This window comes from Rhinatrema bivittatum, chromosome 12 (assembly GCF_901001135.1).
Source record: "Rhinatrema bivittatum chromosome 12, aRhiBiv1.1, whole genome shotgun sequence".
Lineage (NCBI taxonomy): Eukaryota > Metazoa > Chordata > Amphibia > Gymnophiona > Rhinatrematidae > Rhinatrema > Rhinatrema bivittatum.
The window spans coordinates 38,820,393-38,964,571 of record NC_042626.1 but is presented as its reverse complement, the minus strand read 5'-3'; the positions used below and the strand labels follow the sequence as shown (position 1 = coordinate 38,964,571).

At 42.0% G+C, this 144,179-nt stretch overlaps 1 protein-coding gene across 2 annotated transcripts; it reads right to left on the bottom strand.

Annotated features, from left to right (window-relative positions):
* Positions 1-26,995: 26,995 nt before the first annotated feature.
* On the bottom strand, positions 26,996-131,618 carry ZBTB44 (zinc finger and BTB domain containing 44). Of its 2 annotated transcripts, none has more exons than XM_029573406.1 (8): positions 131,410-131,583; positions 89,684-89,789; positions 86,812-86,953; positions 74,123-75,185; positions 53,973-54,057; positions 44,320-44,483; positions 43,199-43,499; positions 26,996-29,173 (listed from the first exon to the last, which is right to left on the bottom strand). In XM_029573406.1, exons 4-8 carry the CDS (start codon positions 75,129-75,131, stop codon positions 28,885-28,887), a joined length of 1,848 nt encoding a protein of 615 aa, XP_029429266.1. In that variant the 5' UTR covers positions 75,132-75,185; positions 86,812-86,953; positions 89,684-89,789; positions 131,410-131,583; the 3' UTR covers positions 26,996-28,884. The 2 variants fall into 2 exon arrangements, with proteins under 2 accessions (XP_029429266.1, XP_029429267.1); XM_029573407.1 differs by having other exon boundaries at positions 29,031-29,173; positions 43,416-43,499; positions 131,410-131,618.
* Positions 131,619-144,179: the final 12,561 nt, after the last annotated feature.

Here is a 144,179-nt window from a genome sequence, read left to right as displayed (position 1 = left end):
CATGCATTTGCATGTTGAGGGCGCTATTAGGTTTGGCGGGTTGGACGCGTGTTTTCGGTCCCTTACTGAATAAGGGGTAAGGGAAAACGCGCGTCCAATGGCAGGTTAACAGTGCGCTCCGTTGGAGCGCACTGTACTGTATCAGCCCGTAGGTTAGGACTCTTCAGCATGGAGAGGAGATGGCCAAAAGAAGAGATGATAGAGTCTATAAAATCTTGAGTGGGGTAGAACAGATTAACAGGGAACAGTTATTTATCCTTTCAAATAGTACTAGGACTAGGGACCACTCCATGAAACTAATTTGTAGCACATGTTGCTGTAATTTAAATTTGATTATGCACCACTTTGATCAGGTTGAATAGTAGTAAAACATGTGATTAAACTCAATAAAACTAATTTAGAACAAATCGGAGAAAGTAGTTTTTCATTCCAGAGGATGTGGTGAAAGCAGCATAGCTTGGTTTAGAAAAGGTTTAGACAAGTTGCTAGAAGACAAGTTCATAAACTATTAGCCATGTGGACTTGGAAAAGCCAATTCTTATCCGTATTTTTGAGCAAGGAGGATTGAATCTATTGATCCTTGTGATCTGGATGAGCAGCAGCCCCCCCCCCCCCTCCCCTCCCCAGCAGAAAAAGGTTCTGGCAGGATCCTTGCCTCTCTGTCTCATTGCAGACTCAGATGTGCAGTGCATGGGAGCATGAACATGCTACCAGAAATGGAGGGAGGAGAGCCTGGAGTCACCACAACCAATGTGAATGCATGAATGTTTGGTGGAGGAGGAAGATTGTGTGAGGGAGAGAGACAGGAATGCTGTGAGTGGTGAGGGAGAGGGGGTTTGTTGGGATTCTTGGTGGAAGGAGATTTTTAGAAAGAAGGGAGAAAATGAGAATGGAAGGAGAGTGGGAGAAAAAGGGGAAATGCTGGGGAGAGGGGTAAAGGGATCAGGATCACCTGAAGAATCAGTTGAGGGGAGGTTATATAGGTGGGATGGGTATGAATCGGACATGGGATGTTTCTGTCCACCAAAATAAATTCCAATATTCTCCTGGAAAAATGATGAAATTTTTTTCACTGATTTTCTCCTGTTTTAGTTCTTGTCAAAATAAAGCCTGATAAATTTCTGGGAAAAATAAAAAATAAACTTGAAGGACCCTATTTATACTGCATGTGCCTCTTATCAAAATCAACAAAGCAGTGACTTGATTGACTGATTTAACTGCTACCACCATGATAAATCTAAGGAGTAGGAACATTTAGGGGTAGATTTTCTAAATCTACGCACGCGCGAACAAAAGTACGCCAGATTTTATAAGACTCGCCCCCCCTTGCGAAGCCCCGGGACTTATGCGTGTCCCGGGGCTTGTGCGCACCGCCGAGCCTATGCAAAATAGGCTCGGCGCGCTAAGGGGGGTTATGCACGTAACCCTTTTAAAATCCGGCCGTTAAAGTTTAATTTGCCTCAAAAATGGAATAAAGAAAAAAGAATGATCAGAATATCAATGATCTTATTGTGTTCAACTGCCAACAGAATGAAATAAAAGCAACTTTTGCTCCTACTTTTTTAATTTGAAAAGGGTGCTGTTCACTTTGCATGTTCATTAAGAAACATTAGAAAATACTCCTCCTCCCTGCTACCAGTTTTGTGAAGGACAACAAACGTCCTTCTCTAGTCTTGTGGTACCACTCCAGTCTCCACGGATCTATTGAACAGATTATTCAGCAAATCCTCCAGCACTTCTATGTCCTCCTACAGGAGCAGAGAGGAGCCTTGTAGCCCCAATTTTGCTGACCTCCATCTGTGCTTGGATGGATGGCCGTAAAGCCATGCTCTGGCCAATGGTTCACCTCTAGCCCTTTCCCGGAGCTAAACCAGTAGTCCAACCCTTCTCCCAATGGCAGCCACACTTTCTTATAGGAGCTGAGCCATGCAGCCTCAGTTCTGCATGACCTCATCTCCATGTGCCCAGAAAGCTTTGACCTAAGCAGTGGTTTTCTCAGGCACATGGAGATGAGGTCATAAGAACTGAGCAAGCTAGGCTTCTCTCAGCGCATGAGTACAGAGTAGGGTAAATACGACCCCATTCATGCAACAAAACACTGCACGGAGCGGCAGTAGCCACAGAGGCATTTACGGAGCGGGATGCCAGTGGCCAGTGGTTGGTGTTCCACCTTCACGGAGTGGAAGGATGGAGGGCTGCCATCTCAAAAAATAAAAAAAAACCAAACAAGCAAACAAAACAGGGGTGGGTAAGGGGCAGGGGTGTGGCCTGCTGGTTGCGGCGGTTGCTACCCCTGATTGAGCTGGATGTTCACTAGGATGGCGCTGCTCTCTGCATTGGTGGAGGGGTGGAAGGGAATTGGGGCCGGAGGGTGCTGGAAGCCAATAGAGACGGGTGGGAGGGAGAAAAAAAGGGGGAAAAAATGGATAAACTGCGTAGCTTGCTGGGCAGACAGGATGGGCCGTTGGTCTTCTTCTGCCATCACTTCTATGTTTCTATGTTTATGTTTCTATGTTACAGAAGATTGTGTTTGAGTGGCACTGCAAAACTGAATATGAACAAGGCCATGGGGGCTAGATGAAATACATCTCATGATACTAAGGAAACCCAGAGAAGTGCTGGAGGATTTGCTGAATAACCTGTTCAATAGATCCGTGGAGACTGGAGTGGTACCACAAGACTAGAGAAGGACGTTTGTTGTCCTTCACAAAACTGGTAGCAGGGAGGAGGATGAAAATTACAGGTCTGTTTGCCTTATTTTGGTTGTGGGAAAATTAATGGAGACTTTGTTAAAAGGAAAGAATAATTAAATAACTACAATGAAATGGGTTGCAGAATCCAAGGGAAAGTGGGTTTACCAAAGGACAGTCCTATCAAGCAAATATGATTGATTTTTCTGATTGGGTAACTAGAGAATTAGATCAAGTAAGAAAACTTCATGTGGTTTACTTGGAATTTAGCAAGGCTTTTGTTACAGTCCCATATAGGCTCATGAATAAAATGAGAAACCTGGGAGAGGCTCCAAAGGTGGTGAAATGGATTACAAATTTGTTGACAGACAAGACTTGAGCAAATAGTGATACATGGAACCTACTCTGAAGAGAGAAGAGTGCTGAGTGGAATTCCTGAAGAATTGGTTCTGGGACCGGTTCTGTTCAATATCTTTGTGAGTGATATTGTGAAGGAATTAGAAAGTAAAGTTTGTCTTTTCACAGATTATACTATGATTTGCAACAGTTTGGATATGCCTAAAGGATTAGTGAATTTGAGAAGCAATCTAAGAAAGTTCGAGGAGTGGTCACGTTTTGGCAGCTGGGATTATGCTACTCGGTATACAAACCTTGACAGTATGACTCATTGCTGACATGTGCAGTGTTCTGTCTTTCCCAATGCAGCCTGTTCACGAAACACGTACATGCCTGGGGACTGAGCTGTGTTACTCTCCTATTGAAGTTTGGTTTACAATAAAACTATCTTTTTGATGTATTGAAACAAGAAAGTTTTGTTTCTCCTTTTGAAGACCTGTGGAACCTTTAACTGGATTTATGCTTTATCGTCTCACCTCTTTCTTCCTTGGCATATTGCTGTGTGCGCTGGTACTTTTCACCTATGATACTAGATGGGATTCAATGCCAAGAAGTGCAGTGTCATGCATTTGGGGTTCAGTAATCAAAGGAGCTGTACACGGGGTGAAAAACTGATGTGCACGGACCAGGTGATCTGAAGGTAGCAAAGCAATGTGGCAAAGTTGTGGCTAAGGCCAGAGGATGCTGAGCTACATAGAGAAGGCATAACCAGCAGGAAAAAGGAGGCGATAATGGTCCGTACAGGCCTTTGGTGAATCATCACTTGGAGTATGGTTAAGTTCTGAAATTCATTGCCAGAGGATGTGGTTACAGCAGTTAGTGTAACTGGGTTTAAAAAATGTTTGGATCAGTTCCTAGAGGAAAAATCCATAAACTGCAATTAATTAATAAGCAATAGTAGCTTGAGATATATTTAATGTTTGGGTACTTGCCAAGTATTTGTGACTTGGTTTGACCACTGTTGAAAACAGGATACTGGAATTGATGGACTTTTGGTCTGACCCAGTATGGCATATCTTATGTTCTGTTTTCAGTTCTGGAGACCATACCTCAAACAATAAAGACAGGATGAAAGAGGGCCAGAGAAAGGCAACCAAAATGGTGTGGGAGCTGCACCAAAAGACTTATGAGAGGCGTCTGAAGGATCTAAATATGTATACCCTGCAGGAGAGGTGAGACAGGGGAGATATAATACAGAATTTCTAATACCTGAAAGGAATTAAAGCACAAAAATCAAACCTTCTCCAATGGAAAGAAAGTTGGCAAAACTAGGGGTAATGATATGAAACTTCAAAGGACCAGACTCAGGAACAATGTCAGAAAATATTTTATCAAAGAAAGATTGATGGATACATGGAATGCACTCCTGAAGAAGTGGTGAAGATAAGAATGGTAATGAAATCAAAAGAGCATAGGATAAGCATGGAGGATCTAGGATGTAATTGAAGAAATGGGGTAAGCTCTAAGCAACTTGCGGGGCAGACTGGATGGACAGTTTGGGTCTTTATCTGCTGTCATTATTGGATTTTATGTATGTTATTATTGCAAACTGCTTAAACTGCTTTATAAGTGGTATATTAAATTCAATAAATAATAAAAATTGTTACTATAAAGTACAGTATTCCCAAACGTTTCAAAAGAGAACCCAGTGGAGCCAACAAAATATTAAAGACAGGAGATAGGGCTGAACCCTGAGGTACCCCGTGCATAAAGTTCTCCAAGTCAAAACATTCACACCCTGCTAGACTCTAGTTTTTCTCCTAACCAGAAAATTCACAAACCATTTACATACCTGCCCACCTACTCCTATCTGACGCAGACATTTCAACATCGGATTATGAACCACGGTATCAAAGGCTAGGCTAGGTATTGGTGGGACTGATTGGAAGGTGCTCATTCATATGGAATTGAATGTAAAATATTTACACATATGATTATTGAATGGAAAGTGTTTACACATGATTAATTTTATTAGATTATAAATATGTGAGTGTGATCAGAATTGGTTGAGTGTGAGTGTATGATAGTGGGTATTTTGCAATATGTTTATAAAGATATAGGTTAGTATATTAGCTGTGATGTATTTGTACTGTATTATACTTTAAGTGGATACACTGTGTGAAAGTTATGTACATATTTTGTAAAATATATTGTAAGTAAAACAGATTCCCTTGTGATTTTAGTATTAGGCCAATAATAACATGTATTGGGTGTCTGTTTAGCCCTGGGAAAACCATGAGGAAATTAACTGAAAATTAGAAAATTGTAATCCTCCCATACCACAACAGCACCAACTGCTGCCACTCAAACAGTAACAATGCTACCTATGAAAAAGCATCACTGCAAATATTCACCAGGTCCTAAAACATTAATACACTACCTATTAAGTGAAATGATAGTAAAATTAGAATTTGTATTTACTGCCATATTGACCTAGATGTATGAATATGCACTAGAATATGTATTTGCTGCAGTGCTGAATGAATGTTAAACCAGACTGTGAATATTGATAAAAAAATATGAATACTGATTTTGTAAACCGTTGAGATCTTCTTTTGGAACAACAGTATATAAAACGCCTAAATAAAATAAATATTAGGAAAACAAAGCAAGCCAGACTGCTATAGATCCCTACACAGAAACTACACACTAGCAGAATACCTCCTCTGTCACATGTGCAGAACAGACAGACCCTCACTAAATACAGAATAAAGAGACCATAAAGTACAAATAGAAACATGCAGACAAAAACTGAACTGGAAACCTCAACAATCAAGACTCTTTATGCAGTGCAACAAGAGAAAAAACAAACATTACCAGTCCTCTTAAAACAAGCAAAATCAAGAAATATAAAACAATCATAATAGTAAAATTACACTAATAAAAAAATGTCAAAATATCAGACAAATAGAACAGCATCCAATAATTAAACTCATAAAACTTTTCCAAATGGCAAAATATTTAAAAACAGAAGATACACCAAACACCCAATAATTAAAGCTAATAAGGAAAAATTACTACTTACCTGATAATTTCCTTTCTTTAATGAGAACAGGTGGATCCAAAACCAGTGGGTTATGCACCTCTACCAGCAGATGGAGACAGATATATCACGGTATATATATATATATACCGTGACGTCAGCCCACCAGTATTCTCTGCAAAAGGCAACAGAAAAACACTGAGCTCAGACAAAGAATGTAATAACACTAATCTAGGGACTGGAGTAAAACTTATCAGTGACCCCTGGAACAACTGGCTATGTACAACCATCTGGCAGCCAAGGGCGGGATGGTGGAGCCTCCTGCCCTTTTTAAAGAAAAGGCAATTATCAGGTAAGTAGTAATTTCTTCTCTTAGCACACAGACAAATGGATCCAAAACCAGTGGGAGATACCAAAGCTACTCCCAATCAGAGTGGGAGGCTGCCTGCAGTCCGATCAATACTGCATGCACAAAGGATGTGTCCTTCCGGCCTGCACATCTAGGTGGTAATGCCTGGAAAAGGTGTGTAAAGAGGACCATGTCGCAGCTCGGCAGAACCCCTAGATCTTCACTCCAAGTCTCATACACTCACCAAACCCACATAGGCTAAGGAAGTGGAGGCCTTTTTCATTTGCCGCAAAGTGGCAATCACTGCAGCAGAATATCCTTGCTTCAGCAACTGAACCCTCTCAAGGGCCATACTATAAGACAAAATAGAGTCTGATCTTTGTGAAGAAAAGGGCCCTGTCATAGCAGATCCCTGCAAGCTGGAAACCAGAGGGGAGAGTCCACCAGGAGCCTTCACAAATCTACTTACCATGGTCTTCTGGGCCAATCTGGTGCCACCAGTAGCACCATACCCATGTGACCCTCAATCCTCCGAATCATTCTGCTCAAAATGCCTTCCAGCCAATCCTGCATGAGAGCATTGATGCTCAAAAACATTTTATCTCTCCTGTGACTGAAGGAGGAGGAATCTTCACATTATGAGAAGTCACCAGCAGGTTCAGAAATGGAAGGCCCCAGTAATCCACTACAAGCTGGATTGCCTCATTTGACAATTCCCATACTCCTGGATCCATACTTTTCTGAGAAAGTTGGCTCTTACATTGTCTTTTCTTGCAATGTGCAAGGCTGAAATCTCCTGAAGATGCACTTCCACTCATTCCATAAGTTGAGCTATATCCTACGACACTTGCTAGCTCTTGGTTCCTCCCTGACGATTGATGTAGGCCACTGTCGTTGCATTGTCCAACAATATCCAGAACGCTCAACCCTGCAATTGGTTGCCGAATCGCAAGCCTGCCAACTGGATGGCATAAGCTTTCAGCCGACTGATGCTCCAAAGAGACTCATCTGCACTCCAGCGCCCTTGTGCTGTCAGCTCCTGGCAGTGAGCTCCACAGCTCTGGAGGCTCACATCTTTCATGAGTACTAGCCAGTCTGGTGATCTCAGGAAAACCCCCCTTTCTTAGATGATCCACTTGCAAACACCACTGCAGGTACATGCAGATCTCCATCGGTAGGTGGAGCTGAATCGAATAGTCCTGAGACTGTGGGCTCCAACGAGACTGCGGGCTCCAACAAGACTATAGAGTAAGCTGAAGAGGATGCATATGCTCCCTCGCTGAAGACACCACCTCCAAGGTCACTGTCATCAATCTGAGTACCTGTAGATAAGACCACACTGTCAGATGTATTGTGTTTGTGAATAGATGCACCTGCGCTATCAGCGTCTGAATACAGCCTTCTGGCAGGAACACCCTGCCCTGCTTCATGTCGAACCAAACACCGAGATACTCCAGTGTCTGTGATGGCTTAAGATTGATCTTGGCCAGGTTCACCACCCAACCTACTCCTGCAACAAGGAGATCACCTTGCGCAAGGCCCAAAGGCTATCTTTCAGACTCGTGGCTTGAATCAGCCAGTCATTTAAAGTGCAGGTGTACCAGAATCCCATCCTTTCTCAGCTCTGCCACCACCAACACCATAACCTTGGAAAAAGTTCTGCGCGTGGTGGCCAAAGTAAAAGGCAGAGTTTGAAACTGATGACGATGCCCCAAAACCACGAAACGCAGAAATCATTGGTGCTCTAGTCAGATGGGAATATGAAGTTATGCCTCGGTCAAGTCCAAAGATGTCAGAAACTCCCCTGAATATTTATTTATTTAAAAGCATTTATATACCATCTTTCACAATGAATATGGACCAAAATGGTTCACAAGACATCAAATTATAGAGTATAATAATTAAATGAATAAACTATAAAAATAAATAGCAACTAAAATAACATTAAAATTAAAAATTAATAAAACAGTAACAGAGGAAAAATACAATTCAAGATTATTAATCCCTATTCTCATACGTTGCCGTACATCTTCCCTGAATTTTTTTTTAACATAATAAGAGATAGTCAGGAAAAAAAAGAAAAAACATCTAAGATAAAATAAAGCTCAGATGAAATGTCATTGAAAGGTTATAAGACAATGGTGATTGTTTATTATTTTATTGATAGTTTGTTGTTCAATATCTGCAAAAGCCTCTTTAAACAGATGCGTCTTGAGTGATTTTTTAAACTCTTTATGGTTCGAGATTTGTCTCAACACATTCGGAAGGGAATTCCAAAGGATGGGACCAGCTATAGAAAAGGCTCTTTCTCTTGTCTTGAACGAATAGATGTGACTCGGTTATTTACACTTTCGAATAATAGAAGGACTAGGGGGCATTTCATGAAGTTAGCAAGTAGCACATTTAAGACTAATCAGAGAAAATTCTTTCACTCAACACACAATAAAGCTCTGGAATTTGTTGCCAAAGGATATGGTTAGTGCAGTTAGTGTAGCTGGGTTCAAAAAAGATTTGGATAAGTTCTTGGAGGAGAAGTCCATTAATGGCTATTAATCAATTATACTTAGGGAATAGCCACTGCTATTAATTGCATCAGTAGCATGGGTTCTTCTTAGGGTTTGGGTAATTGCCAGGTTCTTGTGGCCTGGTTTTGGCCTCTGTTGGAAACAGGATGCTGGGCTTGATGGACCCTTGGTCTGACCCAGCATGGCAATTTCTTATGTTCTTAATATTTAATCTTGCAAGTCGAACTTTAGGGACCTCAAGCAGGTTTTTTTCTGGCAGATCTCAGGTTTCTAGATGGCTTATAGAGTCTGAGGGCTGTCCACAACCAGATGGAGTCCTGGGCATTAATAAGTGAATGTATTAGAGATAATATTTTAAATTTTACTCTGTACTTGATTGGAAGCCAAAGTAATTTATATAATTATAGGTATAATATGGTCTCTCATTGGGGAACCTGTTAGTAACCGGGCTGTAGCGTTCTGAATCATCTGTAAAGGTTTTATTGTAGAGTCAGATAGACCCAGATAAAGGCCATTACAATAACCCAGTCCCGAGAAGATGAGAGCTTGGAGTACTGTTTGAAAATCAGATTTAAATAAGAATGGCTTTAGTCTTTTTAAGGTGTGTAATTTGAAAAATGAGGGTTTTTTTTACTATATTCGAAATGTGCTGCGTTAAAGATAAATTGGTATCCAGTTGAAATCCTAAATTATGAGATACTCTTTTGATTGCTATTAATTCATTGTCTATTGTGATTGATGGAGGTGGACAATTTATTGGATTTTCGATCGCACTTAGTAATAAGATCTCAGTTTGTTTGGTATTCAATTTAAGTCTGCTGTGCGTCAGCCATTGTTCAATTGTCTTGATATAGATTTTACTCAGTGAGATAGAGGAACCTGGGACTCACTCCACTTATTGACCATTTTCTCCAGCTCGCTCCTAAACAAGAGCGAGCCTTTAAAGGGCAACTTCATAAAGGTTAGACTTTGAGGTTGTATTGGCTGACCAATTTCTCAGCCATAGCTGATGCCTGGCTGCTATTACTGAAGCATGGACTAAATCGCAGCCTGCATTTGCCAAAAAGATGGCTGTTAGTTCCATCACTGCCCTGGAATTCACACCAGATTCATCGACCTCCTGATAGAGAAGTAAGCAAGAGCGAGCCACCAGAGAACAAATGCAAATTCATTGCATTGCTTCAAAAACCTGCTCAAGGATAGCCTTAATTCTCCTATCCTGTGCATCCTTCAAGGTCGATCCCCCTTCTACAGGGATAAGCATCTGCTTGGTAATGGCACACAAGTGCATCCACTTTTGGAAAGCAGAATTGCTTTCTTGCAGCTGGATCTAGGGAGGTACAGTCCTTCCAAGGCTTATCCCCCTTTAAAATTAGCTTCCGGGGTGCCCCATTCAAGATCAATCGATTCTTGACTGGCCTCCAAAACGGAAGAAACAAGAGGATTTATGCAAAGAAATCAAAATGGGATCTTTCTTTGGCTCAAACATGGATTCAACCCCCAGTATTCCCAGCATCTTCAATACCTGGGAAATCAGAGCCGGTAACTCATTTCTATGAAATAAACGCAACATAGTTCTATGCGGCTCCAATCTCAGAGGAATTTCCCCATCCTCCAAGAAGTAAGGATCGGCTTCGTCATCCATGCTATCTGGTTCCCTATCAGCGAAACCCTCAGCAGATCTAGGTGTACTCTGACGCTTACCCACAGCATCAGATATGTGGGAATCTGCAGCTTGCAATCCTGACCTTTTAGAATTGGCCAGGACAGAGGACTGTGCCTGAGGAAAGGACTGTAGTTCTTGAAAAAATTCTACCCAAGAAAAACCAGAGGGATTAGACCTGCACCCACTGAACTACCTTCCCCCGCTGACGAGCCAGTTAGGGGAGCCCCAAAATCAGGTGACACCTCTGGCAGCTTTTTCCATCCCTGTATCAGGCTGGGAAGAACTGGGCTTGGTAAAATCAGACAGAGGCAATTCTTCCTGAGCCTCCATCAGCACTGACAAAAGTTAGCAAGACGCCAGGCTGGGATGCCTGAATGTTACAAGCAGCACTTAGGCTTCTTTGCTATGGACACCATCAGTCTGTCAATACGCCCTAACAAGCATCCGATAAGAGTGTGCCCAGCTTGGTCGCACTGCAAAAACTAGGTGCTCAAAACTTAGGCATTAAAAAATTAAGCACACGACACTGTGCTCGATAAGCGCACAAACTGATGTCCCACCAGGAAGCTTCAGATAATGCCTGTAAATAAGTGTGTGTGCACAACTAAGCACTCAGGTAGGTGCTCCTATGCGCCCAACTAAGTACACAACTGGACACCCAACTGGGCACACAAGCATGAACCAACACAACTGAAGAGGGCAGTATTATGCACAGGAAAAATGCATAAACACGCCACTGCGGCCTACCACGTGATGGACAAGACACGCCTGAGAGTGGAGCCAAATCAAAACAGCTGCTCAATCTACCAAGCTGCCCAAGCTCCCCCCGGAGGCAGGAACGAACATCAGATTGGCAGAGACCGGGGGGGGGGGGGGGGGGGGGGGGGGGGGCTGGGAGGAATCCCTACTAAACTCTTTTTTTTTTTTTTTTCTCTTTACCTGAGCTCAGTCTGTCCTGGCTGAGTACAAAGTTGGTCTCCGGCTGTGGGGAGAGAGGGCAAGGACATTCACCGCTGTGCTCTGCTACCTGCACCCGCTTGCCTTTCAGCTGTTTTTTGTTGTTTTTTTTGTGTTTTTTACAGCTAAGTCCACGCTGGCTGGAAAAAACCCAGCTACTGGACCAAGGCACTCATCTGATAGAAGGATCCAAAGATATCACCTCAGGAATTCTCAACTGAGGGAGGGACCATAAAGTATCACCACAGGAGAGCAGGGCAAATAAATCTCCTTTTCTTCTCCTTTGAAAAATGTTTTATGTCATCCCCAGTAGGAAGATGCACATTCACCATCTGCTGGAGACGGAGAATACTGGTGGGCTGTCAGTGCAGGGATATATATACCATGATGTCAGTTTTGCTCCATCTCCAGCTGCTGGTAGAGGTGCATAACCCACTGGTTTTGGATCTACCTGTCCATACGCTAAGAAACATTTAATAAATTCCCCATTTTCTATACCGAGTGACTTGATTTTCAGATGCCGAGGTTGTTGTGGATTAGCAGGGAGGGCGGTATTTGTTGGGCATACATTTTCTCCCTTCTCTCAACACACAAACTAATTTGGCACTCTCACATGCTCAATCATACACACTTGTTCACTCTTACAAACTTGTACACACACATGCTTGTTCACTCTCACAAGTTCAATCATATACACTTGTTCACTCACATGCTCACACACATACACTCAAACCCATTCTCATATGCTCATACACACACATGCTCATTTGCGCTCTCACATGCTGTGTTAATTGGTCACTGCACCTGTGAATATCAATCATACCCACATGCATATACACATGCTCGTTTGCTCTCACATGCACACACAAGCTCATTTGTTCACATGCACATTCCCGCACACACATGCTGGTTCAGACTCTCACATGCACATCACAATCATATAAAAACATACATGCTCAATTGTTCCCACATGCACAATCATATATGTTTATTTGCTTTCCCTCTCATAGTTGTAAAGAATATTTCTTTTTGGATTCAGCATTATCAATGAAGGATCACATTGGGGCTGTAGTACAGTATGTTTTCCAAACTCCTCGTGATTCATCAGATGTGCAGATCTAGCAATTACCTACTCTTCAGAAACTAGTAGATTGGATTATTGTAATCTATTGCATCAAGGATTGCTGAAGAGGCATATTAAATGTTTGCAAATCATACAAAACATTGCCACAATACTACTTGAAAAAAAAAAAAAAAAGGTCCAATCATGCATAGCCATATTTAAGTTGCATATTTACCAACTGAGAGCAGAATTGAATCTAAAGTTGTGTGTATGGTATTTAGTGTTTAGTTTAGGAATCCTAAAATATTTGACTGATCTACTAGAGGATTACATTCTATCACATCTTCGTTCTTCACAACAGGCTTTGTTTGTTGTGCCATGGCTGGCACAAGTCAAACTATCTGGCACTCTGCAAAGGGCTTTCAGTTACTTTTGGCCATGGTTATGGAATTTGATGGTGATGAATATTGAATATTGTGACTTTTTGCAAAAAAACTGAAATCATGGCTTTTTAGTGAAACATCTGCAGAATGGATTCAGTTAAATATGCTGTTTTAAGAAAGTAAGAACTGAATAATGGAAAAATGGAGTTTGGTGAAATGATAATAAGGGAGGTTAAGGTTGGAAGGTTGAGATTAAAGGGATGGGGTAAGGATGATAAACAAAGGAATAGTTGAGCTAAGTAGGAGTATGTGTATTGGGTGGGTGGTTGGTATTTGTGGGAGTTATTTGAATATAATTTGTAATTTTTAAATATGGCATGAAACCGTTTGATAGTTTGTTTCATGTAACTTGCTCAGAGCTCAAAGTTTGAGCTTGTAATAAAATGACCTAAATAAAGTGTTCTTCGTTTTAAAAGGTAATGATTTACACTAGTCAGAAATTCAATGTCAGAAAATAAAAAAATTGCATCTCACTCCATACAACATTAATAATAATATATTTTAATGAAAAATTGTAGCTTCATGTTTCTATCCAAACACACTCAAAACTAACATTTTTCCTTAATTTTGACCTATGATGGGACCAGCTGGTATTTTTTCAGATTTTAAAACAATGTTTTTGTTTTTTCTTTCTTTTTTTTTTTTTTAAGATTAAACAACCAGTCTAGCAAAAGGTACCCAATACATAATTCTCTTATATCAAACAAGCTATTTCAGTACAGTATAACTATACAGAATATATACATGACACATATAATCACAAAAAGCACACATTACAAGGCTCAGAACGGAGTTTGGAAAAACATGATATTCACATTGATTACAATAATTCTTAAAATGATTGTAACATCGGAACGGCACTTTTTTTCTTCCAAAAATGGTCACAAAAATAGAGATAGCCACCAAGAACAATGGGCTCTTGTAAAATACTAATAGCCAGATACTAGTATATAAAATGTTGTGTATTTAAAATTCTGTATATATTTAAAAGAAAAAAAGCAACATCTGCTGAAAAGTCCAGAAACATGCCAAATATTCGAGAAGTGGCCACTGCTGCAAGGAAATGAAACTGCTGGACTGTTAGTGAGTTGAGCAGAAGGATTTACAAAGGGGTGATATTAAAAAAAATCCCTATACTGAACTGGCTTCCTTTTTGCCCTCCCCTCAGAGCTCCTTAATCAGTAGTCGAGTCTGCTAGCAAATCAGCCAAATAGCAAGAAATACTTGACTGAGGATCTTCACAATGGCCAATGTTCTGTTTTACAGTATCCAAGTATGCAGAAGCTTTATAAAAACTGACTCACTGGGACTCCTTATTAATCTATCACTACTCCATGGGAGTTTTTTTTTTCTTTAGAGGCAACTGTTGGAAGTCTTACTCTTCATAGTGGCTGCATCAACATGACAGCTTTGTAAATTTGCAGTAGTGTCATATGAGTGAAAATTCAAATCTCTTAATACTATATTTGCTACTCTAACTTTCGTTTTGTGCAATGTTCTGTTAGAGAACTACAGCATGAACCAATAATTAAAAAAAATATTTAGGCCTAATTAAGGGATAGCTAGCTCTGTACTGTGAAAAATCCTTTTGCATACCTCTGAACTTTGCAATATTCAGGCAATAACTATTTTCTTTTGTAAAGCAACTGCTAACATTTTTGCAATCATCTAGACTGGTATTTGCAATCAATTTTATGGGGAAACAAGAAAAGATCTTAAATACTTCCTCTAAAATGTTTCAACAAAGTTGTGTGGCTGTCCACTAAAACAGTATCAATAAAAGTTAGCAACTATGATGTACACAATGTTTTTTTTCTTTAACTGGATTTATGATTAAGTTTTGAAAGTTGTACTCCCTTCATCAAGTTGTAACTTTTGAAAGCTAGTCAAACATGTATTAGGATGGTCTAGTACAAAGATATTCACAGCTTAACTTTTATTTTTATCTTAAGAGTGGAATTGGGCCCTTATAGGCTGTGGAAATAACATTATGGAACATTTCTGAACTGGATCCAATCAAAACTACAAGAAAGTGCAGAAGGCCCCATGTGCACACAATACATGAACCAGGCCATACCACTGGCTATTACAGGGTTTATTATCATGTTAAGACAATTCTAAATTAGTCCTTTTTCTTTTAATAACAATATACCCTTATTTTGTGTGACAGGTTAGAGAGATGTACATTTTCAGACTGGTGTCATGACTAATCTGATTATACTCGAGTGCAACTGGAAAGAGACTTAATTTTGATATATATGTGAATAGCTGAAGTGTTGATTGTACCACTTATATTAGTGTCATTAAGGAAAAAAATTCTAAAGTAAGAAATTTGTTCAATTTGTCATTTTTTCACTAACAGTCAATTTATAAAATCTAAAACAATATTAAAAGTCTCCCCCTAGAGGACCCATTTTTCCCTGTTAAAAAAATAAGGCCTCATTTATGTACTACTGACAATTGCTTATTTATTATTTCTCCAAGTTGAAGTTCTTGTTCCTCCTGCCAGTCAGCTGATGGAAGCAACAGAAAGTATGACTATTTTGTGAACTAAAATATACACTTTTGATTTTATTAAACACCCATCTCTTGTGCTTTTGAATCTCGTTTCTTGTTCAGGGCCTACTAGACCTTGAGAGTTGGAGTTTCCCCCCCAAAAACACAGTCTGATAAGCCAGCAGATGGCACTGCACTGCTAAAAGGACAGATTGGTAGAAATGCTATAGACCACAAGTTATACTAGGATGTAAGGACTAGAAATCTGTTGTGCAAAACAAGCCATTATACTATTTGAGCTCAGAAGTATGGAGAAATTGGTGCCAAAACCTAACTACCAATCATCATGCTGAGCTCCTGACTTTTGAGCCAAGTTTCTTCTTTGATTTATTGTAGGAGCAATTTTGTAACAGCCTGCACATGTTACACCAATTTTGAATGGCCCTTATGCACATATGTTCGCTTTCAAAATTATCCCACCAAAACAATCTGCACATAATTACACCTGTTAATTTGTACATAGACATTTTTTGGGGAAAATTTATGTGCATTCTTCTGAAATCCAAACGCCTCCCCAACTACGCTGCTGGGAATGACTTGTCTTGGTAAACTCATACAGAACATATGCATGTAATCTTAGCTGCATATTAGGTGGATAATTTTACAAGTCATGTTTGCTGGTAAAGCACTTTTACCTGTGAAAATACCTTTGACAATTACCCTCTTAAAATTACTATTTTTGTTAATGTCTACCATGCACAGTATTCAGACAGGGCAGTGCTACTTGGCACTGGCTTCTTGGCTGAGTTAATACAGCTTTTTGCTGTTTCAAACATTAGAAAACGTGTAAAAGGCTGCCTGGGCTGATGAGTGCTGTTTTTTTTTAATGCATATAGGACCATATTAAATTAAATATAGAGCTTACAGTTTAGATCAAATTCTGCTCCATACAGGATTACAAAAGGAAAAGAAAACAAAGGATTATAAAAGTAGACCTTCATAGTCAAATGAAGTGCTTCTCTGAGTGTGCACAGTGCTATTTTATTGTACTATCAACCATTAACAGTTTTAAAAAAATTAAAGTTTATAAAAATAGTTTTGTTTACTTTTTAAGCATTTACAACATTACATACACTCAGAGAAACACACTACCTTTATTTAGTGTCTTATGCTGAGGTGTTGCTTTTACCCCAAAGCAGCCAATAAAAGGTGTTTTCTGAATACAGCAATTCATCAAATGCAGATTACATGACTATGCTTGACACTAAAGAGATTCTTCCAGAGCTTTCTGCAAAGACATAAAACATTTTCATTGCATATGCTTGGCAATTTCCATGCTGCTGCAGCTCCCCCTATTCTATTATTTAGCACTGATGGGAAAGAACAACTTCAAAGGGAAGGAATTGACTGGTGAACTGCTCTCTTCAAAGAACACCTGGGATTCCCTACCTAAGGGTGGTCTTCAAACTAACAGATTGGGAAAAACAAATTATTGGGGAAAACCCTTTTCTATTTTGTAATTTTTAGTTACTATTCTTTTGTGGGGTTTTTTTAAACAGGGAAGGCAACCTGAAATTATAAAATGAGCTCTAGAAGGGATGGAGAATGAACAGTCAAAACCTACTATACCATTGGCATCTAGATAGTAATGGGATATGAATATGTGGGCTGAACGCCAATTAATAGCCAACATTCTCCTTAATGAAGGTAAGGTAATGTAATATAGATCTCAAGTGGGCAAATAAAGCTGGGCCTTGATACCACCTCTCTAAGGAGGTGCAATCTGTTATTCAATCAGAAATGGTACACTTTGTCACTACACTCCCAGGTCTATTAGTTGACCGTTCTTTTGCAATCCAGGAATCAAGTTGTAGCCTAGTGATTTACATTGGAATGACGACTAACATAGTAAGGATAGCAGATAAAGACCAAAAGATCCATCTAGTTCTGCCCAACAATTTGCTTATGGTAGTAACTGTCGTTCTGAGAAGGTTACGCCCATGTATTCTGTTAAGGCTAGCAACTACCGTTCTGTGCAGGTACCCTTAGTGGAAACGTTACATCATTCCTTTCCTTCAAGCCATTAGGGATCCACAGTATTTGTCCCATACCCTTTTGAATTCATAAACTGTTCTCGTCTTCACCACCCCCTCCAGGAGGGCATTCCAGGCATCCACCACTCTCTCTGTGAAGAAAAATTTCCTGATGGTTCTGAGTCATCCCCCCTGGAGTTTCATTTTGTGATCCTTAGTTCTACAGTTTCCTTTCTAATGGAAAAGGTGTGATTAAGGTGGAAATCTGATGCCACCTTAGCTAGGAACTTGGGATTTCGATGGAGCACCATTCTATGACGATATCTTACTCTGTTTGTTGAAGTGACTGCCATCCAAATGCAATGTTCCAGGTAAGTTCTTCAGCTAACGTGAGTCTACAGGCTCAAACTGAGGATTCCATTGATTTGGTAAGAACCAAACTGATGTCCCAAGACACTACTGGCGGTTCAATGGGAGGCTTCAACTTCAGTCCCATATACATCTGACAACTAGAAACTAAACAGAAATGGGATTTCCTTTTATAGACTTGTGGTAAGAGCCAAATACACGTTGGTGAACCCTATCAGTTTGTAGGCCTGATTCTCAAAGATGTAGAAGATATTAAAGTAGTTTTTTGGTTTTTTTTTGGGGGGGGGCCCAGATAAGAAATCAAGGACTATGCCCCCTCCCCATACCAGGTGGCAACCATTCTTCATTTGTAACTATGTGACCTTGTGATATATTCCTTTCTAGAAAATAAAAGGATTTTATTAATTTATTTAAACATATTTGTTTCCTGCTAATTCACAACTCTTTGTGGATCACAAGATTTGAGACACCTTTTTGGAGAAAAGAGGATGTTTGACATTTTTATCAACATCTAGCTAATGAAGCCCAGACTGGAATTTGGAGTGGAGCAATGTTCTCTGGTTTTGTGGATCAGAGCTGGAGAAGTGTCCAACATGACTGGCTTCCTGAGTCAAATCACAAACACACGAAAACCGAATCTGCCTCGGGAGTTCTCTGGTCCCCTCTGAATATTGTTAAGGTTTTGGCTACCAAAGGTATGGGAGGAATCTTGTATAGACCTGTCCTCCAATGAAGGGAGAAGCCATCTGCTGCTAGTCTTTCTGATCTTTTCCTAGTGCAGATGACTTGTGCCTTCCTGTTCTAGGTTGTTGCAAATAGGTCCACCCTGGGTGTATCTCACTTAAGATTGTTAGTCACATTCTGATCCACGGATTACTTGCAGGGGAACCAGGTATGGAAATAATTTGACTGCTAGGATGTTATCTCTTCCTGCTCGATACTTGACTCTTATGATTGTGTCATGAGAGATAGCACAGTTCTGCACCTTGACAGCTTCCCAACACAGGAGTATCAATCTTGTTATTGACTGGTTGTTTAAGCAGAACATCACCATCTGGCAGTCTATTGAACCAGGGCAATTCTATTTGTTAATTGTTTTCTGTAAGCCATTAGAACATACAAAACTGCTGTTAGCTCCTTTAAGTTGTTGTGCAACCTCTTATCCTGCAGTTACAAAAGGCACTGGGTGTGAGGCCTGTGTAAGGAAGGCTCCCTAACCCAGGTGGGAAGCACCTTGTAGTTCAGACATTGGTAAAGAGGGATTTAGAAGGGTACACCCCTGGTGAAATTGGAATGGGAAAGTCACCAGGGACACAGAATATCTGAGCTCTTCTGTGACATATTCTCTTGAAATACCCAAGTAACCTAGTTTCACTATGCTCGTCTTATATGGAGATATAAATAGAACTAGGGACTAAACCCAACATTTTTTAACACAAAATAATCCAATGAACATTTTTTTAACCAAATATAATTATTTAAAAATAAGCGATAAAGACAGGCATCCAAAAGATGGTACTCATTGGGCAAGCAGTAATGTAATCAAAATGTTTCCAATGAACTTGTGCCATAACTGATCACACGCTTTTGTGTGATGACAACTAGACATGTTAGTTAAATAAACATAAGGCATGACTATAGACACTGAAGTCCATATGCAGCTGCTCTGCAGCTCAGCTAGTTAGCCAAATAAGTTGATCTGGCTAACTTATTCTATATATTCAGCGGGGGATCACAACAAGATTTGAGACACCTTTTTGGACAAGTCAGGATGTATTACGTTTTCAACAACATTCAGCTCATGAAGCTGAATCTACCTTAAAGTTAAAATTAGTTGGATAAGTTTGTCCAGCTGACATTAGGACAGGTGCTCAGGATGACCAGAGTTAGACGAATAACTTAACCAGCTAACTCAGCTCCTCCCAGTTACATCCCCAGAATGCCCTGGACATATCTGGCCAAATTTTAGCTGGAAACAAAGTTATGCAGCTAGAATTTAGCTGGATAAGTGCCCAAATATTCATTTAGCTGGATAATTTCTGAGTTATCTGGTTAAATACTTCTAAATATGGATCTTATAGAAACAAAAATCTCTTTTCTTGGAGGAATCATCACAGAAGACATTAAATATAACTTTTTTGTGGTGTGAAAAACAATTGAGATTTTTTTTTTAATGACATCTTGATTTACCTGCTGCTTGTAGGATGAATACCATCTTTTGTATGAACCAATGTTTTTCATTCATTTTTAAATAACTAATTTTTAAGTTAAAAAAATGCTGCACTGAATTGTTTGAAAAAAATGTTTGGAGTACCCACTAGTTTTATTTATATTTGTAATATTTGCAGTATTCCCATGTTTTGAAGTTTTTTCTGCCTATTCTTTTGCCATTTGGTTATCCCTTTTGATATGGAGATATGCCATGGGAGTTGCATCAACAGCTGAAGCCAAAAGGCACAATATCATCAAAATGGAACAAGCTAATGTCTGCTCACTTTGAATTACTTTGGTGACTATGGCCACTATATTTTCTAGTTCTGCTGGTAGGGAGATAAGCTATGGCTTGAGTTGTGTTTAGGAGAATCTCTTACAAATTCTGAGATATTGAGTTCAGATTTAGTTTAGGGGTAACTGATGGTAGTGACTGCATCACCCACACATAGTGCTCTGAATAGATTCATCCACTCTTGCCCAGGATTTACTCTTTACCAGTCAATCATCCAAGTGGGAAAACACATTAACACCCAGCTTCTACAGAAATGTTATGATGTCTGCAAGAAATTTTGAAAATACTTTCAATAAGGTTTGTCCAAAAAGGAGAAAGCTGTACTACAGATATTTCCTTACTTCTCATTTAAGACAGTTCCTATAACTGGGATCTCTCTTACTATAGGTATATTTTAGATTCAAAGAACATAGTCTTGTTTAAAGGGAGAATTACAGAGCCCAGAGTAACCATCTTGAGAGTTTCCATTTTCTTCAAGGCCCTTAGATTTAGGATGGGATGGAATGTTCCTGTCTTTTTGGGGACTAGAAAATATCTGAAGTAAAATCACTGCCCTCTCTACTGAAGTGGGACATTTAATTGCTGTGGCCTGCAAGAGGGAGATTTTCAATCTGAGCAGGTCCTGGTTTTGAGTGAGCCTCAGTGCTTTTTAGGATGGGTGATTTGGAAATTCCAAAAGGTTTAATTTGTAAGTTTCCTTTACAACTCAGAAGACCTAGCTGTTCGAGATTATAATTTTTCTTTATCTTCTCCTTAATAACATTAAATTGTTCAGCAAAGTTTGCTATTTTTCAATAGCAACTGTTTTGATGAATTTAATACTTTTTTTTAATGTACATATTTGTGATATTTTCTATGAAATCTTTGTGCTTATTTATGGAAATGTGGAATATCAAATGGAATTAAATAAGTGTGTCAGAGCTTTGAATCCTCTGCTCAAAGCTTTTTGCTCAAATGCTCTGAGCCCTGGACTTGGCACAAGTGAATGGAATTTCTCTCGATTCCCGAGCCTATCTCAGACCGAGGAGCTGAAGAAGCTGAGGGCTGGTCAACAGGTGATCAGGGTTGCTTTGTGGTCCTCAGTTCAAGCCTCAGACAACAGCTTCAAGGAGCTACACTTAGGCTCCTTACCAATGAGGATCATTTCAGGCCCAAACTGGGTGACATCTTCATGCAGCTGTCAGAACCATAGGTATCATGGCCTTGTCCTAGACAGTTGTAACAAACTATTAACCATCACAAACTGAACATCTTGCATTTGCAACTGGGTAGAACTTGAAGCTGCTGGCTTGCTTCTCAGAGATGAGGAAAATCAACAAGATGGAAATCAAAATGAAAATGTTTTCCTCTTAATGAAAATGGTCCAAAGAGAAGAAAATTTCTGACCTGGTGGTTTGCTGATGTAGCCGCACTAAAGGAAAAAGAACATGAGCTATCTCAGCAGAATAAGAAAAAAAAAGAACCAAAAAACATTAATTAGGAAGGCAAAAAGTCTAAAGAAAAAAAAAAGTTTCCTTAGGTCTGGAGGCTAAAGAAGGAAGACACGTCTGATGGTCTCAGTGGACAAAAGGAATGAAGAGGCAGCATGTGAATTAGTGTATAGGCAACAAAAGGCTTTTATATCTTTTCAGAAATCTTTGGAAGAATCTATTTAGTGCAGAGCACAGGCCCATGAGTCATGTGTGACTGATGAACTGCTTGTCTTCAGAAAACTTTTCCAGTCTCACTTGTTTCAATGTATACAAGTAGCACATGATTAGGCAATCTTTTCTTTAAGCATAAGAAATTCAGTGCAGCTACAAATATAAATTTGCTATGAGCATATTATGAGTCCCTCCTCTTGATTCTTAACCTTTAAAAGACCAATAGGAATCCAAGGAACTTTCAAACAATGTAGTACTAAATTCTTTACAGATTCTTTTCCATAACTGGTTGGACCAGGTAATCAGTGTATGAAGTGAAACTACTTACCTGTATTAATTGTTCTCTAATAATACATACAGAGCTACATATCTGAGCCTTTAACAGTTGAAAAGCTTAAATGAGGGTTTTCATCAGCTGGGTTAGAACCACACTGATGTCACATCACACTGCAAAGTCCTCTATAAAGCTGCTGCAAATGAAGACAGCCTGCATAAATCTGATCAGTAAGAGCAGAACAGAAATCTGGTTCCCTTTTACAAACTGGTGATAGGCACCAGGAACACTCAAATACTAATGAGGTTTTTAAAATCATACTTCAAGAGATGCTGAGGGTATTCTAACAGTTTGTGTGGGATAAGGAAAAGCAGGTAAGGATTTTCTCTCATACCAGATGTCATGCCTCCTTTATTTAAGTCCATTAGTCCACCAGCTAGATTTTCTAGAAACAAGGACCCAAGACATCACCTCAAGCACACTACCCTTTTCAACATTCAGGCTACAAAAACTGGAAAATGGATGCTGGGATGGAGGAATAAGTCTTGATTCTGAGTGATTGTTTTGGAGAGGATTCTAGCCTGATGGGTTCTGCAATGGACATCTCTAGCAAAAGATGAAACCACATCTGTCATGGCCAATATGTCACTATAAGAATCATAGACCCACCATCTCTTAAGTATTAGCAAGGCAGGGAAGGAAATTCATATAATAGGCCTTCTCTGCAAGGAAGGGAGAAGGTAGTTGTTCCTGATCCAGTTGCTACTTCCTGAACCAGTTAATCTGCCAGAATATTTTTCTTCCCAGCTAATTAAGCAGCAAATGAGGTTAACCATAACAAATTGTCTAATTCAACAATCTGACAAATTCCTGACACAACAGAGCCAAACCTCCCACTTATTCAGGTAGGATTGAACTAACTGATGTACTATAACTATTTTCCTAGACATTTAATTCCTGAAGGACTTTAGGGCATGCAAGATAGCCCTTTATCTCCAAAAGATTGATGTCATTTTTGCTTTTAAAATGGATTAAAGGCTTTGATGTGAATTCCCTTGTAAATGAGCTCCTTAAACCAAGTCTAACAGACTGGAATGGGATAGTCACCTTGTCAGGACAACATGTAAATTGTGCATGATTTGGAAGTAGTCCTGCAATCTCTGAATGGCCTGCTGTGACTTCAATATCTCATGTGAAGGAGCACTGTGGGAGTAACTTGTACTGTTGGTAGTTCAGTATGTAGCAAGCTGAAGTGTACTGACTCCAAATTATTCTCCCTATTTGAACCTCCGCTTTCTGGATTGGGAGGTGGATTTTTATCTGAATCCCATCTATCACAAAGATATGCAACTGCATAGTGCAGTTATCAGTGATGTGATAACATATCAGAATCAAGCAGTCTGCTCTATTACCAAAACCACCTTAAAAACAAACAAAATCAGGTGTATTTATCCTGTGGTGGTGGGTAGATTGGAAGAACTAGCCCTGGTGCACTGCCCTATCCTTTTACTTTTGCACCTCTACACTATTCCATGTCCCCTATGATAAGGCAACGGAGTTGCAAAATCTAATCATCACATAATGAGCCTTACTTATATGGGGAGAATGAGGTAAAATAGTAATGACGGCAGAAAAAGACCAAAATGGTCCATCTAGTCTGCCCCAGCAAGCTTCCCAAGGTAATAACTGCTGCTCCATGTTTCTCTTAAGGGTAAAAACCTTTCAAATAAGGCCAGTATTTGTAACAAGTTTAAAACTAGTGCTTAGTGAATCCATGCCATGAGACTTACAGCCTTTCTAAATCATGGTGGAAAGAACTTAAAACTGTAAAAGTTTTCAACTAATTGCTAACTTGAACTGTACATATTATCCACAGCTCTGGAACATCAGTGCATTGGTCTGGCAGTGTTTTCAAATTTTTTGGAAGAGACATTTTATCAGTTATAGTACCTTTTTTGTAAACTACCGGCTACACTGGAAACTTGGCTTTTACAAAAGAATCTCTCTATCCTACCCCCATTCAAAACACACTACAGGAATAGCTGCGAATAGCTCAACCTGTGCATTATGCAGAAAAGCAGACTGCTATTCAGTGGATTCTGCTTCTAAAGGTATTTTGTTAGTAATTTATTATATTGCTGACATTTCTGGTTCCTATCATGTTTATATTTAAAAGGAACAAACAATGTAAAATGAGAGAAGGGGTTGAAAGCATGCAATTCTAAACCAAAAAAAAGAAAGATCCATAGTTAAGCTGAACTGTCTCAGGTCAGAAAAAGTGACATTTTAAACAAAGATTTCCTTTCAAGAGAGCCTGACAGGAGAAGGGTGGTTATATGGCCAATGCGGGAGTTCTGGTTACTGTATAGTGTAACCATAAGAGAATGGATGACTATGTCCATGCTCTATTTCTTTCACATAAAAACACAAATATAAAATAGGAAAGGTTATTTAGATCAAAGGGTACCGAACTCTTTCCAATTAAAGCCCACTTAAAAGCCAACTCTTAGGACCCAGCAAATAGCTTGCTCCAAATCAATATTTTTAAAGATGCTTTTCAAGTTTAACGATATAAAACCAAACCTCTTCAAAATTTCAAGTCAATTGATGGGTACAACCGATCGTTTATACAGGTGTGTGCAAAAATTTAGGCATCCCTGGTCAAACTGTATTTTTCAATGAATCTCTAAGTGAGAAGGAGCTAACAACTACCACATGGTACAAAGTTAAACATACAACACAACAAGGTAACTGGTATTTCTTCTATCACCAATATAAATACAGAACCTTATACGCAATTACTATTCCATATTTCTTATGTATATGTAGGACCTCTAAACTGAATGAGCCTGTCAGACATACAGACTCATTTTTTAGTGTATAGGTCCAAATTACTTTATTAATCAAAAGGTCAATTTTTTGAATTTTTTGTTATTTGTTTCTCTTAAAATTTTTTAGACCCAAAACCTGTAATTGTCAATAAATTGCACAAACTAGTGACTCCATATGCTGAACGAGACCGGAGGTAATAAACACGTTGCAACAATTTTGTAACTCAAAATACTCATCTGTTATAAATGTCCCGAAAAAATACTCATCTGTTGTAAATGTAAATTTCGGGACATTTATAACAGATGAGTATTTTGAGTTACAAAATTGTTGCAACGTGTTTATTACCTCCGGTCTCGTTCAGCATATGGAGTCACTAGTTTGTGCAATTTATTGACAATTACAGGTTTTGGGTCTAAAAAATTTTAAGAGAAACAAATAACAAAAAATTCAAAAAATTGACCTTTTGATTAATAAAGTAATTTGGACCTATACACTAAAAAATGAGTCTGTATGTCTGACAGGCTCATTCAGTTTAGAGGTCCTACATATACATAAGAAATATGGAATAGTAATTGCGTATAAGGTTCTGTATTTATATTGGTGATAGAAGAAATACCAGTTACCTTGTTGTGTGTTTCACGATTTGGAGGTTCTGGAGTAAAAATTGTTTGGGCTTATATAGTGTGATTGATATCGTACAAAGTTAAACATGACAGCACTCTGCAATTTTTAATGCAAAATTACTATTTGCTGATTTTAACAAAGTGGAAAGGAATGAATTTTCAAAATTTTACATGTGGAAAAGTTAGCAAGTACATGCATAAGAAGCCCCATATTCCATACTGTATACAAGTCCAAAATACATAAGTATTTTTACTTTTGTGTGTACATATATGTGCATAAAAAAGGGGTGTTTTGAGGCAGGGCCAACATTTATGCAAATAAGTTGCTATTCGAGAAGACAATTATGGATGCAGATCTGTTAATTTACTCACATAATTTTACACCTGTAAATTATCTGGTGTAAATAGAAAATTCAAACAATTCTGAGCAAATAGAAGTGTATGTAACGCACACGATCAAATAATGAATTTCCAAAGAACTTTTTTTAAATCAATTTCTAACACATTCATCACTGAAGCAGGTATTAATGGAAGGAAAAGACCTCAGGATGCAGCATATATGGTTTTAAAATATGCTTCATATATTATAATCACTAGTTTAAAAAGCCTTCCAATACCATCCAATTTTATTAATCAAGTCACAGAAAAGTTTTGAGTTTTATATTTTTCTTAAAAGGCTTATTTTGTGATGGGAGCTGACCCGCCACACCACAGACTATGATCAGCATGTCACAAAAGGCTGCTTCAGGACAGTATTTGTGTATTTAATATTAAACTTGCTTATTGTGTAGTACTGAGTGGGTGGGAGGTCTGGGTGAACTGGGAGGAGTTCAAGCTGACGAACCAGGAGAGTTAGCGAAATGGTGGATTAATTAGCAAAACTGGTAATTTCCTTGACATGCACATGTTTTAGAATACACTGACTTATTCAAGTTCTACTTTATTTTCATGTGTAAAATATACACATTTTTAAAACAGGTAAGGAAAATGCATGTTCAATCAGATATAAATTATTTCAATGCATGTATTTGCGCATAGGCACATATATCATATGCACGGGTTATAAAATACTAACAGAGCCGCTCATGGCTATATAAGCACGTATATGCCACCACATGTATTTATTTGAAAGTTTGCCTTAAAGTGATTATGGCATATGGAAAAGTTTGGACACCCTTCCAGTTGAATCACTGCTCCATTTTTTTTTTTTTAAGTTAAAAAGGCCCAAATAGCTAATTGACTCATTAGGCCTTCAATTAATCAAACCTCTGTTTGTGACTGTTCTGGACTACTTTCAAAAACCATGGGCTCCTCAAAGCAACTGTCTGAGCATTTGCAAGTAAAGACAGTTTACTCTCACAAAGCAAGGGAATGCTACAAAAAGGAAATAAACTATTTAGCTGGTGCAGATCAATAAAAGTTCAATCTCGAACCTCATGGACGGTGCCATATTAATGGACCATGTTTTGATGGTAGCCTGTGACCATGGCTGGGATTGAACCTTCACTGATCTGCGCCAGCTAAGTAGTCTTTTTATTTCCCCTAAAGCAGGCTGTTTATGGAATCATTTTCCAGTGCTGGGATTGTTAATCATACAGTGGGCTAGTAATATGCACTAGAGATTCTGGTGTATAACTTTTTTTTGCAACAAGGTTTTATAACAAGATACATATATGCTCTCTGAACTGTGTTGTGGGTGTACTTTTTTCCTAAATTATTGAGTCATAAGGAATTACCACTTTTCTGTTGCACTTACACAGCTTTTAGTGTGGTAATCATAAAAAACTGTTTTGGGTAAAAGATGAATTCCATAAGCTCTGCATACTCTAGTATTTGAGCTGCAAGGTTGAGATATCCAACGTTACCGCTAAATTATATTTTTTTGGTTTCTGTTAGCAGACCTGGTGCATGCACAATAGCTTTTTTGAAAAAATTTTTTAAATCACCTCTACATTGGTGATTTCGCTCTCTTTTTCATCATGTTTAACTATACCATGTAGAGGTTAGAAACAGAGAAACAAGATGGCACAAAAAGACCTTATGGCCCATCTAGTCTGACAATTGCCCAATTAATTTAGCATTATAATTCCCATCACTTTCTGAGAGATCCTCTTTATTTATCCCATACTTTCTTGAATTCAGGTGTCTCTACCACCTTCACTGGTAGGCTGTTCCATGTATCCATTTTCCTCTTTGTAAATAAATATTTCCTAAGATTACTCTGGAGTCTACACCTTTAACCAGCTTCAGTCAACTTCTGTTCATGTAGAGATTCATTGAAACATACAGTTTGACTTAGAGGGCCTAAATCTGCAAACAGCAGACACATTTGGCTTTTTTATATTACCTTTGCTTCCCCTCCCACCAACCATGTAAGACTACAAATGGCTTGGTGGGGGTCCCCAATCAGAGTTTGGGAACCAATAATTGAAATGAGCTTTCTTTTTGTTTTATTTACTCTCATCAGAGCTAAACAATCTTTTAATGATGAATGTTTTGATACATCTCTCTAAAGGCCTTGTCTGCACTGCAGTTAACCTATGACATGACATTACTGGTAGACAAATGAGCAACATCTACTCCGAAAGCCTTCCAAAGTCACATTTACCACTTTCTACACGTGTTCTTTGAAATAAACGGATAATTATTATTTTTTCTCCCTGTTAGAATCTGCTACGATGCAAGATAGATTATAAAAAATTCACTAGTATGGTGAAAGGAGAAATGATCCATGGTTTTTAGTTTGGGAGTTCATTAGAGGAACAAGTCTGTCACAGCTTCTATGATTTGTCTAGGGGAAATTGTTGTGCATTCAGTCTTCAAAGGGTTTTCCTCCCCAAAAAAGTAAAACTTTGTTGTGAAAATCTTACATTAATGTTTGCTGTTTTGATACATAGCTTAAAAGTTTATTAAAAAGTCAGTATTTCCTTTTTGTTTTTCTTCCTCAAATATAAAAATTAAATTAAAATGAACAGGACCAAACACAGGCACTTTCCAAAGAACAACAAAAACCAAACCAAAACAACCAAACTGCTACTATTCAATAGCAATAGCAGATAGCTCCGTTTTTGGGGGGTCATCTCTAGGGTTCTCCGAAATGGCACTAGGTTTTGGCTGCTCTGGTAATTCCTCTTCTTCCTCCTTTTCTACCAGCCCTCCCAGAGACACCAAGGGGAAAGTGCTTTCGCAGTTCTGTGTCGAGGAGACTTGTGAAATAACAGGCATTTGAACAGAGGCATTGCTCTCAAAACTGTGCTCTGCTAGCTCGTAGTGCCCGAGAGCCTCTTCCTGCTCCTGGTTTAAGTAATCTGGGACTAGGAAATCACTAGGAAGAAAAAAGATAAAGGAAGGGGGAGAGAAAGATTACAATTAAACATAGCAAGGATATCAGCAATACTCAGCAAATTTACAAAGTTATGATATGGAGCTAGGGTAGCAATATTAAGATTCTCTATTTCCACACATTCATTGCAAGTATTATGAATACAAATTACTATAAATAAACCTTACAATAAACAGCAGAAGGTGGCTGTAATTTTGAAATCTTGTTAAAAAAACAAACAAAGAAACAAAACAACCATTATTGCAGTAGTAGGAACTCAGCTTCTGATGTCCCTGTTGGACTTTACTCATACAGTAAGGTCAGAAACTAAGTTCATACTATCACACTACAAAAGTGAAAAAGAGCAGATGTTTACAATGAGAAATTACTACTTACTTGATAATTTCCTTTTCTTTAGTGAATACAGGTTAATCCACACCAGTGGGTTATGCACCTCTACCAGCAGATAGAGCAGAGCAAAGCTGACGTCATGGTGTGTATATATATATATATATATATATATATATATATACACGCAGACTAAAAATGTTTGATAACTATCAGACAACCACTCAAGCATTCAGATAATGGAGAACACTGAGCTCTGACAAAGGGACTGAAAACGGACACTTACCAGTCATCCCTGGAAATTCAGCCACTCAGGAGGACAATAGTACCACAGACCAGCAGCCATCAGCGGGAAGGTGGATTAACTTGTCTTCAACTAAAGAAAAGGAAATTATCAGGTAAGTAGTAATTTCTCATTTCTTAGCATTCAGACAGGTTAATCCATACCAGTGGGATGTACCAAAGCTACTCCCGAATAGGGCAGGAGGCTGCCCTTGGTCCAACTCACACCGCACGCTCAAAGGCTTTGTCCTCCCGGGTCTGCACATCCAGGCAGCAATACCTGGAAAGGTATATAATGGAGGATCATGTCACAGCTTGACAAAACTCGACAAGACACAACGATCTCTTTGCCCATGACTCTGCTTGAGCCCTAGTGGAATGAGCCCTAACCTGTCTAGGTAATGGCTGCTCAGTATACACAAGTGCGACTGTGATAACTTCTTTAATCCAGCAGCCTTTGGCAGCCCACGACGCCAACTCACCCTGTTTACTGACATCGTGGAGAACAAACAGGCGGTCAGTTTTCTTGAGAGTTTTAGAAACCTCCAACTACCTCATCAGATGCCTCTTGACATCCAAGGTCCGTAACAGAGCATATTTGTTCATATCTCTCTCGCTCTCCCTGTCCAGCATTGGCAGGGAAAATGAATGATCCAAGCAAAAGTCAGAGATCACTTCTGGCAAAAAACCCCAGAAAAGACTGAAGCTGGACCACCCCTGGAGACACCCACAGGAACGGTCCCCAGTCGAAGGGCCTGCAGCATGAAACCATGTGCAGAACAAATTGCCATGATAATGCTGTCCTCAAACTCAGACTCAAGGAGAGGTGACAGTGGCCAAAAATTGAAACTTGCCCAAAAGTTCTAGAACCAGATTAAGGTTCCATAAGAGCACCGGAAACTGTAAGGGAGAATGAAGATGCCTCACCTACTTAAAAAAACCAGACCACATCTGAATGGGCTGACAAGGGTCTACCATTCAGCTGATCCTGAAACCGGGCAAGATCTGCCACCTGCGTCTTCAAGGAGTTAAGGAACCCATCCTGGAAAAATTGCAAAATAAGCGGAATCTTCATCGAATGAGGAAGCATGCCTCGTTCCTTATACCAAGACTCAAACACACTCCAAACTCTAACATAAGCTAAAGAAGTGGAAACTTCTGAGCTTGAAGCAAGGTGTAAAACACAGCAGTGGAAAATCATGCTTCAGCAACCGAGCCCTTTCAAGGGCCATACCATAAGACAAAATCAAGCCGGATCTTTGTGAAGAACAGGTCCTTGTCCTAGCAGGTCCCTGTGGATGGTAAACCGGAAGGAGAGTTCACTAGGAACCTCCACAATTGTGTATATCACAGCCTCCTGGGGCCAACCTGGAGTCACTAGAAACACCAATTCCATGTGTCTTTAGATCTTTTGAATCACTCTGCCCCAACATGGGCCACGGAGAAAAGGCATACCGAAGTTTGCCTTCTAGCCACTCCTGCCTTCGTGCTGTACGATATCGCCAGAAGTCTAAAAGCAGTAGACTCCAGAGGGCCACTATGAACTGGCATGCCTCATCTGATATTTCCCATTCTCTCTACCCAGTCTCAGCCTGTTGAGAAAAACTGGCTCTTACATTGCCCTTTTCCGTTATGTGGAAGGCAGAGATCTCCTGAAGATATAGCTCTGCTCAGTTCCTGAGCTGGACCATGTCCCACGACACTTGTTGGACTTTAGGGCTTCCTTGGCTATTGACAAACCATAGTCGTCGAATAGTTGGACCTTTCTCGGTCCACTTGTCTTGCGAGCGGTCAACGAACTGCAAGCATGGCAGCAGAACGGCATATACTTTCAGAAAAGTGATGCCCTAGAGAGTCCTCTGCATTGCAGAGCCCCTGCGCTATCAATTTCTGACAGTGAGTCCCTTAACCCTGGAGGTTCACATCTGTTGTGTGTATCAGCCATTCTGGGGTCTGTAGGGAACACCCTTCCTTGAATCATCCGCTTTCAACCACTGCTGCTGTTGGATGCTGACCTACACCGGTAACTGAAACTGCATTTAGTCCCAAGATATTGTGCAAACAATATGTGTTGAAGAGAATGCATATGCATCCTTACACCCTGCTCCTAGGTTTACCCAAAAGCACGCTGCAGCCACTGCAATTACTCCAAAACGCTGCTGCACGGATCCTCACTAACACACACAAAAGAGACCACATCACCCCTATTCTAAAACATCTACATTGGCATACTGTCACTGAAAGAATAACATACAAAACTCTCACCCTCATCCACAAAGCACTCCACAACCAAAACATGCACTGGTTCACGAACACCTTACTTTTCATAACACAGACCAATAAGGCAACAACACTGAGCTACTCTTCGCATCCCCTCACCTAAACAGTACAAACTGAATCCACTAAAGCTCGGGCATTATCTTTAGCTGGACCCGTCCTATGGAACAAAAGCTCCCACCATTCTTTCGGCAGGAGCCTTGCCCAAAAAATTTAAGCAGAATCTGAAAACCTGCCTCTTCAGACAATCATACTCATAGCAACTTTCCTCCCCCCCCTACTCCTCTAACTTATGGCATTCTACATGTAAATGGCTATTTATTGATTACACATAATCTGCAAATTGTTCAGTATTCCCTATGCTCTAGTTGGTTTCCCCCCTTGTATATTTTGTTAACTTGATCACTGTTGATCAAGTCTATGCGCTTTTTCTATTGTTTCACTGTAAAGCTTGTTTAGCTACAGTTTGTTTAATGTAAACCGATGAGATGTTCCCAATGTTCATCGGTATATAAAAGCTTCTAAATAAATAAATACACATGCAATCACCTCCAGGGTGGCTGCCATCAAGACTGATGCAGCTGAAGGTAAGACCACACTGTCAGGAGGAATAACTTGGTCAATAGCCACACCTGTGCCAGCAGTTTCTGAATGTGGCCTTCCGGTAGGAATGTTCTGCCTTGCTTCGTGTTGAAACGAACACAAGAGATAGTTCAACGTCTGAGATGGCTGTAGACTGCTCTTGGCCAGAAGATCATTTTACTCTAGGACTGAAGACTCTCTTCCAGGCTCTTGGCCCGCATTAACCAAACTAGGTACGGGGGAATCAGAATGCTATCCCCTCTCAACCCTGCCACTATTACCAGCCTGACCTTGGCAAAGGATCTGGTTGCAGTGGCTAGACCGAAAGGTAGCTATCAAAAAATTACGAACTGCAGAAAACTGCTGATGCTCCAGCCGAATGGGCATATGTAGATATGCCTCTGACAGATCCAGAAATGTAGAAATTCCCTTGACTGTATTGCCATTATCACCGAGCTTAAGGTTTCCATATGGAATAGAGTCACTCGCTAATGACGATTGACCCTCTTTTTTGGTCCAGGATGAGGCAAGGGGAACCTTCCTTCTCAGGAATAATGAATAAAGGCCCATATCTTCTAGTGACCTAGGCACTGGAATCACGGCCCATCAGTTCAGGAGCCTTGGCAACAAACTCCACTGCCTGCCTCTTCTATGAGGAGATGGAGAGATATGCTGTGAAGACATCCCTAGGGATGCAGAGAAGGCTATAGCGCATAACCTTCCCTTATCACTTCAGAGTTCCAGTTGTGAACTTGATCCCCTTCCAATTAAAAGGAGATAGGAGACACCTTATCTCCTGCTCTGTGAGATGGGTCACAAATCTTCACTGAGGAGCCCGGGAGGCACCTCCACCCAAGCCTGTGCCCCATCTGGGCCGAAAGGACTGAGCCCTACTCAGGGGCCACCCTCTGAGAAGCCACCCTTCTAGCAACCGAGGAATCTGGACTCATTTATTGGCCATCTTTTTTTTTTCTTTTAACTCACTCCAAAGCAAGAGTGATCCTTTAAGGGGCAATTCCATAAGATTAAACTTTGAAACTGTATCGGCTGAACAATGGCTCAGCCATAGCTGCTGCCTGGCTTCTATCCCTGAAGCCATTCCTCTGACAGAAGTATGAACCAGGTTCAGCCTGCATCCACCAAAAAGGCAGTGGCCGGTTTCATCACTGCCTTGGTATTCAAACAAGATACATGGTTTATGGTTTATTTTAAACCGTCACATCAGCAATAAAACCTTCACAACGGTGTACAGTCAATAAAAGCAGGAAATACAATAAAATGATAAATATAAATAATAATGGCTAATATCAACTAAGATATGTGTAGCTTAAAATAACTAGTTATTAAATGAATCTAGAAGTAATTATAAAACACTAATAACTCAATAAATAGTAATACAAAGCATCAAAAAAATAAAATAAAATTAAAACAGTACAATAGAACTGAAAACAAAGATATATGTAGATTCAAAACTTGCTGATTGGTTAACCTGACTCAGCATAGGCACATGTAAATAGCCATGTCTAAGTCAGATTTAAATTTCTTGGTGTCAGTTTGCAGCCGTAGATGGGATGGCAGGGTATTCCAAAGCTTGGGACCTGCGATAGAAATTGCTCTCTCAGACTTCGCTAAGTCTTGCTGATTTAATTGTAGGAATTGATAGGAGACCTTTATTACTGGATCGAAGGTTCCTTTGTGGTATATGTAGTCGAATGGCAAAGTTTAGCCTTTCTGTTATTTCCATATATTGTTGTGGAGGATGCAAGCTACTTTATATTGCATGGGCAACAGTGTAGCGAAATTAAAATAGGGGTGATGTGATTACATTTCTTTATCCCAGATAGCACCCTTGCTGCCGCATTTTGTAAAACTTGCAGTGGTCTTGTCGTAATATGAGGGAGACCAAGCAATAAAGCATTATAGTAGTCAATGTTAGATAATATCAGGGATTGTAGAACAGTTCTAAAATCTTTAGGGTCCAGAAGAGGTTTCAGTTTTCTAAGGCTAAGGAGCTTAAGATAACCATCTCTTATTTTCAGTGCGATGTGTTTTTTTAATCCTAGTTCCGTATCTAGAGTAATACCTAGGTCCTTAACAAATAAGGATGGCTTTAACTTGAAATTATTGCTGAGACATATTGGTGGAATTTCAGTTTCCATACATTTGCGTTCCAATAGTAGTATCTTGGTTTTATTTGTGTTAAGGATAAGCTTCAAAGGTATGAGTAGTTGATTAATCGCGTTTAAATACACTGCTATAGTTTTAAGAGATTTCTCTTTAGACACATCTATGGGGACAAGGAACTATATGTCATCGGCATAAATCTAGAAATTAAGACCAAGCCCTGATAGAAAGTGGCAAACTGGTAAAAAATAAATGTTAAAAAGTGTGGCGGAAAGCGTGGAACCTTGCGGTACTCCTGTTCTAGAGGTAAATTACTGGAGTATGTATTTTTTATCTTTACATGAAAAAGCCGGATGTTTAAAAATGACATGAACCAGTTTAAAACAGTGTTTTGTATTCCAATCCCTTTAAGACGAGAAAGTAAGATATGGTGGTCCACCATGTCGAAGGCTGCTGAAATATCCAATAAGACTAAAAAATAACTCCCTCAGATCGGATCAGACAAGCGCCAGTCACTAAGGAGCAGCAAGAGGCTATCTACATCCTTCAATGCTGCTCCCCCTTCCACAGGTATGATCATCTGCTTGTTGACAGAACACACCAGCACATTCCCATTTTAGAAAATGCAATTGCTCTCTCTCTACCGAGGCTTGTCCCCTTTTAAAATTAGCTTCCAAAGTGTCCCATCCAAGATCATCAATCCTTGAACAGCATCCATAATGGGGAAGTAACTTCTTTGGCTCCAAAATGGAATCCACACCCGGTATTCCCCATCATCTTCTGTATCAAGGTGAGAAGAGCCAGCAACTTATCTCTATTTCAGAATCCTAAGGATCGCTTTCGTCATCCTTGCTACCTGGGTCCCCATTAGAGAGAGACCCGTAGCAGACAGACATACTCCAAACGCTTACCCGCGGAACCAGACTTGCAAGGTTCCGCAGCCTGCGATCCTAAAGTTTTTTTTTAGGTTGGCCAGCTCCGCCAAATGCACTTATAGAAAGGACTACTTGAAACAATTCCATCCAAGGAAGGGTAGAAAGATCCATACCAAAATATGAGGATATCGGATTAGTGCCCACTGAGTTACCTCCCCTGCTGAAAGCCAGTTAAGGGGGCCTCAAAACCAAGCGAAAACAGACAGATCCTCTTCCAGGCCCATTCCTACATCCAGCTGGGAAGGTTCGGGCTCAGCAAAAACAGTGGGAGAAAACTTTCCCTGAGGCTCTGAACAGTCCTGACAAGATTAATGGGAACCCCAAGCTGTATTGCAGCAGGGAAATCACATATATGCCAGCAAAATATTTATATATGGCAGAAGTGAAAAAAAAAAAAAAAATCGCATAGCACTTAGGCTTCTTTACTTGCACCATGGATTAAAATATCCACTAGCAGCACACTTACAACAAGTGACTGACAATTATGCATTTATTTAAGTGTGCGTCTATACAAGGCGAACCTGTACAGCGCACCCAAATTTAGGACATCCACATTTTTAGGATACCCACACATGGAACGTTCAAAATTTGGGATGCCCAAGCATAGGACATTTACTAGTATAAGCGCGTATGCCCAACCATGTGGCCCAGGTGGACACCCAGCCTGGATGTGCAGGTGTGAATCAACGTCGGGTACTATTTCGCAGCAGACCTGTGCAGAAAAAAAAAGCACATGAATGCCACTGCGGCCTACCACGCAGCAACTCAGAAAGCCTGAGAGCAGGGCCTAGCCCAAAAGGCCGCTCAACCTGCCAAAACTGCTGTGACTCCCCAGCCCCTCACGGTAGTGGAGGCAAACGTCGAATCGGCCCGCCGAGGCTTGGAGACCAGAATAGAAGAAGGTGAGAGGAATCTCTATATTATCTCTCATTTCCTTCTACTTTTTTTTTTTTAATCCTTACCTAAACTCAGCTCTTCTCGGCCGATTACAGAGTCCTGTCTCCAGGTTCGTGGGGAGAGGGCTAATGCCTTCACTGCCACGCTCGGCTTCCTACATCCACTAGCCTTTCAGCTGTTCTCTCCTGGCAGCTAAGTCCACACCAGAAAACCAGCTACTAGACTTAAGACTCTTGACTGAGGAAGGGATCATGAGATAACACCTCAGGAGAACTCAAATGAGGGAGGGACTATAAGGTATCACCTCAGAAATGGTGCATAAATATCCTCTTTTTTTTTTTTTTTTAAACAAGCAATCCCCTATAGAGAAATGCACGTCCATCTGCTGGAGACAGCGAATACTGGCAGGCTGATATTGGTGCAGGGGTATATATACCATTATGTCAGCTTTGCTCCGTCTCCATCTGCTGGTACAGGTGCATAACCCACTGGTGTGGATTAACCTGTCTGAATGCTAAGAAACTGATAGTTTCCAGAATCATGGCCCCATTTAGAAAATTGTGGCAGATATGGTCTACACAGTCTGCCATTTATGCTCATCTATTTTGCTGTCACAGGTCTTATTGATCTGTCGTCTTCCTCTCTCCCTCTGCCACTAAGTCTCTTTGTATCTATCTTGAAAATGCTTGAATTCTGCCACTGTTTTGGTTTGTACCACCTCTGGTGAAAGTCTATTCCATGTATCCATCACCCTATCAGTCAAAAAGTGTTTTCTCACTTTGTTCCCTTCAGTTTCATATGACACTCTGTTCTTGAACTTTTTAAGCTATAGAACAGGCTTACCTTCCCTTATCAAAGATCTTTAGTTTGCTCAGTCTCTCTCTATATGGCTTATGCCATACTGCATAAACCCATAATGAAGTGTGGAACGATGGGCATGCACACTAATATGAACACAATCCAACAGGTGAGTAGCAAAATCAATTGCAGAGGTCCTTTGCTTAACTTTGTACCAGCTTCAGCTGCACCTTGATTGTTTAAATACAAGTTCTCCTTATATTGAGGGATCATTCCTGAATCTTGACCGAATGCCTCAGACTAAATAACCCCGAGTGACTTTTCATATATTGACACCTCACTAGTGCACATTTAAAGGCACTTCACATACATGAGATACAGTGGTTTTGATCAACCTGCTTCTTACTGCCACTGTTTCTACGATTTAACATCCTTCTTCATACACATTAGATCAGTGCTCTTCCAATTGTAATTGGTTCAACCTCCCAAATTATCCTCTGGAAATTCCCCTTGATGTATTTAATGGGACACATTTCTCAAGAATGTAATGCCGCTTTATTTTACCACATGTATTTGGTCCCTCCCGATGCAGCCCTTGTGAAACACGGTCGTGTTAGGGGACTGACATTTCAATAAAGATTTGGCATTTTGGAATTATTGAACTTTTCCTGTTTAAATTGTTTTTTTCTGGTTTGTTTTACATGGACCTTTGCAATTGATTTTGTTTTACCATAGTGCACCATTTTGGTTGCTCTCTTTTGAACTGCTTCCTATTAATCCATGTCCTTTTGTAGATGTGGTCTCCACAAATACATTCAGTAGTAAAGGTGGTGTTTCCCCCGAGACTTGTACAGAGGTAATATTGCTTTCATGATATAACTAGTTGATGCTGGGTGTGTCATCACAAGTGGTATAAACCAACTGGCAGCCATTTAAAGTCTAAATTGATTCTCAACCCTTCTAGACAGAAAACCCCGCTTATGTATAATCACTGAATTAACAGCCTGAAGTTGCTGTATATCTTATCCCATAGATTGCAGCTTTTCAGTGTTCTGATAGAATATGTTGATGGTCTTGAGCGACAGAATCCATTCTCACACACATCCTGACCCTATTGGAATGGTCTATCAATGACTGGGTCAAACTGGCAACCAAATCTCACGACGATTCAAGCATCACAACTACCAGTTTAGCAGGAATGAAGGCAGTAAACATTCAACCAGAGCTGAATGTGATGCCTGAACATCTGCTGGATTGAGATTTCAGGAAACAGTGATTCTACCAGAGTCCTTCAAATCTACGCGAACTGGCAGGGAAACAAAACCAAGCTTTGAAGAAATATTAACGCCAATTGCTCCCCCTATGGTGCCGTTGGTGAGTGCATCACTGCACGTCCATCAAATCCGGCATCTTCTTGCATCTGACAAGCTAAGAGATATCTTCTGGGGAGAGCAGAGCTCCTCTCTCTGCCCTTCCAACGGGCCTCGAGGTCCTCAATGCTTCGGTTGACGCAAACTCCTCAATGGTTCTCTGATCTGATGGAAGTGAGGTCATGGAGGAAAAGAACCTCACCCTTCCTTTCCTTTGAGGCAACATCCTGAAAGGAGGAAAAATAATCTCAGAACTCTATGTGGGCATAAGCATCCTTGAGATTGAGAGCGCACAGCTAGTCCTCCCTCTGCAATAAAGGGAATTATAATGCGCAGGGAAACCATCTTTAACTTCTCTCTTCAGAAACTTGTTCAAGATTATTAGGTCTAGAATAGCATGAAGTCCTCCTATAATTTTTGGAATCAGGAAGTACTTGGAGCAGAATCTCAACTTCATAGAATAGGATCAAGAGAGAGGAGAGTTCCTAATGCAGCAATTCCTGATGTGGCCATTTTCCCTAAGTGGAGTCTGAAGGCAGATATGGAGGACAACCAATGGATATAATCTGTACTGTTTTCTTATTATGCCGAGGACCCACAAAGTGTGAAGTTACATTGGGCCAATGGTTTATGCAAAACCTTAGCCTGCCTCTAACAGGAAGGTCTTCCTGCATGGGCACTGGGATCCGGGTTATGCTCTCTGTGATCTAGTCAAAACCCCATCCCAAGATTTGACTGGGGTGCTGATTCTGGCTTAGAAGCCCTCTGCTGCTTTGAACCAGAGTGAGAGGCCTGTTGAGTATGAAAGAGTGGGTGAAGGAAAATGCTTCCTTGGCTGGAAGTTCTGCCTTGACCCCATGCTCAGATACCTCCTGACAGAGGAAGTTGGGTCTGGAGTGGCCGAGGAGAGTTGCTGAAGTATTGCATAGTGCTCTTTGATCTATGCCACCACTTCCTTGACCCAGTCTCCGAAGAGATTCCCTCCAGTGCATAGGGAAGGGGACCAGGTCAGAGGTATGAGGCTTGACTGCTTGAGTTTGTAGGTGCTAATCCCCATAGTAGCCTCTCAATGCCATTTTGAAAATATCGAAGATTGTCCTGACCATTTTGTTTTCTCACGCTCCATGCCCTTACACCAGTGAGTGGCGATCATTGCACTGCTTCTGAGGAAGCTGCTCTGCCATCTCTCGCATCTGCTTCATCAGGTCCTGAATGTATTGGCCCTTAAAGAGCTAGTAAGAAGCTATGTGGCTGAGCATAACTCCCTGAAAAACGTTACTCCAAGAGTATCCAGGATTCTAGAATCCTTCCCTAGAGGCACTGAAGAATAGGTCCTAGTACTTCTGGCTCTCTTGATAGAAGATTTGTCCACCACAGATTGGTGCGCTTACTGCCTTTTTCAAATCTGGGAGCCTTCTGGGTTTGTTAAATCAAGTCCCCCTTTTTGTTGACAGAAGCCCCAGAGAGTTGTCATACATTTTCATCTGTACCGCCTGAAGGATTTGTGTAGTGGTACAACCATGATCTCTTTAGAAGGCTCCATGAAGTGCCAGATGTCCAGCATTTTTTTTCCTGGTCTCATCCTTCTTTAGTAAAGAAAATGAAATAGCTTCCCTTATTCTTTGTGCAATATTAATAAAGAAGAGTTGCTCCGGTGGGGACTTCCTCCTTTCTGGTGGAGGAGAGGGGAGATCTAGTGATTATGTCTCTTCAGAGATATCACCAGATCTAACACCGTACTCCCAGGAGTACTACAAGTCTGAACCTGACTGATTTGCCAGAGGTGAAGACCCAGATACTGCCTATCCTGCAAACAAAGCCTCAGAGAGGGGAGCACTTGTCCACTGGGGCCTGGAATCTGAGAACTCCTACACCTCATGGAAGCTTCCTTTCTGCTCTTTCCAATGGTGTGGAGATTCCACTGGAGCAGCTGACATCAGCACTGATTCCCCTCCAAGAACCAACATTGGTATCGATACTAGTACCCAACTGCTCAGCAGCTATAGGGCCTCCAGCAGCAGATGGGCATTGGCTTGTGTTGAAACAAATGTTCTTGCTGTCAGGGCAAGAATGCTCTACATTTCTTTTGACTATGGCCTACTGGATCTTCCTGCCCAGCTCCTTCTCAAAGATTGCTGGCTGGGAGGAAGGATGGGAGGCCACATCTTCCAGGGAAGCTAGAGTACTGATGGCAGACAACTGGACCCCTTGAGACTATCTCAGTTTCTGAGACTGCATTCAAAATGAGCTTTCCTCTCCGCAGGAATGCTTTGGATGATTTAAGGTGGCAGCCAGAAGGTCCCCACTCTCATCATTATGCATCAACAGAGACAGACACCAATGCTTCTTGGCCTTCACTCAATGCTCACCATTGGAATTCTGAGATGTCATAGCCAAGAACCCTTTACCTTCTATGGAAGGGAGGGGGCAGACAATGGTCTGTCCCCACGGTCCTTCCCGATACTTGATGTCAAAGAACTCTGATGCCCTCCTGAAGTCGATGCATCACCAGCGTCTGGTGCAGTTCTTGGGTCCATCGATGTCTATGCAGATTCTGATGGCTGGTTTTATGGTACTTGAAGTGCTTTCTCAAGGAGCTCCAACCAAAACTGGTACCTCTTATGGGTCATATTCACACAATAATGACACCCCGGGATGTCATGTGATGCTCCCAACCACAGGACACATCATGGGGACCCGGTCACATAGGTGACATTATTTGAAGCTGCTGGTCTGTTTATATATGGCTGGATGAAAAACCAAAGAAGCAAAATTGAAGGTCTTTATAACCACAATTGGTTGATGCCTTTGGTGCACTGCCTGGGCTCGATAACGGAAAAAAAAAAACTTACAAAAATGACCAACATGCTAACCCAAGGCCACTAGAAGGGAGGGAAAAAAAGACCATGGGATTCCATGATGAACGATTCCTGCCAGTTCCGCGGAAAAGAATAGACTTAAGGGGTCCCCACATGACGTGTGGTATCATGGCATGCTGCACATGCCCAGAAGGGCACAGGGGAAGCTCTAGAACTTTGATATACAAGTTCCTGGCCGGGCTCTATCGAATATCACTCATTTGTGAGGACTGCCATCCAGCTTGTCTTTGGAGAATACAGTGTGCTCAGCTGAACTCACATGTTAACATATGGCTGTGTGTATATTTCTGTAGACTGTTCAAGATTTGAGGAAGAAATATGTTTCTACTTTTCTGGCAGAACATAATAGATTTTTATGGGTAAATGTTTTTGATAATATAAATTATCCTACAAGCCAAAATTACCTTATGCAACCAAGGCGAGGTGAAAGAGCCAATACAAGTTTCAAACTCAAGAGTAACTTGATAACTGTCTACAATATTCTAAGACCTTTAAACAAATACTCTTATTCATAATAAAATCTGCTGAACCACCAGTTAGAATGTATTTCTTTTACATGCAACTGCTCTCAGAAAAAAAAAAGGGTAAAAATGTACAACCCACAATCATTATTTGCCAAGAACCTTAATTAAATAAATAGCAGAGATCTTGCCAAAATAGCATGTAGTGTTATTCATCATAATTAAATTTTCCAGTAATTAAAAAAAAAACAAAACCTGTTTGAAGAAACACAGTGGTGCAACAAAAGCAGAATCCTGAACTTTAAGATCAGATAATGGGAATCTGAAGTTATTAAGAAAAAGGAAAAGATGGCTTATACAGTAGAATAGGAATACTTTAGTGATGAGATGAAGGGGATTCACAAATGGACTCAAAATGAACAAAGGAAAAAACAAAAATAGATAAAAAGATAAATTACCTATTTAAGATTAATAAATCAGCAAGCAATATGAAGTACAATTTTTATGGTGATGCTGTTTAAGCAAACTGCTTCATTGCACTCATTAAATTGGCAATATAGTCCTTCAAATTTAACCTGCTGCAGGTAGCTACATACTCAAGAGAACATGGAAGCCCAGATAATACATGGGGAATAGTAAGAAAACCATCCCAAATTTCACTCTATGGTATCTTCATTTTCAATCTCAGCAAAGAGGTAAAAAATTAGCTAGGCCTAAAACCAGCCAATTCATTAGCCCTCCAGAGCAAGGGTTGAGAAATGCTGCTAAAACAGTGAGCAGGAAGCCTGTACTACTCATGCTCATTTCAAAGGCTTTTTACATATCTTTCTGCATCTATACTGGAAACAGAAGTTCCTAAATCTTGCACCTCTTAACTAGCACTGCATTCAATAGAAAAACCAAACCTAAAAGGTATATCAAAAGATTAAATCCAGCAGTTGAGACATGAATGAATACCAATTATAGTGATAATCTTTTAACAGACATCAGATTACCCAGAAAGCAGGAAGAGATGGTTTTAGTAAAGCAGTTTCCCCAACTGGGTTTGTTTTCTGGATGTTGCTGTGCACCTCACCTGCTCTGGAAGTAGTTTGCTAGCTCTGACGCTTCATGATTCAGGCTCCTCAGATGCACGATTAAATTTCCAGAGTTGGTGAACATGGCGCCACATGTTTTGCACTCGTAAATCCGAGGCTTGCGGATAATGTGCCGGGAAACCCGCATGTGGTGTTTATATTCCCCGAAGGAAGTGAATGTGGCACTACATATCTGGCACCGGAAACAGCGTTTACCTTCGTGTTTCAGGCGATGCATCTTTAGGGAGTAAGCCCGCGTGAACTTTTTCCCACAGCGGTCGCACTGAAATGGTTTAATGCCTGAAAGAAAATACATAATAAAACTCAGAGGAATATCATCTCTTAAAATCTAATTATATAGTGCTGCTAGTTCGCAACTTTCATCTCTGTGATATAGGTTCTAATGTAGCCTGGGTCTCAAATAAATTTGTCAGACTAGTCTTTAAAAGATGTTTGCAATTTAGTCTTTAAAAGATCACCTTGCAATTTGAAAATATTCTTAGTAAATGATGCTTTGGCTATATGGGAAGGATAGTAATAGCCTAGTTGGGATTTATTAGGTACATTTATTAAATTGCATTCTATGCAGATCTGTGTCAGGAAAACACTAATTTGGACTATTGCTATTGCTCTCACTACCACATTTTCTATGAAAGTAGCATTCCCGTTACTTTTAAAAATTTGCTTTGCTCCTAGCCTCCTTCAGCCCTTTCTTGCACAATCACACCCAACAAACAGTTCACCTATTGATATTTAAATTTCCCAAGGCAGTTTTTCCACAGGGTCAGCCTGTATACTGGCCATCTTTTTTGATCAAGACTAAATAATTCTCCACTTTAGATTAAAAAAAAAAAAAAAAAGATAATTAAATTATGAATGTATGTGAAATATGCACAGATGAACAGTACCTAAGGTCGAAGCCTTGATTGGTGCTTCTGCTCACAGCTTTCAAACTTTTGCTAATTCAACCCTTTTTTACATACATTTTTCTTTGCATTAAATTTAGAGAGCAATAGGATTAAAAAGCATTTTACTTTTTGAAATATATGGGTTTATACTATGGATGCAGCAGGTCAAAAGAACTATTAATGATTTACGAGGAACGTATGCTTAGCCTTACCCGAATGGATGAGCATGTGCTGCTTTAGGTTCTGGATGCGAGTGAAGCGAACACCACAGGTTGGACACTGAAAAGGTCTGTCTGGACCATTTGGGCTAGGGCGTTCTGTGCTGCTGGTTGAGGGAGTAATGTAGAGTTGGTATGGGTATTGGGTACTCTCCAGTCTGGAGGGGAAAAGAAGAAAAAGGCAACCAATAATTTTGCTACCTGCAAGCTAAACATATCAATATTTTCACTTGGAGCTTCCAGAATTTAAACCAGGAACGTAAAACATTAAGTTAAAATCATCAACACTTGAAAACTAACTTTCAAAAATGTCCATGATAAACAATTTGCATGTTAAGATTTTTATAATTTATAATCTGTGTGATGGGAGACAAAATTCATAATACCACATTTTTCTGCCCTTAAAGAACACATATTTGCAATGCAGGATCAGATATACTTTCACTACTCATTTTTAAAAATACATATTTTAAGCATGAAATAATTGTAACAATTTATACATAACTTAGAACTGACTGCATTTTGACGTGTACACTATTCTTAAAATACTAACTTGTGTAAGAATTTGAAATCACCTGTTCTCCGTCAACAAACAGGCTTGAATTAACCATGACATGTGGGTGATGTCATCTGACAGTGCCGAACAGACACATCACTCTAGCTCAATAAAGTTTTACTATTGAGCACTTATGGAAGCTACTGTATGCACACTGCCTCCCATAGTCTTGTTCAAGCTTCTCATTCTCTCCTTATTTTGTATTTCTAGACTAATCTGAAGTTGTTGCTTCAACTACTTCACTTTTTGAGTTGCCTTGCTGCCTTGGCAGCCTCTCAATAGCACTTTTCAGTGCTACAAAAACAAAAAAAAAATGAAAAGAAAAAACCTGAATAACCCAAGATGTTCAAATCCAAGACGACCACCTCCAGAGGCTTCAAGGATAGTGTTTTTGGCAATAAGATATCTATTACCTACGGCCACAATATCTGTTACAGATGCCAGGGACCCTATAATGACTCAGCTAACTGCTATGTCTGTGGTTGAATGTTGCTGAGATACCAGAGGAACAGTGCCTGGAAGATGAAGGATCTTCGCAGGATAGTGAAAAGTCAGAGCCATTCCTCCTCTCAGAGCAGGATCTTTTTTGGGCTTCTTCAGCACCAAGTCAAGCAGGAACTTCTTGCATAAAGCACCGCCAACTACAGTGGCAGGCTCCAGATCTGCTGTAATTCAGGAGTTGAGCAAGATGTGGCAGCATTGAGCGCAGGAGCCAGCGAGCTCTCTCAGTGAACCCAAAAGGCCTCTTCCCCTTTCTGCGGGGCTCACTGACACAGAAGAAGCACTATTTGTCAGAGCTGGTGTGCCACCAAAGCATGTATCATTGATGCATTGGACACCGGTACACTTAATACAGAACAGGCATTGGGGGGACTTGGAGGAGACTCCTTGCAGTTACCTTCCTTCATGTTGGTGCCCTTATTTCTGTCTCACCTCTTTTATGTTATCTGAATCTTCCCTCCCTCAATTGGTCGGCATAGATGTTGAATATTTGATAGTCTCATCACTCTCGCAATCTAAGGAGGTTGAGGACTTTGCAATTTCAGCCAGGAAGCAGTTTACCAGAAGAAAGTACAGTTTTAAATGGAAGTATTTTTCATTTTTGAATTATTTTTATTTTATTTATTTAAATACTTTTCTATACCGAAGATCATGTACAAGTACATATCGGTTCGGTTTACAGTGAACCAACAGTTGGAAATTACATCAAACAATAAAAACATAATTTAACTAAACCTTGTACAGCAAACAATAAGAACATAATTAACAAAATTGTACTAGAGTAGAACTGTAGTTGAACAAGCATAACGAGTGGAATATAGGGAATATCGAAAAAGGGAAAAAAATGATAATCAGCACAGGGAGTTCATTATAGAGGTTACGGGGAACTTCGATCGGTTAGACAAGATTGAACCTAAGTTCTAAAAAGTAAGGACAGGTATGGGACTTTAAGTAAATGCTCTTGAGAAGAGCATTCTCTTGAGAAGAGAATTAGGCAGACACCTTGAACCCATTCGCCTGTGCTCCAAAAGATCCACTTCAGTACTTGTCCTCCCCTTTCCTCTTTGGGTCTTAGTATGCCAAAGTGCATCTCAAAGCCATTGCTGCTTACCTCAAGTGGATGAAAAGTTGATCTCTATTCATCTGTTGGCATTGAAATTCATGAAGAGTTTGTGGCATATGAGACTCGGATGAAGCATCCCTATGAGTCTACTTCCTTAAAGTTTCTTACCTGGTATTTCCAGTCGCCTTCACTTCAGCTAGAGTGTCAATGAGCTGCAAGCATTGGATTCATTACTCTCTGTACCTATAGTTTTTGCAAAAGAGTTGTGCTCTGCACTCTAAGTTTCTGCCAAAAGTGTTTTCTGCATTTCATTTGAAGCAAGCCATTGTTTTGCATATGTTCTTTCCAAAACCCCATGCACACACAGGAGAGAAGTTCCTCTATTCATTAGAATGTAAAAAGACCTTAGTCTATTATCTAAAGAGGATCAACCACATCTTCAGGCTTCTCAGCTATGTTTCTCCTATGATTCTAATAGTCTGGGAGTAGCTATTGCCAAGTGCATGTTGTCCAACTGGCTAGCAGACTGTATTGCATATTACTATATTCTGACTAGCCTCCAGATTTCACAACAGTCAAAGCTCATCAAGTCAGAGTCATGGCTCTCTCAGTGGCTCATCTAACAGCCATATCCATTGAAGACATCTGTAAAGCCCCAACTTGGTCATCAGGTCACATCTTCATGTGTCATTAATGGCTGGACAATCTCTCAAGAAGTGAAAATAGCTGTGGATAAGTAGTTTTGCACAACCTGCTCATCCACTAGTAGTGAGGATCTGATTGCTTTTGCTCTAAATGCTACACCACACAACCCTCAGCTTGGGACTCCTAATGTGTCATGGCTAATTCAGCCTTGCTTGTTGTCTTGCTGTCTGTGGAGAAATGGGGGTCTCCATAGACAGCAGGATGAATTAGCCATGCTTAAAACTACCCACCTCATTGAAGAGTCGACTACCTAGCTACAACTAAGCTCTACAATAAACTGAGGGCCTCATAAGACAGCACATGTTCATGGGATTTTACAGAGTTAGAAAGATAGATCCGTTTGGCTCTGGCAGATATCACCTCCCATGTATCATGGCTTTTTCATCTTACCGTCTACAGGGAACTCCATTTATGTTCAAATGGTTTTTATTAAGAAAATAATGCATAATCTTGATATGCATGTGACTTATGCACACCAAGCAATAGAAACGAACGTCATATTTCGGATTATCATATATATACAGAACAACATTAAAGCCAACTCTCCCCAAAGCACCTCCCCTCACCCAACAAGTAAGGAGCAAAAACAAAGAATCAACCAGTGTTCACAAAAAGACAGCATTTATGAAATCACATTACTTAAGCATTCAAAATTAAACTACATGCTCGATGTGGCAAAGTTTGAATGTATCTTTCCCAAATGGACAAAAAACTTCTCCAAGTGCTTAAATGAGACATGGGATAGCATAGTGTCCATTTGCATCATATTGTACAGAAGGTTCCTCCAGTGCCAAAACGACAGAACCTCCTTTCCTCTCCAATGCATAAGAATTAACTTTTTCCCCACAGCACACACTTTTTTTTTTTAAACAAGCGATTACCTAATCCCCAAATACTCAATGGGGGGAAGGCAATCAAACAACAACTTTGGAGTAAAAGGGATCTGTACCCCCAACAGTTTTTCTAGATAAGCCACAACTTTCCCCCAAAAGCGATTAATAGGTAGGCATGCCCAAAACGCATGAGATAAATTGCCATTCCTAAAGTATATTTTTCACATAGTTCAGATACTGAGAGCTTAGCCTTAAAAGCCAACTGTTGGGACACATTTGCTCTCTTTAAGAATTTATATTGCATTTCCCTGAAGTACATATTCGTGGATATTTCTGACATGTATGAAACCCGATTGTATAATTTGTGGTTCAATACAAAAAAATCCCCTCACTATTCCACCTATCTGCTGAGATTCAACAAGTATCAATCTTAGTTAACTTCTGAGAGTTTTATGCAATGTGGATAGAGACAAATATTTAAACTCCTCGAATAAAAAAAAGTCATCAAGTAAATCGAAAAAGGATGACTAAGTATACCAGGGATAAAGACCCAATATAGTGACGTAATTGTAAATAAGATAATAAAAACTGGTATCACTCAGCTCATATTTCTCTTTCAATCCCTGAAAATATAACATCTGACCCTCCTCACCAAGAACATGACTCAGTTGTGTGATACCTTTACTCGTCCACAGCTGAAAAACCGCCTAATGAATTCCCGGGGTAAGTCTAAATTCCCTTGGATAGGCAATAGAGGGGAAGAAGAACCTAACATTTGCAGAATCTTGGATAGGTGCATCCAAGCCCATCTTAATGGGGCTACTGTTTCAGCAGTTGTACCAGAGATGCCTATAAAGCATACTGTAAGTTCAAGGGAGAAACAAAAGCCATCTCACCTTGGAGACTGACATAAAAGGACTTATCCGATTCGTAAATTACTGGCCAAATTATAAACCGCTAAGTCTAGAACTCCCATTCCACCTTGGACCCATTCTCTTTTTAACCAGTCCAAAGGAATCCTTGGCTTCTTCCCCTGCCAAATAAAATTTCGCATCAGCTTGTCCAGATATAAAATATCTTTATGCCTTAGCTGCGAAGAGATTCTGAAGCACATAAAGCCATTTTGTGAAGAGGATGATCTTGAAAATATTACTCTGACCTCCCAACAAGAGTGGCAAATCCTGCCAAGCTTGAAATTTATCTCTGGAAAATGCCAATAGTTTAGAAATGTTTAAATTATATAGGGCCGACAAATCAGTGGAAATCTGTAATCTAAGTATTTAATATTGTTATCCGCCCATTGCAATGGAAAATGAGCACCTGATCTCTCTTTAAGATTCTGGAAAAGCCAGTGCTTCAGATTTGTCCTTGTTTAATCTGAGTCCAGAAAAACCCCCAGTCCCCAAAAATTCCTAGCAAAAAATCCAGCGAATTAATTAGGTGTGTTAGAAAAAGCAATGTCATCAGCAAAAGCCACATATTTGAACATCAGCTGATCCATTTGTTTCCCTTTCACCCCAATGGATGATTGAATATAATTTAACAGTGGTTCTAAAGCCAGGAGAAATAATAACAGGGACAATGGACAGCCTTGTCTGGTGCCTCGAACAACTGAAAATAAGGCTGAATGCAAACCACTGGCTATAATTGATGCTTACGGTTGTTGAATCAAAAGCTTAACAGCATCAAAAAAGAGACTGTCCAACCCCATACAGCAAAGAAGATACAGTAAATACTCTCCCATTCCACCCTATCAAATGCTTTTTTAATGTCAAAGCTGACCAATAGAAATGGTTCTCCTGCTCTCTGACAATTCTATAGCCATTAACAACAGTCTCACATTAGACAGGGCATAATGCCTACGAACAAACCCTACCTGGCCAGACCCAATAATTGTCAGCAAAAGTACTGCTAAACAGTCTGCCAATATTTTAGCAAACAGTTTTTGATCAAAATTTAAAAGGGAAATAGGCCGATAAGAAGCCAGAGAAAGAGGGTCCTTGCCAGGTTTAGATATAATAATAATATGCGCTGTGCAAATGAATCCCCCCCATCCTCTCTCCACCCCCACCCACCTTTGGCTGCAGCTCTTATAATGTTTAAACTTTACAGCATAACAATGTCAAAATGAACCAGTAAAAACTTTTTTTTTAATTAATACTTTATTGTTGTGTATTAGAGGAAAAGAACACTCTCGAGAAATACAACAGTAGTACAAGCAACAAGAAAGCAAGAAAACAATGATTTTGCAACAACAATCATTTTACAATTGCAACCCCCCAACTCACCCATTCCGCCCTCCCCTCCCGACCGCCCATCAGCTTTCATCAAAACCCATAATATTGACATACATTCAGTCAAGAGATACAGGAATTTAGAAGTAACAGCAGGTAGAGAACTATAGAGTAGCCAGCGTTCTCCAAGATACACAGGGAATCCAAATGGAATTAAATTTCTTAATACTATGCCGCTTAATGGTCATTAATTTACTCATAGTACAAACGTGTCCAGTTTAGAGAGCACTCTGTCCAGCGTCAGGGCATCTGTTTGCTTCCAAAAACGCGCAATTTAAATCTGAGCAGCAATATAAATCCGTTGCATCAGAACTTGGGCATCAGTGATCGGGTGATATAAAAGAACAACCTCTGGCTGAGAAGACCTGGTCCAAGTCTCTCTCCCATGCTCGAATATGTGTAGGATATGAACCTAATGCAGAATTTAACATAGATTTTAGATATGATTCCTTTCATCTTGAGTACCTGAAAACAGAATCCCTCGAAAAGAGTCTTCCCACTCCGCAAATGAGAAAGCAAAATTGCTTACCTTGTAATAGGTGTTATCCCAGGACAGCAGGATGTAGTCCTCACCTGTGGGTGACATCATTGATGGAGCCCTATTGCGGAAAACTTTCTGTCAAAGTTTCTAGAAACTTTTGACTGGCACTCTGAGCCCACTGAGCATGCCATGATATTCTCTGCCACAGGGGTTTCCCTTCAGTCTCGTATGTAGCAATAAGCTTTAACAAAAATAAAATAATAAAACGTATCGGACCCAACTCCGCAGGGTGGCGGGTGGGTTCTGTGAGGACTACATCCTGCTTGTCCTGGGATAATACCTATTACAAGATAACCAATTTTGCTTTATCCCAGGACAAGCAGGATGCTAGTCCTCACATGTGGGTGATTAGCAAGCTATAGGCCGAGTCATTTTGTAGTGAAGCAACATTGCAGTATTGTTGGTAAAAATAAGGCAGCCAAAAATCATAGCAGGTTGGATGTAGAAGGAGTTGGGATTATACTGGAAACAAGTTCTTTAAGACAGATTGTCCGTAGGCTGAATCTTGTCATCCTTCTTTGTCCAAACAGTAATGAGCTGTGAAGGTGTGAAGAGAACTCCATGTTGCTGCTTTAAATATGTCAAGAATTGGCACTGAACGATTGTGTGCTACTGAGGTTGACATTGCTCTTACTGAATGCGCCTTTACTCGCCCTTGGAGAGGAAGGCCTGCTTTTTCATAGCAAAACTGTATGCAATCTGCTAGCCAATTGGAGAGAGTATGTTTACCCACCGATTTTCGATGAGACGGGTGAGACGAGGAGACGGGTTTTGAGTGCCCGTCTACAGACATTTTGACTTGTGTCTTGCCCTTCTCATCTATGACTCAGATTATGAAGCGAATCATTCATCATAATTGGCATGTTACAGATCCACAATGAATTTCAAGATGCTCCTAGGTTTGCATTTACACGCCGTTCCAATTTCAAAGATCTGTTGGTACACTCCGACTCTTCGGTGCCCCAGTCTGTTATTAACATAGGAGCACATACATCTTGTGCTGCATGCACAGTTTGCCATGTAATGATTGACACGTCAGCTATATACTTTGCAAGAATCGATTTCACCTTTGTTCTAAGAAATTTCACAGATTGTCGTTCAACAGGGTTAATTTATCTCAAACAGTGCCCCTGCAACCTTTGGTACGTAGGAAAGACTCAACGGGCACTCAAAACCCGTCTCATCGAACATCGGTCCTGAATCTCTACAGGTCGACTCACAGCTCCATTGACATCCCATTGTATTCACTTTGAACACACTTTTGATGATTTAAAAGTTTGTGTACTCGAACAATTATCCCCCAATTGGAGAGGTGGGGACTTCAATACTTGGCTACTGCGTGCAGAACAACGTTGGATCCACCGGCTTGGGACCGTGGAACCCGTGGGTCTGAATTCGGCATTAGAACTTCAAGTGTTCCTATGAATGTAAGATAGTACACACGCTATCACAGTAACAATATGTCAACAGAGAATTATAAGTGCTCTTACTGCATGCACAATTGTTTACATGTTACTATAGTAACGCTCCATCAAATACGGAGTTACGTTATACGTCATCACGTGCAAAAAGCGCGGGCTTTTTTTTAAAGGGAAGGTAGTTCAGGTCTTCCTTTGTCCCGCTCTCATTTGAACAGCGTTGGAGACGTACGCGTCCAGGATGAAGGTTCGCGTTGCCGTGTCATCTAGAGTTAAGTACCTATCTTATTTTGTAGAATCAATATGTTTGACTTATATTTCCTTTAATCAATAGCATCTGTCTTGAAAATTCACCCTTAAAAAACACTCCTGAAGAAGCGATTGTGATATCGCGAAACACCGGCCGTTGTCGCGTTGGAGACGTACACGTCCGGGATGAAGCATCTGTCCTGAAAATTCACCCTTAAAAAACACTCCTGAAGAAGCGATTGTGATATCGCAAAACACCGGCCGTTGTCAGGCTTAATTCTTCAACTTTACTTCGGGGAACAGATGGAGGTTATTTTGAACGAATATTCTTATAAGCTTTAAATCTCTGGGACTTTGAAAACATCACACTGCAAATGACGAGTGGTCCGGACGGCAAGTTGTCATACTGCCGTTGTCTGGCTTGCTGATGCGGTATCATTCTATTAATTTTATTTAATCCAATTTTGTATAACACTTGATGGTCACAGCACAGAGAAATAATAGACAGTGTCTGACTGTACTATCCACATGCAATGGCAATACATAGGCTACACAAGGGCAAGAAGCTCCTCTTAAAAAAAAAACACCATCTAAAATTTTAAAGAATACTTTTTCTAGCAAAACTGGATTAAACATTCTGCATGTGTCCACATTTTCCAAATCTGCCATATGTATATACACAAAAGGCCAAGAAATCAACTTATGGTGAATGTCCAAAACCTAAGACGGAAATAAAATCCATGTGCAGTCAGAGAGGTCGTCTTACTGTTGTGTGAAGCATTCGGATTATCCTCCTGTGGAGGATAATCCGAAATGGGGTTGAGCTTGCAGGTGTGAAGGCCAAAAACAAACAGAAATTTTTAATTTATGTTAAGCCAAGTCAGACATTCGGAGCACAAAAGGGCAAGTGAAGCTTCGGAGTAGACCTGAAAGCATACGTTCTGTGGCGCTATAGCATTTGTTATTGTGGTTTATACCAATTGTGTATACCGCTCATCATCTCCACTTCCCATTAGCTATACACAAAAGGACCCATTAAACGGCTTTAATCTTGTCTTGGACATATTCAGAGTCCAGCTGACATCTACAAACTAATAAATTTTATAGTGACAATGTTTTTCATTGTACATGGTTAGTAAGCCACAATAGTGAAGGATGTTGATCTTATTTAAAGCAATTACTGCACAGAATGAAATATGAAACATAAAACATGTGTTAAATGTGTGTGTATACTGAGAAGACAAAAGCTGCAAGTTAATTTAGATTTTAAAAATTATATGATTTAAGTATACAAATGAAAACTTTTTTGATGCATTAACTAATTTGTTAGATCCTGAATTCTGCCAGTTTCAACTCTCAGACTAGCAATCTGCTCCTGGTGAAGGTCTATGTGATTTAAATGGTAGAAGGCTCTAGATGGGAGCTGGGAGTTAATTATAGCATAACACTTCCTGAGGAACGCTTTTGCACACTACATTGGTACATACCGATCATCATCATCTGCATGAACATTTGTGCTAGAAGTACTTTGCAGCGTGGGTAATCCCTCAGTGACTCCTTCATCTATGGAGCCTGCATCAAGAAAAAGAAAAACATAGGAAGGACCATATATCTTCTAAGCATGGTTCAACAGCACTAAGACTAGGGTCACTTCATGAAATTAACAGGTAACATTTAAAACAAACTGGAGAAAGAATTGTTTCACTTAATGCACAATTAAGCTGTAGAATTTGTTGCCAGAGAATGTGGTCACAGCATCAAGCATAACTGAGTTTAAAAAAAGGTTTGGACAAGTTCCTGGAGGAAAAGTAAATATTAGCCAAGTACGTTTGGGAAAGCCATCTCTTATCTCCAAGAGTGTGCAACAAGGAATGGATCTAACTTTTGGGATTTGCCTGGCACAGTTAATGTCAGAAACAGGCTGCTGAGCTTGATGGACCCTTCGTCTGACCCAGCAAAGCAATCTGAAGTTCTTATGTAATCGTGTCTCTAAATATCCTTAAAACCATTTATCAGTCACTGTTAATGACATCAGACTTCAACAATTTCTGGATACTGCTCACCTGCTTTGTCCAGGATATAAAACACAAGTAAAGTCATAATTATAAAACACAGAGGAGAGAGGGCTTAGGCATGAAATGAAAATTACCATCTCACTAGAGTTGTTAAGAAACAGGATGTTAGTGGGGTATTTTCGTTTTGTTTTTTTTTTAAGATTCTACATTAAACTATTCTAGAAGCTTTTCAAATCTGCAAAGTTTTGAAAAAGATATGGAAAAACAAGACATATATGCCTGGTCTTTATGAATAAACAGCCAGAAGTCACACCATATGACTATAAAGAAACAGTAAGACTATCAAAAATATAGGCGCTAGTGAAAAAGTATAAAGGGAAGCAACAGAGGAATGTACATATTAAAAATTGAGTTCTTTGTAATACAGAATGGAAACCATTGTTCTCTTACAATTACATCACTTAAAGGGGACTACTGCAGTTAATATTTTTAATTGAAATCTTTTTATTGTAAATATGAAAAAACATAAAACCAGATGTGCAAACATTTTATATATACATTAAATATAAATAACATTTTCTAATATATGAAGAGAGAATGTATAAGTGACACTGCATTTCCTATCTAACTTCATTTATCCAAATCTTATCATAATCCTTATAATTCCTTACCGTGCTCTCCCCTTCACTACTTGTAGCAAAACACTAGCTGATGTAACACATATGTCACCCAAGTGGCAACCTGCTGGTCGGCCATTAGATAGCACTAGATCCCTGTGATAGTATGGCATCATCTAGCTGTAAAATTCCTATCAGCACCTCCCCCAGAGGCCGTCTGAGATGGATGGACTTTTTTCCTGTAAGTGGGGGCTAGGAGGTGGTAAGTTGTGGTCTTTTGGTTTGGCTCTTGAAAAAGAAAGAGCTCTGTTAGTTTCTTTTGCCTAAGTGAAGCCCATACCCCTCAGTAGGTAGAACACTGGTTAAGGGAAATCCCTGCTAGGCACTGCCTGCCAGTGTAGGGCTACCCAGAAGTTAAAGAAAGACTGAGTGTTTTGATTGAGTTGAGGAATTTTGGCTGGAGGTGAGACTTGGAGCTTCTTGAAGATGGCTTTCCCCTGGATCCAGAGGTCAAGCAACTGAAGATCTGTAAGTAAGCGTCTAAGCAGAAAGGGCTAACAGTACTCAATCCAGAGGAGATTTTTGGCCATTAGATTTCAGTCAGGGTTTTGTTTCTGATGAGGTTTGTGCCACCCTGCCTCAGTTGGGGCTGGAACTAAGCAGTTCAGTCCTGAATTGGGACATCAGACCTTTCCTTCTGAAAGGACAAACAGCAGGAAGGAGGAGGAGATACTGGAGACTCAGAGGGATTTCCACATCAAAAGGGACGAGGACACAGGCTGGGGACAGAGCCTCAGGTAGGATCTTTCTATGATATACGGGGACCTCCTCACTGAGTAGGGATACCACAGAGACTGTGCCTATCCATCACTCAGAGAAATAGTGATGAGAAGTGGCTAAGGAACCTGAGAGCTGGGCACTTACACAGAGAAAAGAGGACAACTAGCTGTAACTATAGTTTTGATGACTGGACATTTATTTAACTTTCTGAACAAAATCAGTAAAATAATCTTTGAACAACCAGTCCTAAGTCAGCAGCATCTAATCAGAAAAACAGACGCATGGTTGAGAGACTCACACTACTGCCTGGACATAAGCATCAGCTTTCCCCCACAGAAAGGATTCACCCAGGGGATAAAACAAAGAGGAGGAGGTGATGAGCGTCAGTGAAATACATTTTCAGTATAAATTACTTATGTACCCTTGAAGAAAATGCCACCTCCAAGAAAAGGGTTACACCCATAAGCAGCAATATCTACCCTCCCCAGCATAACTCAATTGTTATAAACATTTAAAACATTGCAGCAGATTATGTGGCAGTAGAGAGAAAATATATCTATCCCGATTATCCAAAAATACTTACAGATATTTTTCCATATCCAATAAATATAATAAATCATTTCTCCATTGAGATAGAGAAGTGTTTTCCTTCCATGTTAACATAACAGATTTCTTAGCCAGTACTAAAGCTTTCCTCAGCCACAGTTTCTGATGTTATTGACTGATTCAAGTATTGTCACATCAAACAATACCATATTGAGCTTTAATAACAAGCTACAACTCATTATGGTCCCCAGATACTGCAAAATCATTTCCCAAAAAACTCTGAACGATTGTATAAAACTAAAAAAAATGTTCCAAACTGCTTATATCCTTATCACATTTAAGACAAATATAGAATAGCAATTGCTATCCTAAATACTCTCAATTGTGAGATATAAAATCTCAAAGTCTGTAATATATTTCCTTCTAATAAACATTTATGGACACCTGCTTGATTCATTTATAACAGTTCCACTATGCCTGTCATGTCAGCTATGTCTTCTTCATATTTCCATTTTTTAATAAACCACTGACACTATCTTTAGCATCCTTTATTTTCAGTTTAAAATGATTTTCACCCATAAATTCTCAGATTTTTCCAAAGTTGACATTCTGTTTAAACTGATATTCACTCTAATTCTAGGATGATTTAAAAGCTGCTCCAGAGCTGCAGATGCAGCATTTCAAGGCTCCAGCCACTGCTGGAAGCCAGTGTGGACAAAAGTGGATGCTGTGTTTCAAGTCATCCTCCAGCGCTCATCCTCCAGTGCCGCCCATGCCATGTTTCATGTCCTGCTTCCTCACCCCCCCCCCCCAAACAGCCAAAATGCCTATCTGGTGATGTGGATGTGAATGCATTGCAAGAAGGCCCTGTCCACCAGAAGCACTTTCCAGCAGACTCCCTAGCCCTACATAAAAGTTGCAGAGCGAGGGAGCCTCAGTAACTATGCTGCTGAGGGAGGGGCGGAAGGAGAGAGAGAGGGGGGGCGGAAGGAGAAATAGAGGGGCATGTTAGGTAGGAGGTGTAGGTAGAGATGAGGATGCTGCTGAGTGGGTGAGTGGGAGAATCTGATAATGTAATTTTATTATCCTGGCTTCTGTCCACCAAAAAATAAACTCCAATACTGACCAGAAAGAGAGTCTTTTTTTAAATCAAATTTCTCCATTTTACTTATCACAATAAACCTGATAAACTCCCAGGAAAAAAACAAAAAATGAAAATGAAGGTCCCTCTCTTTCATTTGAACTAACTCATAATAAAAAAACAAACTGTATGGGCCACTTTGTGATCTATGCTGACCATTTCTATAATATTTTTAGAACTATGAAGATCTTAGCTCCTTAGGGAATGAATAAAATACCATATGTATGCATAAAAAATTCTTATGATCTATTTCATACTTTTCTTTCAGTTCCTGAAAACTCATTTGTCCATCTGCATCAATAATTTGGGAAATGGATTTAAAAGGAGAAATGTATTACTTACCTGATAATTTCCTTTCCTCCAATGAGGGCAGGTCAATCTCCACCAGTGGGTTATGCAGATGGAGACTGAGCAAAAGCTGACATCAAGGCTATATAGTCCTGCCCCGACATTAACCCACCAGTATTTTCTGGAAAAGCCAAACTGTGAACAAATTGATTATACTTGAACATTATTAACAATCAATTCATGCTTCCAACCCAACGGGAACAGTGAGCTCAGACAAAAAAAGTGACATATGCACTAAATTAAGGGGCTAGAAAAGCCACTTAGCAGTCTTCAACGAAGAGCAGGTATCACATTCTGCAATGTTCGCCCTGAAAAGGCTAACCATAATTTCAACATCGGCAGCCTAGGGCAGATCTGGGATTGACCTTCCCTCAGAGGAAAGGAAATTATCAGGTAAGTAGTAATTTCTCTTTCCTCTGCATTCTGGCCGGTCAATCCCCACCAGTGGGATGTACCAAAACTAATCCCGAAAAGGGCAGAAGGATGCCAGTGGTCCAGTCAAAACCACCCACATGAATGCAGCATCCTCCCTAACCCGAACACCCAAGCGTTAATGCTTGGAAAATCTCGGCAAGCAACAACAAAGTTCCACTCATGATACTACCTGAGCCCTTGTGGAATGCGGTCTAATCTGCTCCAGCAAAGCAATCTCAGCAGCCACATAGGCAGCTGTAATGACTTCTTTAACCAATGAGCTACCATTGTCCGCATTTACCGACACCACTGAGCACAGGCAGGCAGGTGATCAGATTTCCAAACAGATTTAGTCATCTCCAAGTATTGCAGCAAATGACGCTTGGCATCCAAGGAACGCAAAAGTCGGTACTCACTTTCATCTGTTCCTGTCCAAGGTGGGGAGGGAAATGAACTGATTCAAATGAAACTCTGAAACCACTTTTGGCAAAAAAAAGAGGGCACAGTCCGAATCATACACAGAAAAGGCTCCCAGCAAGAAAGTGTCTGCAGTTCAGAGACTTGATGTACTGAACAGATTGCTACCAGAAAGACTGTCTTCAAGGTAAGCAGTCACAAGGAAAGAGCATGCAGTGGCCGAAAGGTTGGATCTGCCAAGAACTCCAGGACCAAATTAAGGTCCCACAGTGGTACCAGAAGCCGTAAAGGGGGGCAAAGATGCTTAACTTTCTTCAAGAAACGGGACACATCGGAATGGGAAATCAAAGGCTCTCCACTGACTCTCCTCCAAAGCAAGTAAGAGCTGCAACTTGAACTTTACAGGTGTTAAAAGCCAAGCCCTTATGCAAGCCATCCTGTAAGAATTCCAAAATTAAAGAAATATCCACCTTGAGAGGTTGAGAACCTCGCTCAGAACACTAGGCCTCGAAAACTCTCCAAACTAGCATAGGCTACCGAAGTAGAACATTTCCTGGCCCAAAGTAAGGTGGAAATCACATCAGGCGAATAACCCCGTTTCAATAACCAAGTCCTTTCAATGGACAAAAAAAGTACGACAAAATTGACCCAGATCCTCATGTAGAATGGGCCCCTGCCACAACAGATGATGGTAGACTGGGGGGACTGCCCACCAGAGGTCTCTGAAGATCTGCATACAATGGTCTCTGTGCCTAATCTGGAGCCACTAAAAGTACTGTGTTGGTTTGACCTGCAATTTTCCAGACAGACAATCCTGCCTATCAGAGGCCAGGGCTGAAATGCATATAGCAGGGTGCCGTGTAGCTACTCATGAATGGGAGTGTCGATGTTCAGTGTAGTCTGTGACTGAAAAAGCATTGGAACTTTCGCATTGAAGGTCACCAACAGGTCTAGGCTCAGTAGGCCCCAGCGGTTCACAAGGAGCTAAAAGACTTCGCCCACCAACTCCCACCCTTTTGGATCCAAGTTTCTTCTGCTGAGGAAGTCGGCTCTGATATTATCCTATCTGGCATTGTGAGAGGCGGATGTGCCTAGAAGATGTTGCTCTGCCCACACCACGAGTTCATCTATCTCCTTCGACACCTGTCGACTCTTGGTTCTACCCTGATGATTGATGTAAGCCACCATCATTGCATTGTCCGATATTAGCCAGACCACCCGAGCTTCTATAGATGCTCAGTGAACCGCAAGCACACTAACTGAGCTGTCAGTGCTTCCAATTTGTTGATGTTCCACTGCTGCTCCTCTGCATTCCAGCGACCTTGCATCAGTGACTCCTCCCACCCCCCAGAAGGCCTGCATCTGTTGTGAGTACCAACCAATATGGCATCTCCAGGGAAACTCCCTTCCTGAGATGAACCTCCAGTTCAATTGAGACCTCACCGCATAGTTCTGCGACTGCAGGTTCCATCGGGAAAGTAATGCGTGTTGAAGAGGTTGCATATAATACTAAATTTTCAGTTTTATAACTTTATAATTCTTATTACTTACACCTTGTTATTTTATCACACATGCTTACTACGTTTGATGTAATACTAAGTTTCTGGTTTATTTGTAATTCTTATTACGTACGCCTTGTTATATGTATTCCACATGTTCGATGTAATTTCTAACTTTAGTTCTCTGTAAACCGACGCGATATGTACTATTACATGAACATCGGTATATAAAAGCCTTTAAATAAATAAATAAATAAATATATGTCCTTGACCAGGGAACAACTTCCAATGTGGCAGCCATCAGCCCCAGGACCTGCAGATAAGACCACACAGTTGGGTGAACAGTCTTCATCAAGGTTTGAACTTGAACCGTTGGTTCAGTGTGCTGCAGTAGTCAAAAAAGCAAACAGAATGCTGGGAATTATTAGAAAGGGAATGGTGAATAAAACAGAAAATGTCATAATGCCTCTGTATCGTTCCATGGTGAGACCGCACCTTGAATACTGTGTACAATTCTGGTCGCCGCATCTCAAAAAAGAGAATTGCAATGGAGAAGGTACAGAGAAGGGCTACCAAAATGATAAGGGGAATGGAACAACTCCCCTATGAGGAAAGACTAAAGAGGTTAGGACTTTTCAGCTTGGAGAAGAGACGGCTGAGGTGGGATATGATAGAGATGTTTAAAATCATGAGAGGTCTAGAATGGGTAGATGTGAATCTGTTATTTACTCTTTTCGGATAGTAGAAAGATTGGGGGGCACTCCATGAAGTTAGCATGGGGCACATTTAAAACTAATCGGAGAAAGTTCTTTTTTACTCAACGCACATTTAAACTCTGGAATTTGTTGCCAGAGGATGTGGTTAGTGCAGTTAGTATAGCTGTGTTTAAAAAAGGATTGGATAAGTTCTTGGAGAAGTCCATTACCTGCTATTAAGTTCACTTAGAGAATAGCCATTGCCATTAGCAATGGTAATATGGAATAGACTTAGTTTTTGGGTACTTGCCAGGTTCTTATGGCCTGGATTAGCCACTGTTGGAAACAGGATGCTGGGCTTGATGGACCCTTGGTCTGACCCAGTATGGCATTTTCTTATGTTCTTATTTATGTCTCTGGCAGAAATACTCTGCTCTGCCTTGTATCAAAGTAAACCTCGAAATACTCCAGAGTCTGAGACAGCTGCAAATTGCTCTTGGTCAGATTCACCACCCAGCCTAGGTCCTGTAGCAATGAAACCACCTTGCGAGAAGCACGAAGACTCTTTTCCATGCTCTTGTCTGGAATCAACCAGTCGTCCAGAAAGGGGTGAACTAGAATGTAATCTTTCTGTAGGGCCATCGCTACCACCAGCATGAATTTGGAAAAGGTCCTAGGCTGAGTGGCCAGCTCAAAAGGCAAGGCCTGAATGTGGTAATGACTATTCAGAATGGCAAATTGAAGGAACAGCTGATGTTCGACGAACGGGAATATGCAAATATGCCTATGTCAGATCCAGAGATGTGAGGTATTCCCCTGCTTGTATTGCCATGATGACAAAGTGCACCATTTCCATCCTGAAATGTGTGATTTGTAAATGACAGTTGATGCTCTTGAGATCCAGTATGGGTCGAAAAGACCCTTCCTTCTGGGGCATGGCAAAGTAAATGGAATAATAGCGTGTATTTTGCTGATATTCGGGAAAGGGAATCACAGCTTTCAGGTCCAGACTTTGTAACGAGGCTTCCACTTCTACCCTCTTCTGAGGGGAGGTGCATGGAGATATCAAAGGCATCTGGAGGAATGCAAAGAAACTGTAGAGCATACCCATCCTGAACCTCTTCGAGCACCCATTGATCCAAAATAATCTGGATCTACCTGTGATAAAAACGAGAGGGGCAGCCACCTATCTCTTGCACCAACAGGTGAGCCCACAAAATCTCAGAGAAGATTGAGGGGCTACACTTCCAGAGCCCACATCCTTTTGAGTCCCTCAGGGGCGAAAAGGACAGATCTGTGGAAGGGGCAGGATCTCAGAGGGCCTATAAGGCAGAAAATGCCGGTAGTCTCGAGTGGCCATCCACCTGAAAAGTGTGGGAGAGCGGCTTTTTGTCCACTGGTAAGTAAGGAACATGGATTTCCCCCCACATTTACTTGACATTATTTCCAATTCACTGCCAATTAAAAGCGAACCCTTGAAGGGCAGTTTGGTAAGATTGGACTTTGAAATATTATCTGCCTACCAGTTAACCAGCCACAGCTGTTGCGATAATGGAAGCAGCTCCTTTGGTGGCTGCATGAATCAGGTCACAGCCTGCATCAGCTAAGGCAGCAGCTCCCAGCTCTACCATGGGTCCATTATAGGAAGCAGTCCTGCCAGATTTTGAGAAAGACGCACAAGAAGCAATTTATAAGTTCAATCGCCACTGCCTTAAAGGCTTCCTTTAGGATAGCCTCAATTCTTCTATCCTGAACATCCTTCAGAGCTGCACCTCCCTCTACTGGGTGGTTCGTTTTGTGACCGAATACACCAAGGCATCCATCTTAAGGAAATACAACTGCTCTCTGGCCTGCGGATCCAAGGGGTATAAACCTGCCAAGACACACCCTCCTTTAAAGGATGCCTTTGGCGCACTCCATTCTAGATCAATCAACTCTTGAGATGCATCCAGGAGGGGAAAGAAACATGAGGCCTTGCGTAGGGTGACCAAAATGGGGTCCTCCTTCTACACCCTTGAGAAGTCAGTCACAGCTACTCCGAGGGTCTTCAATGTCTGAGAGATCAAGCATGGCAACTCATCTCTAACAAAGAAATGAAGAAGAGTTCTATGTGGCTCAAAGTCTGGGGGAATCTCCCCTTCCTCAACAGGAGAGCCACCACCATCTTTGGTGTCACCTTGATCCACCTGCATTTGAGACTTATCTGGCTGCGCTGTGCCATACTGCTTAACTGTGGTGGCAGGCACAGAAGAATTTTAGTCGACTCAGAAGACTGCCCCTGTAGAAATGTCTGCAATCCCTGGAAGAATTCCACCCAGGAAAAGGAGGATGTGTCCATTCCAGCCCAAACCTGACATCCTGAGAGTGAGTTTCCTCTAAGGAGTTGGCCCATGGATCAATTGAAGGAGGAGACACCCATGTCATGTTGCCCTTGGTCCCACTCCTCTGAGACCAAGGAGATGGACCATCGTTGCAAAATCAGGTGGTGGTAAATCCTAATGAGCAACCAGGCAGCACTGACACAAGCTTAAAGAAAGCTCTGGCTGTATCACCCTGATGTGGCATGCAGTACAAATAGATAAGCACTTGATACTTTTTCACTGCAAGTGCCATGGTTACAAAGCATTCAGTCAGATATAGGCATGTGCCCAGCTAGATGCACAAAAAATGTGTGGTCAGGTACCTGCACGTAAAAGTCGCACCCAAAACGGATGCACAAAAACGGTATGCACCAGATACATGCGTATAGTGCACTTGCCTAAACTAGACGACCAAACCAGAGCATCCAGGTTCACACACCCAAAGGAACGCCCAAGTTAGGCACTAAAGGTGTGCGTCCACAAGCAAGGACGCCCAATTCTAGACACCAAATAGAGACGTGCGGGTGCACCAATGGCACACGGTGAAAAACATGTGAAATCACCTTCGCTGCTTACCACACGCCAAAAAGGGAGAAGCCTGAGAATGGGGCCTAGCCAAAAGGCTGCTCAACCCACCATGGCTGAACTACCTCCACACCTCATAGAACTTCCCAGACACGTGAGCGGGAAGGAACAACAAAGAAACAGACCCAGTAGGAAACTCTTCTTTCTCCTGCCTTTTTTTTCCCCCAAAATAAAGTAAAAACTTTTACCTAAGCTCAGCCCTCCCTGGCTGAGAGCAGGAACAGGTCCTGGCTACGGGGAAGGGAATCCTTCAATGCCGAGCCTCTTTTGGCCTGCAACCGCTAATTGAATTTTAAGTCCTCACCACCCAAGGCTACCAAACTGAAGGTACTCTATTGAGGGAGGGACCGAACAGTATAACCTCAGGAGGCAAGTGGTGCTATATAAACGTCTCGCCTTTGTGATGTCTCCTTTTGTCCTTCCTTTTCTTTATCTTTTACACCCAGGCAATCCCCTTTAGGGAAATGCATGTCCACCATCTGCTGGAGATGGAGAATACTGGCGGGCTGAAGTCAGGGCAGGACTATATAGCCATGTCGTCAGCTTTTGCTTTGTCTCCATCTGCTGGCAGAGGTACATAACCTACTGGTGGGGAGTGACCTGCCAGAATGCAGAGTAAACCCTTATTTTGCCATGACTGAAAGGTTCTCTTTTGTAGTCCCAGGGCAAAATAACTTATTTCCTACCAATAGTAAATATAAATCAAATGTTTAATACTGCATATCCATCTTCAAGTTCTTAAAATAGGCTTAATCAAACAGCTACATCTAAGGTTTACCTGAAGTTTAGAAGGCAGTGCATGAAGAAAATATACTAAGTCCAAGGGGTCAGCTAACGATTGCTCCAAATCCAAAGTTGTATAATAGGATGATTTACATAGCCAGTCCCATAAATGCCACATAATACAAGCCATATTATAGAACTTGAAATTAGGTAGGCTCAAACCACCATAGTCTATGGGCTTCATTAGTTCAGACAGAGCTAGTCTAGTCTTCTTTCCTGCCCATAGTAATTTCCTAACAACTCCATTTAACAAAAATATTTCATTCTTGCTCAAATGAAGAGGTATGAGTGGAAAAATGTAAAACCACTTGGGAAGTATCATACGAGATAATTGTATTTTTCCAATGAGCAAAACATTTTTCAGATATATCAGAGAAAGAAGGGAAACCTGATTTGGAATAGTGACATTGAAAGGTAACAAGGATCAATGTGTGGAGAGAATCAAAGAAATGGCAGAAATATTCAACAAATACTTCAGTTCAGTATTAATAAAAGAAAATCCTGGAGAAGGAGCACTGCTGGTTGAAATGATCAAAGATGGGGGTGGGGTAGACAAAACTCAGTTTACAGAAGAGAATGTATGGGAATAGCTTGTAAAACAAAGTGGACAAGGCCATGGGGCCAGATGAGATGCATCCCAGGATACTGAGGGAGCTCACATATGTTCTGGCAGGTGTGCTGAAAGACCTGTTCAATAGATTCCTGGAAACAAGAGTGGTGCCATGTGACTGGAGAAGAGCTGTGGTAGTCCTGCTTCACAAGAGTGGCAGCAGAGAAGAGGCTAGAAACTACAGGCTGGTTAGTCTTAACCTTGGTGGTGGGAAAAAGTAATGGAGATACTGCTGAAGGAAAGGATAGTGAACTATCTACAATCCGATGGGTTGCTAGACCCGAGGCAGCATGGATTCACCAGGGTAAGGCCCTGTCAGACAAATCTGACTGATATTTTTTTTTTATTAGGTGACTAGAGAGTTGGCTCGAGAAAGATTGCTAGATGTGATTTATTTGGATTTCAGCAAAGCTTTTGACGGTTCCTTGTAGCAGAATCATGAATAAAATGAAAAGCTTGGGATTCAGCATCAAGGTGTTGGAGTGGACTACAAACTGGTTGACTGACAGGACACAGTGTGTAATTATAAATGGACCATACTCTGAAGAAGGAACAGCATTAAGTGTAGTTCCACAGGGATTGGTTTTGGGGTCCTGTTCTGTTCAATATCTTTGTGAGTGACACTGTGAATGGGATAGAAGGTAAAGTTTGTCTATTTGTGGATGACACTAAGATCTGCAACAAAGTGGACATGCATGAAGGAGTAGAGAGAATGAAAAGTAATTTAAAAAAGCTTGAAGAGGTCGAAAACTTGGCATCTGGGATTGAATGCCAAGAAGTACAGAGTCTTGCATCTGGGGTGTGGTAATCCAAAAGAGCTGTATGTTATGGGGGTTGAAAGACTAATGTGCACAGACTGGGAGAGGGATACTGGGGTGATGGGTCTGATGATCTGAAGGCGGCGAAGCAATGTGACAATGCTATAGCTAAAGCCAGATGAATGCTAAGCTACACAGAGAGAGTAATAACCAGTAAGAGAGAGAGGTGACAATGCCCTTGTACAGGTCATTGGTGAGGTCTCACCAGAATAGTGTGTTCAGTTCTGGAGACCATATCTGAAAAAGGATAGACAGGACGGAGGCAGTCCAGAAAAGGGCAACCAAAATGGTGTGGGATCTGTACCAGAAGACTTATGAGGAGAGGCTGAAAGATCTGAATAAATTTACGCTGGAAGAGAGGAGGTGAAAGGGAGTTATGATACAGACCTTCAGAAACCTGAATGGTTTTAATGATGCATGTTCCTCAAACCTTTTCCAGAAGAAAGCAAACAGTAGAACTAGGGATTTTCATGGGGGATGACTCAGAAACAACGTCAGGAAATATTTCTTCACGGAGAGGGTGGTCGATGCCTGGAATGCCCTTCTGGAAGAGGTGAAGAAGACAAAAAACAGGAAACAAATTCAAAAAGGCATGGGACAAACACTATGGATTCCTAAAGGCTAGAGTTTGGAAATTAAGAAAAGGGTGCATGGAGAATAACCAGCATGGAGCCACAGTTGCTACCCTAACAGAAGGGATGGGGATTAGTACCCTTAACCAAACAGCATACATGATTTTGACACAACGGCATCGCTGTCCGCTTCTGACGGTGAGGGAGGGGAGAGAGAAAAGGGAACTGAATGCAGATAACCAATGTCAGGCCCTGTCTTTTACAGTCTAGGGTACTAACAAGCACATATTAGGGAAAAAGTTAAGTACTGTTTTTACGGCCAAGTCCAAAAGCAAAGGACATTCAAGCAGCAGTATTGTATGAATTATCAGGAAAGCTGCTCACTCTGTAAAAATGTTGCTAGCAGTACTTTTTTTTTTTATGGATTTGACAGGTGCTTGGTTTTGATTTTTAATATTACTACCCTTAACGGAAATATGGGGGTAACCTGCATGGAGTGGCAGTTTCTACCATAAGAAGTTTGCTGGACAGAATGGATGGACCAATTGGTCTTTTTCTGCCATCATTACCATACTACTATGCAGAATGAGGGGGTCATGGGATGAGGGTGAAAGGAAGTAGACTCATAAGGTAGAGGAGTGCATCAGTGTTACCTTATGAGTGGTTTGATTCCACTGAGACTTCAGAGTCTCATGGGCTTGTCTTAAATGGAGGCATACCTTGGGGATGACATGAACAGCTGATGCCATGTACCCCAACATCCTCAACATGCCCCAAACTGATGTATGCTGACTCCAAAAGCTCTCTGCATTATGGACACTACTTTGATGATTCTGTTGATTAGCAGATAGGCTTTCAAATGAGTTATGTTTCGTCGCCATCAGTTCTATTTATAATCTGCCTTTCCTAAGACACTCAAAGCAGTTCATGATAATAGGAATATTGACATCATAAATGGCATAATAGAAATTTTCAATTATATAAAACATTTTAAAATAAAATATCACACATTGCATCAAAATTCTCAAAAGGAGTACAGTACTAAGTCTACTCTGAAATAGTTTCATTCAGGCCAATGCAATATCCTCACGAGAAAAATGGGCACTCATGATTGATCGCTCGCTTTCCTAACATGCACCCATCCACCTCTCCCGGGTGTGCGATGTAGTAGACTAATGAGCCATTGCATCAAAAAGGAGGCGTTAAGGGAAACTGTGCGCCCCTAGGGTCTCCTTGGCATCGGGCGCACAGAAGCAGCAGCTGTATGCAGATAAGGAAAACGGACGCTCAATTTTAAGAGCATCCATTTTCCTAACCTCACCACTATCAAGACTTTTTTTTTTTTTTTTAAATTTTCTTCACCCTGCTGCTTTCTGTGGTTCCTCAGACTTAATATCACCATGATAAGTCGGAACCACCACAGAAAAGCAGTATTTTCTGCTTTTATGTTAAACCTTTTGGGCTTTTCAAGACGTAATGCCAACTCCAGGGCTGGCTTTAATTTTTGAGGGTTAAAATGTGCGCGCCTGACGCATGGTTATTTTTTACATAAGGGGTACTAAGCTAATAACCTCATCAACATGGCATTTACATGTGATGAGCGCCATTAGTTATGCACTGGTTTGGATGAACTGATCCCCTTATTGCATCGAGGTTATGGACGTGCATCCAAAATGTGCGTTCAACCACAGGTTAACCTGTGCATTAGCTTAAGCGCACAGTATTGCATCAGCCTGTTTGTGAGCCCCTTTATCTTTATCTATATTATCCTTATTAAAAATTATTTATTTATATGCCGCTTACACAAAGGCTTAAGCGGCGCACAATAAAACATACATAATAACAAAGATAAAAAAACCCAAACCAAACAAACATCTAGGCAACCCTGTCAAGGCAGTTCAAAACCATGCCTCAAATGTTTATATTGATAAGAATTGAAATCAGTTTAAGCAACATGTCACTCGAATCACAGAAAGAATGTTTTGACAATGGCCTTAAACGTTTTTGTGCAATTTATCAATCACCTGGTGCACAAGGTGACAGGCAGTTTACAAATTTACATAATACATGAAAGCAAAATTACAATATCAAGTCAAGTCAAACTACAAAGAAAAGACCCAATAATCCCGACAAGCCAAACTATACAAGGCATAACCTGAAAAACACATAAGGCTAGTTACTGTCCCTCCCACTACTCATAAGCCAGCCTAAATAGATGGTTCAGCAAAGCTTTAAATGATTTACAGCATGACAATCTGTTATTCTTGAAGTAAGGAATTCCAAAGCTCAGGCACAGCCATCATAAAAGCCCTTTTTCTTATCTCATCCAGGTACATCATTTTGGGTGATGGCACATTAAGCAGGCCTCTCCCAGTGAACTATAAAGGTTCAATTAGGCTTATTGTCTTTCCTTGAGTCCTGACAGACCAGTCCAGACGAGTGGGGTATGTTCTCTGTCCATCAAGAGGGGGCAGAGAAAAAAGTTCAGAGCCGAGTTCATTCCCTATATAGGGGTATGGTGCTGCCACAGCTCTTCAGTATCTTATGCCAAAGCTAAAATAACCAAAGGTAATTGTTAGTTTTGGTTTCCAAATCCCCATGTCAAACATTTGCTGCCTGGTTACTAGCCCAGGAAAAAGCAGAGTTGCTTACCTGTAACAGGTATTTCTCCTAGGACAGCAGGATGCTAGCCCTCCCACATAGGTGACATAATCGGATGGAGCCCGGCACGGAAAACTTATGTCAAAGTTTCTGGAACTTTGACTAGGCATACTAAGCATGCCCAGCATGCCCTACACCATGAGTCCACGCAGTATCCCTCTTCAGACTTATAATATATAATTATATTAATTGAAAATATATGGAGAAACCCATCTCCGCGGGGTGGTGGGCGGGTTTCATGAGGAATAACACCCTGCTGTCCTAGAACACCTATTCTTTTTCTCCTAGGACGATGTCCGTCTCCGGAGGGGGGCTGCAAAAAAAGTAAGTCGCTTCGTTGCTTTTCACTGCCAGTCCTCTCTCCCCTCCTCCCAAAAAGCAAGGCTGCTTTTCACGCCTTGCTTCGGGAGGAGGGGAGAGAGGACTGGCAATCCCAAGTGTAGGATTGCCCGTCCTCGCTCCCCTCTCTCTCTTGCAACTTTTTTTTTTTCGCTTTCGTTGCTTCGGGAGGAGGGGAGAGGACTGGGGCTGCCCCGGAGACCAGCACCCATGGACGCGGCCAGGGCAGGTGAGCGGGGGCTGGGGGAAAGTTTGCCGCCTACCATTATCCCTGCCTCTAACGCAGGGGTAAGGGTAGGCGGTAGGTTAGCAGGTTAAACGCGCGGCAAAACGGCAGGGTAAAAAAGCGATAGTTGGGGCGCGCGTTACTGTATGGGAGGGAATAGCTAATTCGATCGTTTATTTATTTATTTATAATTTTTTTCTATACCGACATTCTTGAACAAAATACATGTAATATACATGCCGCGGGCGGAAGGGGTTACCCGGTGATTTAAGGACGCGGTAAGAGTAGGTTAAAGGGGACTGTGTATCACAGGAAGGGCTAACGCGGCCGAAAAGTGGGTAGAAAGCGGGTTAGGAGCAGGGTAACCGCGGCCGCACTTTATTGTATTGACCTGTCTGTTAGAAACAAAAAGGAAAGAGGAAAGCGCCACTAATTTTCTAAAGAAGTAGCTGAAAAGATAAGGAAAAAAAAGATTAGCATTCATAAACTACAAGAGATTGCAGAAAGAGGAAGACAGGCAACAATATCTGGAAAAGACTAAGAGAAGCTGGGAAAGTGTTTAGGAATGCAAATTGAAGAAAAATAGCAAATATGGTAAACAGGGGGAAATTAGACATTTTTAGATATGTTCATGATAGAAGGAAGTACAAAAGTGGCATTTGAGACTCAGAGGTGAAAGGGAAGAATATGAAGAGGCTGACAAAAAAAGCAAAACTGCTTAAATATTTGTTTGGTGATCATTGTAGAACGGCCAGGAGCAGGACAATATAAAGCAAACACAAATAAGATTGGAAGTGAGATAAACAAATGATTTTCAGAAAAGTGTGGTGGTGAGGAGTTAGCTAAACTTAAAGTAGATAAAATCAATATGGTTGGAAAGTAGAAGAGCAGTGGGCAAAATTAAAAGGAGATATTATAAGGTCAACTAAACTCTCAGGCCTATACAGTAAGGAGCGGTAGGGAGAGCTGCGTTAGTGCCGGGCGCACCCGCGGTTGCCGCACGCACAGTCCAAGCTCACCTACCGCTCGATACTGTATGTAAATAGCTTGCAAATGCAAGCTGCGTCTAAGAAGCGTCCGTGAAGCGTTAGGCCCGCGCAACCCATTTTAATTCAAGAGAATTAAGGGAACTTGAAGTTCTGGCAGCTCTGGGGGCTGCTGTTCTCGATACTTAAAAAAAAAGAGTTTGGGGTAGTTCTGGAGGACGGGATAGGAGCAAATGTGGATCCTGTTCAGAAAAGTGGAAGTAAGGAGGAGGCTGGAAACTACAGGCCAGTTAGCAAATTAATGGAACTGCTGCTAAAATAGATGATAGTGCAGTTTCTGGAATCCAATGGATTGCAAGATCCAAGGCAGCATGATTTTTACCAACGGCAGGTCTTGTCAGAATAATCTAATCAATTTCTTTGATTAGGGGACCAGAGAGTTGGATCGGGGAGAGCACTAGATGGATTCAGTAAGGCCTTTTACATGGTTCCACACCCTTGGCATGGGCCCTAAAGTGACGGACTGGGTTAGAAACTGGTTGAATGAGAGGCAAACGAATAGTAAATGGTATTCACTCTGAGGAGGGGGGCATTATTTTTGTGAGTGACATTGTGAAAGGATTGTCAGGAAAGGTTTGCCTTTTTGCCAATTACACCAAAATATGTAACAGGGTAGATGGCCAAGAAGGTATAGAAAATATGAACAGGGATCTAATGAAGCTTGAGAAATGGTCTAGAACCTGGCAGCTAATATTTAATGCTAAAAAACTGCAGTTATACCTTTAGGCTGCAAAAACACAAGGGAGAGGTATAGTGTGGGGGTGAAATTCTTCTAAGCAAAAAAGAATGGATCTGGGAGTGATAATATTTGATGACCTTAAGGTGGTCAAACAGGTGGATAAAGGGACAGTAAAAGCTTGGCTGCATAGGGAGAGGAATGGTCAGCAGAAAAAGAGGTGATATTGTCCTTGTACGTGATCCTGGTGAGATCTCATTTGGAACACTGTGTACAATTCGGGTGACCACACCTTCAAGAGGATATAAATCGGATGGAGTCAGTCCAGAGTGAGTACTAAAATGATTCATGGTCTTCGTTCTAAACCATATGGGGACAGACTTAAGAATCTAAACATGTATACCCTAGAGGAAATATAGGATGGGGAGATATGATAGAGACATTAATATACCTCCAAGGTCTGCATGCACAAGAGGCGGGCCTCTTTCAAATAAAAGGAGACTCTAGAACAAAGGATACTATGATATGAGGGTGAAAGGAAGCAGACTCAGGAATAATATAAGGAAGTATTTCACAGAGAAAGTAGTTAGTAGAAGCATACAACAGCATTCCTGTGGAGTGTTGGAAATAACAGTACCTGAATGGGATAAATGCAGAGGATCTTTGAGGAAGTGGTAGGGATTGCAAAGCTGAATAGTTGGTGTGGATGGGCTGACTACATAGGCTGTATGCTCTTTTACTGCCATCATGTTTCTATGTACTCAGACTAGAACCTGTATTGGATATGCAGGCTTATTATGTCTGAGCAATAAATAAAAACTGAGCTAAAAGCTGTACAGAGATGGAGTTACCTGAGGGTTCTAAGATGGCATTGCTGCAAGCACCTGACACAGAGCTCCTGATCTGAGGAACTTTAAATTCAATGTACCTATTTGGAAATCCTTCCTGCCTGATTATGGGAAGTGCAAGGATAAGTTTAAGCCTACTAGCAGCTGTCTTTGACTCCCATTTTTTAGTCTTCAATACACCAATTCATCAGTTGAGAAAGTAGTGAACCACTTCGGAAAATGTTCCCTGTTGGGCAGGCAATGGAACAGCCATCCAGCTGGAAAGTATTGTCTTGAAAATTAAGTTGGACTTATGGTCTAAGTCAGTGATGGTGAATGCCAGTCCTCGAGTGCCACAAACAGGCCAGGTTTTCAGGATATCTACAATGAATATGCATGAAAAAGATTTGCATACAAAGGAGGCAATGCACGCAAATCTATCTCATGTATATTCATTATGGATATCCTGAAAATCTGGCCTGTTTTTGGCATTCGAGGATTGGAGTTCACCATCACTGGTCTAAGTATTATTCTTAACTTAAAATTGTAAGATTCCTGATGTGATTGAAAGTCATTCAAAACTGTCTATATCTGTACATGGACCCAAAAAACAAATCGGAAGCCGATCCAGTTGGCTGTGATACAGTAAAGACAATGAGAATCGGACGATCAGAAGAAGCCCTTTATTTCAATGCCCGACTCTGGCCGAGTTTCGCTCATAGAGCTGCCTCAGGGGCAATTCAATTAGCAGGACTTAAAATATGCTAATTGAATTGCCCCTGAGGCAGCTCTATGAGCGAAACTCGGCCAGAGTCGGGCATTGAAATAAAGGGCTTCTTCTGATCGTCCGATTCTCATTGTCTTTACTGTATATCTGTACATGTGAAGGAGGAAGAAATTATGACTGTTTCTATGATTAGTACTATTTATTATTTGTTAAATTAATAATCTACAAGTTGTGAAGACCAAAAATGTATCAAGTCTTTGGAACAAAATTTAATTTCCTGTCATCTGACATACCACAAATATACCCACTAGAAATAGAAAATACTGCATTTATCATTATGTTGTTCTCTTATCTCCCAAGAAAGTTTTTAAGGTGGCTGCCTTTCATTTAATATTATTTAACTGATACTCATTAAGTCCTTTGAAGAATTATGAAGGAGTGGTCTTATGGCAGAAATCTTTGAGTTCAAAATCTTATTCTCACAAATAGGTACTGATAAAATGTCTTATAGTATTAGCATTTAAAATGTACTAGTATGAGGAGTGTCTAGCTATGCACACTGAATGACTGCTTCCAAAGGGATTGCAAGATGATGTATTTATCATCAACAAACAGCTGGATATATTGAAGCACATGTAATTAATATAACCTAGTCAACTGAACAGAGAGTAGAACAATCAAAATAATACTCCGAACAACAATACTTTCCTAACTAATACTCACTAAACCAGTTCAGTTCACAATGTTTTACTTCATGAATACTGTTTAAGTTAAACAAAACCGCACTATTGTAGTTCATCATAGCAAACCTAATAAAAGCTAAATTGGATTTTGGTTCTATATGCTCCCAAACATTAAAATATACTCTAAAGGATAAGCAAATATGTTTTGTAGCAAACAAAAATTGATATAATATTCAATATTTCTGAATTTACCTGTTGAGGACGACTGTGGACTAATGAGGAGATCTTCCTGAACTTGTTCACTTCCAGGGACAGTTTGCTGGTCACTTAGGGAGCTCTGGGATGCACTGACAGGTTGAGATACTTCCTCATGTACTTCCTCATCACTTAATCTTTCAACTTTGACTCTGACATCTTCTTCCATTACCAAAGGAGAACTGACCTTTGTGCTCTCACAGGTCACATAATCATTCACCCTTCTGGTTACTTCAGAGGGCCCAGGCAATTCTAAAGTCCTAGATTCTGCTTGTTTGACTTTCTCAGACTGAAGCCGTCGATCAATTCCAAATGGAAAGGTCCATGGGAAAGCTAAAGAAGAGTCTACGGGCTGATTCCGTGTCTCTGAATAGGATACTGAAGGATTTAACACCTGGGGGGAGTTTGTTTGTGTGCTGCACTTCATTGGGCTTTCTGGAGACATTACAATGTAGCTTTTACGTTTTCTACGGGACTCTCTGCAAACAGGAATGGTTCTTTCCACCACGCTACACTCAGAAGAAACTGGAGACAGGCTGCCATCTCGAAAATTACAGTTTGCATTAATCTCCTGTCCAGCATCAAGCACCTTCTCTTGCTGGTTATTAGATGTGTTCCACAAAATGCTGGATTTCATAAACTCTGAGCAGGTGCTGGCAACACTGAACATTTGCATATAGCTGGCTGCAGCCAACACATCAATAATGTTCTCTGTGTTAATAGACAGGGTTGCTGTGTACGCGTATTCCAAAAGAGGAATGAAACCTGTGACAGTTACATGATGCAAGTCCAAGACACATTGGTTGTTGTCATCAGACTGACCAACAAGTTTACTGCGGAAGAATTCACTGCAAGCGGCCAGGACCACCTTGTGTGCTCTGAAAATCTTGTCCTGGACACGGATTGTGATGTCGCAGAAGTGTCCATCATTTCGCAGCATGTTTAATTTTCCCAGCATCTCTTGGCTGTGGGCAGGGGAGTTATGGGTAAACGTTTTTAAACCCATTTTATTTTTCCTTGTATGACTACTTCCTCAGGGATGCAAATGGTCAGAAGCGTCCTGAAAAACATAACAGACCTGTTTTCTGTTCTTGTTTAAACAAAATAGGTTTTTATGTTAACATTTGGGACCAAAAAGCAAAACTAGTTGAATTGGAAATCAGTTTCAAAACAAGATGCAAAAAGGCCTAAATGTTTTCTATAAACTTCACTTAAATACTAGTAATTTATTTCATCCAGTGATCTTGAGGATATAATTGTCCTGAAAATCAGACTCAGTAGCTCTACCTCCAGATATTCCACTAACAAATATTAGACAGAACTTAAAGATCTATATAAGGCTTTTCAATGTATTATGTAATTCTGTTATTTACATAATAGCACATTATACATTTCAGAGAGTAATGAATAAGAGGAAACCGATGCTGCTACCAATGCGTTGAATTCAAATATATTCTGTACCCTGTATATACAAAGATAAATGGTGTGTATAGATACACAAAGGAAATAATTACTTTCATTAGAAAATTTTATGGCAAAGGAACCACAAACTTCCACTGGCCATAAAGTAGCAAACACCCCAGCTATAAAATCAAGTTTATGGAGGAACTTTTTTTTTTTTTTTTTAAGATTTACTACAAATGAACAGAAGTATTCTAATGAGGCAGGGTATAACAGTTACAGGTCTGGCTCAAAAATGGTTAAAGAAGAGGTGAGCTTCAATGTCAGGATGAGAGATTAATTACTAGAGATGTGAATCGGAACTGAAATCCGAACCGATTCTGGTTCCAATTCACATCTATAGAGATGTGAATCGGAACTGAAATCCGAACCGATTCTGGTTCCGATTCACATCTCTATTAATTACAGTACCACAAAATTGTGGATTACGGCCAAGATGGCTCACAGGCAAAAACAGACAAATGGAGATTCTGTAAAACAGAATATAAACAGTTGGCTATATACCTTGTAACTAGACATCAGAAGACCAGTATACAGAAAGGCATAATAAAGTGCTGTAAAAAAGCAATATGATAATGACCCTGAGAGAACTGTATGAAATGAAGTAGTGATCACCTAGGACATTCCAGTTCAACAGATAAAAAAGCTTAATGCAAGTAAACCAGATAAACACAAGGACAGCATTGCTGATAAAAGTGTCATTACCAAATAATTCTGTGAATCATATGGTATGAGAGAAGATACTTAAGTACCAAATGATGCTATCAGAAAAAAAAAAACACACATGGCAGAAAGATACAGATATTCCAATTTATTAGGGGCCACTAGCCTCATTAAAAAGAACTTCCAGGAGCTTTTAGACATGCTGCCTATGCATAACACCCTATGACCTCCAGAAGGAAGCTCTCTTTAGCACAATGCAAGTATTGAGAAAGATGTTAGCAGTAAATTAGAGACTGAGATCAGAATGAACATAACATTTGAAAAGGAAATAGAGCAGCTTTTAAACTAGAACAGGTGGGAAGCTGACAGTCGCTCAGCAGAATATGGCTCAGAGGGAGGAATCTTCAAAAGATACTAATAAAACAGAAGAGAGAGGGCATCCCAACAGAGAAGTTCCATTAAAAACAAAAGTAGTTCATGTGTTTATAAGTAAAGAACCACCTGAGTTAAGATTCCAACTTATTAGCAGGTTGTTAAAACAAACAAAAAACATACTTTGAAATGTCTGTATGCCAATGCCAGAAGTCTAGGAAGTAAGATGAGTTAGTGTATAGCACTGAATGAAGAGGTAGACATAATTGGCATTTCCAAGACCTGGTGGAAGGAGGATAACATTGGGACAGTGCTATACTAGGGTACAAAACATATTGCAGCGATAGGCTGGATCAATTTGGTGTGTGGGGGGCAGGGGGGGTAGCACTTTACGTATGGGATGGTACAGAGTCCAACAGGATAAATATTTGAAGACAACAATGTACAGTAGAATTTTTATGGGTAAAAACCCCATGTGTTGGGGAAGAGTATGGCGATAGGGGTATTCTACCATTCACCTGGCCAAAATGATCAGATGAACAATGATATGCTAAGAGAAATTAGAGAAGCTATCATTTTGCAGAACAGTAATAATGGGAGATCTCAATTACCCCAATATTGCCTGGGTAAATGTAACATCAGGACATGCTAGAGAGATAAAGTTCCTGGATGGAATAAACAACTGCGCTCTAGGATGCACCCGCTGCCTCTTAGCCGTGCCCAAGGGTCGGGGGCTAGGTACTCGCCGCGATTTGGCCGCTGGACCGAGGCTTACCTCCGAGGGACCACGGAAATCACCTCGGGAATCTCAACTGGGGGAGGGACCCTAGGGTATCACTGCAGGAGAGCGGGGCTCGTCTTCAGGTAGGTTTGTTCTTTAAAATTTGGATTTTCTTCTTTGAATTTGTTCGAACGCTGTGAGAGCGTGCAGATAGTCCCTAACTGATATGGAGACTGAAAATACTTAAGAGTTGCACTTCCTGCAGGGGTATATGTACTAGGGGCTGACATCAGATTGAAATCTGATCCTTCTCCAACTGCTAGAAGGAGTACACTATACCCATTGGTCCTGAGTCCATCTGCTACACGCTAGGAAATATGGGATTTATTTCTTAGTGGAACACAGGATTTGGTGCAAGAGGTAACAGAGTGGGGCCACGAGGTAACAGGGTAAGGCACTTGGCAACAGTGATCATAACAATCAAACTTTATTTAATGAATAGAAGGAGGACAATAAGTAAATCTACAGCTCTAGAACTCCACAATTAAATTTCACATCTATTGCTAGTAATTTGTAACCTATCATTAAAATTGTCCATTGTACCTGAAGATTACAGGGTGGCCAATGTAACCTCAATATTTGAAAAGGGCTCCAGGTGAGATCCGGAAAACTATAGATTGGTGAGCCTGACTTCAGTGCTGGGAACAATCGTAAAAACTATTCTAAAGAACAAAATCATAGAACACAGATAGACACAGCTGGAATGGATTTACCCAAAGGAAGTCTTACCTCACAAACCTGCTACATTTTTTGACGGGATTAACGTGGATAAAGGTGAGCTGGTAGATGTAGTGTTTTTAGATTTTCAGAAGACATTTAACAAAGTAAGAGCGACTGCTAAGAAAATTAAAAAATTAATGTCCTTTTATGAATTACAAACTGGTTAAAAGATAGGAAATAGAGTAGGATTAAATGATCAGTTTTTTCAGTGGAGAAAAGGTAAACAGTGTGCATCAGGGATCTGTACTTTGGCCAGCACTTTTTAATATTTATAAATGATCTGGAAAGGGAAACGAGACAGGTGATCAAATTTGCAGATGACATTATTCAGAGTTAAATCACAAGCAGACTTTGATAAATTGCAGGAGGACCTTATGAGACTATATTACTCTGGTTCCCAGAATACCAAGATACCACCAACTTGGGAAACAAAACAAACCCGATTGCTATAGATCCCTACATAGACACTACACCATCAGCAGAATCTCTCACCTTGGTCACATTTGCAGAATAGAGACAAGAGCCTCACCAAATACAGAATAAAAGATCACAAATTAGAACCAGCAATAGGCAGACAAACACTGAAATGGAAACCCCAAGAAGCCAGACTCTGACTACAGTGTAAAGATGGAAAAACAAATATCACCATCCTCATAAATCAAAATTAAGAAACAAACTATGAATTATAATAGTAAATATCATACTAATAAAAGAATATTTCAAAATTACTGATGAATAGAACATCTATTAAAGTTATATACAGTTTTTAAAAATTTCCCAATCATCAATAAAATATTTAAAAACAGCAGATACATCAATTAACACCCAATAATTACAACTAATAAGGATTTTAAAAACCCTGATTGTCTATTGCCTGGGAACTCTTGATTTCCAGTCATCCTGAGAATTGTCTAGGATTAGGGGGCTGGGGGCTAGACAAACTTTATCCTCTCTCACACACACATATACATGCTATCATTCACTCACATCCTCTCTCACACAGACACAATCTTATACACAAGCTCTCAAACTCTCTCCTACCCCCCACTACGCACACACAGGCTCTTATTCCCACAGATTCCCTTATACACAAACAGGTTCTCACTCTCATTAGCTCCCTCACCCCTGTGCCCCTCCCCACTGGCAAGCTCCCATTCATTCTCTCACACAGGACCTCCCCCCCCCCCCCCAATGCAGGCTCCCATTCATTCTGACCTTCTCACCAACCACATAGGCTCATATGCAGAGTTTTTCCTTCTGAAGATGTGACTAAATGCTTGTAGAGCATTGCGCATCATTCTGAGTTCCAACAAGTTTATCTATAAACGTCGTTCCAGAGCTGATCAAATCCCTTGGGTTTTGAACTGTCTGGTGTGGGTTCCCCAACCCACACTAGAGGCATCTGTGGTTAGTATGACTTGATATGGTGCCAGTTGAAGGGGAACATTTTGTATGTTGAAAGTTTATAACCACCACCATCTCTCCCCTTTCATTTCCAAGGTAAATGTTATCTTCATGTGAATGAATTGTGCGAGTTGATTCCATTGAGTTTTCAATCCCAGTGAATTGAATGCATGTGTAAACGTGTTAATGGCACTGCACAAATAGCTGCCGCTAGGTGGCCTAAGAGCATGAGAAACTGGCATGGTATTGTAATTTTCAATTTTATCAAGGGTATACATGTCTCTAAGTCTAATCTCATGCGTCTTTTGGTGCAGATACCACTCCATTTTGGTTGCCTCTCTCTGAATTATTTCTATCCTGTCTCTGTGCTTTTGAGATATGGTCTCCACAATTGAACATTGTACTCCAGGTGAGGCCTCACCAATGACCTGTACAGGATTATCACCACATTTTGCTGTTGGCTATGCTTCCCTCTAAGCTCTGCATCCCTCTGACCCTTGTCACTGCCTTGTCACACTACTTCGGTACCTCCAGATCATTAGAAGCTATCACACTATGATGTCTCTCCTGGTCCATGTACATCAGTCTCTCGTCCATCACATATAGCTCCTTTGAATTTCTGCATCCAAAATACAAGATTCTGCATTTTTTTACATTGAATTTTAGCTTCCAAACTTTTGACCCCTTCTCATTATCTCTTCTCCTTCTGAAGTATCCCCACTCTGTTATAGATCTTGGTGTCATCTGCAAAAAGAAACTTTTCCTGCTAACCCCTCTGCAATATCTCTAAACAAAGATATTGAAGAGAACCAATCCCAGAATTGATCCCTGAGGCACTCCACTAATCACCTGTCTACCCTCAAAGTCATGGCCAGACAGCTTGGCACCCATGGCCAAATGAAAAAGTAGTGTCACCCTATTTATACCACATGACACCACGAGCTAGAAGACTAATTTTTTTTAAACTTAACACTATTACTATTTAAATCTGTGGGGGTTCATTTTCTGAAGAAACCTGTGAGGGAGTCAGTTGGACTGTTAGATGACCGATGGGTTAAAGGGGCTCTTAGGGAAGATGAGGCCATTGCAGAAAGACTAAATTAATTCTTTGCTTCCATGTTTACTAATGAGGATGTTGGGGTGATACTAGTCACACACTATGTTGGCTCTCACACACCTTATGTATTCCGGGTACCCAAATTGTAAACAATATCCCAAAGTGCTGGTACACCTGATACTTTCTTCAAATATTTAGGAATAGCTATTATCTCACAATAGTTTTGTAGGACCACTGCTCATAGGGTCTAGGTATTTTTACCAGACTCTTTTAAATGGTTTCTGGTCCAATTTACTTTATATATATATATATTTTTAAATTTTTTATAATTTTTTATAACTTTATATCACGCTGGTAAAACTCCAAAAAAGTCACATTTGAAAGTCTATAAGCTGTCACTTTTCTCAATCCCGATGACAATTAATTCAGCAATAGTACTTATCTGCATGGCCCAACACGATCGCGTTTCGGACCCCCACTCTTGAGGTCCTGCTTCAGGGGACAAAAACTTTCATATTATTCCGTGACAATCAATGCTGTATTCAATAGCTGCATCCATCCATTTTTGTAGACACGATCCCAGCTTGGAGATCGGCGATTCCAAGCTGGGATCGTGTCTACAAAAATGGATGGATGCAGCTATTGAATACAGCATTAAATTGGACCAGAATACTAGAGATGTGTATCGTGTGATCGATCATCTTAACGATCGATTTCGGCTGGGGGGGGGAGGGAATTGGATCGTCATGGTTTTGTTTTTATAAATATCGTGTAAATCGTAAATCGGGAGAGGGCAGGAAAACCGGCACACTAAAACATCCCTAAAACCCACCCCGACCCTTTAAAATAAATCCCCCACCCTCCCGAACCCCCCCAAAATGTCTTAAATTACCTGGGGTCCAGTGGGGGGGTCCCGTTGTGATCTTCCACTCTCGGGCGTCGGGCGTGTTGATAGAAAATGGCGCCGGCGCTACCTTTGCCCTGTCATATGACAGGGCAAAGGTAGCGCCGGCGCCATTTTGGTTCCTGTTCCCCGACGTCACGAGCGTAGGAGATCGCTCCCGGACTTCCGCTGGACCCCCAGGGACTTTTGGCCAGCTTGGGGGGGGGCCTCCTGACCCCCCACAAGACTTGCCAAAAGTCCAGCGGGTGTCCGGGAAAGCAAAGCAAAGCAAAATGGCGCTGGCCATATGGTCATATTGCCGTACAGCAAAATGGCGCCGGCCGTACGGCAACACGATTCGAGTGCAGGAGGTCGTTCCCGGACACCCGCTGGACTTTTGGCAAGTCTTGTGGGGGTCAGGAGGCCCCCCCCCCCCAAGCTGGCCAAAAGTCCCTGGGGGTCCAGCGGGAGTCCGGGAGCGATCTCCTACGCTCGTGACGTCGGGGAACAGGAACCAAAATGGCGCCGGCGCTACCTTTGCCCTGTCATATGACAGGGCAAAGGTAGCGCCGGCGCCATTTTCTATCAACACGCCCGACGCCTGAGAGTGGAAGATCACAACGGGACCCCCCCCCACTGGACCCCAGGTAATTTAAGACATTTTGGGGGGGTTCAGGAGGGTGGGGGATTTATTTTAAAGGGTCGGGGTGGGTTTTAGGGATGTTTTAGTTTGCCGGTTTTCCCGCCCTCCCCCTTCCCCCGATTTACGATTTTTGACGATAAATCGGGGGAATTCCTATTAAATATCGCCTCTAACGATTTTTGACGATTTAAAATATATCGGACGATATTTTAAATCGTCAAAAAACGATTCACATCCCTACAGAATACAGAATACAGCATTAAATTGGACCAGAAACCATTTAAAAGAGTCTGGTAAAAAAATACCTTGACCCTATGAGCAGTGGTCCTACAAAACTATTGTGAGATAATAGCTATTCCTAAATATTTGAAGAAAGTACCAGGTGTACCAGCACTTTGGGGTGATACTAGTTCCAGAGATGGTTTTCATATGTGATGAGTCAGATGAACTGAACCAAATCACTGTGAACCTGGAAGATGTAGTAGGCCAGATTGACAAACTACATCACCTGGACTGGACCTGGACCAGATGGTATGCATCCTAGGGTACTGAACAAACTCAAAAATGAAATTTCTGATTTATCAGTTAAAATTTGTGACCTATCATTAAAATCATCCATTGTACCTGAAGACTGGAAGATGACCAATGTAACCCCAATATATAAAAATGGCTCCAGAGGTCATCTGGGAAACGATAGACCGGTGAGTCTAACTTCAGTCCTGGGAAAAATCATGGGAAACTATTATAAAGAATAAAATCACAGCTAATTTAGGTAGAAATGATTTAATTGGACATAGCCAGCATGGCTTTACCCAAGGGAAGTTTTGCCTCACAAATTTGCTATATATTTTAAAGGGGTGAATAAATGTGGATAAAGGGGAACCAGTAGATATGGTGTAATTGGATTTTCAGAAAGCATTTGACAATATACCTCATGAGAGGCTTCTAAGAAAACTAGTCATGAGATTAGATATGTCCTTGTGTGGATTGCAAGCTAGTTAAAAGACAGGAAACAGTGTATGATTAAATGGACTGACTTCACAGTGGAAAAAGGTAAACAGTGGAGTGCCTCATGGATCTGTACTTGAACCGGTGCTTTTTAAAATATTTATAAATGATCTGGAAAGGGATACGACGAGAGAAGTGATCAAATTTGCAGATAAACTATTTTGAATACATTTTGTGTTAAGTCACAAGGGCATTGTGTTAAATTGCAGGAGGACCTTGCAAGATTGGGTATCCATATGGCAGATGAAATTTGTGGACAAGTGCAAGGTGATACATATAGGAAAAATAACCCATGCTGTAGTTACACAGTGTTAGGTTCTATATTAGGAGTTATCACCCAGGAAAAAAATCTGGGCGTCATATTTGATATTATAATGAAATTGTCGGCTCAGTGTGCTGTGGCAGTTAAAAAAGCAAACAATCTGCTTGATTCATTAAGGCTTTTCTCCCATTCTGTGTCTATGGGAAGCCTTAATGAATCAACAAACCCAATGTTAGGAATTATTAGGAAGGGAATGGCATATAAACAGAGCATGTTATAATGCCTCTATTGAAGGACCTACAGTGGCTGAGACTGGCATGGAAATGCACCAGTCAACCATATCAAGAACACTGCATACAATTGGCCTGCAAGCTAAGTTAGCTAGAAAGAAGCCAATACTTAGGAAAAGCCACCACAAAGCATGTCTGGAGTTTGCTAGACTTAGAATGATCCAGGTAAAATGTGGGATAAGGTTTTGTGGTTAGATGAGGCAAAATTCAAAACATTATGCTTGGCATAAATCTAACACTGCCCATTGCTCAGCAAACACCATCTTAACAGTAAAGTATGGAGGTGGCAGCATCATGTTGTGGGGATACTTTTCCTCAGCGGGGACTGGGTATCTTGTTAAAATCAAAAGATGGCTGGTGCAACATACAAGGAGATACTGCAAGACAGCCTGCTTTTAGTCTGCTAAAAAACTAAAATTTGGGAGAAAGCTGACATTTCAGCAGGACAATGATCCCAAGCACAAGGCCAAAGCAACACAGGAGTGGTTAACAAAAAGGTGAATGTTCTACAATGACCCAAGTCAAATTCCAGATCTCAACACAATTGAGAATCTATGGCACTATTTGAAAACTGCAGTCCATAAGCATCATCCAACCAACCTGAACCTAAAGCAAATCTGCCAGGAAGAATGGGCAAAATCACTTCCAGCGTGCAAAGCTGGTAGAAACTTACCCCAATAGATTTAAAGCTGTTACTGCAGCTTGGTTCAACCAAGTACTAATCTGAAGGGGTTGAATAATATCAGCAGCATTTTTCAGTTTTTAATTTTATTTTACAAAAAATGCCAAGAAATAATGAAGTGTGACTTTGAAACTTTACTTTAAGAGCATACTGGTTTGCAATAAACTTACTGTCTGGAACAATCTGTGTGTCATTTGTAATCCACACAGATCTGCTTTTTGTGTGTGTGTGGGGGGGGGGGGGAAGGGGGGTGTCGAATACTTTTGCAAGCCACTGTATTTATGTATACCTTGCAAGCAGAAAGTTTTCAAAATGTTACCAAAGAAGTTGATTTTTGTTGCAGGAAGTGGTATATCCTTCTCTATAGCTCGACTGGGAGTGGAGAGTTATTTTTGGTTTAATATAATTTTGCTTGGGTACAGTGCATACTAAGGGACTGTAGGTGGCACACTGACAAATACAGGTTTCAAGTAAAGCTTTTCTTCTGTCTCCATCTGCTGGTAGGGGAGAAAAATCTATGCGTTTGCACTGATCTGTGGGACTCCAGGAACAAAAATTAGCAGGTAAGAACCAATTCCTATTGTAAACCCTCTGGGTATAGGGAAATACCTACGGCACCTGAATGTAATTCACTTTGAAGTGTCATAAAAGGCAGAATGAAAGAAAAAAATAAAAAGGCAGTGTTATAGTGAGCTCTGCCTGCTGAATGAGGAAGCAGCATTCCTGGCTGAAGGTGGAAGAGCTGCAAGCTTCCCAGTTTCAGAAGAGACATTTTAGGCCAAACCTGGATTTCTGACAACTCTATACTACTACTACATACCATGAATCATTGGACCTGCAGTGTTGACCTCATTGGGTAGAATCAAAGACTTCAAATACCACACTGCATCCAGTTATGCTTAAAATAAGGACTGGCCAAAAAAGGTTTCCCTCCTGGAACAGGGTAAATTGGCAGTACTGATGCATTAAAGCAGCCTGCGCAGACTGGAAGATGATGGAGGCAATGCCTTGGCATTAAATTTTTTATTGTACATTGCACTGATTTAAGAATGTAATATATTTTTGAGTAATCGCAATTTATTACAATTGTAGGCCCGTGTGGGCTAGAAGAAAGAGCAGACAGCTGCAGCAGGACAGGAAGACAGGTTGAATTTGGCGGAGGCAGGGGATGGTGGTGAAAGTGTATGTGTTGAGAGGCATTTGCCCCAGCCAGCCAATTTGAGCATGAGGGTACAAGAAAGTTTGCCAACCACCAGTCTGTGGAAGGGAGGGCAATAAAGTTGCCCCTCCTTTTCTACTAATCTGTAAGGGGAAGAGAGAAAGTCCTCCCCCCACAAAAAAAAATAAAAATCTACATGGGAGAGGAAGTTCATACTTGCCCCACCCATCTCCTACCCATCTGAATCCTGAGATGCACCCCACTGCCAATATCAGGTGACCAGAGTTATCAGGCAGACAGACTTATTATCCCAGCTCAGTCAGCATCAGCAGGTAACATAGTAAATGACAGCAAATATAAATTAAAAAGGTCCATGTGGTCTGCTCAGCAGCAATTTTACTAATTAAGATTTTATTAATTAAGTTGACTTACAAAATAGCCACTGCTATTACTAGCAACAGTAACATGGAATAGACTTAGTTTTTGGGTACTTGCCAGGTTCTTATGGCCTGGATTGGCCACTGTTGGAAACAGGATGCTGGGCTTGATGGACCTTGGTCTGACCCAGTATGGCATGTTCTTATGTTCTTATCTACCCAAAGAAGATCAAATTCCCACATGGAAACCAACCTCTAATCCTGCTTTGTTCCATTTAGAGTACAAGTGCATGATTTCCAGGAAGCACAATGCGGCCATATCACAGCTGCCCTGGGTTGCAACTGTCAGTCAGTAAAGGCTGCCCAGTGCTTCATTATAGTTCTCTTGCCACTATAGATCCTCTGTTTCTCGCATGCTGTTCTGAAGTCTGTCACTGTTTTTGTCATCACTACCTCTTCCAGAAAGGCATTACAGGCATTCACCATGCTCTCAGTGAAAAAATACCTGCTGACATGGTTCCTTAATCTACACCCTTGGAGCCTCATCTTGTGAACACCAGTTCTACACTTTCCTTTCCATTGAATAAGCTTGAATTCCTGTGCATTAACACCTTTCCGATATTTAAATATGTGTGTCATATTCCCTTGTATTGCCTCCCTTCTAGGTCTTTTGGTACAAACCTTGCACTATTTTGATTGCCCTACTTGTTTCATCTCTAACCTCTCTATATCCTTTCTGAGATATGGCTTCCAAATCTGAACACATTACTCCAAGAGAGGCCTCACTAATTACCTGTAAAGAGGCATTACATCCTTTTTTTTTTTTTTTTTTTCCTTTTTTTTTTTTTAAATGGTTAGACATCTCCCAATTCATCCAAGCATCCTCCCAGCTCTGGTCACCACCTTATCACACTGCTTTATTACCTTGAGATCATGTGACAGTTTACACCAAGGTCCCTCTCTCCTGGTTGGTGCACATCAATTCTTCATCACCTACTGCATACTGCTCCTGTTGATTTCTTCACCCCAAGTGCATAACTCTGCACTTATTACTTCTGGGGGAATTCTGTACAAACAAATTAGAAATTCTGCACAAAAATATAAAAATTTTGTGCACAAAATATGCGAGTTCTACAAAATTCTATACATTTGTCAAAATATTTTTGCAAATCATCATCCTGCATTTCAGCACAATACAGTATTTTTGTTTAAATTATAGTACAGAAAACAAAGAGCCTTCAATTGTCTCCTTTAGCCTTTCATACCCTTCCATGTGACATTGCTGTGTGCTGGTAGCCAGGTTTCCTGCCAGGGAGCAGCATTGCTGACAGCATCATGGTGCCATTCCTATCTCTTTGGAGGCTGTCGGCACCTAGGGTGAGTGCTGCCAGACAAAGACAACCCCACAACAAACAAATATTTCAATTGTTAAAGTTTTATACTAATACTAACTGTTTTAATCGTTATATGTAAAGTTTTTGTAGACTCACTTTCTAACTGTTTTATTCCTGTTTCTTGTAAAGCCGTGGGCAGTTTGTAAACCCCGGCCGATTATCTGTTCTATGTAAACCGGATTGATTTGTATTTCATACAGGAATTTCGGTATATAAAAATGAAAAATAAATAAATAAATAGTGATTTTCTTCTTGCAAAATGTATCAGATTGTACAGTGAAAACTTCATTCTACATCTACAGAATTAGAAACATAGAATTGAAGGCCGATCTGAATTATTTGGAATTTTCTCTGAAAAGCCAACACACTTGGTGGTCTACTTCAGTTTGATTCTGAATATGTATGGGTACAATATTTTCCCTGTAAAATTTTTGTTCATGGTCAGGTACCTCAGAAAAAACAGGTATTACCTGAGAGTGCTTACAGGACCAGATATTCCACTCCACTTAGCGAAGTTTGGACTTACCCAGCTAAGTAATAATGTTTAAATATTAGGCTGTGGTCAGTGGCTGCTAGTTAGCCAGATGAACTATTTAGCTTGATAAATATCTTTATTAAAATTTATAAACTGCCTATGCTCAATGGACTAGGTGATGTACATATTGATCAAGCATAAAGAATGATTTGGTTATCTAAGTGGTGGGCAGGAAGAGGTATTCTGGGGCATGGCTACTTATCAGTCTAACGTAGCCAGTTAAAGGGCAATAGTCACACTTATCTAGCTAACCTAGACCTACTATCGAGCAGATCTAAAGTTAGCTAGATAAACTTATCTGGGTAACAAAGTTACCTGGATATATATAGTGATGTAGCTGCACCACTGAATATCCTGGCTAACAGGCCGATACAGTACAGTGCACTCCAACGGAGCGCACTGTTAGCCGGCATTTGGACGCGCGTTTTGGACGTGCTAGCTTTACTCCTTATTCAGTAAGGGGTAATAGCGCGTCCAACCCCCCCAAACCTAATAGCACCCGCAACATGCAAATGCATGTTGATGGCCCTATTAGGTATTCCTGCGCAATTCAGAAAGCAAAATGAGCAGCCAAGCCGCACATTTTACTTTCAGAAATTAGCGCCTACCCAAAGGTAGGCGCTAATTTCTCCGGGCACCGGGAAAGTGCACAGAAAAGCAGTAAAAACCCTCCGACTTAATATCATGGCGATATTAAGTTGGAGGGCCCGAAAGTTTAAAAAAGTAATTGAGCGTCTGCTGTCAAACCTGCTGACAGCCGCCACTTCCGTAAAAAAAGAGGTGCTAGGGACGCGCTAGTGTCCCTAGCGCCTCTTTTTACCGCCGGGCCTAATTTAAATAAATTAAAATACTGAATCCCGTGCGCGCGCCGGGAGAGCAGGCGCTCGCCCGCTCTCCCGCGATTTTACTGTATCGGCCCGTAAGTTAGCTGGAGGTGTTTATCTAGATAACTTTTGAATATCTACCTCAGTGTTCTGGCAGGATATAAACCTGATGAAGATAAAATAAACCTACAAGCCTTCAGAAAATTCAGAGCTAACTGTTCAACTGACAAATATCTGTCAAACTTTTCAGAAGCTTCATAGAACATCTTTAAAGAGATCTAGACAGGACATAAGTTTTCGGCCTCCTTAAATTAAAAACAAATTCAGAAGTGTCTTCTGAAGGGAGTTCTAGATGTGAACTGAAATATATCTGCAGTTCTTCCAGAAGATCAAATGTTTTAATAGTGTATGGCTTCCTACTCTCAAGGCCAAATTTAAACTGAGAATTTCACTTTTTCTTTGCTAGAAACATGATCTGTACTTAATGGAAACTTAGTTGGTTCATTCATTTTCTGGATAGTTTGAAAGCAACTGGGGAGCTGCTAATACACTCTTCATAGAACTGAAAGTTCTTCAAGTGATACTGAACAGCATGGACTAGGAGACATGGATGCTTTGGCACTTGGAGATTTCTCTTGTTTTTTGTTCATGAAATGAAGATACTTTGCTTTCCTACTACAAGAGCTATAGAATGTGTTTAAGCACCTTATTAAAAAAAACCCAAGTCAACCAACTGAAAATTAGTGAATCATTCAGAAAGCCTAATGTTAACAATATGTGCCAAACAAGTGCCATGCACAGAATTTGGAAATGGTGCAGAATACACAATTAAATGCTTTTGACATATATCTAATATTATCCATATCAAACCTGTTTACCACTGACTAAAATACATTCAGAACAGATCTTGCATCATCAATCACAAGCTTCATCAAAGGTAATTACAATTTTATCAACTTTAAGCATGTTTTAAATTTTCCTTTTCTTTAAGGCATACTTTTGGTAAGTATGTCTCAGTCAGCTGTGTCTTTCCAGGAACTTACCACCATTCCTAACCCTGCTGTCAAGAAATTGCCTCACAAGTGGGTGTTCAATCTTGGACAGTGAGATATTGGCACCTGCGAGTGTCTTCACCCAATCTTTACAAATCTGAAAGAGGAAGACAGATTATTTCGTAAGTGGCTCTATTGAAGATAACTCATACTAAATAAAAAATCACATGAAAATGCAAACACGAAAAATAATACTATAGCTCTTTATATGTTTCTGCTAACATTTTCTTCTCTCTCAGCCTGTGTTTTGTTTTACAGTGTACTTGTGATGGTCTTCAGATGTTCGATTCCACCATCATGTTTAAGGGCATCCTCCTTCAGTTTGTGTTTTTTGGATGCAGTGATCCAAAATTAAAGACCATCAGTCATGACTGAGAACAACACTGCAGGATATATATACATTTTTAAAGCATGATTATCTTTGCCCCTTAACTTTGTATCTGGCTAATAATAATGGGAAGTTCTTGATCCAGACATTTTTCCCAACTGGCTCATGGCAAATGTAACTGTGCATCAAAAGACTTTTTTACTCATAACCCAGAAAGTCGGTTATATGTAAACCGAAGTGATGACTTCAGTTGAATGTCGGTATTTAAAAAAAAACAAACAAATAAATAAATAAAAGGGGAAAAAAAAAAAGTATCCCTATGCTCTTCCCTTAACCATTCAACTCAATATCAACCTCTCCAATTCTGCCTGGAAACAGAAGAGTAGGGATGGTTTTAAATTTAATTTTCCATCAATAAGCAGGCTGAATTAGCCATGACCTGTGGGGGATGATATTCGGCAGCACCGAACGGACTTGTGTATTCAAGGTGTGGTGAGACCACACCTTGAATACAGTAGATGTCCTTCACCTACTTAAGATCGGAGAACACATTAGTCACTCGACCAAATTTCAGGTCTAATAATTCTTACCATGTTATCTATAGAAACAGAGGGAATAATACAAAAACACTCCTCTTTAGCATTACAGTAGTGATACCTTGCATCGGAGTCCCAATATCACCCATCAGAATCCTTGATTCGGGGTTCTCCATCTTCTCCCTCATTGGCAGCAGAGTCAAAATATTCAGAAGAGGTCAACCAAGGTTTTTCCCCTTTGGACCAGAAAAGACCCCTGGTTCAAGTTCCATTGTTTTCAGGGGTACTAGGTTTATAATGCCTCTTTTTCAGAAATGGATTCTACAGATATGACATCGCTTCAAAATATCTGTCCTGCTCAAAGTTTATGGAAAAGCTGGGGACAATTCTTAGCATGAAAGCACCCTGCTTATAAGTCTTCGGTCTCCTCCAGAATTTAGACACTCATCAGATCCAATCCACAACATTCCAAAACTGTTTGCAGGTTATATTATGTGAAACACCTATTTCTGGCATTCCTACGGCTATGACACTGCATCTCAAATGCAGAGACCATCATCTCCAGGGTTCAGAGAACTGCCGCATCAGTCACTCATCATAGTGACCACCCTGACAAACAGGCCTATCCTGTAAAGTGCGGCCGCGTTTACCCTGCTCCTAAGCCGCTTCTAACTCACGTTCCGGCCGCGTTAGCCCTTCCTGCGATCCCGAATCCCCTTTAACCTACTCCTACCGCGTCCTAAATTCCCTGGGTAACCCCTTCCGCCCGCGGCATGTATATTGCATGCAAACGAGCGAATTAGCTCGATATTGCATGCAAACGAGCCAATTAGCTATTCCCCTAGCATCCCGTAACCCGCGCCCCGACTAACGCTACCTTTCCCTGCCGTTTTGTTGCGCGTTTAACCTGCAAACTTACCGCCTACCCTGACCCAGGCGGTAGAGGCATGGGTAAGGGTAGGTGGCAAGCTTTCCCCCAGCCCCCGCTCACCTGCCCCGGCCGCGATCATGGGTGCCGGTCTCCGTGGCAGCCCCAGTCCTCTCCCCTGCTCCCGAAGCCCCCGAAGTCCTCTCCCCTCCTCCTTCGGGAGGAGGGGAGAGGACTGGGGCTGCCACGGAGACCGCTTTCCCCGTGCAAGTAAGTTGTTTCGCCGCTTGTCTCTTCTCCCCCCTCCCGGAGGGCGGGGGGAGAAGAGACAAGCGGCGAAACTGAGCAGCGAAGCCCGAACCCGACCCGGCGAATCCCGGACCCGACCCGGACCCCCAACCCGGACCCGACCTGACCGCTGTCAGTCTGTTCTCCCTCCTCCCGGAGCAAGGCTGCTTTTCGCGCCCTGCTCCGGGAGGGAGGAGAAGAGATGACAGCGGCCAAACTAAAAAAAAAACAAAAGCTTGTCTCTTCTCCCCCCTCCCGGAGGGAGGGGGGGAGAAGAGACAAGCGGCGAAACTGAACGACGAAACTGAGCGGTGAAGCTAAAAAAAAAAAAGAAAAGCAATTTTTTTTTTTCAAAATTGACAATTTTGGTTTTTTTTCCAAAAGCGACTTACTTTTGGGATCTGTCAAGATCCCAAAAGTAAGTCGCTTCAGACGCCTGCACAACTTACTTTTTTGCAGCCATCATCAGTGACACGACCTGGCTCCGTAGCTCCTCCCGACAAGATGGCCGCCTGCATGGGGAAAGCGCGCAATTGGCCGCTCAAGACGTGACGTCACGATGTCACGTCTTGAGCGGCCAATTGCGCGCTTTCCCCATGCAGGCGGCCATCTTTGTCTTCGGGAGGAGCTATGGGAGGCAGATCGTGTTCCTGCTCAGGGCTGCTGGCTACAAAACAGTAAGTTTTGCCGCTGAAAAGTTTTTTGCCGGTGTCCGGGCTGGGGGAAAGCTTCGCCGTTGTCAGTGTCCCCCCTCCTCCCGGAGCAGGGCGGAAAATCCGCCCTGCTCCGGGAGGAGGGGGGACACTGACAAGTCGTTTCGCCGCTGTCTTCGCCGTTGCTTCGTCGCTGTCAGTGTCCCCCCTCCTCCCAGAGCAAGGCGGCTTTTCGCGCCCTGCTCCGAGAGGAGGGGGGACACTGACAAGTCGCTTCGCCGCCGCTGTCTTCTGGCTTCGCCGGTGTCCGGGCTGGGGGAAAGCTTCGTCGCTGTCAGTGTCCCCCCTCCTCCCAGAGCAAGGCGGCTTTTCGCGCCCTGCTCCGAGAGGAGGGGGGACACTGACAAGTCGTTTCGCCGTTGCTTCTGCGCTGTCGCCGCCCTTGCTTCCTGGTATCTGTCATTTCAAATGACATTTGAAATGACAGATACCAGCGTGGCGTGAAGCCTTAGGCCCGCGCACCCAGTATCCTGTATAGGCGCTCTATCCAGTATCCTGGGTTGCGCGGACCTAAGGCTTTTCGGACGCGGCTTACATTTACATACAATTAGGCTTCAGGATCGAGCGGTAGGTGAGCTGCACTGTGCGGGCGGTAACCGCGGGTGCCGTAGGCACTAACGCAGCTCTTCCTACCGCTCGGTACTGGATAGGCCTGTCAGGCTGCTAGACAATATTGGTGAGATAGTCTTCCACTGCTCCATGCTTAGTGCCCATAGTTCTACATACCAGTTCCATATGGCAATATCTTCACAAGTGTATTCAGAATTTGAAAGTTTATTTCTTCAACCTGCAGAGGATCTTATTACCTATAACCGCTATAGTGCATTCATTGCCTTCTCCATTCTGTCTACAAAAAAAAAAAAAATGTCCAACTCTATTTTCATGCCTTCTCAGCTTTGATTAGAGCTTGGTGTATGGCATGGCTCAGGATGAGTGTTCAGGCTGATGTCCAAAAGCAGTGACACGGAATGTAGTGGTCCAACCCTATCGAGAGTCCCCACGCACCTTCTATGCTAACATTGTTTTACTCTCACAGGCATCAATAGCAGCTTTTCCAGCAGTACCGCCTACTGTCTCTTCCGGCTCCATGTCAGCACTAACTTCCAGTTAGACCCCAGCAGTTTGTACACTGTCAGCCTATGACTACACAACAGGTCCAGCACACACCAGAGCCTAGTTTTTATCCCTTTGTTCTGGAGAGGGACGAGATCCAATTGTTCTTAAAGGCATAGCACCAGATATTCAAGGACCTCTAGTTCCCTCCAAATCATGGAGTATGGATGCCATCTGCATTTCCACTGGCTATCTATTCCTCCATGCTGCTTGAATCTTGAGTCGCAGTTGTCTCACTTAACGCTGCTTCGCCAAACAGTATAATCGCTTCTTCACCAATGAATGAGAGAAAGAGTCTCTGCATCCTACCATGGGCAGGATATTTGCTGCCCATATTTCCTCATCGCCAAAATATCAGGAAGATTGGGGTCTTTCTGGCTCTGAGACCAGAACAGTGCCTCGAAGTGAGGATACATGCCCAGCCTCCCTCTTCTCACCAGTCCCAGGCAAGGAGGACAGACTTCAGCCAGCACCACTCCCCCTCAGTGACAGCTGTCACTTGGCTCGTCTGCACCATACCAGCAATGGTGGCAGCTGTTGCCACCCTTCCACATGAGTGCCAATGCTAAGGGGCAGACGCTGGCAACTTAGTTCCATCTCCCACACCAGAACTAGGAGCTGGGACCCCTAGCCCACACCAGCACCATTCCTGCCTGAGCTGCAGCTCCACGGCAGGCAAAGGAACCTGAGCCCCACCAGGTCTGCAGCATAAAGCCCAGGTGAAGAGCCCTGAGTCCCCACTATTCACAACAGGCAAGTGATCTGGGAAGCTGCCCAGCCAGCCTGCCCCTTAATCCAGCCCTGGGAGAAGCTACATGACTTAGATTTGAGGGAGCAGCAATTGATTGGAGGAGTGAGAGAATTCATGACTAGGGAGGGTTAGAAGGAGGAAGACAAGATGGGTCAGAAAACAAAGACAAAGAAAGGAGTTTGCATGGATCAATAAAAACCTTATATACCGAGATAGATTATTCAAATGTCCAATTCTCCAAGGGCACAATGCCAAGCATGAACCAGACTGCAGTCAAGCTGGCTGCTGTGGAGTACAAATAAGTGGTCTGGCTGTAGGCTGAGGACCCACTTGCTGGGCAATTTAGTCTTCTGGCATGTGCTTTTCCACTTTGGCAACTCCTCCTCCTGCGCGCTCAGCCTGACTTTTCTGGAGCTAGATGTCATCTCCACCAGTCCCTCCTGCGGACTGTGGAACCTGTTCTTCATGCAGACTGGGCAGCTCCTTCTTCTTTTGGCTTCGTGGAACGCACATCCTTGAAAGGTGAAAAGGATCCATGTGTGGAGAGAGATGAAGAAATGGCAGAAATAAACAAATACTTCAGTTCGATGTTCACTAAAGAAGAGCCTGGATAAAGACAGTCGCTAGTTAAGACATTGGGGGGGGGGGGGTGTGTGGAATAAAGGAAACACCGTTTACAGAAGAGAATGTATAGGAAGATCTAGGAAAACTGAAAAAGTGGACAAAGCCAAGGGGCCTGATGAGGTTCATCCCAGGATACTGAGGGAGCTCAGAGATGTGCTACCGAGTTCACTGCACAACCTGTTCAATAGATCCCTGGAAACAGGAGAGGTGCTGAGTGACTGGAGCGGTCGTAGTCCCGCATCACAAGAGTGGGAGCAGAGAGGAGGCTGGAAACTAGAGGCCGGTTAGCCTCTCCTCGGTGGTGGGAAAATTAATGGAGATTCTGCTGAAGGAAAAGAAGTGAACAATCTACACTCAGGAGGATTGCTGGACCAGAAGCAGCATGGATTCACAGCGGAAGCTCCTGTCAGACAAATCTGAATTTTTTTTTGATTGGGGACTAAAGAATTGGATTGAGGAAGAGCGCTCGATATGATCTACTTGGATTTCAGCAAAGCTTTTGATACGGCCCGCATAGGAGGAATGTGTGAATAAAATGAGAAGCTTGGGAGTGAGCACCAAGGTGAGGGCATGGATTACAAACTAGTTGATGGATAGAAAAGAGCATGTAATTATAAATGGAACCCACTTTGAAGAGAGAGCGATAAGTGGAGTGCCACAGGAATCTGTGTTGGGACCGGTCCTGTTCAACATCTTTGTGAGTGACATTGCGGAAGGGGTAGAAGGTAAAGTTTGTCTATTTGAGGATGATACCAAGATCTGCAACAGAGTGGACACGCTGAAAGGAGTAGAAAGAATGAGACGTGATTCAGGAAGCTTGATCGGTGGTCGAAGATATGGCAGTTGGAATTCAATGCCAAGAAGTGCAGAGTCATGCATCTGGGGTGTCATAATCCAAAAGGGCTTTAGGTGATAGGGGATAGAGGGCTATTATCCATGGAGCAAGAGAGGGACATTGGGGTGATAACGTCTAGTGACCCGAAGACAGCAAAAGCAATGTGACAAGGTGATAGCTAAAGCCAGAAGAATGCTGGGCTGCATAGAGAGGAATAATCAGTAAGAAAAAGGAGGTGATAATCCCCTTGTACAGGTCCTTGGTGAGGCCTCACTTTAAGTACTGTTTTCAGTACTGGAGCCTGTATCTCAAAAAGGATAGACAGAGGATGGAGGTAGTCCAGAGAAGGGCAACCAAAATGGTGTGGGATCTGTATCAGAAGGCTTATGAGGAGAGGCTGAAGGATCTGAAAATGTATACCTTGGAAGAAAGGAGGCGCAGGGGATATATGATATAGACCTTCAGATACCTGAAAGGTTTTAATGATGCATGTACTTCAAACCTTTTCCGTTGGAAAGGAAACAGTAAAAATTGGGGTCACAAAATGAAACTCCAAGGGGGAAGACTCAGAACACAAGGAAATAATTTTTCATGGAAAGGATGGTGGATGATGTCTGGAATGCCATTCCGGAAGAGGTGGTGAAGATGAAAACAGTAAGATAATTCAAAAGAGCATGGGATAATCACTGTGTATCTCTAAAGGCTTGTGGATAATAAAGAAAAGGGTGCATGGACATAACCTGCACAAAGCTGCAGTCCTTAACAGAAGGCATGGGGGGTTTACTACGCTTAACCAACTAATCTAGATACTTTTGATGCAACTGCAATATCGCACAGTGCTTTGACGGCAGTTGGGGAAGGGGTATAGAATTCTGAAGACAGCCTATGCTGGGCCATGACTTTTATGGTCTGGGTTACTGATACGCTGACATTAGGGGATAAAGCTCAAGATTGCTTCTATGGCTAAGTCCAAAAGCAATGTGTGTTCAAGCAGCACAGTCTGAATTATTAGGAAAGCTGCTCACCACGAAAAATGTTGCTAGCAGTAATTTTGTTATGGGTTTGACAGTTGCTTGGTTTTAATTGTAAGACTGTTACCTTTAACATAAAAGACTGATACTTCATGCATATCCAACATAGCTCTCTGCTTCAACGGCAGGGGGAATGTAGAAAGGTGGATCTATATACAGACAATAACCAACAAGGACTGAGTTACATAGTCTGGGTAAACAAAGGCATGGGTGTAGCTTGCTTATTGCGGCGGTTACTACCCCTAACTATGATAGATATTCACTTGGATGCAGTTCCAATACTGCTCTCTACATTAATGGTGGGGGTGGAAGGGAAATTGAACCAAAAGGTTACTAAGAGCCAAGAGTAACAGAAGTATGAGAGAAAAAAAAAAAGTGCATAGCTTGCTGGGCAGACTGGATGGGCCGTTTGGTCTTCTGCCGTCATTTCTATGTTTCTATATAGCAAACAAGCCGTTAAGCCCGTAACAACGGGCTACATTAAAAATTTTTTTTTGGTCCATTTCCTTTCCACTCCCTCCCCCCACCTCTCTCTCTCACCTCCCCCCACACCTCCCTCTCTCTCTCCTCCCTCCCTCCCTCTCACCTCCCCCCACCTCCCTCTCTCTCTCCCCTCCCCCCACCTCCCTCTCTCCCCACCTCACTCTCTCCCTCCCCTCCCCTCCCACCTCACTCTCCCCCCCTCCCTCCCTCTCACCTCCCCCCACCTCCCTCTCTCTCCCCTCCCCCCCCCTCCCTCTCTCCCCACCTCACTCTCTCCCTCCCCTCCCCCTCCACTCTCCCCCCTCCTCCCCCTCTCCCTCCTCCCTCGCTCCCCTCCCCTCCCACCTCACTCTCCCACCTCCCCCTCAGCTCACTCTCCTCCCAGCTCATCCACAACCGGCAGACAGGGGGTGTCCCTCCCGCGCGCGCCGCCGCCGCCGTTACTGCTGCCCTCCCTGCCTCTCGCACGCTGCCGCCGCTACTGCTCCTCCCTGCCTCCTCTCTCTCATACGCGCGCGCGTTCGCCGCCACTATTGCTCCTCCCTGCCTCTCGCGCGCGCGTCGCCGCTGCCGGTCCTGCTCCTAAGGAGCAGGCGCCATTTTGTTTCCTGACACGCTGTGCTCTGGCCGATGTGCGCGCATGCGCAGTAGAGCTGCTCTCTACTGCGCATTTGCGGCACGTCGGTCAAGCTTCGTTTATTAGTATAGATGTTGCTTACCTGTAACAGGTGTTCTCACAGGACAGCAGGATGTTAGTCCTCACATATGGGTGACATCACAGGATGGAGCCCAATCACGGAACACTTTTGTCAAAGTTTCCAGAACTTTGACTGGCTCCTACTGGGCATGCCCAGCATGGCACTAACCCTGCAGCCAGCAGGGGTTCCCCTTCAATCTTGTTTAAAAGCTACAGGTAGTGCCGAAAAATAAAATAAGAAAACGTTACGAACCCAACACCGCGGGGCAGCGGGCGGGTTTCGTGAGGACTAACATCCTGCTGTCCTGTGAGAACACCTGTTACAGGTAAGCAACATTTGCTTTCTCACAGGACAAGCAGGATGATAGTCCTCACATATGGGTGAGTACCGAGCTGAGGATGTCCGATAAATGCACCAAATGTACCCAGGTGTGCAAGGCACTAGGACTGGGATACAAATTTGGCCGAGGGCATCCTGAACCCTAATGGGCAGGCGGAAGGGTGTTGGTACATCACATTGTAAATAGGTTACGAAGGACAGACTGGCCGAAGGTGGAATCTTGTCTTCCGGCCTTGTCCAAGCAATAGTGGGCTGCAAAGGTATGGAGAGAACGCCAGGTGGCAACCCTGCAAATGTCAGAAAGCGGCACTGATCGTAGGTGTGCTACTGAAGTCGCCATAGCCCTCACAGAGTGTGCTTTAACACGGTCTTGAAATGGAATGCCCACTTGCTGATAGCAAAAGGATATGCAGTCCGCCAACCAGGAGGAGAGAGTCTGCTAACCCACAGGCTGCCCTAACTTGTTAGGATGGAAAGAGACAATCAGTTGAGTGCTTTCCCCTGTGGGCAGCTGTACGGTCTAGGTAGAATACTAGAGCCCGTTTACAGTCAAGGGTATGCAGAGCCTGTTCTCCTGGATTAGAATGGGGCCTGGGAAAAAAAATAGGTAGTATAATGGATTGATTGAGATGAAAGTCCGAAACTACCTTAGGAAAAAATTTAGGGCGAGTGCGGAGTACTGCCTGGTCCTGCAGAAGTTTAGTGTAAGGCGGATAGGTAATTAGAGCCTTTAATTCACTAACTCTGCGCGCCGAAGTGATTGCCAGAAGGAAAATCACTTTCCATGTGAGATAGCGAAGATCACAGGATTGAAGAGGCTCGAATGGTGATTTCATGAGCCGACCCAAAACCAGATTCAGGTCCCAAGAAGGGGCCGGAGGACGCAGTGGAGGCTTGAGGTGAATCAAGCCCTTCAGAAAACGTGTTACAAGGGGTTGTACTGATATGGTACATCCCCAACACCTTTATGGAAGGCGGCTACCGCACTGACATGCATTCTGATGGAAGAAGTTTTTTTTTTTTTTGTTTTTTGTTTTTAATTTTTTATTTCTCAAATTTTTTCACATACAATATATGAAATAAACACAATGAAAATACGGTAACATAATAGGACAACAAGGTTACACACCTTACTTCATTTTGAAACATACAATATGCAACAAAGGAAATTATACCTTAATATAGGAAATTTGGGGGCAAGTAGAACAAAAGGAGCAAATAGGTTGCAATAAAAGAATACTAGGAAAATGATAGGAAGGTACCCCTTTTTTTTTTGCCAATTACACTTCTGGAGTAATATTAGGATGTCCCACCAAGAAATCTCGCAGTTGTTTCGGGTCAAAGAAAATATAATTATTACTTTGGTACCGAACACAGCCTTTACAGGGAAATTTTAATACAAAACGGGCCCCCATACTTGTGACCCTTTCTTTTAAGGCAAGGAATTCCTTCCTGCGTAGCTGTGTTGATCTAGTAAGATCAGGGTAGTCCCAAATCTTTGCTCCATAAAATAGAGCTTGTCTGCTTCGCAAAAACAATTTCAAAACATGATTACGCTCAGATAAGAACGCAAAAGATATTAGCATTGATTTCCTTTCCTTTATTTCAGTTTCTATCGAGAGTTCCAATACTTGGGATATATCCAGCGATGGTAACTCTTCTCTCTCTGCCTGAGTTGTCACTCCTGGGAGATAGTAAGCTTTTGTACAAACTGGAAGAGCCGCCTCTGGAAGCTTTAGTATTTCTTTCAAATATGTTTTAAATAACTCAATGGGTGATATCACTCTGATCACTGGAAAGTTTAGTACACGCAAATTTAGTAATTTTGAGTTATTTTCAAGTTTCTCTATTTTCCTCTCCATAGCCATTTCAGATATTATAAAGTTTTTCTGCAAAGTTTCCATTTTTTGCAGGCGTTCCTCGTGGCTCTGCAGTTTCCCTTCAAAACTTTTAACAGTTTCTTTATTCTCTTTAATCTGATTTTTAAGTTCAAAGTTCGACTGTGCAATAGACTTTAATGCAGAATCAATGGCTTTTAAGGCGTATCATACCTTTCCAAGGGTTACATCCTCAGGCAGTCCCAGATTGACACTAACCTCTGTGGTTTCCTGTCGAGGTCCCTCCTGCACTCCAGAAGTTGCCGTTTGTTGTTTTCCTGGATTCCCCTCAGGGATAGCGTCTAATTCTCCAGTTATCACCTCAAATGTACCGCCGGGTTCTATACCTCTCGGGGCAGTAGTATCCACATCTACACCCCGGGTAGTCACCTGTACTCCGCCCGAGGCCTCGGAATAAACACCGCCTCGGGTCAGGTCCGGGAAGGAAAGAACACTCTGCGCAGGAGGTGTTGGCCGTAACGGCTCGCCAGGGCTCAGTGTAACATCCAGGGTCAGGGGGGAGTACGCATGCTCCTCCAGCGTTCCCCCAGCGACCGGCCCATGTGGCGTCGTGGATATCCCCGTCAGGAAGCCCTCGATCCTCGGCTGAGAAGGACTTGGCATCGGGGAACTAGTCTGTGCTCCCCGAACCTTCCCTTTCTTTTGGTGTGAGGCATGTTCAATAGGTATTCGTACAAAGGAAAAACGCCATGGAGGAGCTCGCTTCCTGCACGTCCTATCTGGCGGCCATCTTGCCCCCGGAAGAAGTTTTTACACCTAACTCTGATAAGTGCCAGAGATAGTCCAAAAACTTCGTGATAGGTCAGGTAAAGGGGTCAAGGGACCGAGAAGAGCAACATGACGTAAACCTGTTCCATTTGTAACAGTAAGATTTTCTCGTGGAAGGCTTCCGTGAAGCAATCAGGACACGGGAAACTGGTTCAGAAAGGTTAAGTGGCTGAAGGATTAACCTTTCAAAATCCATGCCATCAGGGACAAGGCTTGAAGATTGGGGTGGCGGAGGCACCCATTGTTTTGAGTGATCAGAAGCGGGTCCTTTCCTAAGGGAATGTGCCTGCGAATGGAGAGATCCTGAAGTATTGGAAACTACACTTGGCGTGGCCAGTGAGGTGCTATCAGGATCATGGTTCCCTTGTCCTGACGTAACTTCACAAGAGTCTTCGAGAGAAGAGGAAGTGGAGGGAATGCATAAAGTAGACCGGTTGCCCACAAGAGGGAGAATGCATCTCTGGGCGGAGAGTGTTTGCTGCGAATGAGAGAGCAGAAGTTCTCTACATTGTCCACTCCCGGCAAGTAGGTGGCCCTGAGGTACATCGAATGGGAGAGAGCTTCCGCCCATATATGTGCAGCTTCCTGACACAGAAGGAAGGAGCCCGTGCCTCCCTGTTTGTTGATGTACCACATGGCCACCTGGTTGTCTGTCTGATTCAGGATAACTTGATTTGAGAGGTGATCCTGAAATGCCCTGAGAGCATATCTGATTGCTCGAAGCTCCAGGAAATTTATTTGGTGTTTGGCTTCCTCTGGAGACCAAAATCCTTGTGAATGCAGATTGGCCACATGGGCTCCCCAGCCAAGGTTGGAAGCATTGGTGGTGAGAGTTAATTGAGTGTCTGGAGCCTGAAAGGCAAGCCTTGGAGGAGATTGATCTGATTTTTCCACCAGGCAAGAGACTGACGGAGTGAGTCGGTTACGTGGACAATGGTCGACAGGGTGAATGTTTTGAGTCCATTGAGACCTTAGAGTCCACTCGGTACTGATAGTGCTTGGGGCCTACTAGAAACCTCAGGTATTTGCGATGAGATGGAGTTATCGCAATATGAATGTATGCGTCCTGGAGGTCCAGAGAGCAGAGCCAGTATCCTCTTTGTAGAAGAGGAAGAAGCGAGCCTAAGGTTACCATTTTGAATTTCTCTCACTGGAGGTACTTGTTGAGGGCCCGTAGGTCCAGAATAGGACGAACATCTCCCGATTTTTTGGGGATTAGAAAGTACCGGGTAAGAATCCTAGGCCGTGCTGAGAGTAGGGTACGGGTTCTATTGCCTTGGACTGGAGAAGGAGGGAGACCTCCTGATCCAGAAGGATGGAGTGATCAGATGTTCTCCACGTCAGTAGAGGTGGGGAGTCCGGTGGCACGGAGAGAAAGTTCAGATGGTAACCCTGAGCAATTATTGCCAGTACCCATTGGTCTGAGGTGATTGAGTGCCATATGTTGTTGAAGTGGCACAGTCGACCTCCCACTGGTATATGAGGCAATGGAAGCTGGCTGCTGCTCTCTAGGTAGAAGTCAAAAACCTGAAGCAGGACCTGGTTGAGGAGCTGCTTGTGGTTTTTGTTTCCGTGTCTGATGAGACTGGGTTTTTTGAAAAGGTCTCGTGGAACGGGATCTGGTTGGTGGCGGGTAGGACTTCTTTGGGCGGAAGAATGACTTTGAGTCCTTTCGGAAGGGCTGTTTGAAGAGTAGTTAGAAGGCATCAGAGAGAGTTGTCTTAGGGTCTCATGATGGTCCTTAAGTTCCGCCACCATCCGTTGAATCTGTTCGCCAAACAGATTATCTCCTACACAGGGTAGGTTGGATAACCTGTCTGGCACCTCAGGGAGAAGGTCGGAAGATTTGAGCCAGGCCCATCTCCTTGCCGAAATAGCGGCTGCAGATACCCTAGTAGCAGTGTCAAAGATATCGTAAGATGATCTGATCTCATGCTTGACTGCCTCAAAACCCTTGTTACTAGGGTTTGGAGCTGATCTTGAAATTGCTGAGGCAGGGAGTCTGTGAAATCTTGTATCTGCTTAAAAATGACCCTATTATATTGGGTCATATAGAGATGATAAGCGGCAATTCGGGAGATGAGCATTGATCCTTGGAAGACATGGCGACCAATGGCATCTAGAAACTTCTGTTCCTTGCCAGGGGGAAAAGAAGTGTGAGGCTTTGATCTCTTTGCTCTTTTCTGTGCAGATTCTACCACTACAGATTGGAGATCCAATTGAGTTTTCTGAAAACCCGGAGATGACTGCACCAAATAGGTAGTGTCAGCTTTTCTGTGGACTGGAGCAATGGAGCCAGGATGTTCCCAGTTCTTCTTGAGGAGATCCAGAAGAACCTTGTGGATAGGGATGGAGGTTATTTCCTTGGGAGCATCCAGGAATTGTAGCAACTCCATCATCTAATGTCTATCATCCTGTTCAGTCTGTAATTGGAAGGGAACCAATTCAGACATTTCCTTCACAAAATTTATAAAGGAAAGGTCCTCTGGGGGAGAACACTTTCTACTTTCAGTGGGTGAAGGTGGTGAAGGCAAATCATCGGTGTCTGGGGAGGAATCATCAGTCCAGGTATCGTAGGGATCAGCACCTACCCCTCTAGGAACTAGAGGACGACGGGGTGGTGGGATACCCGAGGATCCTGGTCTAGGCTCCGAAGTAATCAAAGGAATAATTGGAGGCACCGATTAAGGCATCGAAGGCACCGGCGCAGGCATCGATGGATGGCTCGGTGGTGCCGACGGGGGTATCGGCACTGATGGTTGGACCGGTGGCAATGGACGTATCGGCATTGATGGCTGAGGTAGAACTCCCAATGGAGGGATGCGGAACGGTGTTTCTCCTCCCGATGACAGAGTAAGCGGGGAGGGCACCGGAGCCATAAGCAACTCTGGGTCCATCGGTGGAAAAGCGGCAATGAGCGCTTCCATCCTGGTGAGCAGCGGTGCCAACACTGCCGGAATCGGGTTGGTGGGCGGTTCCACAATCGGTACCGTTGTTGGTGCCAGAGGAACCTGGAGTCGTTGCATCGCCTTGTCGATGGCCTCCTGAACCATCCGGTCCAGTTCTTCTCGGAGACCTGGAGCAAGCAGCCCCGGTTCCGGAACAGAAGAAAGAGGCAGAGGCAGAGGCATAGCCTGAGGGACCATCGTTAAAGGCGGAGTCGCGGCTCCCGATACCCTGTTGGGTGAGGGTTGCCTTGGTGACCCGGTGGCCGAAAAGATCGGTGCCTTTTCTGGATGGGGTTTCTTCAACGGCGGCTCGGACGATGGCGAGGTCAATAATTTTGCTCACTCATTGGTCCGAGACTTTCGATGGCAATGTTTGTCTCTACGATCCCCTCGGTCCTGAGGGGGAGTAGAGGGTGTCGAAGGCTGAGATGTCATCGATGACGGATGGTCACCGGCCGGTTGTCGATGCTGGCGCGAAGTTGACAGAGCCGGTTCTGACGACGTTGATGCAATGGACAGAGTCGGGGTTTGAGCACGGAAGAGAAGTTCCATCATCTCCATTCTGGCCTTGCGACCTTTTGGTGTCATTAGGGCACATTTGTTGCAGGTCAAGACATCGTGCTCTCGTCCAAGACACATTACACAGACTTTATGGGGGTCTGTGATGGACATGGTGTGATTACGGTCTGGGCACCAACAGAACCCCAACGCCATGGCCATAGAAAAAGTTGAGCCGTGGTACAGTCAATGGCCAGTAGGCCGCAAGGGCCAAACTTGACGGTAATCGATGGAGAACGTGTAAAAAGCTTACCGGAGAACCGCGGCTTGAAAAAGTTGAAGGACGGACGGACCCCTGTGGGGCAAATTAACTTTTAGTAATTCCATGAGGAAAATTCCTGTCAGGAATCTCTGCAGAGCTCCTTAACCGCGAGGCTACTGCTGCGCGGAAAAAAGAAGACTGAAGGGGGACCCCTGCTGGCTGCAGGGTTAGTGCCATGCTGGGCATGCCCAGTAGGGGCCAGTCAAAGTTCTGGAAACTTTGACAAAAGTGTTCCGTGATTGGGCTCCATCCTGTGATGTCACCCATATGTGAGGACTACCATCCTGCTTGTCCTGTGAGAAACTACCCTTAACAGACGCATGGGGGTAACCTGCACGAAGAGGCAGTTACTACCATAAGAAACTTTCTGGGCAGAGATTGGATGAATCATTTAGTCTTTTTCTGCCAACAGTATTATGTTACTATGATTGTTACTATGTATCTACATTTGGCTACCCTATGGGAACCTGCTCCTTCCACCAGAATTCCAAGTCAAGACCCTGTGCCATGCCTCCAACTTTGATTTTAGTCAGCTCCGGTTCTGGCAATTCCAGCTTCTGTATTGGAAAGCCCAGCTCCAGTCATCTCAACAATTCTAGCTTCTGCACCGGAGAGTCTTGCTCTGGCTGTTTCAATGACTCCAGTTTCTGTTGTAGTTTGTTACTATGGTTCCAGCTCCCACACTGGAGACTTTGGATTCAGTTATTCCATGCCTTACAATTCCTGCTCTAGTTGCTTCACGAATGGTTTTTCTAGAGACTCTTATAGCAACCATGCCTGACTTTGGTATGGTTATGCAGAGGCCAGATTATGTTCATATGGCTACTTAGAGACTTGCTTCTTTAAAGTGGGTTTGGTATACTGGGGGTAGTTAGGGGTATCCAGCTTCAAGCTCAAGTGAACCCCAGGGCATTTAAAATGCAACTCCCAGCAAGTCTTCACATCCCTCCCCAGTAAGTCCAGGTTGCTCTCATAGAACCATATTTTCCAGAAAGCACACAAAATGTAGGACCTAAAGCCCAGGGGGGATCAACATTAGGGGGAGAGAAGTATTCTATCAGTTACAAGAGGGTTTGAACTTGTGGCCCTGGTAGCTACAGGCTGGAACCTGCAGCATAGCTGGTGAAGCTGCTGGCTCTCCAGGGAATCATAATAGAATCTTTTACATTTGAGAGAGCTAAACACACCTCTGCAGGCTTCTCACTGCACCAGCATTGGATGTGCCCTAAAATGAGGCCAGCATATATGCAGCACCAGACAACATCTTTGCTGGTACAACAAACTCCTTGGCATTCGCCCCAGAGAAACTTTTCATCTAGCCTTTGATTCTGCTCCTGCCCTAGTCATCTCAGTGACTCTTATTCCTGGCTCCCCATCTACCATCAGGCCTACATCACCAGCTGCCAACTCTTGTCCAGTCCCTGCACTCTACCACCATGACTCAGAGCCAAGCTTATCCAGGTATACTACTTGGTCACCCGGAAGGAGCCCAAGAGCTTAGCTGACACTGCTGCCTGAATGTCCCACCACCATCTTACACTTGACATTGCCAAGACAGAACATCTTTATCTTTCCCCCAAAACTTGTTTCCCTTCTCTATTTCTGTGAACACCACCATCATCCTCTCAGTTCCCTCAGCCTATAACCTTGTGATTATCTTCAACTCCTCACTCTCCTCTATACATATCCAAAATACTGCTAAAATGTGTCATTTCTCTTTGTATCACCCCCCAAAATCCATCCCTTTCTTTCTGAACACACTTCCAGAACCCTTATCCACTCTCTCACCACCTCCTGCTTTGGACTACCGCAACCTACTCCTCACAGGTCTCCCCTTGAACCATCTCTCCCCAGTAGAAAAGATCCAAACTTTAGCTGCATTACATCTTTTGCCAGTTGCTACACCCAAGTAATTCCCCCAATCCCCTTCCACCATTTTCATGCAGTTCAAGCTCTTCTTCCTCATTCTGCAGATGCACACTAGCTCTCTTCTTTTACCTCTCCCTACACTCTTCCTCATGAACTCCTCTCAACCTGCAAATGACTTATCTATGCCCTTCTCTACTACCAAATCCCGACTCTGCTTTTTATCTTGCTATACAGTAAGCTTCAAACAGACCCCCATGATTTAGTGCATCTTGCTCCCTCTCTGGCCTTATTAAAATCCAGTCTAAAAACCCCACCTTTTGAGTCTACTTTTATTTCTTAATGCTGGTTATTCTGCTCACAGCCTTATTGATTTTAACTATTTTCTTAATAAATGAAATTCCCATTTCTGCTCTGCATGTCTGTCTTGATTATATGTTAGGCTCGAATGATCAGTTACTGTCTACTGTTTTTGTACAGCGCTGCATAAACTGAATAGCACTACAGAAGTGTTAAGTAATAGTAGTAAGACAGCTGAAAGTTGCTCAGCCTACTGCTGCCTGCTGTCAGCAAAGAAATGTTTATTTTCTGTATTCATAACCTGAGACAAGATTCTATCCACTACAAAATGAACTGGAAGTTTTAGATATCTACACTATACTAATAAAAAAAATAAAACCAATATTCTTAAAAATCAGCATACAGGATTTTGTTGCTTTTCATTGCCTTGCTTTCAAACAAAATCATAGCAAGATAGATCATGGTATTACATAATATAAAGTATCACCAATACACTAGCTATATCATGTTGTAACAAGTGTGAAAAATGCAGATAAGCAGCTTATTTTTTTCAGTAATACTATGCTCTGCAGAAAGCAGGATAATCAATCACACAACTGGGTGATACCATCTAACAGCGCCAAATGTGGAAAGTTCATCTCTTCCCTTACAATTGATAACAGTTATAAGGTACTTTATCGTTGGTACCTTACCCCGGTGAGACTCTATAAGATCTACCCAATTGGTAGATAAATGCTGGTGGAGATGCGGGGAAATTGTCTTTTTCCATATTTGGGGGGGGGGGGGGGGGGTGGACGGAGGTTGTTTCTTATTGGGATAGGGTTAAGAGTTTAATTCACAAGGTGACAGGAATTTAAGTTCACATGGACTCCAAGTTCTTTTTATTAAATATCCCTAGAGTCCACATAACGGCCCTTTCTCAACAATTACTTGCATAGTTTGTAATAGTTGCCAGATGTGAATTGACCTTATGTTGGCAAAAGACATCAGTCCCTTCCTTAGCTCAGTTTTGTTCATGTATTGAACAAGTTTATTGTAAGAGGAAGCTTACAGCTTATAAATGATGCTTTACAGAAGTCTGATAAGATTTGAAATGCCTTTGTGTAGTAGATACTTAGGTAAATGCTTCCATCCATCACATTAACCACCCTTGCTTGAATAACTGGGTAATGGTACTCTTATTGCCCTTCTGAATACTGCTATAACTATTTGGGGGGGGGGGTGGGTCTGCTATCTACATTTCCTTCTCTCTCTACCATTTCTTCCTTTAATTCTCTCTTTTCCCTTTTATGGAGAGTGGCAGGGGAGGAGGGGGTTTGGGGAAATGGAGGAAAGATGGTGTTACCTTACCTGTGGGTCATTTATCTATTATTTTTGTTTATTAATATGGTTTGTTTGAAACACTGTTTGTGCTACATAAAACATTTTAAATAAAATTTAAAATTACAAAAAAAAAAATCAACTTAAGATCAAAGCACTTCAACCAAGGCATTAACTACAAGGAAAAGACCCTATCTGAGCAGTCTCAACTCTTCTTCTCTAAAGCTTAAAAATTAAATACTGCAATAAGAATACATGAGGTGATAAGAAAAGGCAGCACCTGTTACCAAATAAGAGTTTTCTGCTATACTTGTCAGTATAGTTTAATTTAATACTTTGCTTCAACTCTCCTCTGCTCAGAGGATGTCACCACTACACCAGATATCGAAAAAGGAGCACAGGCCAAAGCAATGTTGCCATTTTTTAGATAGAGATTACTCTTCAAAAGGATGAATTTTATGATGTTCCATTCACACAACACAACTTTAGTTGATTAAAAAAGAATAAAGGCAAAATTCTAACAAGGGCCAGATGTTATGCATTTTTCCCAAAGACACAAAGTGGTACAAAACCTTTAGTACATCAGGTCCTAAATATAGTTCAGTTCAAAAAAACAGAAAAAGGTGTCTAGGAAGAGTAGCTGGAAAGCTATGACCACAAATGCTCATAGCTTGAGCAATAAAATCCCAGACCTGCAGGCCCTAATAGTAGAGGTGGATGTGGACATTGTTTCAGTTATGGAGACATGGTTCAGTGAGTTTCATGATTGGGAAGCGGCCATCCCGGGATATAACTTGGTAAGGAAGGCAGAGAGGACAGAAAAGAGGGGAGTAGCAGCTCTTTATGTCAAACACAATATACAAGCAACTGAACTGCAAGGGATGTGGGGTAAAGCAGCATTATGGACCCTCCTAAAAAGAGAAGATGGTGCTTCTATTTTTACTGGTGTTATCTGCAAGTCTCCAACCCAAATGGATGAATTGGACAGACACCTGATCGAGGACATCCAAAAACTGGGAAAGAAGGGAGAAGTGTGGCTTGTTGGAGATTTTAATCTTACGGATGTGGACTGGAGCATCCCTTCTGAGGAATCTACAAAAAGTAGAAAGATAGTGGATGCCCTTCAAGGTGCTTTTGCTCAAACAGATGGTAATGGAACCTATGAAGGAGGGTGTGATCCTTGATCTAGTGCTCACTAATGGGAATAAAATCTCTGATGATCGGGTAGGGGCTCACCTGAGCACTAGTAATCATCAGACAGTATGGTTAGATATCTCAAATAGGATACAGAGAAGTCACACAAAGATCAGAGTTCTGAACTTCACAAATACGAACTTTGTCAAAAGGGGGATGTACCTGGAAGAAGAACTGGAAGACTGGGAGAAAACAGGTGAGGTGGAACAATGGAGGGCCAAATTAAAAGGAGCTATTACAAGGCAACAAATCTATATGTTAGGAAAGTAAAGATGGGTAAGCGGAAAAAGAAAACTGATCTGGTCCTCCAAGGAGGTGGCTGAAATAATAAAGGCAAAAGAAATAAAATTTAAAAAAAAAACCAAAAAAAAAACCCCCAACGCTCAAGAAATATAAAGGATCCAATTAAAGAACATATGTTAAAACTGACGGAGACAAAGAAAAATCAGGAAAGCAAAATGTCAAGCAGAAGAAATGATTACCAAAGAGGTAGAGAGAGGAGGTAAAACAATTTTTCAGATATCAGAGAAAGAAGGGAGGCTGGCGACCAAGATGACTGCAGCCTGAGTTGCACACTATGGAAGCTCTCTTGTGTTTACCTCTTGTGTTTTGCTTTCTTAACCAAATATGCAGCATACTAAGAGGAAGGCGAAATAAGGGAGAGTTCTTGTTCATCTCCCTTTCTGAACAGCTTCAGCACCGGATCGAGTCTTTCTTCGCATCCCCATTACATGCTACACCGGATGTGAGGGCCACTTTGGAGCTTGGTGCGGAGGGAACATCTGCTCAGATGGCCGAATACGTGTCACTTAGCCCCAGTGCACCAGTGTCTCTACCTCCATATACTGCGTTTTCTACCACACTTGCAGTCCAAGATATGAGAACTTAGACCTGAGACCCCGAGAAGGAATACTGAGGTTTTATTTCCTTCGGAGGATCTGTGTGTGAAGAAGTCCATGGGCCTTCCTGTTATCTCAAACTTATCTGGAGCTGAGGAAGGCAATATAAATCCTACGAGTGAAGGTGATGGGAATTCTAAGGTATGCCCAGTATTTAAACCTACTTTAGTTAAGCCTCCCGTGATAACTTTAGATACAGTTTGGAATGTTCTTGCTTCCCTGGAATCTGCTATTTTCTCTTTAACTACTATAATCGCTGGATACTAATCGCCGTATCCTGGCCACTGAAGGCCAAGTAGCCACCTATCGGCAGAACTAGAATCACAAATTTCAACTGTAGAGACTGTGCAGCATAAGTTGGTTCAATCTGATTTAATTTATTCTAAAAAAATTGGAAAATTCATTGAATTTTGAACCTGAGGGTTCTAAATTTCCCATTTATTAAAATGATCTCTCCAAGTGATCTAAGAATTATTTGTCTCAAATTCTTAAAATTCCTTTAGAAGCTATTCTTGCTATAACGAAAGCTTATTACCTGAGGAAGGAATACCTGAAGATCAAGCACCAGATTCTTCTTTAAATTCGACAGATATTCTAGAACTATCCCAGGAGACAGTTATTCAAAAAAGCGGAACTTTATTGGTTACTTTTGCCTTTGTTTCAGAAAGGAATTCAATGTTGAGATTTTTTCTATGAAATCGCTCGCAGTTATCTCATGGACAAAAAGTTTGGATATACCCTGATATTACAAGGATAACTCAAGAACGACGTAGGAAATTTCTCTCAATGAGATCAGAGGTGATATCACGGGGGGCTAAATTTAATTTGAGATATCCTTGCAAATGTTTACTTAAATATCAAAATTCCAATTATGGTTTTTTTCGAACCATCACAACTACGGATGTTCCTGGATTCCCATATCTAATGTTCATCGTATGTTGGTTTGGCTTGTTGTAAAGTGATGGGTTTGCACTCGATTACTGTGTTTTTCTTTCCTGATATTTTTTTGCTCTGTAATTACCTTGGTCACCCATGTTTCTTGCTATTCGAAGATATTTAGATTGAAGATATATAAAAGTGTAATGTTCACTGTGTATTTCTTTTTATTTTTTTTTCCTTTATTCAATTATGATATCTCTCTCTATTACTGGAACAAGATTGTGTTATTTGTAAGATTCAATAAAAAGAAAATTAAAAAAGAAAAAGAAAAAAAGGGAGGCCCAAAGTAGTATAGTGAAATTGAAAGGTGATCAGGAGCACTGTGTGGAGCGAGATGAAGAAATGGCAGAAATATTAAATAAATACTTCACTTTGGTGTTCCCTCAAGAAGATGCTGGAGGAGGCCCACTGCTGGTTGACAAAACCGTAGATGGAATAGATGAAACTCCGTTTATAGAAGAGAATGTATGGGAAAAGCTAGGACAACTGAAAGTGGACAAGGCCAAGGGGCCGGATGAAGCTCATCCCAGGATACTGAGGAAGCTCAGAAATGTGTAGCAGGTCCACTGCATGACCTGTTCAATAGATCCCTGGAAATGGGAGTGGTGCCGAGTGACTGGAGAAGAGAGGTGGTGGTCCCCCTTCACAAGAATGGAAGCAGAGAGGATGCTGGAAACTACAGGCCGGTTAGCCTCACCTCTGTGGTAGGAAAATTAATGAAATCTCTACTAAAGGAAAGGATTGTGAACTATCTACAGTCATGAGGATTGATGGACCCAAGGCACCATGGATTTACCAGGGGAAGGTCTTGTCAAACAAATCAGATTGATTTTTTGATTGGGTGACAAAAGACTTGGATCAAGGAAGAGCACTTTATGTGATCTATCTGGATTTCAGCAAAGCTTTTGATAGTCACATATAGTAGGCTTATGAATAAAATGAGAAGCTTGGGAATGAGCGCCAATGTAAAGGCATGGATTACAAACTGGTTGACGGACAGAAGATAGCGTGTGCTAGTAAATGGAATATACTCTGAAGAGCGAACAGTGTTAAGCGGTATGCCATAAGGATTGGTGTTGGGACCGGTTTTGTTCAATATCTTTGTGAGTAATACTGCGAAAAGGATAGAAAGTAAAGTTTGTCAATTTGAGGATACTACTAAGGGTCTGCAGCAGAGTGGACACACCTGAAGGAGTAGAGAAAATGAGACATGATTTAAGGAAGCTTGAACAGTGGTCGAAGATTTGGCAGCTAGAATTCAATGCCAAGAAGTGCAGAATCCTGCATCTGGGGTGCGGTAATCCAAAGGAGCTGTATGTGATGGGGAGAGAAAGGTTGTTGTACACGGACCAAAAGAGGGATCTTGGGATGATAGTGTCTAACAATCTGAAGACAGCGAAACAATGTGACAAGGTGATACCTAAAACCAGAAGAATGCTAGGCTGCATAGAGCGAAATAAACAGTAAGAAAAACGAGGTGATAATCCCCTTGTACAGGTCCTTGATGAGGCCTCACAAGGAATACTGTGTTCAGTTCTGAAAACCATATCTCAAAAGGGACAGAGACAAGATGGCGGCGGACCAGAGAAGGAAAATCAAAATTGTAAGGAATCTCCATCAAATGAATTATGAGGAGAGGTTGAAGGACCTAAATATGTATATCCGGGAGGAGAGAAGGTGCAGGGGAGATATAATACAGTCCTTCAGATAACAAAGGTTTTAATGATGCACAATTGACAAACCTTTTCCGTTGAAAAGAAATCAGTAGATCTAGGGGATCACAAAATTAAATTTCAGGGAAGACGACTCAGAACCAACATCAGGAAATGTTTCTTCACAGAGAGGGTGGTGGATGCTTGGAATGCCCTTCCAGAGGAGGTGGTGAAGACAAAAATATTGAAAGAATTCAAAGGGGCATGGGATAAACACTGTGGATCCCTAAAGGCTAGAGGATGGAAATGAAGAAAAAAGTGCATGGGGTAACATGCTGGTGCAGTGGTTACTACCCTTAACACTGTTGATACAACTATCATTGCTCTCTGCTTCAACGCCAGGGGGAAAAAAAGAGGAAAAGGGGAACTGGATTCAGACAGCAGCCAACAAGGGCCCTGACTTTTACGGTCTGGGGAAACAAATAAGCATGGGGGCAACTTACTGATGCAGCTGTTACTGCCCTTACCAATAAGCCTGGTACTTTTGATGCAACTCCAACGGCAAGAGATAATGGGGAGTTGGACTCTGACAGCAATAAACAAGGGGGCTTGACTTTTACAGTCTGGGAAACTGATAAGTATGAGGGTGACCTGTACGAAACGGCAGATGCTACCATTAACGTGCAGAGCAGACTGGATGGACCGCTTGGTCCTTTTCTGCCATCATTTCTGTTTCTATAGTCATTTTCTAACCTAACAATAAAGATATCAAGATCTAGAAAATATATTAAATTAGTCTTATAAAAATCAACTACTACTTGTTTGTTAACATGCATTTTTAAGAATCTAAAACCTGCTGAAACTTGTTGTGCTCAAGGCTAAAAACTGAAAATACTGCACATTTTGTAAATTTTACAGAAACTGTACCCAACTGATTTAATTTTAGTTGTAATTTTAATTGTAAATTTTAAATGTTGTACAAAAACTTTGTATTTTATGAAAAGTGATTCATAAAAATGCAAATCTATAACAGTAGTATACACATTTTCAGAAGTTTGCTTCAGTGATAAAATGTGCCATTATTGATGTCAATGTGCTGAATTCAAATATAAAAAACCAATTATGGAGCTAAGTTACCTGACTGCAATCTCTGGTATCATAAAATGTGATCTTAGCCACCAGAAATGGCTTTAACCACCAGAGTTGTAATAGTTTATCGGTATTATTCTTAGGGTATTTGTGAATTTTTAAATAATTTTAATAATGCATATAAAAGCACTTAGAAACATCTTAATCTTCTCTTCTCAAAAAAACCAACGGAGGGATGGTATATCATGAAATGTCCATTTATATGTAACTAAACAAAAAGCTTTGGCTTGTCAATTTCACAACTCATACTCACTCCTATGCTCTTCTGGGACATTTTTATTAGATGTCCCTACCATAAAGATCCTTTCGGCTTGTAGAAACCCATAAACGGGCATTTCGAGTTAAGGGCCCTTCCCTATGGAATACCCTACCTAATTCTTTAAGAGCAGTAGATGAATTAATGATTTTTCATAAATAGCTGAAAGCTGTTATTTAACTTAACCCTCAAATATTAGGGAAAGCTATGTATAAGTGATGTCCTCAGCTCAGAAGTCAAGCATATTGTTTATTTTACAGTATACTTTGTTTTCTTAATCAGTTTTGTGTGTCAAATGTTTATTTTATGTAGTCCACTAAGCACAGTACTCTGATATTGGTGGAATATAAATATTTTAAATAAATAAGCAAATACTGATTCTTCAATTCCTTTGCAGAATAATATTTCAGCATTAGTAAAATCATTTTTTTTTACAAATTATGCTTACTAAAAAGACTAAAACCATTTCTGGATACATTTAAATTTCCTACAGTTTTACAGGCACTAATACTAAATACCTGCTTATGTCATTCATCCATTACAACTGATTCAAAATTGGACTGCTCATATGTTCACAAATACTCATTTACATTAATATTTCCCCAGCTTTATTTTATTACACTGATTACCCATTCCACAACGTATTCAATACAAAATACTAACCATGATATTTAAATTACTGAAACAGAAATCATCAGTACGGCTTTGTTCTTCCATGTATATACACACAAGATCACTAGGCAACTCAGATCTGCCAACAAAAATCTTTTAGAAATCCCCATGGTAAAAACTGCAAGACCTGATATAACCTGAAATCATGCATTTTTGATTGCTGGATCAAAACTTTGGAATACATTTCTAGAGTCGTTGCACATGGCCCTTAACTTAAAAGAATTTAAGAAGAATTTTAAAACTTACTTAAACAGACTTTTTCCACCTAATATTTCCAGGCCACTACAGTGTTAATTTCAAATATCAAATACTGGAATCTATATCTTTGATTAAGGTGGCAGACAATGAATGTTTTTTCTTGTGATATTACTTGTTTTGATTCTATTACATATACTATTTTACAAGTAATTAATAATTGTATGTGTTTATGTTTCATGGATAATTATAAATGTCACCCAGTAAACCACTCTGGACATCTGTAAACGGCAGTATATAAAAGACTTAAATAGTGTCCAAAACCAGTCAAAGATTTATTAATAGATTCAATCAAAGATGTATATTAGTCATTTCTGGTTTAATTTATGCTTTGTTAAAAAATGAAAAAAGTATTACCGGTATGTACATTTGTGACCAGTGCTTACACAATTGATGTGCAAAATAAGTATCTCACCTTGGGTGTTATACTGGTCCTTTGTTATAAGCAAAAATATTTTTGTCATTCATGGAGGATAAATAAATTCAAATTATTTTCCACTGAATGTGCCTATCGAATGCTTAAATGAACTAATTATTTCTTCACAATCTTTGAATCGTATAAAGAATTTTGCTTGGCATAAGAACATAAGAAAATGCCATACTGGGTCAGACCAAGGGTCCATCAAGCCCAGCATCCTGTTTCCAACAGTGGCCAATCCAGGCCATAAGAACCTGGCAAGTACCCAAAAACTAAGTCTATTCCATGTTACCATTGCTAATGGCAGTGGCTATTCTCTAAGGGGCGGATTTTAAAAGGAGCGCGAATAGGCCTACTTTTGTTTGCGCTCAGGCGCAAACAAAAGTACACTGGATTTTAGTAGATACGCGCGGAGCCGCGCGTATCTACTAAAAAACCTGGATCGGCGCGCGCAAGGCTATGGATTTTGTATAGCCGGCGCGCGCCGAACCACGCAGCCTACCCCCGTTCCCTCCGAGGCCGCTCCGAAATCGGAGCGGCCTCGGAGGGAATCCTCTAACACCCTCCCCTCACCTTCCCCTTCCTTCCTCTACCTAACCCACCCGCCCCGGCCCTGTCTATACCCCCCCCTTACCTTTGTTGGGGGATTCCGCGCGCCAGCGGGCCTCCTGCGCGCCAGGCCGCGACCTGGGGGCGGGTACGGAGGGCGCGGCCACGCCCCCGGACCGCCCCGGGCCGTAGCCACGCCCCCATACCCGCCCCCAAAACGCTGCCGACACGCCCCAAAAACGCCGCGACGACCGGGACCGCCCCCCGACACGCCCCCTCCGAAAACCCCGGGACTTACGCGAGTCCCGGGGCTCTGCGCGCGCCGGTAGGCCTATGTAAAATAGGCTTACCGGCGCGCAGGGCCCTGCTCGCGTAAATCCGCCCGGTTTTGGGCGGATTTACGCGAGCAGGGCTCTGAAAATCCGCCCCTAAGTGAACTTAATAGCAGGTAATGGACTTCTCCTCCAAGAACTTATCCAATCCTTTTTTAAACACAGCTATACTAACTGCACTAACCACATCCTCTGGCAACAAATTCCAGAGTTTAATTGTGCGTTGAGTAAAAAAGAACTTTCTCCGATTAGTTTTAAATGTGCCCCATGCTAACTTCATGGAGTGCCCCCTAGTCTTTCTACTATCCGAAAGAGTAAATAACCGATTCACATCTACCCGTTCTAGACCTCTCATGATTTTAAACATCTCTATCATATCCCCCCTCAGTCGTCTCTTCTCCAAGCTGAAAAGTCCTAACCTCTTTAGTCTTTCCTCATAGGGGAGTGGTTCCATTCCCCTTATCATTTTGGTAGCCCTTCTCTGTACCTTCTCCTTTGCAATTATATCTTTTTTGAGATGCGGCGACTAGAATTGTACACAGTATTCAAGGTTCGGTCTCACCATGGAGCGATACAGAGGCATTATGACATTTTCCGTTTTATTCACCATTCCCTTTCTAATAATTCCCAACATTCTGTTTGCTTTTTTGACTGCCGCAGCACACTGAACCAATGATTTCAATGTGTTATCCACTATGACACCTAGATCTCTTTCTTGGGTTGTAGCACCTAATATGGAACCCAACATTGTGTAATTATAGCATGGGTTATTTTTCCCTATATGCATCACCTTGCACTTATCCACATTAAATTTCATCTGCCATTTGGATGCCCAATTTTCCAGTCTCACAAGGTCTTCCTGCAATTTATCACAATCTGCTTGTGATTTAACTACTCTGAACAATTTTGTGTCATCTGCAAATTTGATTATCTCACTCGTCGTATTTCTTTCCAGATCATTTATAAATATATTGAAAAGTAAGGGTCCCAATACAGATCCCTGAGGCACTCCACTGTCCACTCCCTTCCACTGAGAAAATTGTCCATTTAATCCTACTCTCTGTTTCCTGTCTTTTAGCCAGTTTGCAATCCATGAAAGGACATCACCACCTATCCCATGACTTTTTACTTTTCCTAGAAGCCTCTCATGAGGAACTTTGTCAAACGCCTTCTGAAAATCCAAGTATACTATATCTACCGGTTCACCTTTATCCACATGTTTATTAACTCCTTCAAAAAAGTGAAGCAGATTTGTGAGGCAAGACTTGCCCTGGGTAAAGCCATGCTGACTTTGTTCCATTAAACCATGTCTTTCTATATGTTCTGTGATTTTGATGTTTAGAACACTTTCCACTATTTTTCCTGGCACTGAAGTCAGGCTAACCGGTCTGTAGTTTCCCGGATCGCCCCTGGAGCCCTTTTTAAATATTGGGGTTACATTTACTATCCTCCAGTCTTCAGGTAATGATTTTAATGATAAGTTACAAATTTTTACTAATAGGTCTGAAATTTCATTTTTTAGTTCCTTCAGAACTCTGGGGTTATACCATCCGGTCCAGGTGATTTACTACTCTTCAGTTTGTCAATCAGGCCTACCACATCTTCTAGGTTCACCGTGATTTGATTCAGTCCATCTGAATCATTACCCATGAAAACCTTATTAGAGCTTATTCCTATGCCACATCTACATATTCATTATGTTCTTATATACAACTAAAATATGCTTTCCTTACATTGTCTAATCAAGTAGAAGACTTCTTTGTTATCTTTAAATGCATATTTTTATTTTATTTTTAAACAAGATTAGATCCATCTAAACATCAGTATTTGGGGGGCGTTTCCAAGATGGCGACATAGACGGTTTGTGCTGCTGCTGCTCCGACTCGCTATTAACCCCAATTCATAATTGCGGAAAGATTAAATGATTTCTTTGCTTCGGTGTTTACTGAAGAGGATGTTGGGGAGGTATCCGTAATGGAGAAGGTTTTCATGGGTAATTATTCAGATGGACATGCTGGCTGTGTCCCATTAAACCATGTCTATCTATGTGTTCTGTGATTTTGTTCTTTAGAATAGTTTCCACGATTTTTCCTGGCACTGAAGTCATACTCACTGGTCTATAGTTTCCCAGATCACTCCGGAGCCCTTTTTAAATATCTGGGTTACATTGGCCACCTTCCAGTCTTCAGGTACAATAGGCGATTTTAATAATAGGTTACAAATTACTAATAATAGATCTGAGATTTCATTTTTTAGTTCTTTCATAACCCTGGGGTGTATACCATCTGGTCCAGACAATTTGCTATTCACTTTGTCAATCCGGCCTACTACATCTTCCAGGTTCACCGTTCAGCATCTCTTATCAAATAGTGGCCATCTGAGATAAAAATGAGCAAGTTTGCTTACCATAAACGAAAGTAAATCACTTCAGTTTTACTTGCAAACATTAAAAAAAACAAAAAAAACAAAAAAAAAACCAACCACCTCTCTAAAAAAAGGAAGCAACCTGCTCTGAACGCACTTATACAAAATTGTGATGTGCTTGCTGGTGTTATAATTATCCATTGCAGCAACATTTCAGCTGTCTTGAGTATATAAGAATATTATGTATATTAAATTTGAATATTTTGAATCATCTAATCTTGTTGAGTGCTCTTTTGTTTGGTTTTTCACACAATTTGCATTCAACATTTTTGACCTCTCTATTTTGTGATTCAAAATTGATAAGAGCAGGATAGACTGCTGTCCAGGTAGGAGGGCGGGCATCTCATGTCTAATTCAGCTATCTACCTAAGGAAAACACTGTTTACGGTAAGCAAACTGCTCTTTTCTGTCAATAAGCATGTCTGAATTAGACATGATTTGTGGAGAGTCTCAAGCTGAGGGCTGCAGCAGAGCGGTTTTGTTAAGCATCCCTGACTTCAGCATGGATAACAGACTATTCATAAATGAGATGCTGCAATACCGCTTTTCCCCCACTATGCTGTCTGTAGAGGCTAGAGAGTCTATACAGTAATGTGAGGTGAAGGTGTGCACAGACAATTAGGTAGCTGCTTTAAAGATGTCCTTGAATGTAACATCTCTGGGGTGTGCAATGGAAGTAGCAGCTGCACGAAGCTGGTAAGCCTTTACTGGGTTAGTGAGATCAAGTCTAACGGCAGAATAGCAATGCTGAATGCAACTTGTAATCCAGTTAGAAAGAGTTCTTTGTTGTGCTCACTCCTAGTTTGTTGAGATTGAATGAAATTAAAAGTTGGGACACTTTTCTATGAGACCGAGTATGGAGTTTGTAATATGCCAATTCTCTCTTGTGGACCAATGTCTGAAGTGTCTTTTCTCTCATATATGCATGAGGTTTTGGATAAAACATAGGCAGTACAATTGACTGGTTTAAAGGGAACGCAGAAACAACTTTCAGCAGGAATTTCTGATGCATTCTTTGTACTACTTTGTCATGAAAAATTTGCAAGAAGGGGAATAGTGAACTAGGCTTTGCAGTTCACAGACCTAAGAATAGAACCTTCCATGTCAGGTATTTCAGCGAGCGGTTCAAAGGGTGGTTGTGTAAGGGTTGTTAGCACTATGTTAACATCCTAAGGTACAGGTGGTTTCTTCATAGGAGGATGCATATGAAGCAAACCTTTCATGAATCTAGATATGAGAGGATGTAGAGAGATTGTTTATTCATTGTCTGATGAGTGGTAAACTGCAATAGCACTGAGATGTATGATACTACTGTAAGATCAGATTGTGGTTGGAAATAGAGAAGGCAACAAAAGTCTAGGGCCACAATTCTATATGATAAGAATGTCACCAAGCGGAGTATTGTTTCCATTTGAAGAAGGAGTAGCTACTTCTTGTAGCTGGTATTCTGGAGGAGAGGACCTCTTGGATTGGTTCTGAAAAGGACCATTTTTCTAAGACTGTGCATTCAACAACCATGCTGTCAGGTGTAGGGAAGGTAGAATGGGATGCAAGCGTGGGTCTCCTTCTTGGGAAAGACAAGAGGGGTTGTCCCCTAGGGGAACTGGTATCTGAGGATAATTGAATGAGATGCATATACCATGATTGTCTCAGCCATGCTGGTGTAACAAGAATCTAACAAGAATCATCATGGCTTGCTCCCTTAGCTTTTGTATTGTTTGAGATACAAGAGGTATTACAAGAAAAAAAGTACAGGTGGTCAGTGTTCCAGGTTATCAGAAATGCATCCTAGGCTTCTCGTAAAGGATAGAACAGAATTGGTTTAGGTTTCAATTTTGCTCTGTTGCGAATAGGTCGATTCAGGGCCTGCCCCATGTCTGGAAAAGGTGGTTGGTCATGTCTTGGTTTAATGACCATTCATATAAGCTGAAAATTCTGCTGAACTTGTCCGCTATACTTGTTATGGATACCTGGCAAATAAGAGGCCTGTTTTGTTGTGAATTGCTCATTGCCATGCGTAGGGTTTCCTGGCAGAGAGTCCATGATCCCATTCCTCCTTGCTTGTTCACACAGAACATGGCCACCTGTGTCTGTTTGAATCATTATGCTCTTTCCCTTGAGAATATGATGAAAAGTTTATAAGGCAAAGCATATCACCGAGTTCCAGCAGATTTGATAACTTTGATATTTCCAAAGATCTTCTGTCCTGAAATATCCTGTGTGTGACCCAACCAAGAATCGAGGTATCGATAATAAGTATTACTTGGTACAGGATCAGAGCACCTTCCTGTATTCTGGAAGAGTAGAGTCACCAATATAGTTCCTATTTCAATTTTCATGTGATAGAGATTTTTTTTGAAGATAATGGTTGCAGTAATTTATTCCACTGAGACCAGAGTCCCCATTGGAGGTGTATCATATGCAGACGTGTTAGAGGAAGCACATGAATGGCTGCACCTAAGTGGCCCTGGAGGATTAATACTTGTCAGGCTGTAGAAGTGCACATTTTTAATAAGGCTATTGCCACTTTGAAAAGATTTTGAATCAATTTCAGAGACAAAAAGGCTTGTTGTTATATTGTGTCTAATCACCCTGATAAATTGAAGCCTTTGAGTGGGCTGCAACACAGATTTTGGCACGTTCAATATGAATGTCAAGGATTGCAGTGTCTGGCTTGACAGATACAAATAGGATAAAAGTGTGTCTTTGGTAGGGGCTACTCGGAGCCAATTGTCCAGGGTAGGGAAATACTTGGATGCTCTGATTACGTAGGTGAGCCACCACTACTGCAATGCTTTTTGTGAAGACTGGACTCTCTTCAGCACCCCCCCCCCCCCCCCAAACAGAAAGACTTTGTAGTGGAAAGTTCTCATCTTGAAGCACAGATAGCGCCAGCATGAAGGATGGAAGGGAATGTGAGCATATGCATCCTTTATATCTAAGGAGCACATCCAGTTGTTTTGTTGTATGAAGGGAGGAATGGTCCCCAGAGATGTCATCTTGAGCTTCTCTTTGTGTAGATGGTGATTGAGATTTCAAAAAGTCCAGAATTGGTCAAATTCCTCCAGTTTTCTTTGGAATCAAAAATATATTGGGAGGAGAATCCCCAATTTAGAAGGTCAGGTGTTATCTCTTCAATCACTTTTTGCAAGAGGAGCTAGGTCACCTCAAGCTGCAGTTGTGATAACAGAGGTCAGGAGGAGAGACTGCTATATTAGGAATAACTGAGTAAGTTTTATAGTGCAAGCGGTCTGTGGAGATTTGCTGCCAGTACAGAAAAAAATTGCTGAATTCTTACTCCTACTTGTGTCACAAAACAAATCTCGGGTTGTATCAAAAACGTTAACCTGGTTTACTTGGTGGTTGTTGCTGTGTTTTTTGCTGTCTGCATTCTCTGGGATGCCCTCTAGAGGACGCTGATTGTGGTTGTCTCTGCGGCTGAAGTGGAGGGAGACAATATTGTCTACAGGACTCTGTAATAATGCCACTTTTTGGGTGGTAGGTTCAGATCTGCTGAGATGGATAAAGGACTGTACCGCAACATTTTGCTCCTTCATCTGGGTGACAATTTCTCTCAACTTTTCGCCAAGTTGTCTCCCAAACAAAGAAGGTTGGCCATTTTCATGCACATCTTCTCTTATTGAGCTCACCCCAAGCCAGGCCATACATCTAGTCCCAATAGAGGTGGCTGAAGTCCTTGTCATCATGTCAAAGGACTTGAACACTGTTCTGAATAAATAGCAGACCACCTCCTCCAGATTGTAGAAAATATGTGGAGATTATTGTTTGCCCATAACCAATTTTATGAACAGTTTCAATTTCTGTACACATTCTTAAAATGTATTGTACAATGTAAAATTGGTGCTGGGAGATTTCTGCAGTCAGCATGGTTCCTTGAAAGACCTTTTTTCCCAGGTGGTGTATTTGAGTGGAATCACATCTTTGCTGTTTTCATTGCATTTCCACCATTAGTGAAACATGAGGTAGTTGAACTATGCTGTAGCCTGGGAACTTCTTAATACTAAATTTCAAGTCAAATTTACAGGCTACTATAGAGACAGAGAAGGGAGACTTCTACTTCTTCATCAGCATGGAATCAAGGACTGGGTGTGTTGGTAGTGCTGATGGACTGCCAGGATTTCCAAAATTTTTAAAATCCCCATGATTTCCGCTCTAAGGTCTCAATCTTTCTTAACAGCAATGTTGATAACCTTCTCCACAAATCTGGAATATAAGTCCTCAGATGGAGAAAAATAGTCAAGTGGCACCAGAAGCGGGTCCAGATGGACTCCCCAAGTGAGTGCTGACTAGACCAAGAAGACTAGCAAGATCGAGGTGGACTCTTCCTACAGGAGACTTCAGGAGGACAAGTGGAATGTCACTAGAAGTTGATCTAAAACCTGAGGAGGCGGCAACCAGGAATGGAGAAGCACCCGGCATGACTCTCTCTGGCAAAGTGGGAATAATTGGATACGCAGGCAGGAAAGTGGGTTGGTCTGGTTCCAGGATGAAGGAAGTAAAGATGTTTTTAACAATATCTGCAATTTGTTCCATGGCTTGCTATGATCTTTAAGACAGTGTAAGAGGTGGTCCATCCTCCTCGGATACTAGGATATTGGACCTGGGTTAGAAGGAAGTTGCATAATAGAGCAGGGAGGTTCTGGGGATTGTATATGAAGTTCCTGTGCCACTGGGAGGGAAGGCGTAATAGGGGTTGGCTGTCTAAGCTGGGTCTCAGCTAGTGAAGCACTATAAGCAGTATTCAGTTATGTTACTAGCACAGCTTTTAAAATCTCTTTTGGTATATCTTTCCCTTTAATGACTTTCGCCTCGTTCTTCAATCCATTATTTTTTCGAAACTTGATTACTGCAACTCAATCTTACTTGGCCTCCCCTCCAACAGCATCAAACCCCTACAAATAGTACAAAATGCCGCAGCCAGAATCCTAACCAACACGAAGAGAAGAGACCATATTACCCCCATCTTGAGCAACCTCCACTGGCTACCCATCAAACAGAGAATCCTATATAAAACATTAACCATCATTCATAAAGCAATTCACAACGTCGCACCTATATCTCTACAAACCCAACTTCGTCCACACTTATCTTCCAGACCCATCAGAAGCGCCTACAAAGGCACGTTAGCCGCAGCTCCTGGCAAATCAACACTAAGAAAAAGAGCACTCTCTACTGCGGGACCACACCAATGGAATGCGCTCCCACCAGACCTTCGACTCGAACCCAATCTACTAGAGTTCAAAAAAAGGTTAAAAACCTGGCTCTTCAGGCAAGCTTTCCAATAGGCACCTCCTCCTGACTTTCAGATCCAACCATTGCAGGGTGTCACCAACACCTTGCCACTTAATTTTCATACTGTACTTGCTTATTCGCAATTCTAACAGTCATTATTCACCTTTATATAACCGTCTACTGCAGACCATATTCGCTTCTAAAGTTCTTTGTAAAAAAAGGTTAAATCTGTTAAATGCTATTGTTACATTCTATGTTACTTGTAATAATGTTCAATGGTTTATTGTTATTGCTCCATGTTCTATGTAAAAAAACCCAGGTCTAACTTCCCAGACCAGGGCAACCTCTTTCGTTACTTGTAAACCGGACTGATTTGTATTGCATACAGGAATTCCGGTATATAAAAATTTAAAATAAATATAAATAAATAAATAAATAAAAGAAACACCAGCAGTGGAAGATGCTGCTCCAGTTGTCATGGTCGTTTTGAAGAAATGGAAAAGTTATATTTTGGTAAAAGGTGTCAATAAGCATCTGAGAAGGGCTCTTGCATGGAAATTAAGAATTCAGTGATAACCTGCATTGATGGATGGTGTCGATAGACCTGTTCTGGATGGCCGTGCCTTTGAGACATCGGGGTATGATTGCGTGGATGGTTCGTACATTGAATTAGGATGCATTGTTTGCACCAATGCAAGTTTGGCTAGATGCAATTACTTTTGCACTGAGGACGTTGATGCAGATACATCACATGTCATGATGTTTGCATCAAAGCATGCATCAAGTATGTAAATGCAAGAAGCATCAGATGCAGATAGTACTTGCATCGAGTGGTGCTTCAATGCATCATGGGACTTCTCTTCCGGTCAGTGCTTTTTGGGCACACCAGAGGATTTGTGTGCTTTCGATGCACTTCAATGCTTCTGAATCTGTTTTCCCAATGCTGTAACGACTGCCTTTGTTTTCTTGAAGGCACTGTTTCTTTTTGCACTGAGTGCATCAATGATTTTCAATGCTTTGATTTTGATAGCACTTTTTTGGAATCTGATGACCGAGATTGCTGCAGACTAGAATTTTTCCTGTTTAACTCACTTTGTTCTTCCCTTCCTGAGAAGTCTGCCCTCGAGTTGAAGCTTTGAATATGAATGACAACTCTGCGACAGATTTAGTGGAGAGCTTCAAAGAAGCTATCTTTGATGCTCTCATTTTCTGGGATAGAGGGGACATTCGTCCACAGGCTGCACAATTTAGTTAGTCATGGTCTGGACCTAAGCAGCAATAGCAAAGCTCGTGGCTGTCTGTCTTAGAAAGAAGGCGCCTGCAAGGTGCTCATCAATTTTGACTCTTTTTTTTTGGTAGCACTAAAAAGTACTGTTTGGGGGTCACTACAAGTAGTGAGAGAAGGGTTCCCCCTCCTTTTTTTTTGTAACTAAGGAGTCAGAGAAACTGTTTTAACAGTCTATGCAATAGCTCGGACAAAAACAGACAGATTCTGAGTTAACTTTTGCACATGCTTAGCAGAGCTCAAAGCTCTACTAGCTTGGAGAGACAACTGATGGTGTCAACCACAGATCATATCTAATTCAGCCCTGCTTATCAACAGAAAAAGTATCTCACCACGGGTGTTATGATGGTCCATTGATAAGCAAAAATATTTGTCTTTCTTGGAGAATAGATAGGTACTGTAATTGGAAAACAATCTGAATCTATTTACTGAATGCCTTAAGTGAATTTTATATATAATTTGCATTTATTTTTGGGACTTCTTTATTTTTTGGTGATTTTCACACACACACACACACACACGAGCCAGGATTTATACACACACACACACACACACACACAGGAGCCAGCTCATATAAAGTGGATGAGGTAAGGAAAAAGATCAATTAAGAATTCAAAACATGGGGACACGTAATAGTTATTCATGCCCCAAATTAGAAAGAAGTCATGAAACAGTCACTTGTGGGTAGAAACACAGATATTGAACAGTCACTTATGGTCACATGACAAATGTGAGCATAAAGCAGTCATTTAAATGTGCAAGAGATAAGCTGGAAAATACACTGAACACGCAAGAATGGGACATGAAACTGTCACCCACTGTGCAAGAGAGAAACTGAGACAAGAACTAGTCCCTCTTGAGCATGAGGCATGTGATGAAAGTCACTGGGGGGAAGCACAAGATGTAGACATGAAAGTGTCATTAAAGAGCATGGGTGACAAAACAGTCAACAATTGATACACAAGACAGGGGCATAAAATGGTCAATCAGGCATGAGAATGTCTGAAATGGTCATTTATGACTTGACAGAACAATCACCTGCGGATGTACAAGATGGGAAAATAAGCAACACTTTATGAAATGGTCACACATGAAACAAAACTGTTGCTCTGACATGACAAAGTTTGAAACAATCACACATGAGACAGGTGGTGCAAAACAATTACTTGAAATCATGTAAGTCAAGGAAATGAAACGGTCACTGGTTGGCCTTGAACAACATGAGGTGTGAAACAGTCATATGACAGATAACAGTGATATAACGGTCACTATGCCAAGGTGTGAATGACAGGTGTTAAACGGTCACATTCAAGAGTGACAAACCTGTTACTGGTGGACATGCAAATGAAACTGCAGGAAGACCTTGCGAGAATGGAAGACTGGGCATCCATATGGCAAATGAAATATAATGTGGACAAGTACAAGGTGATGCATTTAGGGAAAAATAGTCCATGCTGTAGTTACACGATGTTAGGCCCAATTTAGGATTTACCACCCAGGAAAAAGACATGGGTGTCATAGTTGATGTTACATTGAAATCATCAGTGTACTGTGGCGGTCAAAAAAGCAAACAATGTAAGAATTATTAGGAAGGGAATACCAAATAAAATGGAGGATGTCATGATGCCTCTGTATCGTTCCGTGGTTAGACCGCACCTTGAATACTGTGTGCAATTCTGGTTGCCGCATCTCAAAAGAGATATAGTTGCACTGGAGAAAGTACAGAGAAGGGCGACCAAAAAAGTAAAGGAAAGGCTAAAGAGGTTAGGGCTGTTCAGCTTGGAGAATAGATGGCTATGGGGGGATATGATAGAGGTCTACAAAATCATGAAATGAATGGGTAAATGTGAATCGGTTATTTACTGTTTTAGATAATACAAGGACTAGGGGCATTCCATGAAGTTAGCAAGTGGCACATTTAAAACAAATCAGAAAAAAATTCTCTCACTCAACGCACAAGCAAACTCTGAAATTCATTGACAGAGGATGTGGTTAAGGCAGTTAGTGTAGCTGGGTTTAAAAAAAAGTTTGGATAAGTTCCTGGAGAAGTTCATAAACAGCTAATAAACAACAGGGAATAACCGCTGCTTGTTGCCTGCATTAGTAGCATGGGATCTATTTAATGTTTGGGTATTTGCCAGGTACTTGTGACTTGGATTGGCCACTGTTGGAGACAGGATGCTGGGCTTGATGGATCCTTGGTCTGACTAATATGGCATATCTTATGTTCGTATGTAAATGGACACAGGTGGGCATGAGACAAGGGAATGGGTGGGAAAATCACTTGTGGAATCAAAGCAGGTAGTAGAGTGAAGGTGAGAAAGGCGTGTAAAGGTCACTCAAGTGTGAGCGATACGGCATGAAATGGTCACACATGAGATACGAATTACATAAAACTGTCACTTTCACATTATATGAGTTTTTAAAATAATCATACAGGATGTAAAACAATCACTGGCAGATATCAAGATGGGGGACATGAAACAGTCGCACACTGACCTTGACCAAAACGAGATTTGAAACCATGTCACTTGTTGGGTGTGAGAGACGGGTGTGAAATGGTCACAATCGAGGTGACAGGCCAGTCATTGGTGGCCATGTGAGTGAAACAGGCACAGGTTGGAGTATGGGCGTGAAACAGTCATTGGTGGGATCAAGGTGGTGAGGGAAGGGGGAACGTGAAATGGTCACTGTGCTCACACAGCCTGGCTCAGGGGTAAGAGCTGGGCTAACTGTACTTACAATCCATGCAAGCCATGGTAGCTAATGTACAAGCCTCTATCATAAACACACACTCACCTACTTCTCCCCCCCCCCCCGATCACTTCACCTCCTGGAAGGAAGCAAAGACATAAGACCGACCTCAAATTTTCTCCTTCCTCAACACCATAACCCCACCTCTGACCCCACCATGCCTTGCCAATGCAGCAGCGGTATAGCCAAAACTTTTTTTATGGGCCCAAGGTTAACATGAGAGGACCATAAATATACAGGTCTGATCCCTACTAATTGTACTTAATAAATAATGTCCTAGGCATGCACCCTACAACGGGTTTCAAAGTAGTCTGCAACAGCTGTTATGAATGAGTGAATCTTTTTAAAATATTTTAACTCACTTATTTCAAGCACTTACCAACATTATAGATTCCTTATTAATTTGTATTAAATTTTATATTTATAGTTTATAAATACACAAGAATATTAAGTAAAATGCAAAGAACACAATGATCATATCCAATCAATCATGTAATAAAACATATCAATATATCTTTCATGAATCCTATCTCCAGACAGGCAGAGATCATCCTAACTACAATAAAATAGCAATAATCATAAGAGCGGATGCAAAGCAGAACTAGGACAGTTCATATTACAACCCAACATGAAAAAAAAATGTTACATTCTGTTGTCACCCCACCAAAAAACTCATTCCAGTGCTAAACGGTTTGTGAAGAATCAAACGTAAGACACCTAGAACCTTGCCATACATAAAATCATAGCACTGACTCTCAGGATTCAAACCACCACCACCTTATGAAAAAGCAGCAATGTAAATACTATACTAGGCCCTAGAACACTAAATACACCACCTACTGGGGTAACAGAACAAGTTGGACTGCTACAAATCCCTGTAGAAAAACTACATGCTTGCAGAAATTCTGTACCTCAGGTACATACAGGCAGAACAGACAGACCATTACCGAATACATTAATAAGGGACAAAAAATTTGAAACAGAAATATAACAGAAGACTTGCCATACTGGGTCAGCTCAAAGGTCCATCAAACCAAGTATCCTGTTTCCAACAATGGCCAATCCAGGTCACAAGGACCTGGCAGGATCCCAACATGCAGACAAGACCAAAATAGAAAGCATCAGAATAGTGAACTCTAAACAGCAAACTATAAAAAATATAAGAAATGCAATATATACCAAAAAAATGACATATTCCAATTGCTAAAAATGCAAATTTTTTTTTACCTTTGTCTGATCTTTTTATCTATCTAATTGGTTGGTCCCAGTCTCTTTTCTCCACTTTCCCCTTGTCAGTTTTTCCTAATTTCTTCTCCAGGGTCATTCTTCTGTTTCTTCTCTCTATCTTATTCCCTTCCTTCCTTATTCACATTCAGGTTCATGCTTTCTCTCAGACTCGTGCACACACATACAAGCCATCATATGCTCTCATACACACAAGCTCGCTCTCATGCACTGACCTCCACACACAGCCACCTATTCTAACCCCCCACCCCCCAGGCTCCCATTCTCTCTCTCTCTCACACGCACGCACACCCCAGGTTCCCGTTCTCTCTCACACACGCACGCACACCCCAGGTTCCCATTCTCTCTCACACACGCACGCCCCAGGTTCCCGTTCTCTCTCTCTCTCACACGCACGCACGCCCCAGGTTCCCGTTCTCTCTCTCTCACACGCACCCCCAGGTTCCCGTTCTCTCTCTCACATGCACGCACCCCCAGGTTCCCGTTCTCTCTCACACACGCACGCACACATACCCCATGTTCCCGTTGTCTCTCTCTCTCACACGCACACCCCTTGTTCCCGTTCTCTCTCTCTCTCTCACACGCACGCCCCATGTTCCCATTCTCTCTCTCTCTCTCTCTCTCACGCACGCCCCATGTTCCCGTTCTCTCTCTCTCACACGCACGCACGCCCCATGTTCCCGTTCTCTCTCTCTCTCACACGCACGCACGCCCCAGGTTCCCGTTCTCTCTCTCTCTCTCTCTCACACGCACGCACGCCCCAGGTTCCCTCTCTCTCTCACACGCACGCACGCCCCAGGTTCCCGTTCTCTCTCTCTCTCACACGCACGCACACCCCAGGTTCCCGTTCTCTCTCTCTCTCTCACACGCACACCCCAGGTTCCCGTTCTCTCTCTCTCTCTCCCACGCACGCACGCCCCAGGTTCCCGTTCTCTCTCACACGCACGCACGCCCCAGGTTCCCATTCTCTCTCGCACGCACGCACGCCCCAGGTTCCCGTTCTCTCTCTCTCTCTCTCTCACACGCACGCCCCAGGGTCCCATTGTCTCTCCCACACACGCACGCCCCAGGTTCCCGTTCTCTCTCACACGCACGCACGCCCCAGGTTCCCGTTCTCTCTCACACGCACGCCCCAGGTTCCCGTTCTCTCTCCCTCTCTCACACGCACGCACGCCCCAGGTTCCCGTTCTCTATCACACGCACGCCCCAGGTTCCCGTTCTCTATCACACGCACCCACCCCCCAGGTTCCCATTCTCTATCACACGCACCCACCCCCAGGTTCCCATTCTCTCTCACACACATGCCCCAGGTTCCCATTCTCTCTCACGCACATGCCCCAGGTTCCCATTCTCTCTCACATGCACGCACACCCCAGGTTCCCATTCTCTCTCTCACACACACACCCCTCCAAGCTTCCATTCTCTCACACAAAGACTCCCACTCTCTCACACACATATAGTGCCTCACCACCATAACCCTTCTTCAGCTGCCGCGGGGATGGGTTCCCGCGGCGCCCTGACTTCAGGGGTCCCCTCTCCTTCGTCGCCGCCGGGATAGGTTCCCGCGGCGGCCTTGCTTCGGTGGGACTTCTTCGCCGCCGCGGTGATGAGCTCCGGCGGCGGCCTTGCTTCGGCGGGCCTTCTTCTTCGCTCTGGGACGAGCTCCCTGGCGACCTCGGTTCGGCGGGCTCTCTTTCTCTTCGGCCGCCGCGAGGATGAGATCCGTGACGGCCATTCTTCAGGCCTTTTCTGGGGTCAGGCAGCCCTGATTGGGTAGGCCACGGCCCACCCGTGGCTATGCCACTGCGCTGCAGTTTCCCGGCTATAACAACAACGCCCCATGTAATCGGTGAGCAGTTGCACGAGCACACTCCTCACCCACGCCCCCCAAATACACATTCAAACTCAACTTACTGTTTCTCTTCTCCGTTCGGCGCCGCCGCCATTTTCAAAACAACTACCACAGACCTGAGCGAGAGGAGAGGAGGAGAGGATGACGTCATACGCAGGCAAACAGACAGGGGCGGAGTTTGAGCGCTGGCTGCCCAACGTCACGCGCGTACACAGCCGGAAAGACCGGGAGCATGGAGGAGACCCTGCAACAACATGTCGCGCGCAAACAAATAGGACCTGGAGTGGGAAGCGGGCTAACGGCCGTGTGCGACATGATACGCAAGCGCCCCAAAAAAGAGTTAGGTTTAACATGCGAAAGCAATAGCGGCTTGTTTTTTTTATTTATTTATTGGGGGAAGCGGGGTCTACGGCGCATCTATCACTTGAGCTTGGATTCACGGATACTTCTTTGCAAAACCCGCTTTATTGAAATCTGTCCCAGCTACCAGGAGGGCTTGTTAAGTGGAGCGTTTCGTGCCGTTAGGCAGAAGATGAGGGGTGGGCGATTTTTTGATTGGAAGAGTTTGTGTCGTTTAATTTATTTTGTTTTTCTTTATAATCCGGCCGAGGCAATACACCGAGCTCAGCCGAGGGCACTATATTTAGCTCGTGGTTGAACGCGCGTCCCCGACCCCTTATGCTACAAGCGGATTAGCGTGTCTAAAACAAGAGTCCAACACCCTCGCTCCCTCTCCCCCGCGAAGCTTATAGCGCTCATCACATGCAAATGCATGTTGATGAGGTTATTATCTATTCTCTTCTGATTTAGAAAAAAAAAAGTGCGCGATCACGCACATTTTTACTCTCAGAAATGAAGGTTTGGCCGGAGCAAGTGATTTTAAGTTGGAGGACCAAAAAGGACATTTAGATCTTTTAGATGTGCTGGCAGATTAGGAAAAGGGACACTCAATTATTGAGTGTCTGTTTTCCTAACTGGCTGACAGCCGACACCGAAGAGGTGCTAGGGGTGCACAATTTCCCCTAGCATCTCCTTTTTACTGCGGCAGCCTATTTAAATATTAAATTGAGCGTCTGTTTTTTTCCCCACTACCAGCATAGACATGCACAAAGATATGTGACCTGGACCATGTAACTTGTGTGTGTCTTATTTGGCATCCAGAATTTCTTTTTACAAAAACTTGTTTTTTCTTTTTTTCCAATGCACCCTCAAGCGTGGGGTTGTGCTGCATTATAATGGGCTCATTGGTTGCGTGTGAAATTTTTTGCATTGCGAGGATTAGCTAATAGCCTCATCTACATGGAATTTACATGTGATGAGTGCTATTAGCTGCGCAGTGATTTGGACGTGGTAATCCCCGTATTGCATTGGGGGTTATAGACGTGCATCCAAAACATGCGTCCAATCGCGTGTTAAACCATGCACTAGCCGCTGCACACGGTATTACATCAGCCCACTAAGGTGTATGTTAAGTCATCCCATAAAGCACTCTGGTCCCTTAACACAGTGGTGTAAGAAGACTCATTTTTATAATTTTATTTTATGTCAGGTTACTTATTTAGGGAATAAGAAATATATTTTATTAGGATTATTTGGTTAAGAGGAGATAAGCACAGGAGTAAACATTTATTTATTTTTTTAACTGTTTTTATATTTTGCTTCTCCCCTCCTGGAGATCGAAGTGGATTACAACAGTAAAATACAATAAAATAAACTTACAATAAAAATAAAATAAACTTACAAAAATAGCAAATATTTTCATCACATTTTGAAATAGGATAACTACAATATTAGCCCAAGATCATAGCTTATATGCAATTGCGCACACATCTGAGTGTGAGCAATGGTATAACAACTACTGATCCCATAGATAGACTTCAGGGAAACCTTGCTTGAAAACCCAATATTTTAAGGCCTTTTCAAAAAGATGAAAATGCTCATTCTTCTTGAATCTATCTTGGTAAACTTTCATAGTGTGGGAAGAATCCCAGAAACAGCTTTATCTTTTTAGATCTAGATAAGTACGTTTCTATGACTGATCGAAAGGCTTTGTAATGGTTTGCATTGGGGATGCATGTAACAGCCTCCCTGTGAAGAGGATACACAAAAAAGAAAATAAAGAATTCAAGAAGGCCTGGCCTAAGCCTAAATGATCCTTACTTGTGAAGGAGTGTTGATGAAGCTGATAGAGATCTACTAGGGCAATAAAACCAAGATTAGATGGATTTTATGTCTTACACTGACTGTTGTTAGTGGGAGCTTATTAAGAATCAATAATAGTATTGAATAACTGTTACTTGGATGTTATATCTGGCTTAGCTGATGGCTTGACTTTAGAGAATGCTACTGTATTGCTTATTAATTGTGTTGGGTATGTTTATTGTTTGGCAGTATGCTTGGGGCTCTGGTGATTTGTTTAATTAAATTCTGTGCCTATGTGATGCCATAGTTTAGGATTTTGGGTTTATCCCATTTATTTTATGTGATATTTATTGTACTATTCATGCAGTCATACACCTCTTTCAACAAGCTCATTAGGAAGAGGTCTAGAAATTGATCGATTAAATTAAATCTACCATCATCTATTTTTCTGTACCATAATACCTAGGTTGAAGCATGGTACAATTTACCAAGGCCTGGTGATCCGGGGGGAGGCAGGGGCAGGCCCAGGCCGCAACCCTATTGCCATGAGGATATAAACTAAGGCTAAATTGTAAGTAATGCTTGAAGATATTTATGGAACACTATGTACTACCTACATGTAAGGTTGCCACTTTTCCATAGACCAGGACTGGACATTTAAGGATGTGTTTGGGAGGCAGGGAGATGGTACCCTTCAATTGCATAAATTTTAGATCCTTCCAGTGATCTGCCTACACAAAGTCTCTGTATACGCATTCAAGTGAATAATGAGCTGATAGGCTGTTCCAGCCTCTCAAGGCAATAAAGGGGACCTCCTGCCACTTAGCTGCACCCATTTCTTATCACTAATTTTCTCCTCTGTTTTTCTCTCATCCACATTCATTCATTCTCTCTCTCTCTCACACTTGATCTCTTAGGGTCTGAAGCCTGCTGGATAGGGAGTTGGAAAAGAGAGGAGGGGACGGACCAGGGCTGGTAGGTAGGGAAGGCAACTAACCAGACGACAAGGTACCAGTGTTGCATGCCACCCTTGGAATAAGTGCTCCCTTAGCCCCTATGTGGCTGCTGGCTCATCAAGGAGGCATTGCCCCCTTCCCCCATGGCCAGCCATATGATCTGCACTGTCCAGGGTACTGGGCAGCCCAACAACAGGCCTGAGTGGAGCAGGGTGGGGGATGCATGGGCAGAGAGGGGGAGGGGGTCACTGCAGTACAGTATATGTTTTTGTTTAACACTATCCCCCTAGCCCTCCCCTCCCTCCCTCAATTCCCATTAAGTTATCTCTAGTTATAGTTTATGCTTTTTCTTCTACTCTGTCTACCTAGGTCCTCTTGACACTGTTGCCTCCTCTAATATTCCCATCTTGTTCCTTTTTTATCCCTTTGTTAATTGTAACTTTATAATTCTACTTCCAACCTTTTTGTTTAACCATGTTGATATGTAAACCGATGTGATATGCATATGAATGTCGGTATATAAAAGTTCTAAATAAATACATAAATTTCAAGTTAAGGGAGCAAGACATGGGTCCAGAATGAGACTGAGGGAGGAAGGTACAGCCTACAGAGCAACTTCCCGGACAGCTTCAGCTATTGGCTGCACTGTAAGACCCTGTTGCCCATTCCATCCTTCCATGTACCGCCTCTTATTTCAACCCCTCCTGTCACTGTCCCTTCTGTGTCTCTTCTCTACCCATCCTGCATCTCCGTCTGGTGCTCCACCTTCTTCTTTGTGCCTGTATCTGTCTCGGCAGGCTCACTGCAGACCCACTCTCAATTCCTGGCCTAGCACACTGAAGGAAGGGGGTGGGGCCAAGAGGGCCATAGCCACAGACATCAGTGGAGCCACTGGGAACTGAGGGATGTGCTGTGCCCCGCCTCTTCTCCCTACGCTGACCAATCACAACATGGGTAAGGAGGCACGGGGCAGGGATGCAGCACAGCTCACCTCTGAGAGACTCCCACCTTGCCTTTCTCTCCCTCTAACTAAGACTGTGGGAGAGAGGAGCAGCCACCTTGCAAAACCGGACTTGTAACATCCGGTCAGTAGTTCTGACCAGTGGCTGCACAGAATGCCTGAAAACTTGGCTGTCCTGTCCAAAACCGGGCAGTTGGCAACCCTGCCTACATGGGGTGTCTAAATGATGAGATTTGCTGAAGCCAATCAAAAGCAGTCAGAATAGTGAGTTGCCAGCCAACTTAAGGTACCTCTGTGTAACAGGAAGTGTTTTTGCAGTTAATTCTAGGAATTGAGGTTGAGCATTTATTAAGGATATTGGTTTCTCAGTTTTATCATCTCTATCATTCTTCCCTATCCCACTACCCTGCTTTAGTGAACTTTAATGACATATCTAGGTCGTAGGCTGTCTGCATGACACTGTACTATTTACATCCGGTGTAACTGAGCTATTTCTTCCAGTACCTGAATGTAATCCACTTTAAAGTGCCGAAAGTTGGAACATAAAATAAATTAACTGACCTAATAAAGAGAGAATAACACTTGAAAGTTGTCACAGATTTATTGTTATTCCAATGAAAAGGTATTACTTACAACTTGTCTGTTGACCCTTAATTCCATGCAGTTTGAAAGACAGAGGGACTTATTCTTCCCTATGTGGCATGCTCTCAGGAATTATAAGTCCTCCAATCTCTTGTGCATATAGATAGAGGAGGGAGAAAACACCATATAACCCCGGAGGAAGGGACAGTGAAAGCCATTGCAACTAGTGATGTTGGTAGGATTTACAAACCCAGAAAGTAACATAGTAATGATGGTAGAAAAGGACCAAATGGTCCATTCAGTCTGCTCAGCAAGCTTCTTATGGTTAGTATCTACCATGCTGTGCATGTTACCCCCATTTTTCTCTTAAGGGTAGCAACTGCAGCTCTGTACCGTTATTCCCAAGCCTTATGGGAGAGGCAGATATCCTTATTTATTTATGTATTTAAAACATTTTTATTCTGTCTATAATAACAAAGCCACGCAAAGCGGATTACAGAGTTAACATAAAACAATTTCATAAAACAAACAAAACAGTAATTATAAAACAATAGTCATGGAAACACTTCTTTAAACAAAGCAGCCGTCACCATCTTCTGAAAAAGTTTAAATTCAGAGAATTCTCTTAATTTCCACTGACTAGCTATTCCACAGGACCACACCTCCAATAGATAAAGCCCATTGCCTTGTGTCCTGAAATGGACATCGTTAACTGGTGGCAAATCAAGAAATTTCTTGCCAGCTGACCGCAGCACTCTTTTTGGAATATACTGTGTAAGCCAATTTACTTAAGATGGGGCCATACCACACATTGATTTGAACATGATGATCAAGATTTTAAACATAACTCTCAGTTCTCCAGGCAGCCAATGAAGCTGAAACAACAATGGTATCACATGATCTTGTCTGGAAGCATTCAGAACCAACCTAGTGGCTGAATTTTGCTAGAGCTGTAAAACTCGTAATTTGTTTTCTGGAATCCCAAAATGCAAGGGGTTACCATAATCAAGGATTGTCAAAACAAACAGCTGAACTAAAGTAAGAAAACCAGATTGATCGATTAAGGATCTAATGTATCTTAGTTGTTTCAGCTTAAAGTATCCTGAAGAAAGTACCATGTTAAGTTGCTTCTTCCAGGTCAATAAGGGGTCAAAGTAGAATCCCAAATTCTGGATGTGGTCAACATATTCAATAGTATCACCACCAATAGAAATGCTAGGCAATCCGTCTGGCCTTGGTTTGCGAGAAAACCAAATAGCCTCAGTTTGCACCAAATTAAGTACCAAAGCATTCTCTAGCAGCAGTTGTTTCTTAGTTGAGACTGGGTGGCTCTAGGTCACAGGTCTTGTTCTACCAGAGCTCACTGTAATCCATTTTTCCCTGGGTTTTAGAATCCTCTATGGAAGTTGGTGTTGATATTCTGGATGCTGTGAGGAGGATTTTAAAAGCCTAGATAATTATTCTTCTACATGAGTCGGGTTCCTTTTTCATTGCAGAAGGAAATAAATTGGACATCCCTTAAGTCTCCAAATGCTATGCCTTGGGACATAAGCACCACAGTTGTAACATTGAATAAAAGACATTCCGATTGTAAGGGTCAGTGAGGACACTTGAGTAGTGTTAGATTGTTACTTAGGTCATTAATTATTTACTTATCCAAAAATAAGGAGGTAAAAGAAAGAGAACTAAAATAAATTAAAGGACTACAATCACTACCTCCAGCTTTTCAAAAGCAGGCCTTTCTGCAGTCTGGTTCAGGCAGTATACAGTACACATAATAGGGAAATAGATAGAGATGAGCTTCGTTTTTTTGTACCGGGTCGTTTTTTGAGTCTGACGCTTCGGGGTAAAGTTCGTTTTTCCTCGGTTAGTTTTTTCGAAAAACGAACAAAAACTAAATGGGGAAAAATGAAACGGGCCCAAAAAAGACGCGGGAAAACGAAGCTCAAAAAACCCCACCCCAAGCATTAAAATCTACCATAATACTTTAAATACAACACCCCCCCCCCCACCACCACCATCCTGATCCCTCCGCAAGACTTACTAACATCCTTGGTGGTCCAGCGGGGTCCCGCGAACGATTTCTCCCTCCGTGCCGTTGGGCTGTCTGGCCTGCCTTGCATCAAAATGGCGCCAATAGCCTTTGCCCTCACTATGTCACAGGAGCTACCGGTGCCATTAGTCAGCCCCTGTCACATGGTAGGAGCAAGGCATCACTAAATAAAGGGCGTTTCCATTACCGATTCTCCTTGTTTTTACTGCTTTACAGCCAACTGGATCGGCTTCCGCTTTGTTTTTTGGGTCCAGAGGATGAGGAGGACTGGGAGCTAGAGGAGAACAAGATGATGGGCTGCATGTAGGAGGGAAAGCGAGCAAGAGGAGATTTGGGGGTGGAGAAGGAGGGGCCGAGAAGGAAAGATGGAGAGAAACTAAAGAGAGGAAAGGGAGTAGTGGGAGAGGGGCTGAAGGGAGAAGAGGGAGATGGGGTGCTAAAGGAGAGGAGGAGAGATCAGGGGAAGGAGCTGTTGGTAGGGGAGAGAGAAAGGACCTCTCAGCTACCTCCTCTTTCACTCCTGCCACTAGTTCCTTCCTCTGCTTCTAGCCTTTCTCCCCTTCAGCACCCCACCTCTCTCCCCCCTTCAGCTTCTACTCTTCTATCCTATCATTTGCCCTTGACCCCTGCCTTGTCCTCTCCCCCTCAGCCCCTTCTCTCCACACCCTTTCACTCTCTGCTTACCACCTCCTCTCCCTTTGACTTCCCTCTTCCCTCTCCTCTCTTTTCAGCCCCTCTTCTCCTGCCCTCACCCACCTTTCTCTTTTCCCTCCTCTTACCTGCACCACTACCAACCTTCCATAAGAAAAAGGATGAAAGCTCAGCAGCCCTAACATCATGTATTAGATTGGGGCTGCCAAGTCAGGTGGCAAATGCTGGAGAAACGTGGGAGGCAGGTCTGGGTTGCTGGGAGTGTGACAGGGTTGCCAGCTGCCTAGAAATACTGTCACTGACACTATCTTCCTTTTCTCCAGGAACTCTGACCCCCTGCTTTCCCCCCCTTCTACAGCATTTCAAATCACCAAAAGGACCGGACCCCCGCCCCCCCCCCTTTGGCTCTCTTGCTAATATGACCTGGGTCGCGCTTTGGGGGTAATGGGGCGTACCCTCTCATCCCTTGCCTCAAGCAGCAGATTGCCTTGAGCTGCCCCTGCTACTATGTGATGAAATTGGCATACAGGGCTGCTATTAGTCACAACTGTATCCAACATTGATTTTGAATTTTCCAAGACACTTTAGGAGATTGTGTGCAGGTAACTAAAATTCACTGAACAGTGAGTGATACAGGGCAATATTAGGGAATTGATATATACATTAAACTAGAATGCACAGTAGAAATGACTGAAAATAAATAGAATACACCAAGGAAAACAACTTTTTTTTCTATAAAATTAGAAAGTTTATTTAGTTTTTAAAAATATTTGCTATAGATAACAAGCTTGACTGGAAATTGTGTCATCTCTCACATGTCAACAGCACTGAAGTAGCAGAGGCCATAGTAGAACTCAGCACAGTTAGAAAGATTAGCACTGTATCAGCACCCAGGAGTGGGGAGCAGCAGCAGGTTATGCATAAACTATCACACGTACGGTTTCAAATACAGCCATTGTACAAAAATAAATACCTTTTAAGGAAGCTAAATACAACACTAAGGATCCTTCACTGAAGGGAATGCAAAAACTATATAAGTTATTATTCTATGTACATCACTGGAATGCTACATTTTCCAACTGGCGAGGGAGGGGAGTACATGTAGGATTAGAGCATAATCATGCAATGGAAAAAGTCTCTCTGGAAGCATTTGTGTGTGTTTGCGAGAGAGAGAAAATGACTTCTTTGCAGGTTCTGCTACCTTTCAATGGACCAGCTCACTCGCTATTTATCTCAAGATGTTGTTGGACAAGAGTTGCTGGGCAGGCTGGATGGGCCATTTTGGTCTGTATCTGCTGTCGTTTACTAGGTTACTACATCAGGTGCAACAGCCAGGCTCCCAAACAGAAGCATACGAGAAAAAGAGAGAGAGAGACCAAGACAGAGTGCGTAACGAATGCTATTCTCTCTAACGGAATTCATGCCGCCCAACTCTGAAGAATCACCTAAATTATTTTCTGTATTATTTTAAATCTTGGCAATTTTGGAGAACTATTGGTGGAAAAAATACCATTTTGCTTTTGAAAGAACATAATCCGCTTTCATCATTAATGCTAATAACTTACCTCCAGACAGTGCCTTTCATTCCAGCGGAATCCACACTTTACTGTTAGGGGTGTGTACTGACATTTTTTGTTGGTTTGTTTTATTTTTTGTTTCTTTTCCATTTCATTCATTACTTGCTTCATTTAAAATGAAAAACAAAACAAGCAACAAATGAAATTTAAAAAACAAAAACGAGAAAATGAAAGAAAAAACAAAAAAAAGGTCACAGAAGATTAAAAAAAAAAAAAAGCACACCTCCCCCCCCAGCCCTCCGAAGCCTCTCCTCTGATCATCCCCACCCATGAACACCTCTTGCTAGGTTTTCTTTTTCTTCAAGGAGCAGGACTGAGCCGCTTCCAACTGGTGCTGGCAGACTGAGCCTGGCCTTTTCTTATTTACTGATGAAGCCCAGATCCAGGCTGGTACCATTTTGTATGGAATAAATGTCTTGGTTTGCCTGCGCCATTGCAAAGCGTATCTCCAGCAGGGCAGGAGAGGCTGGGGATTATGCCCTGACCCATGAAGAAAAAGAAAACTATGGTAAGAGGGTTCAGGGAGGCAGAGGGGAGCCCTGGAGATGATTCATTTTTGGCAGTAGTGGTATTGCAAAATGAAACAAAAGAGAGAACAAATTCAATTTTGTTCATTTTTTTTTCTTTCATTTAAAAAAATGAATTGAAATGGGACATTTTCATTAAAATTTCCTGTTTCGTTTCAAACAAAAAAACATTTCTCTTTACAATTATAGCCTTTTAGAACATATGCATGCCTCTGTGGTAGATGGAATACTTTTGGATTGCAGGACAGCCAGCAGGGATAAAGTCTTTCCAGCAGAAGACTCTAGATGCACCATTTCATTTCTATTGCTCTAATCCAGGGGTCCACAAACCTTGGCCAAATCCTGCCAGCTTGCCAGACTTTCCCTGCTCGTGACTGGACTAGCTCGCGGAGCAAGATTTAGGCAGGAGGCGGTGACGAGACCAATTCTGCAGTGCCAGTGAGGGTTCCCATCCCTGCCAGCAGAAGGAAGAACTGCACAGGGGCATGGGAGGTGAGGTGCTTGCAGAGGTGCCTGCTGGTTGGAAGAAGATGAGCTGTTATGTGAGATGAGGAAAAGAGTGAGAGGACACAGATGAGTAAGGGGCGAGAGGGGAGAGGATAGAAAAGGGGGTGTGAGTGGAAGTGAACAAAAGGAGAAGGTATGAGGGGAGGGAAGGAAAGAAGGGAGGAGGATATGAAGGGACCGGGCAAGGGAAATGAGAGGAAAAGAGGTGAAAAGGAAGACAGTAAAGGGCAGCAAAGTACAGAGGGAGCAAGAGTGTATTGGGGGGGGGGGGGGGGGGGACTGAGTGCAAAGTGCATTGGCCAGACCAGTGCCAATGAAAACAGCTGCTGGTAAAGAGAGCTGGCCCCACCAGTGGGATAAGAGCCAGCTAGACCCTTGAATAATGACAGATCAACTAGACCCCCGCCAGGGTAAGAGAGGGGGATGAGTGAACATCCTGGCAGGGAAACTAGACCCCCGCCAGGGTAAGAGAGGGGGATGAGTGAACAAATGAGATAAAGTGAAGGGAGGGGATAAGAAGAAGGAGAGTGAGTGAAAGGAGGTAGGGAAAGGAGGGCAGGGGGGGAGTGAGATGAAGGGAGTGGGGAAAAAGAGGCTATAGGATTGAATGAAATGGAAGAGTGAATAAGGGGTGACTGATGTTAAGGGAGGGGAGGGGAGGGCAGTACCGACATGACCATTAGGCGGTTGCCTTCAATGGGGCAGGGCACCAATTTCAAAATGTGAAAGAAGGGGTGGTGAGAGAGAGAACTGTAAGAGGGTGACCATAGCTCTATATATCTATCGCTGTCAGAGGGCACATCCAACTAGGGTGGGGTGCAGTGTTACATTGGTCTGCCTAGGGCACTACAGATCCTTGCACTGGCCCTGGGGAAGGGAGTGAGAGAGGAAAGGTAAAGGAGATGGGGTGAGAGGGGAAATTAAGGGAGTGGGTATGAGAGAGGAGTAGGAGGGAGTGTGCCACATATACAATTCAGGGAGCAGGGTTCCCACGGGTGTGGCACAGTTCCAACTTCCAAGAAATCTAAAAATGTTATGGGTGTATTATCTGCCAAACCCCTGGCAACCCTGTCCCCTCTCTCCTAATATTTCAAATTTTCCAAAGAGCCAGACATTATCACCCCTCTACCCCATTCCACCCCCAGCCCCCAAACCCATCAGAAACAGTTTGAGCTGACCTGTGTTTTAAACTTCTACATTCAAATATTATGAAATTTATAATATTGATTCTGTCAGTGCAAAAAAAACCAAACAAACAAACCTTAGGGGCCTATGATCTAAAGGTTTTCAACCATTTAAAGTTGTCAAATGACTCCAAGTTGACAGAAGAGGCTGATCCAGTCCTGGTTTTGTCCCCTTGTATGCATGGGCATGTAGTTCTGATTTTTCTTAGGGACCTCAAAGGGACAATCAGAACCACAAATCCATGCATGCAGTGGAGCAAAGCCAGAGTGGATCACCCGGTTCTGTCCACCTGGGGTCAGTTGGCAACTCTAGCTCCCATTCTTCATCTATGGGAAAAAAGCTTATTATATACAGGCTTTAATAAACACTAAAAAAAAAAAAAAAAAAAGGGAGTGATGTACATAGGTGGCACAATATGGATCTTTGGCCACTCAGAAATACTCTATGTTATTTCATTTCATGCATAAATTTACACACACATAAATAAAGGGGTGCTGTAGGAATGTGTAGCAGGGTAACATGAATTTTCCAAAAAGCTTGATTGGAGGTTTGTGAACCATGGCTAAGTTATAACTTTATAGTTCGAATTAGACCACACAGTAACCTTATTTATATAACCTTTTATTTTTAAACTCATTATTCCGCCTGTTTATATTATGTTATTATGATAGATGCGTTTCTAAATTAATTACTTCTTGCAGATTAAGATTCAATTGCTTCAGTTTTCCTTCTTTACGCCAAACAATAGAGTATGGCTGTGGGGCAGATTCCTGCGACAACAAGATGAAGGTTGCTTGACTATTAGCTGTGTTTACCTGGCAAGATAAACTGCCTTTCTAATATACTGGCGTAATCCCCTGGACTATGACATAACCAGTTTCAAAACGTGCACTGGTTTTATGCATAGTTCATGGACAGCAAATGTGTTAGATAGACGAGATCCTACGTCCTGCGATCTTAGGAAATCATATTTATTTCCCTGTCTCTACATCTGCATGCAGGGGGTAAGTTCCAAAGGGATTTTCTATGGGTAAACTGGTATTTACCCAAGAAGAAAGCTTCTTTTCAAAATTGCTCTCCCTTCAATACAGAGAAATGTAGTGGGGAAGGGAGCTGGGACCGTCCCAGTGAAGTTAGCTTGGGGAGTTTATTTTTCATTTCCTGGCAGTGAGTCTGCACGCGTAAACTCTATGAGTACTTATGTACCTGTGGTCCCTGTCAGGGAAAAAAAATATTTCCAAGGGAAACTTTATGGGTAATTTTTCTTTGCAAATGAGCTTGCAGGCCTGTCGGTACAAAATACCCATGGAACAGCGGGTCTGAAAATTGCTCTCCCCTCCAGCAGCTGTTGAAAGGTAATAGTCAAAATAATATTCCTTCTGTGTTCAATTGCTTTATGATCTCTTATGTGGACCAGGCACTACAATTAGTGGCAAGACTTTCTACACTAGAAGTGGCTGCATGCATATTTCAAAGGTTTTATAATTGTAAGGTACATAAGGATACTAGTAGTATGAAAGGCACTATTTACAATAAATGGAGAAATATACAGTATACATATCTTACATTGGTGGTTCCCAAACCTATCCTACTGACCTCACAACCTGTCAGGATATCCACAATGAATATGGATGAGATAACTTCAGAAATCCTGGGTATGCAGGCAATCTCATGCATATTTATTACTGTTG

Coding starts and splice junctions, on each gene's coding strand:
- ZBTB44 (XM_029573406.1), bottom strand. CDS start 75,131: ATGGGTTTAAAAACGTTTACCCATAACTCCCCTGCCCACAGCCAAGAG. Junction 44,484..53,972: donor CATGCAGATGATGATGATCG/GTATGTACCAAT, acceptor TTTCCCCTCCAG/ACTGGAGAGTACCCAATACC. Junction 43,500..44,319: donor GCACATGCTCATCCATTCGG/GTAAGGCTAAGC, acceptor ATTTTCTTTCAG/GCATTAAACCATTTCAGTGC.